Raw genomic sequence first — 131255 nt, forward strand, 5'->3', positions numbered from 1 at the left:
ATAGTTGGGGGGGTGTAGTGTAGCCATAGTTGGGGGGGGGGTGTAGTGCAGCCATAGTTGGGGGGGACGTAGTGCAGCCATAGTTGGGGGGGGGGTGTAGTGCAGCCATAGTTGGGGGGGATGTAGTGCAGCCATAGTTGGGGGGGGGGGGGGTGTAGTGCAGCCATAGTTGGGGGGGGGGGGTGTAGTGCAGCCATAGTTGGGGGGGGGATGTAGTGCAGCCATAGTTGGGGGGGGGATGTAGTGCAGCCATAGTTGGGGGGGGGGATGTAGTGCAGCCATAGTTGGGGGGGGGGTGTAGTGCAGCCATAGCTGGGGGGGGGTGTAGTGCAGCCATAGTTGGGGGGGGGGTGTAGTGCAGCCATAGTTGGGGGGGGGGTGTAGTGCAGCCATAGTTGGGGGGGGGGATGTAGTGCAGCCATAGTTGGGGGGGGGGGATGTAGTGCAGCCATAGTTGGGGGGGGGGTGTAGTGCAGCCATAGTTGGGGGGGGGGGTGTAGTGCAGCCATAGTTGGGGGGGGGGATGTAGTGCAGCCATAGTTGGGGGGGGGGATGTAGTGCAGCCATAGTTGGGGGGATGTAGTGCAGCCATAGTTGAGGGGGGATGTAGTGCAGCCATAGTTGGGGGGGGGGATGTAGTGCAGCCATAGTTGGGGGGGGATGTAGTGCAGCCATAGTTGGGGGGGAAATAGTGCAGCCATAGTTGGGGGGGATGTAGTGTAGCCATAGTTGGGGGGGTGTAGTGTAGCCATAGTTGGGGGGGGGGGTGTAGTGTAGCCATAGTTGGGGGGGGGGGGTGTAGTGCAGCCATAGTTGGGGGGGACGTAGTGCAGCCATAGTTTGGGGGGGGGGGTGTAGTGCAGCCATAGTTGGGGGGGATGTAGTGCAGCCATAGTTGGGGGGGGGGGTGTAGTGTAGCCATAGTTGGGGGGGGGGGGTGTAGTGTAGCCATAGTTGGGGGGGGGGGTGTAGTGCAGCCATAGTTGGGGGGGGGGGTGTAGTGCAGCCATAGTTGGGGGGGGGATGTAGTGCAGCCATAGTTGGGGGGGGGATGTAGTGCAGCCATAGTTGGGGGGGATGTAGTGCAGCCATAGCTGGGGGGGGTGTAGTGCAGCCATAGTTGGGGGGGGGGTGTAGTGCAGCCATAGTTGGGGGGGGGGGTGTAGTGCAGCCATAGTTGGGGGGGGGGGATGTAGTGCAGCCATAGTTGGGGGGGGGGATGTAGTGCAGCCATAGTTGGGGGGGGGGGGTGTAGTGCAGCCATAGTTGGGGGGGGGGGATGTAGTGCAGCCATAGTTGGGGGGGGGGATGTAGTGCAGCCATAGTTGGGGGGGGGATGTAGTGCAGCCATAGTTGGGGGGGGATGTAGTGCAGCCATAGTTGGGGGGGGGATGTAGTGCAGCCATAGTTGGGGGGGGGGATGTAGTGCAGCCATAGTTGGGGGGGGATGTAGTGCAGCCATAGTTGGGGGGGGGTGGTTGTAGTGCAGCCATAGTTGGGGGGGGGGGGGTAGTGCAGCCATAGTTGGGGGGGGGGGGGTAGTGCAGCCATAGTTGGGGGGGGGGGGGGTTGTAGTGCAGCCATAGTTGGGGGGGGGGGTTGTAGTGCAGCCATAGTTGGGGGGGATGTAGTGCAGCCATAGTTGGGGGGGGATGTAGTGCAGCCATAGTTGGGGGGGGGGGGATGTAGTGCAACCATAGTTGGGGGGGGGATGCAGTGCAGCCATAGTTGGGGGGGGGGGGGTGTAGTGCAGCCATAGTTGGGGGGGGGGGTGTAGTGCAGCCATAGTTGGGGGGGGGGATGCAGTGCAGCCATAGTTGGGGGGGGGGGGGGGTGTAGTGCAGCCATAGTTGGGGGGGGGTAGTGCAGCCATAGTTGGGGGGGATGTAGTGCAGCCATAGTTGGGGGGGGGGATGTAGTGCAGCTATAGTTGGGGGGGGGGATGTAGTGCAGCTATAGTTGGGGGGGGGTGTAGTGCAGCCATAGTTGGGGGATGTAGTGCAGCCATAGTTCGGGGGGGGTGTAGTGCAGCCATAGTTGGGGGGGGGGGGGATGTAGTGCAGCCATAGTTGAGGGGGGATGTAGTGCAGCCATAGTTGGGGGGGGGATGCAGTGCAGCCATAGTTGGGGGGGATGTAGTGCAGCCATAGTTGGGGGGGGGATGTAGTGCAGCCATAGTTGGGGGGGGGGGGGGGTAGTGTAGCCATAGTTGGGGGGGATGTAGTGCAGCCATAGTTTGGGGGGGATGTAGTGCAGCCATAGTTTGGGGGGGATGTAGTGCAGCCATAGTTTGGGGGGGGGATGTAGTGCAGCCATAGTTGGGGGGGGGGGTGTAGTGCAGCCATAGTTGGGGGGGGGGGATGTAGTGCAGCCATAGTTGGGGGGGGGATGTAGTGCAACCATAGTTGGGGGGGGATGTAGTGCAGCCATAGTTGGGGGGGGGATGTTGTGCAGCCAAAGTTGGGGGGGTGGATGTAGTGCAGCCATAGTTGGGGGGGGGGGGGATGTAGTGCAGCCATAGTTGGGGGGGGGGATGTTGTGCAGCCATAGTTGGGGGGGGGATGTTGTGCAGCCATAGTTGGGGGGGGGATGTTGTGCAGCCATAGTTGGGGGGGGGTGTAGTGCAGCCATAGTTGGGGGGGGGGGGGGATGTAGTGCAGCCATAGTTGGGGGGAGATGTAGTGCAGCCATAGTTGGGGGGGGGATGTAGTGCAGCCATAGTTGGGGGGGATGTAGTGCAGCCATAGTTGGGGGGGGGGTGTAGTACAGCCATATTTGGGGGGGGGGGGTAGTGCAGCCATAGTTGGGTGCAGATGTAGTGCAGCCATAGTTGGGGGGGGATGTAGTGCAGCCATAGTTGGGGGGGGGGGGATGTAGTGCAGCCATAGTTGGGGGGGGATGTAGTGCAGCCATAGTTGGGGGGGGGTGTAGTGCAGCCATAGTTGGGGGGGGGGATGTAGTGCAGCCATAGTTGGGGGGGGGATGTAGTGCAGCCATAGTTGGGGGGGGATGTAGTGCAGCCATAGTTGGGGGGGGGGTTGTAGTGCAGCCATAGTTGGGGGGGGGGGGGGGTAGTGCAGCCATAGTTGGGGGGGGGGGGGTAGTGCAGCCATAGTTGGGGGGGGGGGGGGTTGTAGTGCAGCCATAGTTGGGGGGGGGGGTTGTAGTGCAGCCATAGTTGGGGGGGGGGGGGATGTAGTGCAGCCATAGTTGGGGGGGGGGGGGTGCAGCCATAGCTGGGGGGGGGGGGGGTAGTGCAGCCATAGTTGGGGGGGATGTAGTGCAGCCATAGTTGGGGGGGGATGTAGTGCAGCCATAGTTGGGGGGGGGGGGATGTAGTGCAACCATAGTTGGGGGGGGGGATGCAGTGCAGCCATAGTTGGGGGGGGGGGGTGTAGTGCAGCCATAGTTGGGGGGGGGTAGTGCAGCCATAGTTGGGGGGGATGTAGTGCAGCCATAGTTGGGGGGGGGGGATGTAGTGCAGCTATAGTTGGGGGGGGGGATGTAGTGCAGCTATAGTTGGGGGGGGATGCAGTGCAGCCATAGTTGGGGGATGTAGTGCAGCCATAGTTCGGGGGGGGTGTAGTGCAGCCATAGTTGGGGGGATGTAGTGCAGCCATAGTTGAGGGGGGGGGGATGTAGTGCAGCCATAGTTGGGGGGGGGGATGTAGTGCAGCCATAGTTGGGGGGGGGGGGGGATGTAGTGCAGCCATAGTTGAGGGGGGATGTAGTGCAGCCATAGTTGGGGGGGGATGTAGTGCAGCCATAGTTGGGGGGGGGATGTAGTGCAGCCATAGTTGGGGGCGATGTAGTGCAGCCATAGTTGGGGGGGGGGATGTAGTGCAGCCATAGTTGGGGGGGGGGGGGTAGTGTAGCCATAGTTGGGGGGGATGTAGTGCAGCCATAGTTTGGGGGGGATGTAGTGCAGCCATAGTTTGGGGGGGATGTAGTGCAGCCATAGTTTGGGGGGGGGATGTAGTGCAGCCATAGTTTGGGGGGGGGATGTCGTGCAGCCATAGTTGGGGGGGGGGGGTGTAGTGCAGCCATAGTTGGGGGGGGGGATGTAGTGCAGACATAGTTGGGGGGGGATGTAGTGCAGCCATAGTTGGGGGGGGATGTAGTGCAGCCATAGTTGGGGGGGGGGGGGGGTGTAGTGCAGCCATAGTTGGGGGGGGGGGGTGTAGTGCAGCCATAGTTGGGGGGGGATGTAGTGCAGCCATAGTTGGGGGGGGGGATGTAGTGCAGCCATAGTTGGGGGGATGTAGTGCAGCCATAGTTGAGGGGGGATGTAGTGCAGCCATAGTTGGGGGGGGGATGTAGTGCAGCCATAGTTGGGGGGGGATGTAGTGCAGCCATAGTTGGGGGGGAAATAGTGCAGCCATAGTTGGGGGGGATGTAGTGTAGCCATAGTTGGGGGGGTGTAGTGTAGCCATAGTTGGGGGGGGGGGTGTAGTGCAGCCATAGTTGGGGGGGACGTAGTGCAGCCATAGTTGGGGGGGGGGTGTAGTGCAGCCATAGTTGGGGGGGATGTAGTGCAGCCATAGTTGGGGGGGGGGGGGTGTAGTGCAGCCATAGTTGGGGGGGGGGGTGTAGTGCAGCCATAGTTGGGGGGGGGATGTAGTGCAGCCATAGTTGGGGGGGGGATGTAGTGCAGCCATAGTTGGGGGGGGGGATGTAGTGCAGCCATAGTTGGGGGGGGATGTAGTGCAGCCATAGCTGGGGGGGGGGGGTGTAGTGCAGCCATAGTTGGGGGGGGGGTGTAGTGCAGCCATAGTTGGGGGGGGGGGGTGTAGTGCAGCCATAGTTGGGGGGGGGGATGTAGTGCAGCCATAGTTGGGGGGGGGGATGTAGTGCAGCCATAGTTGGGGGGGGGGGTGTAGTGCAGCCATAGTTGGGGGGGGGGGTGTAGTGCAGCCATAGTTGGGGGGGGGGATGTAGTGCAGCCATAGTTGGGGGGGGGGATGTAGTGCAGCCATAGTTGGGGGGATGTAGTGCAGCCATAGTTGAGGGGGGATGTAGTGCAGCCATAGTTGGGGGGGGGGATGTAGTGCAGCCATAGTTGGGGGGGGATGTAGTGCAGCCATAGTTGGGGGGGAAATAGTGCAGCCATAGTTGGGGGGGATGTAGTGTAGCCATAGTTGGGGGGGTGTAGTGTAGCCATAGTTTGGGGGGGGGGGTGTAGTGTAGCCATAGTTGGGGGGGGGGGGGTGTAGTGCAGCCATAGTTGGGGGGGACGTAGTGCAGCCATAGTTGGGGGGGGGGGGTGTAGTGCAGCCATAGTTGGGGGGGATGTAGTGCAGCCATAGTTGGGGGGGGGGGGTGTAGTGTAGCCATAGTTGGGGGGGGGGGGTGTAGTGTAGCCATAGTTGGGGGGGGGGGTGTAGTGCAGCCATAGTTGGGGGGGGGGGGTGTAGTGCAGCCATAGTTGGGGGGGGGATGTAGTGCAGCCATAGTTGGGGGGGGGATGTAGTGCAGCCATAGTTGGGGGGGATGTAGTGCAGCCATAGCTGGGGGGGGTGTAGTGCAGCCATAGTTGGGGGGGGGGTGTAGTGCAGCCATAGTTGGGGGGGGGGGTGTAGTGCAGCCATAGTTGGGGGGGGGGATGTAGTGCAGCCATAGTTGGGGGGGGGGATGTAGTGCAGCCATAGTTGGGGGGGGGGGTGTAGTGCAGCCATAGTTGGGGGGGGGGGGGTGTAGTGCAGCCATAGTTGGGGGGGGGGGGGGTGTAGTGCAGCCATAGTTGGGGGGGATGTAGTGCAGCCACAGTTGGGGGGGTGGATGTAGTGCAGCCATAGTTGGGGGGGGGGGGGGGATGTAGTGCAGCCATAGTTGGGGGGGGATGTAGTGCAGCCATAGTTGGGGGGAGATGTACTGCAGCCATAGTTGGGGGGGGTGTAGTGCAGCCATAGTTGAGGGGGGGGGATGTAGTGCAGCCATAGTTGGGGGGGGGATGTAGTGCAGCCATAGTTGAGGGGGATGTACTGCAGCCATAGTTGGGGGGGGATGTAGTGCAGCCATAGTTGGGGGGGGATGTAGTGCAGCCATAGTTGGGGGGGGGGGTGTGTAGTGCAGCCATAGTTGGGGGGGGGGATGTAGTGCAGCCATAGTTGGGGGGATGTAGTGCAGCCATAGTTGGGGGGGGGATGTAGTGCAGCCATAGTTGGGGGGGGATGTAGTGCAGCCATAGTTGGGGGGGGGGGGGGGTAGTGTAGCCATAGTTGGGGGGGATGTAGTGCAGCCATAGTTTGGGGGGGATGTAGTGCAGCCATAGTTTGGGGGGGATGTAGTGCAGCCATAGTTTGGGGGGGGGGGGGAATGTAGTGCAGCCATAGTTGGGGGGGGGGTGTAGTGCAGCCATAGTTGGGGGGGTGGGGATGTAGTGCAGCCATAGTTGGGGGGGTGTAGTGTAGCCATAGTTGGGGGGGGGGGGTGTAGTGCAGCCATAGTTGGGGGGGATGTAGTGCAGCCATAGTTGGGGGGGGGGTGTGTAGTGCAGCCATAGTTGGGGGGGGGGGGGGTGTAGTGCAGCCATAGTTGGGGGGGGGGGGGGGTGTAGTGCAGCCATAGTTGGGGGGGGTGATGTAGTGCAGCCATAGTTCGGGGAGGTGTAGTGCAGCCATAGTTGAGGGGGGATGTAGTGCAGCCATAGTTGGGGGGGGATGTAGTGCAGCCATAGTTGGGGGGGAAATAGTGCAGCCATAGTTGGGGGGGATGTAGTGCAGCCATAGTTGGGGGGGACATAGTGCAGCCATAGTTGGGGGGGGGGGGGGGTGTAGTGCAGCCATAGTTGGGGGGGGGGGGGGTGGTGAGTGTAGCCATAGTTGGGGGGGGGGTGTAGTGTAGCCATAGTTGGGGGGGGTGTAGTGCAGCCATAGTTGGGGGGGGGGATGTAGTGCAGCCATAGTTGAGGGGTGGGGGGGATGTAGTGCAGCCATAGTTGGGGGGGGGGGGATGTAGTGCAGCCATAGTTGGGGGGGGGGGATGTAGTGCAGCCATAGTTGGGGGGGGATGTAGTGCAGCCATAGTTTGGGGGGGATGTAGTGCAGCCATAGTTTGGGGGGGATGTAGTGCAGCCATAGTTTGGGGGGGGGGGGGGGGAATGTAGTGCAGCCATAGTTGGGGGGGGGGGTGTAGTGCAGCCATAGTTGGGGGGGTGGGGATGTAGTGCAGCCATAGTTCGGGGGGATGTAGTGCAGCCATAGTTGGGGGGTGGGGGGGATGTAGTGCAGCCATAGTTGGGGGGGGGGGATGTAGTGCAGCCATAGTTGGGGGGGGGGGGGTGTAGTGCAGCCATAGTTGGGGGGGTGGGGATGTAGTGCAGCCATAGTTCGGGGGGATGTAGTGCAGCCATAGTTGGGGGGGTGTAGTGTAGCCATAGTTGGGGGGGGGGGGTGTAGTGCAGCCATAGTTGGGGGGGGATGTAGTGCAGCCATAGTTGGGGGGGGGGGTGTAGTGCAGCCATAGTTGGGGGGGGGGGGTGTGTGTAGTGCAGCCATAGTTGGGGGGGGGGGTGTAGTGCAGCCATAGTTGGGGGGGGTGATGTAGTGCAGCCATAGTTCGGGGAGGTGTAGTGCAGCCATAGTTGAGGGGGGATGTAGTGCAGCCATAGTTGGGGGGGGATGTAGTGCAGCCATAGTTGGGGGGGAAATAGTGCAGCCATAGTTGGGGGGGAAATAGTGCAGCCATAGTTGGGGGGGATGTAGTGTAGCCATAGTTGGGGGGGTGTAGTGTAGCCATAGTTGGGGGGGGGGTGTAGTGCAGCCATAGTTGGGGGGGACATAGTGCAGCCATAGTTGGGGGGGGGGGGTGTAGTGCAGCCATAGTTGGGGGGGGGGTGTAGTGTAGCCATAGTTGGGGGGGGGGTGTAGTGTAGCCATAGTTGGGGGGGGGTGTAGTGCAGCCATAGTTGGGGGGGGGGGATGTAGTGCAGCCATAGTTGGGGGGGGGGATGTAGTGCAGCCATAGTTGGGGGGGATGTAGTGCAGCCATAGTTGGGGGGGATGTAGTGCAGCCATAGTTGGGGGGGGGATGTAGTGCAGCCATAGTTGGGGGGGGGGGGTGTAGTGCAGCCATAGTTGGGGGGGGGGGGTGTAGTGCAGCCATAGTTGGGGGGGGGGTGTAGTGCAGCCATAGTTGGGGGGGGGGGGATGTAGTGCAGCCATAGTTGGGGGGGGGATGTAGTGCAGCCATAGTTGGGGGGGGATGTAGTGCAGCCATAGCTGGGGGGGATGTAGTGCAGCCATAGCTGGGGGGGATGTAGTGCAGCCATAGCTGGGGGGGGGGGGGGATGTAGTGCAGCCATAGTTGGGGGGGGGTGTAGTGCAGCCATAGTTGGGGGGGGGGGTGTAGTGCAGCCATAGTTGGGGGGGGATGTAGTGCAGCCATAGTTGGGGGGGGGATGTAGTGCAGCCATAGTTGGGGGGGGGATGTAGTGCAGCCATAGTTGGGGGGGGGGGTGTAGTGCAGCCATAGTTGGGGGGGGGGGTGTAGTGCAGCCATAGTTGGGGGGGGGGGTGTAGTGCAGCCATAGTTGGGGGGGGATGTAGTGCAGCCATAGTTGGGGGGGATGTAGTGCAGCCACAGTTGGGGGGGTGGATGTAGTGCAGCCATAGTTGGGGGGGGGGGATGTAGTGCAGCCATAGTTGGGGGGGGATGTAGTGCAGCCATAGTTGGTGGGGGATGTAGTGCAGCCATAGTTGGGGGGGGGGGATGTAGTGCAGGCATAGTTGGGGGGGGGGATGTAGTGCAGCCATAGTTGGGGGGGGGATGTAGTGCAGCCATAGTTGGGGGGGGGGATGTAGTGCAGGCATAGTTGGGGGGGGGGGATGTAGTGCAGCCATAGTTGGGGGGGGGATGTAGTGCAGCCATAGTTGGGGGGGGGGTGTAGTGCAGCAATAGTTGGGGGGGGGATGTAGTGCAGCCGTAGTTGGGGGGAGATGTAGTGCAGCCATAGTTGGGGGGGGATGTAGTGCAGCCATAGTTGGGGGGGGGGGGATGTAGTGCAGCCATAGTTGGGGGGGGGATGTAGTGCAGCCATAGTTGGGGGGGGGGGATGTAGTGCAGCCATAGTTGGGGGGGGATGTAGTGCAGCCATAGTTGGGGGGGGTGTAGTGCAGCCATAGTTGGGGGGGGGGATGTAGTGCAGCCGTAGTTGGGGGGAGATGTAGTGCAGCCATAGTTGGGGGGGGTGTAGTGCAGCCATAGTTGGGGGGGGGTGTAGTGCAGCCATAGTTGGGGGGAGATGTAGTGCAGCCATAGTTGGGGGGGATGTAGTGCAGCCATAGTTGGGGGGGGGGGGATGTAGTGCAGCCATAGTTGGGGGGGGGATGTAGTGCAGCCATAGTTGGGGGGGGGGGGATGTAGTGCAGCCATAGTTGGGGGGGATGTAGGGCAGCCATAGTTGGGGGGGGGGGTAATGCAGCCATAGTTGGGGGGGGGGGTTTGTAGTGCAGCCATAGTTGGGGGGGGGGGGTTGTGCAGCCATAGTTGGGGGGGGGATGTAGTGCAGCCATAGTTGGGGGGGGTGTAGTGCAGCCATAGTTGGGGGGGGCAGGGGGGGGGGGGGTAGTGCAGCCATAGTTGGGGGGGGGGATGTAGTGCAACCATAGTTGGGGGGGGATGCAGTGCAACCATAGTTGGGGGGAGATGTAGTGCAGCCATAGTTGGGGGGAGATGTAGTGCAGCCATAGTTGGGGGGGGGGGGTGTAGTGCAGACATAGTTAGGGGGGATGTAGTGCAGCCATAGTTGGGGGGGGGGATGTAGTGCAGCTATAGTTGGTGGGGGGATGTAGTGCAGCTATAGTTGGGGGGGGATGCAGTGCAGCCATAGTTGGGGGGATGTAGTGCAGCCATAGTTGGGGGGATGTAGTGCAGCCATAGTTGAGGGGGGGGGGATGTAGTGCAGCCATAGTTGGGGGGGGGGGGGATGTAGTGCAGCCATAGTTGAGGGGGGATGTAGTGCAGCCATAGTTGGGGGGGGGATGTAGTGCAGCCATAGTTGGGGGGGGGGGGGTGTAGTGCAGCCATAGTTGGGGGGGTGTAGTGCAGCCATAGTTGGGGGGGGGGGGGATGTAGTGCAGCCATAGTTGGGGGGGGGGGATGTAGTGCAGCCATAGTTGAGGGGGGATGTAGTGCAGCCATAGTTGAGGGGGATGTAGTGCAGCCATAGTTGGGGGGGGGGGGGTGTAGTGCAGCCATAGTTGGGGGGGGGTGTAGTGCAGCCATAGTTGGGGGGGGGGGTGTAGTGCAGCCATAGTGGGGGGGGTGTAGTGCAGCCATAGTTGGGGGGGGGGGGTGTAGTGCAGCCATAGTTGGGGGGGGGGGGGGTGTAGTGCAGCCATAGTTGGGGGGGGGGGGGTGTAGTGCAGCCATAGTTGGGGGGGGGGGGGTGTAGTGCAGCCATAGGTGGGGGGGGATGTAGTGCAGCCGTAGTTGGGGGGGGGGGGTGTAGTGCAGCCATAGTTGGGGGGGGATGTAGTGCAGCCATAGTTGGGGGGGGGGATGTAGTGCAGCCGTAGTTGGGGGGGGGGATGTAGTGCAGCCATAGTTGGGGGGGGGGTGTAGTGCAGCCATAGTTGGGGGGGGGATGTAGTGCAGCCATAGTTGGGGGGGGGGGATGTAGTGCAGCCATAGTTGGGGGGGGGGGATGTAGTGCAGCCATAGTTGGGGGGGGGGGGATGTAGTGCAGCCATAGTTGGGGGGGGGGGTGTAGTGCAGCCATAGTTGGGGGGGGGATGTAGTGCAGCCATAGTTGGGATGTAGTGCAGCCATAGTTTGGGGGGGATGTAGTGCAGCCATAGTTTTGGGGGGGGGGGGTGCAGTGCAGGTATAGTTGGGGGGAGGGGGGTGCAGTGCAGGTATAGTTGGGGGGAGGGGGGTGCAGTGCAGGTATAGTTGGGGGGGGTGCAGTGCAGGTATAGTTGGGGGGGGGGGGGGTGCAGTGCAGGTATAGTTGGGGGGGTGCAGTGCAGGTATAGTTGGGGGGGGTGCAGTGCAGGTATAGTTGGGGGGGGTGCAGTGCAGGTATAGTTGGGGGGGTGCAGTGCAGGTATAGTTGGGGGGGGTGCAGTGCAGGTATAGTTGGGGGGGGGTGCAGTGCAGGTATAGTTGGGGGGGTGCAGTGCAGGTATAGTTGGGGGGGTGCAGTGCAGGTATAGTTGGGGGGGGTGCAGTGCAGGTATAGTTGGGGGGGTGCAGTGCAGGTATAGTTGGGGGGGGTGCAGTGCAGGTATAGTTGGGGGGGTGCAGTGCAGGTATAGTTGGGGGGGTGCAGTGCAGGTATAGTTGGGGGGGGGGGTGCAGTGCAGGTATAGTTGGGGGGGTGCAGTGCAGGTATAGTTGGGGGGGTGCAGTGCAGGTATAGTTGGGGGGGGTGCAGTGCAGGTATAGTTGGGGGGGGGGGTGCAGTGCAGGTATAGTTGGGGGGGTGCAGTGCAGGTATAGTTGGGGGGGTGCAGTGCAGGTATAGTTGGGGGGGGTGCAGTGCAGGTATAGTTGGGGGGGTGCAGTGCAGGTATAGTTGGGGGGGTGCAGTGCAGGTATAGTTGGGGGGGGGTGCAGTGCAGGTATAGTTGGGGGGGGTGCAGTGCAGGTATAGTTGGGGGGGTGCAGTGCAGGTATAGTTGGGGGGGGTGCAGTGCAGGTATAGTTGGGGGGGTGCAGTGCAGGTATAGTTGGGGGGGTGCAGTGCAGGTATAGTTGGGGGGGTGCAGTGCAGGTATAGTTGGGGGGGTGCAGTGCAGGTATAGTTGGGGGGGGGGTGCAGTGCAGGTATAGTTGGGGGGGGTGCAGTGCAGGTATAGTTGGGGGGGTGCAGTGCAGGTATAGTTGGGTGGGTGCAGTGCAGGTATAGTTGGGGGGGTGCAGTGCAGGTATAGTTGGGGGGGGGGGTGCAGTGCAGGTATAGTTGGGGGGGGTGCAGTGCAGGTATAGTTGGGGGGGGGGGGGGTGCAGTGCAGGTATAGTTGGGGGGGTGCAGTGCAGGTATAGTTGGGGGGGTGCAGGTATACCTGGATGACGTCGTCCTCCGCCACCTCGTACAGGAGCTCGTCGTGCAGCTGCAGGATGAAGAAGCCTCCGCGTCTCGGGGGGGAAGGATTCTCTTTTCTCATGGATTGTCCTAAATAAGGAGAACAAGAAAAAAGTTAGAATACCCCCAAATTACATCCTGCATATAGGGGGCGCAGTACACCCAGAAGTCACCAGTAACCAAACTATGTTATGTATGAACATCGCCAGTTATGGGGGGCGCTACAGCCTAAGGGCCACACACCTGTCAGGGGGTTATATGGTGATGTAGTTATGGGGGGCACACACCTATCAGGATGGGTTATATGGGGATGTAGATATGGGGGGCGCACACACCTGTCAGGGGGTTATATGGGGATGTAGTTATGGGGGGCACACATACCTGTCAGGGGGGTTATATGGAGATGTAGTTATGGGGGGCGCTACAGCCTAAGGGCCACACACCTGTCAGGGGGTTATATGGGGATGTAGTTATGGGGGGCGCACACACCTGTCAGGGGGGTTATATGGAGATGTAGTTATGGGGGGCGCACACACCTGTCAGGGGGGTTATATGGAGATGTAGTTATGGGGGGCACACACCTATCAGGATGGGTTATATGGGGATGTAGTTATGGGGGGCACACACACCTGTCAGGGGGGTTATATGGAGATGTAGTTATGGGGGGCGCACACCTGTCAGGGGGGTTATATGGGGATGTAGTTATGAGGGGCGCACACACCTGTCAGGGGGGTTATATGGAGATGTAGTTATGGGGGGCGCACACCTGTCAGGGGGGTTATATGGGGATGTAGTTATGAGGGGCGCACACACTTGTCAGGGGGTTATATGGGGATGTAGTTATGGGGGGCACATACACCTGTCAGGGGGTTATATGGAGATGTAGTTATGGGGGGCGCACACCTGTCAGGGGTGTTATATGGAGATGTAGTTATGAGGGGCGCACACACTTGTCAGGGGGGTTATATGGGGATGTAGTTATGGGGGCACACACCTGTCAGGGGGTGTTATATGGAGATGTAGTTATGGGGGCACACACCTGTCAGGGGGGTTATATGGGGATGTAGTTATGGGGGCACACACCTGTCAGGGGGTGTTATATGGAGATGTAGTTATGGGGGGCGTACACACTTGTCAGGGGGGTTATATGGAGATGTAGTTATGGGGGGCACACACCTGTCAGGATGGGAAATATGGAGATGTAGTTATGGGGGGCACACACCTGTCAGGATGGGAAATATGGAGATGTAGTTATGGGGGGCACACACCTGTCAGGGGGGTTATATGGAGATGTAGTTATGGGGGGCGCACACACCTGTCAGGGGGGTTATATGGGGATGTAGTTATGGGGGCACACACCTATCAGGATGGGTTATATGGGGATGTAGTTATGGGGGGCACACACACCTGTCAGGGGGGTTATGTGGAGATGTAGTTATGGGGGGCGCACACCTGTCAGGGGGGTTATATGGGGATGTAGTTATGGGGGGCACACACACCTGTCAGGGGGGTTATATGGGGATGTAGTTATGGGGGGCACACACCTATCAGGATGGGTTATATGGGGATGTAGTTATGGGGGGCACACACACCTGTCAGGGGGGTTATATGGAGATGTAGTTATGGGGGGCGCACACCTGTCAGGGGGGTTATATGGGGATGTAGTTATGGGGGGCACACACACCTGTCAGGGGGGTTATATGGAGATGTAGTTATGGGGGGCGCACACCTGTCAGGGGGTTATATGGAGATGTAGTTATGGGGGGCGCACACACCTGTCAGGGGGGGTTATATGGAGATGTAGTTATGGGGGGCACACACCTGTCAGGATGGGTTATATGGAGATGTAGTTATGGGGGGCACACACCTGTCAGGGGGTTATATGGAGATGTAGTTATGGGGGCACACACCTATCAGGATGGGTTATATGGGGATGTAGTTATGGGGGGCACACACACCTGTCAGGGGGTTATATGGAGATGTAGTTATGGGGGGCGCACACCTGTCAGGGGGGTTATATGGGGATGTAGTTATGGGGGGCACACACACCTGTCAGGGGGGTTATATGGAGATGTAGTTATGGGGGGCGCACACCTGTCAGGGGGGTTATATGGAGATGTAGTTCTGAGGGGCGCACACACTTGTCAGGGGGGTTATATGGTGATGTAGTTATGAGGGGCACATACACCTGTCAGGGGGTTATATGGAGATGTAGTTATGGGGGGCACACACCTGTCAGGGGTGTTATATGGAGATGTAGTTATGGGGGGCACACACCTGTCAGGATGGGTTATATGGAGATGTAGTTATGGGGGGCACACACCTGTCAGGGGGTTATATGGAGATGTAGTTATGGGGGGCGCACACACCTGTCAGGATGGGTTATATGGGGATGTAGTTATGGGGGGCACATACATCTGTCAGGGGGTTATATGGAGATGTAGTTATGGGGGGCGCACACACCTGTCAGGGGGGTTATATGGAGATGTAGTTATGGGGGGCGCACACCTGTCCGGGGGGGTTATATGGAGATGTAGTTATGGGGGGTGCACACACCTGTCAGGGGTGTTATATGGAGATGTAGTTATGGGGGGCGCACACCTGTCAGGATGGGTTATATGGAGATGTAGTTATGGGGGCGCACACACTTGTCAGGGGGTGTTATATGGGGATGTAGTTATGGGGGGCGCACACACCTGTCAGGGGGTTATATGGAGATGTAGTTATGGGGGGCACACACCTATCAGGATGGGTTATATGGGGATGTAGTTATGGGGGGCACACACACCTGTCAGGGGGGTTATATGGAGATGTAGTTATGGGGGGCGCACACCTGTCAGGGGGGTTATATGGAGATGTAGTTATGAGGGGTGCACACACTTTTCAGGGGGTGTTATATGGGGATGTAGTTATGGGGGGCACATACACCTGTCAGGGGGTTATATGGAGATGTAGTTATGGGGGGCGCACACCTGTCAGGGGTGTTATATGGAGATGTAGTTATGGGGGGCACACACCTGTCAGGATGGGTTATATGGAGATGTAGTTATGGGGGGCACACACCTGTCAGGGGGGTTATATGGAGATGTAGTTATGGGGCGCACACACTTGTCAGGGGGTGTTATATGGGGATGTAGTTATGGGGGGCGCACACACCTGTCAGGGGGTTATATGGAGATGTAGTTATGGGGGGCGCACACACCTGTCAGGGGGGTTATATTGGGATGTAGTTATGGGGGGCGCACACCTGTCAGGGGGTTATATGGAGATGTAGTTATGGGGGGCGCACACCTGTCAGGGGGTGTTATATGGAGATGTAGTTATGGGGGGCACATACACCTGTCAGGGGGGTTATATGGGGATGTAGTTATGGGGGGCGCACACACCTGTCAGGGGGGGTATATGGAGATGTAGTTATGGGGGCACACACCTGTCAGGATGGGTTATATGGAGATGTAGTTATGGGGGGCGCACACACCTGTCAGGATGGGTTATATGGAGATGTAGTTATGGGGGGCGCACACACCTGTCAGGGGGGTTATATTGGGATGTAGTTATGGGGGGCGCACACCTGTCAGGGGGTTATATGGAGATGTAGTTATGGGGGGCGCACACCTGTCAGGGGGTGTTATATGGAGATGTAGTTATGGGGGGCACATACACCTGTCAGGGGGGTTATATGGGGATGTAGTTATGGGGGGCGCACACACCTGTCACGGGGGTTATATTGGGATGTAGTTATGGGGGGCACATACACCTGTCAGGGGGGTTATATGGAGATGTAGTTATGGGGGGCGCACACACCTGTCAGGGGGGTTATATTGGGATGTAGTTATGGGGGGCGCACACACCTGTCAGGGGTGTTATATGGAGATGTAGTTATGGGGGGCACACACCTGTCAGGGGGTGTTATATGGAGATGTAGTTATGGGGGGCGCACACACTTATCAGGATGGGTTATATGGGGATGTAGTTATGGGGGGCGCACACACCTGTCAGGGGGTGTTATATGGAGATGTAGTTATGGGGGCGCACACACCTGTCAGGGGGTTATATGGAGATGTAGATATGGGGGGGCGCACACACCTGTCAGGGGGTTATATGGAGATGTAGTTATGGGGGCACACACCTGTCAGGGGGGGTTATATGGGGATGTAGTTATGGGGGGCGCACACACCTGTCAGGGGGGTTATATGGAGATGTAGTTATGGGGGTGCACACACCTGTCAGGGGGTGTTATATGGAGATGTAGTTATGGGGGGCGCACACACCTGTCAGGGGGGTTATATGGAGATGTAGTTATGGGGGGCGCACAAACCTGTCAGGGGGTTATATGGAGATGTACTTATGGGGGGCACACACACCTGTCAGGGGGTGTTATATGGGGATGTAGTTATGGGGGGGTGCACACACCTGTCAGTGGGGTGTTATATGGGGATGTAGTTATGGGGGGCACACACCTGTCAGGGGGTGTTATATGGGGATGTAGTTATGGGGGGCGCACACCTGTCGGGGGGGTTATATGGGGATGTAGTTATGGGGGCGCACACACCTGTCAGGGGGGTTATATGGGGATGTAGTTATGGGGGGCGTACACACCTGTCAGGGGGGTTATATGGAGATGTAGTTATGGGGGGCGCACACACTTATCAGGATGGGTTATATGGGGATGTAGTTATGGGGGGCGCACACACCTGTCAGGGGGTTATATGGAGATGTAGTTATGGGGGCGCACACACCTGTCAGGGGGTGTTATATGGAGATGTAGTTATGGGGGCGCACACACCTGTCAGGGGGTTATATGGGGATGTAGTTATGGGGGGCACATACACCTGTCAGGGGGGTTATATGGAGATGTAGTTATGGGGGCACACACACCTGTCAGGGGGGTTATATGGAGATGTAGTTATGGGGGGCGCACACCTGTCAGGGGGTTATATGGAGATGTAGTTATGGGGGGCGCACACACCTGTCAGGGGGGTTATATGGAGATGTAGTTATGGGGGGCGCACAAACCTGTCAGGGGGATTATATGGAGATGTAGTTATGGGGGGCACACACCTGTCAGGGGGTTTTATGGAGATGTACTTATGGGGGGCGTACACACCTGTCAGGGGGTGTTATATGGAGATGTAGTTATGGGGGCGCACACACCTGTCAGGGGGTTATATGGGGATGTAGTTATGGGGGGCACATACACCTGTCAGGGGGGTTATATGGAGATGTAGTTATGGGGGCGCACACACCTGTCAGGGGGATTATATGGAGATGTAGTTATGGGGGCACACACACCTGTCAGGGGGGTTATATGGAGATGTAGTTATGGGGGGCGCACACCTGTCAGGGGGTTATATGGAGATGTAGTTATGGGGGGCGCACACACCTGTCAGGGGGGTTATATGGAGATGTAGTTATGGGGGGCGCACAAACCTGTCAGGGGGATTATATGGAGATGTAGTTATGGGGGGCACACACCTGTCAGGGGGTTTTATGGAGATGTACTTATGGGGGGCGTACACACCTGTCAGGGGGTGTTATATGGGGATGTAGTTATGGGGGGTGCACACACCTGTCAGTGGGGTTATATGGGGATGTAGTTATGGAGGGCACACACACCTGTCAGGGGGGGTTATATGGGGATGTAGTTATGGGGGGCACACACCTGTCAGGGGGTTATATGGAGATGTAGTTATGGGGGGCGCACAAACCTGTCAGGGGGTGTTATATGGGGATGTAGTTATGGGGGGCACACACCTGTCAGGGGGTTATATGGAGATGTAGTTATGGGGGCACACACCTGTCAGGGGGTTATATGGAGATGTAGTTATGGGGGGCACACACCTGTCAGGGGGTTATATGGAGATGTACTTATGGGGGGCGTACACACCTGTCAGTGGGGTTATATGGGGATGTAGTTATGGAGGGCTCACACACCTGTCGGGGGGGGGGGGGGGGGTTATATGGGGATGTAGTTATGGGGGGCACATACACCTGTCAGGGGGTTATATGGAGATGTAGTTATGGGGGGTGCACACACCTGTCCGGGGGTTATATGAGGATGTAGTTATGGGGGCGCACACACCTGTCAGGGGGTGTTATATGGGGATGTAGTTATGGGGGGCGTACACACCTGTCAGGGGGTTATATGGAGATGTAGTTATGGGGGGCGTACACACCTGTCAGGGGGTTATATGGAGATGTAGTTATGGGGGGCGCACACACCTGTCAGGGGGGTTATATGGGGATGTAGTTATGGAGGGCGCTTACACCTGTCAGGGGGTTATATGGGGATGTAGTTATGGGGCGCACACACCTGTCAGGGGGGTTATATGGGGATGTAGTTATGGGGCGCACACACCTGTCCGGGGGATATATGAGGATGTAGTTATGGGGGCGCACACACCTGTCAGGGGGTTATATGGAGATGTAGTTATGGAGGGCACACACCTGTCAGGGGGGTTATATGGGGATGTAGTTATGGGGGGCACACACACCTGTCAGGGGGGTTATATGAGGATGTAGTTATGGGGGCGTACACACCTGTCAGGGGGGTTATATGGGGATGTAGTTATGGGGGGCGCACACACCTGTCAGGGGGTTATATAAAGATGTAGTTATGGGGGCATACACACCTGTCAGGGGGGTTATATGGAGATGTAGTTATGGGGGGCACACACCTGTCAGGGGGGTTATATGGGGATGTAGTTATGGGGGGCGCACACACCTGTCAGGGGGGTTATATGAGGATGTAGTTATGGGGGCGTACACACCTGTCAGGGGGGTTATATGGAGATGTAGTTATGGGGGCACACACCTGTCAGGGGGGTTATATGGGGATGTACTTATGGGGGGCGTACACACCTGTCCGGGGGGGTTATATGGAGATGTAGTTATGGGGGGTGCACACACCTGTCAGGGGGGTTATATGGAGATGTAGTTATGGGGGGCGCACACCTGTCAGGGGGGTTATATGGGGATGTAGTTATGGGGGCGCACACACCTGTCAGGGGGTGTTATATGGAGATGTAGTTATGGGGGGTGCACACGCCTGTCAGGGGGGTTATATGGGGATGTACTTATGGGGGGCGTACACACCTGTCCGGGGGGGTTATATGGAGATGTAGTTATGGGGGGCGCACATACCTGTCAGGGGGGTTATATGGAGATGTAGTTATGGGGGCGCACACACCTGTCAGGGGGTGTTATATGGGGATGTAGCTATAGGGCGCACACACCTATCAGGGGGGGGTTATATGGGGATGTACTTATGGGGGGCGTACACACCTGTCCGGGGGGGTTATATGGAGATGTAGTTATGGGGGGCGCACACACCTGTCAGGGGGGTTATATGGAGATGTAGTTATGGGGGGCGCACAAACCTGTCAGGGGGTTATATGGAGATGTACTTATGGGGGGCGTACACACCTGTCAGGGGGTGTTATATGGGGATGTAGTTATGGGGGGGTGCACACACCTGTCAGTGGGGTTATATGGGGATGTAGTTATGGGGGGCGTACACACCTGTCAGGGGGTGTTATATGGGGATGTAGTTATGGGGGACACACACCTGTCAGGGGGTGTTATAGGGGGATGTAGTTATGGGGGGCACACACCTGTCAGGGGGTGTTATATGGGGATGTAGTTATGGGGGGCGCACACCTGTCGGGGGGGTTATATGGGGATGTAGTTATGGGGGGCGCACACACTTATCAGGATGGGTTATATGGGGATGTAGTTATGGGGGGCACACAAACCTGTCAGGGGGTTATATGGAGATGTAGTTATGGGGGCGCACACACCTGTCAGGGGGTGTTATATGGAGATGTAGTTATGGGGGCGCACACACCTGTCAGGGGGTTATATGGGGATGTAGTTATGGGGGGCACATACACCTGTCAGGGGGGTTATATGGAGATGTAGTTATGGGGGCGCACACACCTGTCAGGGGGATTATATGGAGATGTAGTTATGGGGGCGTACACACCTGTCCGGGGGATATATGAGGATGTAGTTATGGGGGGCGCACACCTGTCAGGGGGTTATATGGAGATGTAGTTATGGGGGGCGCACACACCTGTCAGGGGGGTTATATGGGGATGTAGTTATGGGGGGCACACACCTGTCAGGGGGATTATATGGAGATGTAGTTATGGGGGGCGTACACACCTGTCAGGGGGTTATATGGAGATGTACTTATGGGGGGCGTACACACCTGTCAAGGGGGTGTTATATGGAGATGTAGTTATGGGGGGGTGCACACACCTGTCAGTGGGGTTATATGGGGATGTAGTTATGGGGGGCACACACCTGTCAGGGGGATTATATGGAGATGTAGTTATGGGGGGCGCACAAACCTGTCAGGGGGATTATATGGAGATGTAGTTATGGGGGGCGTACACACCTGTCAGGGGGTGTTATATGGGGATCTGGTTATGGGGGGGTGCACACACCTGTCAGTGGGGTTATATGGGGATGTAGTTATGGAGGGCGCACACACCTGTCAGGGGGTGTTATATGGGGATGTAGTTATGGGGGCGCACACACCTGTCAGTGGGGTTATATGGGGATGTAGTTATGGAGGGCGCACACACCTGTCGGGGGGGGTTATATGGGGATGTAGTTATGGGGGGCACATACACCTGTCAGGGGGTTATATGGAGATGTAGTTATGGAGGGCGCTTACACCTGTCAGGGGGTTATATGGGGATGTAGTTATGGGGCGCACACACCTGTCCGGGGGTGTTATATGGGGATGTAGTTATGGGGGGCGTACACACCTGTCAGGGGGGTTATATGGGGATGTAGTTATGGAGGGCGCTTACACCTGTCAGGGGGTTATATGGGGATGTAGTTATGGGGCGCACACACCTGTCCGGGGGTTATATGAGGATGTAGTTATGGGGGCGCACACACCTGTCAGGGGGTTATATGGAGATGTAGTTATGGAGGGCACACACCTGTCAGGGGGGTTATATGGGGATGTAGTTATGGGGGGCACACACACCTGTCAGGGGGGTTATATGAGGATGTAGTTATGGGGGCGTACACACCTGTCAGGGGGGTTATATGGAGATGTAGTTATGGGGGGCACACACCTGTCAGGGGGGTTATATGGGGATGTAGTTATGAGGGGCGCACACACCTGTCAGGGGAGTTATATGGGGATATAGTTATGGAGGGCGCACACACCTGTCAGGGGGATTATATGGAGATGTAGTTATGGGGGCGCACACACCTGTCAGGGGGGTTATATGGGGATGTACTTATGGGGGGCGTACACACCTGTCCGGGGGGGTTATATGGAGATGTAGTTATGGGGGGTGCACACACCTGTCAGGGGGGTTATATGGAGATGTAGTTATGGGGGCGCACACACCTGTCAGGGGGTGTTATATGGAGATGTAGTTATGGGGGGTGCACACACCTGTCAGGGGGGGTTATATGGGGATGTAGCTATAGGGCGCACACACCTGTCAGGGGGGGGTTATATGGGGATGTACTTATGGGGGGCGTACACACCTGTCCGGGGGGGTTATATGGGGATGTAGTTATGGGGGGTGCACACACCTGTCAGGGGGGGTTATATGGGGATGTAGTTATGGGGGGTGCACACACCTGTCAGGGGGGGTTATATGGGGATGTAGCTATAGGGCGCACACACCTGTCAGGGGGGGGTTATATGGAGATGTAGTTATGGGGGGTGCACACACCTGTCAGGGGGGTTATATGGAGATGTAGTTATGGGGGGCGCACACACCTGTCAGGGGGGTTATATGGAGATGTAGTTATGGGGGCGCACACACGTGTCAGGGGGTGTTATATGGGGATGTAGTTATGGGGGGCACATACACCTGTCCGGGGGGGTTATATGGAGATGTAGTTATGGGGGGCACATACACCTGTCAGGGGGGGTTATATGGAGATGTAGTTATGGGGGGCACATACACCTGTCAGGGGGGGTTATATGGAGATGTAGTTATGGGGGGCGCACACACCTGTCCGGGGGGGTTATATGGAGATGTAGTTATGGGGGGCACACACACCTGTCGGGGGGGGTTATATGGGGATGTAGTTATGGGGGGCACATACACCTGTCAGGGGGTTATATGGAGATGTAGTTATGTGGGCGCACACACCTGTCAGGGGGGTTATATGGAGATGTAGTTATGGGGTGCACACACCTGTCAGGGGGGGTTATATGGGGATGTAGTTATGGGGGGCACACACCTGTCAGGGGGGTTATATGGAGATGTAGTTATGGGGCGCACACACCTGTCAGGGGGTGTTATATGGGGATGTAGTTATGGGGGGCACATACACCTGTCAGGGGGGTTATATGGAGATGTAGTTATGGGGGGCGCACACACCTGTCAGGGGGGTTATATGGAGATGTAGTTATGGGGGGCGCACACACCTGTCAGGGGGTTATATGGAGATGTAGTTATGGGGGCGCACACACCTGTCAGGGGGGTTATATGGGGATGTAGTTATGGGGGCACACACCTGTCAGGGGGTGTTATATGGAGATGTAGTTATGGGGGGCGCACACACCTGTCAGGGGGGTTATATGGGGATGTAGTTATGGGGGCGCACACACCTGTCAGGGGGGTTATATGGGGATGTAGTTATGGGGGCGCACACACCTGTCAGGGGGGTTATATGGGGATGTAGTTATGGGGGCGCACACACCTGTCAGGGGGTGTTATATGGAGATGTAGTTATGGGGGGCGCACACACCTGTCAGGGGGTGTTATATGGAGATGTAGTTATGGGGGGCGCACACACCTGTCAGGGGGTGTTATATGGAGATGTAGTTATGGGGGGCACACACCTGTCAGGGGGGTTATATGGAGATGTAGTTATGGGGGCGCACACACCTGTCAGGGGGTTATATGGAGATGTAGTTATGGGGGGCGCACACACCTGTCAGGGGGTGTTATATGGGGATGTAGTTATGGGGCGCACACACCTGTCAGGGGGGTTATATGGAGATGTAGTTATGGGGGGCACACACCTGTCAGGGGGTGTTATATGGGGATGTAGTTATGGGGCGCACACACCTGTCAGGGGGTTATATGGGGATGTAGTTATGGGGGCGCACACACCTGTCAGGGGGTGTTATATGGGGATGTAGTTATGGGGGCGCACACACCTGTCAGGGGGTGTTATATGGGGATGTAGTTATGGGGGCGCACACACCTGTCAGGGGGTGTTATATGGGGATGTAGTTATGGGGGCGCACACACCTGTCAGGGGGTGTTATATGGAGATGTAGTTATGGGGGGCACACATACCTGTCAGGGGGTGTTATATGGAGATGTAGTTATGGGGGCGCACACACCTGTCAGCCGGGGAAGTGTCCGGTGACCGTGGGATCGGGGTGCGGAGGGGAAGGCCTCCTCCAGGCGGTGCTGGATGTTCACGGTGGCGGTCTTGACGATGTCGGCGGCGGAGCCCTGCACGGTGGTGTTCACAGCCTGACGCTCCGCCTGACGACAGGAAAACATGTTACACCGCATGTAGTCACTAGAACAGCGCAGTCACATGTTTATAAAGGTGCCAGGGCAGACAGAAGAGGGGATGCCCCCTTATATAGAGGGAGCCTGATCCCCCCCCCTTTCTACAGAGGAGGTCGGATCCCCCCTTTATACAGAGGAGGTCGGATCCCCCTTTATACAGAGGAGGTCGGATCCCCCCTTTACACAGAGGAGGTCGGATCGCCCCTTTATAGAGAGGAGGTCGGATCCCCCCTTTACACAGAGGTCGGATCCCCCCTTTACACAGAGGAGGTCGGATCCCCCCTTTATACAGAGGAGGTCGGATCCCCCTTTATACAGAGGAGGTCGGATCCCCCCTTTATACAGAGGAGGTCGGATCCCCCCTTTATACAGAGGAGGTCGGATCCCCCTTTATACAGAGGAGGTCGGATCGCCCCTTTATACAGAGGAGGTCGGATCGCCCCTTTATACAGAGGAGGTCGGATCGCCCCTTTATACAGAGGAGGTCGGATCGCCCCTTTATACAGAGGAGGTCGGATCGCCCCTTTATACAGAGGAGGTCGGATCGCCCCTTTATACAGAGGAGGTCGGATCCCCCCTTTATACAGAGGAGGTCGGATCCCCCCTTTATACAGAGGAGGTCGGATCGCCCCTTTATACAGAGGAGGTCGGATGGCCCCTTTATACAGAGGAGGTCGGATCCCCCCTTATACAGAGGAGGTCGGATCCCCCCTTTATACAGAGGAGGTCGGATCCCCCTTTATACAGAGGAGGTCGGATCGCCCCTTTATACAGAGGAGGTCGGATCCCCCTTTATACAGAGGAGGTCGGATCCCCCCTTTATACAGAGGAGGTCGGATCCCCCCTTTATACAGAGGAGGTCGGATCCCCCTTTATACAGAGGAGGTCGGATCGCCCCTTTATACAGAGGAGGTCGGATCCCCCTTTATACAGAGGAGGTAGGAACGCCCCTTTATACAGAGGAGGTCGGATCCCCTCTTTATACAGAGGAGGTCGGATCCCCTCTTTATACAGAGGAGGTCGGATCGCCCCTTTATACAGAGGAGGTCGGATCCCCCTTTATACAGAGGAGGTCGGATCCCCCTTTATACAGAGGAGGTCGGATCGCCCCTTTATACAGAGGAGGTCGGATCGCCCCTTTATACAGAGGAGGTCGGATCGCCCCTTTATACAGAGGAGGTCGGATCGCCCCTTTATACAGAGGAGGTCGGATCCCCCCTTTATACAGAGGAGGTCGGATCGCCCCTTTATACAGAGGAGGTCGGATCGCCCCTTTATACAGAGGAGGTCGGATCCCCCCTTTATACAGAGGAGGTCGGATCCCCCCTTTATACAGAGGAGGTCGGATCCCCCTTTATACAGAGAAGGTCGGATCCCCCTTTATACAGAGGAGGTCGGATCGCCCCTTTATACAGAGGAGGTCGGATCCCCCTTCATACAGAGGAGGTCGGATCGCCCCTTTATACAGAGGAGGTCGGATCCCCCTTCATACAGAGGTCGGATCGCCCCTTTATACAGAGGAGGTCGGATCCCCCCTTTATACAGAGGAGGTCGGATCGCCCCTTTATACAGAGGAGGTCGGATCCCCCTTTATACAGAGGAGGTCGGATCGCCCCTTTATACAGAGGAGGTCGGATCGCCCCTTTATACAGAGGAGGTCGGATCGCCCCTTTATACAGAGGAGGTCGGATCCCCCCTTTATACAGAGGAGGTCGGATCCCCCCTTTATACAGAGGAGGTCGGATCCCCCTTTATACAGAGAAGGTCGGATCCCCCTTTATACAGAGGAGGTCGGATCCCCCTTTATACAGAGAAGGTCGGATCCCCCTTTATACAGAGAAGGTCGGATCCCCCTTCATACAGAGGAGGTCGGATCGCCCCTTTATACAGAGGAGGTCGGATCGCCCCTTTATACAGAGGAGGTCGGATCCCCCCTTTATACAGAGGAGGTCGGATCCCCCTTTATACAGAGAAGGTCGGATCCCCCTTTATACAGAGGAGGTCGGATCCCCCCTTTATACAGAGGAGGTCGGATCCCCCTTTATACAGAGGAGGTCGGATCCCCCCTTTATACAGAGGAGGTCGGATCCCCCTTTATACAGAGAAGGTCGGATCCCCCTTCATACAGAGGAGGTCGGATCCCCCTTCATACAGAGGAGGTCGGATCGCCCCTTTATACAGAGGAGGTCGGATCCCCCCTTTATACAGAGGAGGTCGGATCGCCCCTTTATACAGAGGAGGTCGGATCGCCCCTTTATACAGAGGAGGTCGGATCGCCCCTTTATACAGAGGAGGTCGGATCCCCCTTTATACAGAGGAGGTCGGATCCCCCCTTTATACAGAGGATTGTCTGCACTGACACACTGTAACAAACCTGTATACGTATGACGCACTCACATGAGACTTGGCGTGGTGATTGGGGTCCTTGATGGCCGGCAGGTATCGGCGGCGGCCCAGGATGGTCTGTACGAACCCTCTGACTGCGCAATTCTTCACCGTCTCCTTCAGAAACCGCTGAATACCTGGAAGAATGAAGGAACCGCAGCTAAATCCAACAGGAGTGCAGAGACGAGCACCTAGCCCCGCCCATCACAGACCAGCGCTCAGCCCCGCCCATCACCCCTGACCAGGGCTCAGCCCCGCCCATAACAGACAGGCGCTCAGCCTCGCCCATCACAGACCAGCGCTCAGCCCCGCCCATCACCCCTGACCACAGCAGAGACCAGCGCTCAGCCCCGCCCATCACCCCGGACCACAGCAAAGACCAGCGCTCAGCCCCGCCCATCACCCCTGACCACAGCAAAGACCAGCGCTCAGCCCCGCCCATCACCCCTGACCACAGCAGAGACGAGCACCTAGCCTGCCCATCACAGCCCAGCGCTCAGCCCCGCCCATCACCCCTAACCCCAGCACAGACCAGCGCTCAGCCCCGTCCATCACCCCTGACCCCAGCACAGACCAGCGCTCAGCCCCGCCCATCACCCCTGACCCCAGCACAGACCAGCACTCAGCCCCACCCATCACCCATGACCCCAGCGCTCAGCCCCGCCCATCACCCCTGACCACAGCAGTGACCAGCGCTCAGCCCCGCCCATCACCCCTGACCCCAGCACAGACCAGCACTCAGCCCCGTCCATCACCCCTGACCCCAGCACAGACCAGCGCTCAGCCCCGCCCATCACCCCTGACCCCAGCACAGACCAGCACTCAGCCCCACCCATCACCCATGACCCCAGCGCTCAGCCCCGCCCATCACCCCTGACCACAGCAGTGACCAGCGCTCAGCCCCGCCCATCACCCCTGACCCCAGCACAGACCAGCACTCAGCCCCACCCATCACCCATGACCCCAGCGCTCAGCCCCGCCCATCACCCCTGACCACAGCAGAGACCTGCGCTCAGCCCCGCCCATAACCCCTGACCACAGCAGAGACCAGCACTCAGCCCCGCCCATCACCCCTGACCACAGCAGAGACAAGCGCTCAGTCCCGCCCATCACCCCTGACCCCTGCACAGACAAGCGCTCAGCTCCGCCCATCACCCATGACCCCAGCACAGACCAGCGCTCAGCCCCGCCCATCACCCATGACCCCAGCACAGACCAGCGCTCAGCCCCGCCCATCACCCCTGACCCCAGCACAGACCAGCGCTCAGCCCCACCCATCACCCCTGACCACAGCAGAGACCAGCGTTCAGCCCCGCCCATCACCCCTGACCAGGGCTCAGCCCCGCCCATAACAGACAGGCGCTCAGCCCCGCCCATCACAGACCAGCGCTCAGCCCCGCCCATCACCCCTGACCCCAGCAAAGACCAGCGCTCAGCCCCGCCCATCACCCCTGACCCCAGCAAAGACCAGCGCTCAGCCCCGCCCATCACCCCTGACCACAGCAAAGACCAGCGCTCAGCCCCGCCCATCACCCCTGATCACAGCAGAGACCAGCGCTCAGCCCCGCCCATCACCCCTGACCACAGCAAAGACCAGCGCTCAGCCCCGCCCATCACCCCTGACCCCAGCAAAGACCAGCGCTCAGCCCCGCCCATCACCCCTGACCACAGCAAAGACCAGCGCTCAGCCCCGCCCATCACCCCTGACCCCAGCACAGACCAGCGCTCAGCCCCGCCCATCACCCCTGACCCCAGCACAGACCAGCGCTCAGCCCCGCCCATCACCCCTGACCCCAGCACAGACCAGCGCTCAGCCCCGCCCATCACCCCTGACCCCAGCACAGACCAGCACTCAGCCCCACGCATCACCCATGACCCCAGCGCTCAGCCCCGCCCATCACCCCTGACCACAGCAGTGACCAGCGCTCAGCCCCGCCCATCACCCCTGACCCCAGCACAGACCAGCACTCAGCCCCACCCATCACCCATGACCCCAGCGCTCAGCCCCGCCCATCACCCCTGACCACAGCAGAGACAAGCGCTCAGCCCCGCCCATAACCCCTGACCACAGCAAAGACCAGCATTCAGCCCCGCCCATAACCCCTGACCCCAGCAGAGACCATCGCTCAGCCCCGCCCATAACTCCTGACCCCAGCAGAGACCAGCACTCAGCCCTGCCCATCACCCCTGACCACAGCAGAGACAAGCGCTCAGCCCCGCCCATCACCCCTGACCACAGCAGAGACAAGCGCTCAGTCCCGCCCATCACCCCTGACCCCTGCACAGACCAGCGCTCAGCCCCGCCCATCACCCCTGACCACAGCAGAGACCATCGCTCAGCCCCGCCCATAACTCCTGACCCCAGCAGAGACCAGCACTCAGCCCTGCCCATCACCCCTGACCACAGCAGAGACAAGCGCTCAGCCCCGCCCATCACCCCTGACCACAGCAGAGACAAGCGCTCAGTCCCGCCCATCACCCCTGACCCCTGCACAGACCAGCGCTCAGCTCCGCCCATCACCCATGACCCCAGCACAGACCAGCGCTCAGCCCCGCCCATCACCCCTGACCACAGCAGAGACAAGCGCTCAGCCCCGCCCATCACCCCTGACCACAGCAGAGACAAGCGCTCAGTCCCGCCCATCACCCCTGACCCCTCCACAGACCAGCGCTCAGCTCCGCCCATCACCCATGACCCCAGCACAGACCAGCGCTCAGCCCCGCCCATCACCCCTGACCACAGCAGAGACAAGCGCTCAGTCCCGCCCATCACCCCTGACCCCTGCACAGACCAGCGCTCAGCTCCGCCCATCACCCATGACCCCAGCACAGACCAGCGCTCAGCCCCGCCCATCACCCCTGACCCCAGCACAGACCAGCGCTCAGCCCCACCCATCACCCCTGACCACAGCAGAGACCAGCGTTCAGCCCCGCCCATCACCCCTGACCCCAGCACAGACCAGCGCTCAGCCCCGCCCATCACCCCTGACCCCAGCACAGACCAGCGCTCAGCATGGCCCATCACACCTGACCCCAGCACAGACCAGCGCTCAGCCCCGCCCATCACCCCTGACTACAGCAGAGACCAGCACTCAGCCCCGCCCATCACCAGTGACCACAGCACAGACCAGCGCTCAGCCCCGCCCATCACCCCTGACCACAGCAGAGACCTGCGCTCAGCCCCGCCCATCACCCCTGACCACAGCAGAGACCAGCACTCAGCCCTGCCCATCACCCCAGACCACAGCAGAGACCAGCACTCAGCCCCGCCCATCACCCCTGACCACAGCAGAGACAAGCGCTCAGTCCCGCCCATCACCCCTGACCCCTGCACAGACCAGCGCTCAGCTCCGCCCATCACCCATGACCCCAGCACAGACCAGCGCTCAGCCCCGCCCATCACCCCTGACCCCAGCACAGACCAGCGCTCAGCCCCACCCATCACCCCTGACCACAGCAGAGACCAGCGTTCAGCCCCGCCCATCACCCCTGACCCCAGCACAGACCAGCGCTCAGCTCCGCCCATAACCCCTGACCCCAGCACAGACCAGCGCTCAGCATGGCCCATCACACCTGACCCCAGCACAGACCAGCGTTCAGCCCCGCCCATCACCCCTGACTACAGCAGAGACCAGCGCTCAGCCCTGCCCATCACCCCTGACCACAGCAGAGACCAGCGCTCAGCCCTGCCCATCACCCCTGACCACAGCAGAGATCAGCACTCAGCCCCGCCCATCACCCCTGACCACAGCAGAGACAAGCGCTCAGTCCCACCCATCACCCCTGACCCCTGCACAGACCAGCGCTCAGCTCCGCCCATCACCCATGACCCCAGCACAGACCAGCGCTCAGCCCCGCCCATCACCCCTGACCCCAGCACAGACCAGCGCTCAGCCCCACCCATCACCCCTGACCACAGCAGAGACCAGCGTTCAGCCCCGCCCATCACCCTTGACCCCAGCACAGACCAGCGCTCAGCCCCGCCCATCACCCCTGACCACAGCAGAGACCAGCGTTCAGCCCTGCCCATCACCCCTGACCACAGCAGAGACCAGCGCTCAGCCCTGCCCATCACCCCTGACCACAGCAGAGACAAGCGCTCAGCCCCGCCCATCACCCCTGACCCCAGCACAGACCAGTGCCCAGCCCCGCCCATCATCCCTGACCCTAGCACAGACCAACGCTCATCCCCGCCCATCACCCCTGATCCCAGCACAGACCAGCGCTCAGCCCCGCCCATCACCCCTGACCACAGCACAGACCAGCGCTCAGCCCCGACCATCATCCCTGACCACAGCAGAGACCAGCGCTCAGCCCCGCCCATAGCAGAGACCAGCGCTCAGCCCCGCCCATCACCCCATACCACAGTAGAGACCAGCGCTCAGCCCCGCCCATCACCCCTGACCACAGCAAAGACCAGCGCTCAGCCCCGCCCATCACCCCTGACCACAGCAAAGACCAGCGCTCAGCCCCGCCCATCACCCCTGACCACAGCAAAGACCAGCGCTCAGCCCCGCCCATCACAGCCCAGCGCTCAACCCCGGCCATCACCCCTAACCCCAGCACAGACCAGCGCTCAGCCCCGTCCATCACCCCTGACCCCAGCACAGATCAGCGCTCAGCCCCGCCCATCACCCCTGACCCCAGCACAGACCAGCACTCAGCCCCACCCATCACCCATGACCCCAGCGCTCAGCCCCGCCCATCACCCCTGACCACAGCAGTGACCAGCGCTCAGCCCCGCCCATCACCCCTGACCCCAGCACAGACCAGCACTCAGCCCCACCCATCACCCATGACCCCAGCGCTCAGCCCCGCCCATCACCCCTGACCACAGCAGAGACCTGCGCTCAGCCCCGCCCATAACCCCTGACCACAGCAGAGACCAGCACTCAGCCCCGCCCATCACCCCTGACCACAGCAGAGACAAGCGCTCAGTCCCGCCCATCACCCCTGACCCCTGCACAGACCAGCGCTCAGCCCCGCCCATCACCCATGACCCCAGCACAGACCAGCGCTCAGCGCCGCCCATCACCCCTGACCCCAGCACAGACCAGCGCTCAGCCCCACCCATCACCCCTGACCACAGCAGAGACCAGCGTTCAGCCCCGCCCATCACCCCTGACCAGGGCTCAGCCCCGCCCATAACAGACAGGCGCTCAGCCCCGCCCATCACAGACCAGCGCTCAGCCCCGCCCATCACCCCTGACCACAGCACAGACCAGCGCTCAGCCCCGCCCATCACCCCTGACCACAGCAAAGACCAGCGCTCAGCCCCGCCCATCACCCCTGACCCCAGCAAAGACCAGCGCTCAGCCCCGCCCATCACCCCTGACCACAGCAAAGACCAGCGCTCAGCCCCGCCCATCACCCCTGACCCCAGCACAGACCAGCGCTCAGCCCCGCCCATCACCCCTGACCCCAGCACAGACCAGCGCTCAGCCCCGCCCATCACCCCTGACCCCAGCACAGACCAGCGCTCAGCCCCGCCCATCACCCCTGACCCCAGCACAGACCAGCACTCAGCCCCACGCATCACCCATGACCCCAGCGCTCAGCCCCGCCCATCACCCCTGACCACAGCAGTGACCAGCGCTCAGCCCCGCCCATCACCCCTGACCCCAGCACAGACCAGCACTCAGCCCCACCCATCACCCATGACCCCAGCGCTCAGCCCCGCCCATTACCCCTGACCACAGCAGAGACAAGCGCTCAGCCCCGCCCATAACCCCTGACCACAGCAAAGACCAGCATTCAGCCCCGCCCATAACCCCTGACCCCAGCAGAGACCAGCGCTCAGCCCCGCCCATCACCCCTGACCCCAGCAGAGACCAGCGCTCAACCCCGCCTATCACCCCTGACCCCAGCAGAGACCAGCGCTCAGCCCCGCCCATCACTCCTGACCCCAGCAGAGACCAGCGCTCAACCCCGCCCATCACCCCTGACCACAGCAGAAACCAGCGCTCAGCCCCGCCCATCACCAGTGACCACAGCACAGACAAGCGCTCAGCCCCGCCCATCACCCCTGACCACAGCAGAGACAAGCGCTCAGTCCCGCCCATCACCCCTGACCCCTGCACAGACCAGCGCTCAGCTCCGCCCATCACCCATGACCCCAGCACAGACCAGCGCTCAGCCCCGCCCATCACCCCTGACCACAGCAGAGACAAGCGCTCAGCCCCGCCCATCACCCCTGACCACAGCAGAGACAAGCGCTCAGTCCCGCCCATCACCCCTGACCCCTGCACAGACCAGCGCTCAGCTCCGCCCATCACCCATGACCCCAGCACAGACCAGCGCTCAGCCCCGCCCATCACCCCTGACCCCAGCACAGACCAGCGCTCAGCCCCACCCATCACCCCTGACCACAGCAGAGACCAGCGTTCAGCCCCGCCCATCACCCCTGACCCCAGCACAGACCAGCGCTCAGCCCCGCCCATCACCCCTGACCCCAGCACAGACCAGCGCTCAGCCCCGCCCATCACCCCTGACTACAGCAGAGACCAGCACTCAGCCCCGCCCATCACCAGTGACCACAGCACAGACCAGCGCTCAGCCCCGCCCATCACCCCTGACCACAGCAGAGACCTGCGCTCAGCCCCGCCCATCACCCCTGACCACAGCAGAGACCAGCACTCAGCCCTGCCCATCACCCCTGACCACAGCAGAGACCAGCACTCAGCCCCGCCCATCACCCCTGACCACAGCAGAGACAAGCGCTCAGTCCCGCCCATCACCCCTGACCCCTGCACAGACCAGCGCTCAGCTCCGCCCATCACCCATGACCCCAGCACAGACCAGCGCTCAGCCCCGCCCATCACCCCTGACCCCAGCACAGACCAGCGCTCAGCCCCACCCATCACCCCTGACCACAGCAGAGACCAGCGTTCAGCCCCGCCCATCACCCCTGACCCCAGCACAGACCAGCGCTCAGCCCCGCCCATCACCCCTGACCCCAGCACAGACCAGCGCTCAGCATGGCCCATCACACCTGACCCCAGCACAGACCAGCGCTCAGCCCCGCCCATCACCCCTGACTACAGCAGAGACCAGCGCTCAGCCCTGCCCATCACCCCTGACCACAGCAGAGACCAGCGCTCAGCCCCGCCCATCACCCCTGACCACAGCAGAGATCAGCACTCAGCCCCGCCCATCACCCCTGACCACAGCAGAGACAAGCGCTCAGTCCCGCCCATCACCCCTGACCCCTGCACAGACCAGCGCTCAGCTCCGCCCATCACCCATGACCCCAGCACAGACCAGCGCTCAGCCCCGCCCATCACCCCTGACCCCAGCACAGACCAGCGCTCAGCCCCACCCATCAACCCTGACCACAGCAGAGACCAGCGTTCAGCCCCGCCCATCACCCCTGACCCCAGCACAGACCAGCGCTCAGCCCCGCCCATCACCCCTGACCACAGCAGAGACCAGCGTTCAGCCCTGCCCATCACCCCTGACCACAGCAGAGACCAGCGCTCAGCCCCGCCCATCACCCCTGACCACAGCAGAGACCAGCGTTCAGCCCTGCCCATCACCCCTGACCACAGCAGAGACCAGCGCTCAGCCCTGCCCATCACCCCTGACCACAGCAGAGACAAGCGCTCAGCCCCGCCCATCACCCCTGACCCCAGCACAGACCAGTGCTCAGCCCCGCCCATCATCCCTGACCCTAGCACAGACCAACGCTCATCCCCGCCCATCACCCCTGATCCCAGCACAGACCAGCGCTCAGCCCCGCCCATCACCCCTGACCACAGCAGAGACCAGCGCTCAGCCCCGCCCATAGCAGAGACCAGCGCTCAGCCCCGCCCATCACCCCATACCACAGCAGAGACCAGCGCTCAGCCCCGCCCATCACCCCTGACCCCTGCACAGACCAGCGCTCAGCTCCGCCCATCACCCATGACCCCAGCACAGACCAGCGCTCAGCCCCGCCCATCACCCCTGACCCCAGCACAGACCAGCGCTCAGCCCCACCCATCACCCCTGACCACAGCAGAGACCAGCGTTCAGCCCCGCCCATCACCCCTGACCCCAGCACAGACCAGCGCTCAGCCCCGCCCATCACCCCTGACCCCAGCACAGACCAGCGCTCAGCATGGCCCATCACACCTGACCCCAGCACAGACCAGCGCTCAGCCCCGCCCATCACCCCTGACTACAGCAGAGACCAGCGCTCAGCCCTGCCCATCACCCCTGACCACAGCAGAGACCAGCGCTCAGCCCTGCCCATCACCCCTGACCACAGCAGAGATCAGCACTCAGCCCCGCCCATCACCCCTGACCACAGCAGAGACAAGCGCTCAGTCCCGCCCATCACCCCTGACCCCTGCACAGACCAGCGCTCAGCTCCGCCCATCACCCATGACCCCAGCACAGACCAGCGCTCAGCCCCGCCCATCACCCCTGACCCCAGCACAGACCAGCGCTCAGCCCCACCCATCAACCCTGACCACAGCAGAGACCAGCGTTCAGCCCCGCCCATCACCCCTGACCCCAGCACAGACCAGCGCTCAGCCCCGCCCATCACCCCTGACCACAGCAGAGACCAGCGTTCAGCCCTGCCCATCACCCCTGACCACAGCAGAGACCAGCGCTCAGCCCCGCCCATCACCCCTGACCACAGCAGAGACCAGCATTCAAGCCCTGCCCATCACCCCTGACCACAGCAGAGACCAGCGCTCAGCCCTGCCCATCACCCCTGACCACAGCAGAGACAAGCGCTCAGCCCCGCCCATCACCCCTGACCCCAGCACAGACCAGTGCTCAGCCCCGCCCATCATCCCTGACCCTAGCACAGACCAACGCTCATCCCCGCCCAACACCCCTGATCCCAGCACAGACCAGCGCTCAGCCCCGCCCATCACCCCTGACCACAGCACAGACCAGCGCTCAGCCCCGACCATCATCCCTGACCACAGCAGAGACCAGCGCTCAGCCCCGCCCATAGCAGAGACCAGCGCTCAGCCCCGCCCATCACCCCATACCACAGCAGAGACCAGCGCTCAGCCCCGCCCATCACCCCTGACCCCGGCACAGACCAGCGCTCAGCCCCGCCCATCAACCCTGACCCCAGCAGAGACCAGCGCTCAGCCCCACCCATAACCCCTGACCCCAGCAGAGACCAGTGCTCAGCCCCGCCCATCACCCCTGACCACAGCAGAGACCAGCGCTCAGCCCCGCCCATCACCCCTGACCACAGCACAGGTCAGCAGCCCCCTCCCATCACTCCTGACCCTAGCAGAGACCAACGCTCAGCCCTGCCCATCACCCCTGACCTCAGCACAGACCAGCGCTCAGCCCCGCCCATCACCCCTGACCCCAGCACAGACCAGCGCTCAGCCCCGCCCATCACCCCTGACCCCAGCAGAGACCAGCGCTCAGCCTCGCCCATCACCCCTGACCCTAACCCTCCTCTAACCTGTGTACAGACCTTTTCTCTCCTCTCACCTGTGTACAGACCTTATCCCTCCTCTCACCTGTGTACAGATCTTATCTCTCCTCTCACCTGTCTACAGATCTTATCTCTCCTCTCACCTGTGTACAGACCTTATCTCTCCTCTCACCTGTGTACAGACCTTATCTCTCCTCTCACCTGTGTACAGACCTTATCTCTCCTCTCACCTGTGTACAGACCTTATCTCTCCTCTCACCTGTGTACAGATCTTATCTCTCCTCTCCCCTGTGTACAGATCTTATCTCTCCTCTCACCTGTGTACAGACCTTATCTCTCCTCTCACCTGTGTACAGATCTTATCTCTCCTCTCACCTGTGTACAGACCTTATCTCTCTTCTCACCTGTGTACAGACCTTATCCCTCCTCTCACCTGTGTACAGACCTTATCTCTCCTCTCACCTGTCTACAGACCTTATCTCTCTTCTCACCTGTGTACAGACCTTATCCCTCCTCTCACCTGTGTACAGACCTTATCTCTCCTCTCACCTGTCTACAGACCTTATCTCTCCTCTTACCTGTGTACAGACCTTATCTCTCCTCTCAACTGTGTACAGACCTTATCTCTCCTCTCACCTGTGTACAGACCTTATCTCTCCTCTCACCTGTGTACAGACCTTATCCCTCCTCTCACCTGTGTACAGATCTTATCTCTCCTTTCACCTGTGTACAGATCTTATCTCTCCTCTCACCTGTGTACAGACCTTATCTCTCTTCTCCCCTGTGTACAGACCTTCTATCTCCTCTCACCTGTGTACAGATCTTATCTCTCCTCTCACCTGTGTACAGATCTTATCTCTCCTCTCACCTGTGTACAGACCTTATCTCTCCTCTCACCTGTGCACAGACCTTATCCCTCCTCTCACCTGTCTACAGATCTTATCTCTCCTCTCACCTGTGTACAGACCTTATCACTCTTCTCACCTGTGTACAGACCTTATCTCTCCTCTCACCTGTGTACAGACCTTATCTCTCCTCTCACCTGTGTACAGACCTTATCTCTCCTCTCACCTGTGTACAGACCTTATCTCTCCTCTCACCTGTGTACAGACCTTATCCCTCCTCTCACCTGTGTACAGACCTTATCTCTCCTCTCACCTGTGTACAGACCTTATCTCTCCTCTCACCTGTGTACAGACCTTATCACTCTTCTCACCTGTGTACAGATCTTATCTCTCCTCTCACCTGTGTACAGACCTTATCACTCTTCTCACCTGTGTACAGACCTTATCTCTCCTCTCCCCTGTGTACAGATCTTATCTCTCCTCTCACCTGTGTACAGACCTTATCTCTCCTCTCACCTGTGTACAGACCTTATCTCTCCTCTCACCTGTGTACAGACCTTATCTCTCCTCTCACCTGTGTACAGACCTTCTATCTCCTCTCACCTGTGTACAGACCTTCTATCTCCTCTCACCTGTGTACAGACCTTATCTCTCCTCTCACCTGTGTACAGACCTTATCTCTCCTCTCCCCTGTGTACAGATCTTATCCCTCCTCTCACCTGTGTACAGATCTTATCTCTCCTCTCACCTGTGTACAGACCTTATCTCTCCTCTCACCTGTGCACAGACCTTATCTCTCCTCTCACCTGTGTACAGACCTTATCTCTCCTCTCACCTGTGTACAGATCTTATCTCTCCTCTCACCTGTGTACAGATCTTATCCCTCCTCTCACCTGTGTACAGACCTTATCTCTCCTCTCACCTGTGTACAGACCTTATCTCTCCTCTCCCCTGTGTACAGGCCTTATCCCTCCTCTCACCTGTGTACAGACCTTATCTCTCCTCTCACCTGTGTACAGATCTTATCACTCTTCTCACCTGTGTACAGATCTTATCCCTCCTCTCACCTGTGTACAGATCTTATCTCTCCTCTCCCCTGTGTACAGACCTTATGTCTCTTCTCCCCTGTGTACAGACCTTATCTCTCCTCTCACCTGTGTACAGACCTTATCTCTCCTTTCACCTGTGTACAGACCTTATCTCTCCTCTCACCTGTGTACAGACCTTATCTCTCCTCTCACCTGTGTACAGACCTTATCTCTCCTCTCACCTGTGTACAGATCTTATCACTCTTCTCACCTGTGTACAGACCTTATCTCTCCTCTCACCTGTGTACAGACCTTATCTCTCCTCTCACCTGTGTACAGATCTTATCTCTCTTCTCACCTGTGTACAGATCTTATCTCTCTTCTCACCTGTGTACAGACCTTATCTCTCCTCTCACCTGTGTACAGATCTTATCTCTCATCTCACCTGTGTACAGACCTTATCTCTCCTCTCACCTGTGTACAGATCTTATCTCTCTTCTCACCTGTGTACAGACCTTATCTCTCCTCTCACCTGTGTACAGATCTTATCTCTCATCTCACCTGTGTACAGACCTTATCTCTCCTCTCACCTGTGTACAGATCTTATCACTCTTCTCACCTGTGTACAGACCTTATCTCTCCTCTCACCTGTGTACAGACCTTATCTCTCCTCTCACCTGTGTACAGATCTTATCTCTCTTCTCACCTGTGTACAGACCTTATCTCTCCTCTCACCTGTGTACAGATCTTATCTCTCTTCTCACCTGTGTACAGATCTTATCACTCTTCTCACCTGTGTACAGATCTTATCCCTCCTCTCACCTGTGTACAGACCTTATCTCTCCTCTCCCCTCTGTACGAGCCCTGATCTCCCGTCTCACCTGTGTACCGGGCCTTGAAGGACTCGATGTAACAGGCGGCGTCCTCCTCCTCTATCCCCATTTGTTCGCCCAGGGATTTTGCCCCCATTCCATAGATGATTCCATAACAAATCTAAGGATGAAGAGAATCAGCAATATACAGAGTGTAATAATAAATCGTGCCACTTGCGCAGTCTCACAGCCGCACCGCGCCCGAAAGTGAACGTCCTTGTTCGTATCCACAGGCTGAACACCTGATCTTAACTCGTCCTGCTCGCAGCTGTGTGTTTGCTACAATGTATCTGAGCTCTAAACCTGGACAGGACTCACTTAGCTCACTGTGGATTATCAACACTGATACACTGTAACAAACCCTCAGCTGTTCTATACCCTGTATTTACCATACGTGGTTGGAGTGGGTCACCTGTTTGGCATGCTGCCTCATACTGTCCGTCACAGCGTCCGGCTCCATCATCTTCCACTCGGCTGCGATGCTCCTGAAGACGTCTGAGCCGCTGTTCAGCACCTGGATAAGGCGACGATCGCGGGATAAGTGGGCGAGGATCCGCAGCTCCAGCTGAGAGTAATCTGCGGCCAGGATCAGCCCCCCTGCGGGGAAGAGGTGACACAGAGAGTGAGGGCCGGACCCCTGACTTCATCCCCTAGTACAGACATCAAAACAATTACCTGCAAATGGGACGAAGGCGTGCCGCATGCTCACCGAAAAAGACATCCCCTTCTCCAGCGGGATCTGCTCCACCGGCACCACCGCCCTGTGAAGGGTCTTCTTACCCCTGAAACCACAGAACAATGTCCAGAGGGGTCACATGACCCGAGTACACAGCCGCCCAACCAATAATCATCACCCTAGTCATTTACCGCTGCTTGGAGAAGACGGTGGAGGCGGCGGCCTGTGATGGCGGGCTCTCTCCAACCAGACGCGGCATCTCGATCTCAAAGTCCTTGGGCACATTCTGGATATTGGGCTCAGTAAAGCTCACCCTGCCTGGAGAGAGGGGAACATGACATGTAGTGCCAGGGAGGATGGACCCGCACCCCCCCCCCCCGGCCTCTATACTACCCCCGGCCTCTCTACCACCCCCGGCCTCTCTACCACCCCAGGCCTCTCTACCACCCCCGGCCTCTCTACCACCCCCGGCCTCTCTACTACCCCCGGCCTCTCTACTACCCCCGGCCTCTCTACCACCCCCGGCCTCTCTACCACCCCCGGCCTCTCTACCACCCCCGGCCTCTCTACCACCCCCGGCCTCTCTACCACCCCCGGCCTCTCTACCATCCCCGGCCTCTCTACCATCCCCGGCCTCTCTACCACCCCCGGCCTCTCTACCACCCCCGGCCTCTCTACCACCCCCGGCCTCTCTACCACCCCCGGCCTCTCTACCACCCCCGGCCTCTCTACTACCCCCGGCCTCTCTACTACCCCCGGTCTCTCTACTATCCCCGGCCTCTCTACTACCCCCGGCCTCTCTACCACCCCCGGCCTCTCTACCACCCCCGGCCTCTCTACTACCCCCGGCCTCTCTACTACCCCCGGCCTCTCTACCACCCCCGGCCTCTCTACCACCCCCGGCCTCTCTACCACCCCCGGCCTCTCTACCACCCCCGGCCTCTCTACCACCCCCGGCCTCTCTACTACCCCCGGCCTCTCTACTACCCCCAGCCTCTCTACCACCCCCAGCCTCTCCACTATCACCACCACCACCCCCAGCCTCTCCACTACCCCCGGCCTCTCTACCACCCCCGGCCTCTCCACTATCACCACCACCCCCGGCCTCTCCCCTATCACCACCACCCCCGGCCACTCCCCTATCACCACCACCCCCGGCCACTCCCCTATCACCACCACCCCCGGCCTCTCCCCTATCACCACCACCCCCGGTCTCTCCACTATCACCACCACCCCCGGCCTCTCCACTATCACCACCACCCCCGGCCTCTCCACTATCACCACCACCCCCGGCCTCTCCACTATCACCATCACCCCCGGCCTCTCCACTATCACCACCACCCCCGGCCTCTCCACTATCACCATCACCCCCGGCCTCTCCACTATCACCACCACCCCCGGCCTCTCCACTATCACCACCACCCCCGGCCTCTCCACTATCACCACCACCCCCGGCCTCTCCACTATTACCACCACCCCCGGCCTCTCCACTATCACCATCACCCCTGGCCTCTCCACTATCACTACCCCCGGCCTCTCCACTATCACCACCACCCCTGGCCTCTCCACTATCACTACCCCCGGCCTCTCCCCTATCACCACCACCCCTGGCCTCTTCCCTATCACCACCACCCCCGGCCTCTCCACCATCACCACTACCCCGGCCTCTCCACTAAAACCAATTACCCTCAGTCCTCTCCACCACCACAAGCACTGCCCCTGGCCTCTCCACCACCATCACCGCTGCCCCTGGCCTCTCCATAAACATCATCACCGCTGTCCACGGCCTCTCCACCACCATCACCGCTGCAAGATCACTGGGGGGGGGATTCAGAGTGGGTGGTCTTACCTGTGGCGGTGTGAGTCTGGGACACAGGGTAGATCCGCTCCATGTTCAGGTGATGGCAGAAGGTCTTCTCGCGCTGCAGTGAGTACACCACCTTGGTCATGGCATTGGTGATTCTCTTCCATTCCAGGATCAGTCCCGGCAGCGGGTGCAGAGGCTTCAACTTCTCTAAAACGTCCTGGAAAAAGGGACGATTACTGCCCAGCCGAGACCTTGGGGCCAGGGGCCACTCAGGAGGGTTACCATGGATGGAGAGGATGATGAGGGTGATATCTGGGGTAATCATGGATGGAGGGGATGATGAGGGTGATATCTGGGGTAATCATGGATGGAGGGGATGATGTGGGTGATACCTGGGGTAACCATGGATGGAGGGGATGATGAGGGTGATACCTGGGGTAACCATGGATGGAGGGGATGATGAGGGTGATACCTGGGGTAATCATGGATGGAGGGGATGATGAGAGTGATATCTGGGGTAATCATGGATGGAGGGGATGATGAGGGTGATATCTGGGGTAACCATGGATGGAGGGGATGATGAGGGTGATATGTGGGGTAACCATGGATGGAGAGGATGATGAGGGTGATACCTGGGGTAATCATGGATGGAGGGGATGATGAGGGTGATACCTGGGGTAATCATGGATGGAGGGGATGATGAGGGTTATATCTGGGGTAATCATGGATGGAGAGGATGATGAGGGTGATATCTGGGGTAATCATGGATGGAGGGGATGATGAGGGTGATATCTGGAGTAACCATGGATGGAGGGGATGATGAGGGTGATATGTGGGGTAACCATGGATGGAGAGAATGATGAGGGTGATATCTGGGGTAATCATGGATGGAGGGGATGATGAGGGTGATATCTGGGGTAATCATGGATGGAGGGGATGATGAGGGTGATATCTGGAGTAACCATGGATGGAGGGGATGATGAGGGTGATATCTGGGGTAACCATGGATGGAGGGGATGATGAGGGTGATATGTGGGGTAACCATGGATGGAGGGGATGATGAGGGTGATATCTGGGGTAATCATGGATGGAGGGGATGATGTGGGTGATATCTGGGGTAATCATGGATGGAGGGGATGATGAGGGTGATACCTGGGGTAACCATGGATGGAGGGGATGATGAGGGTGATATCTGGGGTAATCATGGATGGAGGGGATGATGAGGGTGATATCTGGGGTAACCATGGATGGAGGGGATGATGAAGGTGATATGTGGGGTAACCATGGATGGAGAGGATGATGAGGGTGATATGTGGGGTAACCATGGATGGAGAGAATGATGAGGGTGATATCTGGGGTAATCATGGATGGAGGGGATGATGAGGGTGATATCTGGGGTAATCATGGATGGAGGGGATGATGAGGGTGATATCTGGAGTAACCATGGATGGAGGGGATGATGAGGGTGATATCTGGGGTAACCATGGATGGAGGGGATGATGAGGGTGATATGTGGGGTAACCATGGATGGAGAGAATGATGAGGGTGATATCTGGGGTAATCATGGATGGAGGGGATGATGTGGGTGATATCTGGGGTAATCATGGATGGAGGGGATGATGAGGGTGATACCTGGGGTAACCATGGATGGAGGGGATGATGAGGGTGATATCTGGGGTAATCATGGATGGAGGGGATGATGAGGGTGATACCTGGGGTAATCATGGATGGAGGGGATGATGTGGGTGATATGTGGGGTAACCATGGATGGAGAGGATGATGAGGGTGATATCTGGGGTAATCATGGATGGAGGGGATGATGAGGGTGATACCTGGGGTAATCATGGATGGAGGGGATGATGAGGGTGATATCTGGGGTAATCATGGATGGAGAGGATGATGAGGGTGATATCTGGGGTAACCATGGATGGAGGGGATGATGAGGGTGATATGTGGGGTAACCATGGATGGAGAGGATGATGAGGGTGATATCTGGGGTAATCATGGATGGAGGGGATGATGAGGGTGATACCTGGGGTAATCATGGATGGAGGGGATGATGAGGGTGATATCTGGGGTAATCATGGATGGAGGGGATGATGAGGGTGATATGTGGGGTAACCATGGATGGAGAGGATGATGAGGGTGATATCTGGGGTAATCATGGATGGAGGGGATGATGAGGGTGATACCTGGGGTAACCATGGATGGAGGGGATGATGAGGGTGATATCTGGGGTAATCATGGATGGAGGGGATGATGAGGGTGATACCTGGGGTAACCATGGATGGAGGGGATGATGAGGGTGATATCTGGGGTAACCATGGATGGAGGGGATGATGAGGGTGATATCTGGGGTAATCATGGATGGAGGGGATGATGAGGGTGATATCTGGGGTAATCGTGGATGGAGAGGATGATGAGGGTGATACCTGGGGTAACCGTGGATGGAGAGGATGATGAGGGTGATATCTGGGGTAACCGTGGATGGAGGGGATGATGAGGGTGATATCTGGGGTAATCATGTAAGGAGGGGATGATGAGGGTGATATCTGGGTAATCATGGATGGAGGGGATGATGAGGGTGATATCTGGGATAACTATGGATGGAGGGGATGATGAGGGTGATATCTGGGTAATCATGGATGGAGGGGATGATGAGAGTGATATCTGGGGTAATCATGGATGGAGGGGATGATGAGGGTGATACCTGGGGTAATCATGGATGGAGGGGATGATGAGGGTGATATCTGGGATAACTATGGATGGAGGGGATGATGAGGGTGATATCTGGGTAATCATGGATGGAGGGGATGATGAGAGTGATATCTGGGGTAATCATGGATGGAGGGGATGATGAGGGTGATATCTGGGGTAATCATGGATGGAGAGGATGATGAGGGTGATATCTGGGGTAATCATGGATGGAGAGGATGATGAGGGTTATATCTGGGGTAATCATGGATGGAGAGGATGATGAGGGTGATATCTGGGGTAATCATGGATGGAGGGGATGATGAGGGTGATATCTGGGGTAATCATGGATGGAGGGGATGATGAGGGTGATATCTGGGGTAATCATGGATGTAGGGGATGATGAGGGTGATATCTGGGGTAATCATGGATGGAGGGGATGATGAGGGTGATATCTGGGGTAATCATGGATGGAGGGGATGATGAGGGTGATATCTGGGGTAATCATGGATGGAGGGGATGATGAGGGTGATACCTGGGGTAATCATGGATGGAGGGGATGATGAGGGTGATATCTGGGGTAATCATGGATGGAGGGGATGATGAGGGTGATATCTGGGGTAATCATGGATGAAGGGGAAGATGAGGGTGATATCTGGGGTAACCATGGATGGAGGGGATGATGAGGGTGATATCTGGGATAACTATGGATGGAGGGGATGATGAGGGTGATACCTGGGGTAATCGTGGATGGAGGGGATGATGAGGGTGATATCTGGGGTAATCATGAATGGAGGGGATGATGAGAGTGATACCTGGGGTAACCGTGGATGGAGAGGATGATGAGGGTGATATCTGGGGTAATCATGGATGGAGAGGATGATGAGGGTGATATCTGGGGTAATCATGTATGGAGAGGATGATGAGGGTGATACCTGGGGTAACCATGGATGGAGGGGATGATGAGGGTGATATCTGGGGTAATCATGGATGGAGTGGATGATGAGAGTGATACCTGGGGTAACCATGGATGGAGAGGATGATGAGGGTGATATCTGGGGTAATCATGGATGGAGGGGATGATGAGGGTGATATCTGGGGTAACCATGGATGGAAAGGATGATGAGGGTGATATCTGGGGTAATCATGTATGGAGAGGATGATGAGGGTGATATCCGGGGTAATCATGGATGGAGGGGATGATGAGGGTGATATCTGGGGTAACCATGGATGGAGAGGATGATGAGGGTGATACCTGGGGTAACCATGGATGGAGGGGATGATGAGGGTGATACCTGGGGTAACTGTGGATGGAGGGGATGATGAGGGTGATACCTGGGGTAATCGTGGATGGAGAGGATGATGAGGGTGATATCTGGGGTAATCATGGATGGAGAGGATGATGAGGGTGATATCTGGGGTAATCATGGATGGAGGGGATGATGAGGGTGATATCTGGGGTAATCATGGATGGAGGGGATGATGAGGGTGATATCTGGGGTAATCATGGATGGAGGGGATGATGAGGGTGATATCTGGGGTAATCATGGATGGAGGGGATGATGAGGGTTATATCTGGGGTAATCATGGATGGAGGGGATAATGAGGGTGATATCTGGGGTAACCATGGATGGAGAGGATGATGAGGGTGATACCTGGGGTAATCATGTATGGAGGGGATGATGAGGGTGATATCTGGGGTAATCATGGATGGAGAGGATGATGAGGGTGATATCTGGGGTAATCATGGATGGAGGGGATGATGAGAGTGATACCTGGGGTAACCATGGATGGAGAGGATGATGAGGGTGATACCTGGGGTAACCATGGATGGAGGGGATGATGAGGGTGATACCTGGGGTAACCATGGATGGAGAGGATGATGAGGGTGATATCTGGGGTAATCATGGATGGAGAGGATGATGAGGGTGATACCTGGGGTAACTATGGATGGAGGGGATGATGAGGGTGATACCTGGGGTAACCATGGATGGAGAGGATGATGAGGGTGATACCTGGGGTAACCATGGATGGAGAGGATGATGAGGGTGATATCTGGGGTAATCATGGATGGAGGGGATGATGAGGGTGATATCTGGGGTAATCATGGATGGAGGGGATGATGAGGGTGATATCTGGGGTAATCATGGATGGAGAGGATGATGAGGGTGATACCTGGGGTAATCATGGATGGAGGGGATGATGAGGGTGATATCTGGGGTAACCATGGATGGAGGGGATGATGAGGGTGATACCTGGGGTAATCATGGATGGAGGGGATGATGAGGGTGATATCTGGGGTAACCATGGATGGAGAGGATGATGAGGGTGATATCTGGGGTAATCATGGATGGAGGGGATGATGAGGGTGATATCAGGGGTAATCATGGATGGAGGGGATGATGAGGGTGATATCTGGGGTAATCATGGATGGAGAGGATGATGAGGGTGATACCTGGGGTAATCATGGATGGAGGGGATGATGAGGGTGATATCTGGGGTAATCATGGATGGAGGGGATGATGAGGGTGATACCTGGGGTAACCATGGATGGAGGGGATGATGAGGGTGATATCAGGGGTAATCATGGATGGAGGGGATGATGAGGGTGATACCTGGGGTAATCATGGATGGAGGGGATGATGAGGGTGATACCTGGGGTAACCATGGATGGAGGGGATGATGAGGGTGATATCTGGGGTAATCATGGATAGAGGGGATGATGAGGGTGATATCTGGGGTAATCATGGATGGAGGGGATGATGAGGGTGATATCTGGGGTAATCATGGATGGAGGGGATGATGAGGGTGATATGTGGGGTAATCATGGATGGAGAGGATGATGAGGGTGATATCTGGGATAACCATGGATGGAGGGGATGATGAGGGTGATATCTGGGGTAATCATGGATAGAGGGGATGATGAGGGTGATATCTGGGGTAACCATGGATGGAGGGGATGATGAGGGTGATATCTGGGGTAATCATGGATGGAGGGGATGATGAGGGTGATACCTGGGGTAATCATGGATGGAGGGGATGATGAGGGTGATACCTGGGGTAATCATGGATAGAGGGGATGATGAGGGTGATATCTGGGGTAATCATGGATGGAGGGGATGATGAGGGTGATATCTGGGGTAATCATGGATGGAGGGGATGATGAGGGTGATACCTGGGGTAATCATGGATGGAGGGGATGATGAGGGTGATACCTGGGGTAACCATGGATGGAGGGGATGATGAGGGTGATATCTGGGGTAATCATGGATAGAGGGGATGATGAGGGTGATATCTGGGGTAATCATGGATGGAGGGGATGATGAGGGTGATATCTGGGGTAATCATGGATGGAGAGGATGATGAGGGTGATATCTGGGGTAATCATGGATGGAGGGGATGATGAGGGTGATATCTGGGGTAACCATGGATGGAGGGGATGATGAGGGTGATATCTGGGGTAATCATGGATGGAGAGGATGATGAGGGTGATATCTGGGGTAATCATGGATGGAGGGGATGATGAGGGTGATATCTGGGGTAATCATGGATGGAGAGGATGATGAGGGTGATATCTGGGGTAATCATGGATGGAGGGGATGATGAGGGTGATACCTTTGTGGTGCTGAACTGTTTGCCGAGTCGCACTCTGTTCCCCTTCAGCGCTGGCCGCCGGGTGTACCCCAGAGACTTCTTGTTTCCCGGACCCCTCAGATCTCCATTCGGGGGAAGTTTAAGTTCAATGAACAGAACCTGACGGCCGAGAGAAAACCAAAATCAGAGACACGAGGACGTCCGGCACCGGCGCTGCTGAACCTTACATCACGTCCCCAGACACCCCCAGAACTACAGCGGGGCCTAGAGGGAAAGGTCTGCAGCAGGAGCATTAACAGCAGAATAGTGAGTGCAGCTCTGGAGGATAAGACATGATGTAACAGCAGAATAGTGAGTGCAGCTCTGGAGGATAAGACGTGATGTAACAGCAGAATAGTGAGTGCAGCTCTGAGGATAAGACATGATGTAACAGCAGAATAGTGAGTGCAGCTCTGGAGGATAAGACATGATGTAACAGCAGAATAGTGAGTGCAGCTCTGGAGGATAAGACATGATGTAACAGCAGAATAGTGAGTGCAGCTCTGGAGGATAAGACATGATGTAACAGCAGAATAGTGAGTGCAGCTCTGAGGATAAGACATGATGTAACAGCAGAATAGTGAGTGCAGCTCTGAGGATAAGACATGATGTAATAGCAGAATAGTGAGTGCAGCTCTGAGGATAAGACATGATGTAATAGCAGAATAGTGAGTGCAGCTCTGGAGGATAAGACATGATGTAACAGCAGAATAGTGAGTGCAGCTCTGGAGGATAAGACATGATGTAACAGGAGAATAGTGAGTGCAGCTCTGGAGGATAAGACATGATGTAATAGCAGAATAGTGAGTGCAGCTCTGGAGGATAAGACATGATGTAACAGCAGAATAGTGAGTGCAGCTCTGGAGGATAAGACATGATGTAACAGGAGAATAGTGAGTGCAGCTCTGAGGATAAGACATGATGTAACAGCAGAATAGTGAGTGCAGCTCTGGAGGATAAGACGTGATGTAACAGCAGAATAGTGAGTGCAGCTCTGAGGATAAGACATGATGTAACAGCAGAATAGTGAGTGCAGCTCTGGAGGATAAGACATGATGTAACAGCAGAATAGTGAGTGCAGCTCTGGAGGATAAGACATGATGTAACAGCAGAATAGTGAGTGCAGCTCTGGAGGATAAGACATGATGTAACAGCAGAATAGTGAGTGCAGCTCTGAGGATAAGACATGATGTAACAGCAGAATAGTGAGTGCAGCTCTGAGGATAAGACATGATGTAATAGCAGAATAGTGAGTGCAGCTCTGAGGATAAGACATGATGTAATAGCAGAATAGTGAGTGCAGCTCTGGAGGATAAGACATGATGTAACAGCAGAATAGTGAGTGCAGCTCTGGAGGATAAGACATGATGTAACAGGAGAATAGTGAGTGCAGCTCTGGAGGATAAGACATGATGTAATAGCAGAATAGTGAGTGCAGCTCTGGAGGATAATACATGATGTAACAGCAGAATAGTGAGGAAAGCTCTGGAGGATAAGACATGATGTAACAGCAGAATAGTGAGTGCAGCTCTGGAGATGACTGGAGATGATGTCATTTTGGATCGGTTATGTAGGTGTTACAGGTTATAATTCCCACCTGGGCCACGTCGTCGGGGCTGGTGAGGGAGAAGCTGTGCCCTGCGAGCTGGTACACCTGGGCCTCGAGCTCGTTCAGCTTGGCCTGCATGATGTGCTTCTGGGTCTCACACTCCTCAGTGCTGAAGCCGATGCCATTCAGCTCCAGCAGCGCCAGGCAGTAGTGTGATGGCATCTCCACCCTGCTGAAGACCCCTGCAGGACAGAGCAGACACCATTACAGCCCGCCCTCCGCCATACTGCCCTCCGCCATACCCACCCTCCCAATACCCAACCTCTGCCATACCCACCCTCTGCTATACCCATCCTCCCCGCTCTCCCCCATACCCACCCTCTGCTATACCCATCCTCCCCGCTCTCCCCCATACCCACCCTCTGCTATACCCATCCTCCCCGCTCTCCCCCATACCCACCCTCTGCTATACCCATCCTCCCCGCTCTCCCCCATACCCACCCTCTGCTATACCCGTCTTCCCCGCTCTCCCCCATACCCGCTCTCCCCCATACCCGCCCACCCCATACCCACCCTCTGCTATACCCGTCCTCCCCGCTCTCCCCCATACCCACCCTCTTCTATACCCGTCCTCCCCGCTCTCCCCCATACCCACCCTCTGCTATACCCATCCTCCCCGCTCTCCCCCCATACCCACCCTCTGCTATACCCATCCTCCCCGCTCTCCCCCATACCCACCCTCTGCTATACCCGTCCTCCCCGCTCTCCCCCATACCCACCCTCTGCCATACCCGCCCACCCCATACCCACCCTCTGCTATACCCGTCCTCCCCGCTCTCCCCCATACCCACCCTCTGCTATACCTGTCCTCCCCGCTCTCCCCCCATACTGCCTTCGCTTATCATCTCCCACCTCACCCGCCCCCGCTTACCATCTCCCACCTCACCCGCCCCCGCTTACCATCTCTCACCTCACCCGCCCTCGCTTACCATCTCCCACCTCACCCGCTTATCATCTCCCACCTCACCCGCCCCCGCTTATCATCTCCCACCTCACCCGCCCTCGCTTATCATCTCCCACCTCACCCGCCCTCGCTTATCATCTCCCACCTCACCCGCCCTCGCTTACCATCTCCCACTTCACCCGCCCCCGCTTACCATCTCCCACCTCACCCGCCCTCGCTTACCATCTCCCACCTCACCCGCCCTCGCTTACCATCTCCCACCTCACCCGCCCTCGCTTACCATCTCCCACCTCACCCGCCCTCGCTTACCATCTCCCACCTCACCCGCCCTCGCTTACCATCTCCCACCTCACCCGCCCTCGCTTATCATCTCCCACCTCACCCGCCCTCGCTTATCATCTCCCACCTCACCCGCCCCCGCTTACCATCTCCCACCTCACCCGCCCCCGCTTACCATCTCCCACCTCACCCGCCCCCGCTTACCATCTCCCACCTCACCCGCCCCCGCTTACCATCTCCCACCTCACCCGCCCCCGCTTACCATCTCCCACCTCACCCGCCCCCGCTTACCATCTCCCACCTCACCCGCCCCCGCTTACCATCTCCCACCTCACCCGCTTACCATCTCCCACCTCACCCGCCCTCGCTTACCATCTCCCACCTCACCCGCTTACCATCTACCACCTCACCCGCCCTCGCTTACCATCTCCCACCTCACCCGCCCACCATCTCCCACCTCACCCGCCCTCGCTTATCTCCCACCTCACCCGCCCCCGCTTACCATCTCCCACCTCACCCGCCCCCGCTTACCATCTCCCACCTCACCCGCCCCCGCTTACCATCTCCCACCTCACCCGCCCCCGCTTACCATCTCCCACCTCACCCGCCCTCGCTTACCATCTCCCACCTCACCCGCCCTCGCTTACCATCTCCCACCTCATCCGCTTACCATCTCCCACCTCACCCGCCCTCGCTTACCATCTCCCACCTCACCCGTCCCCGCTTACCATCTCCCACCTCACCCGTCCCCGCTTACCATCTCCCACCTCACCCGTCCCCGCTTACCATCTCCAACTTCACCCGCTTACCATCTCTCACCTCACCCGCCCTCACTTACCATCTCCCACCTCACCCGTCCCCGCTTACCATCTCCCACCTCACCCGCCCTCGCTTACCATCTCCCACCTCACCGGCCCTCGCTTACCATCTCCCACCTCACCCGCCCTCGCTTACCATCTCCCACCTCACCCGTCCCCGCTTACCATCTCCCACCTCACCCGCTGACCATCTCCCACCTCACCCGTCCCCCGCTTACCATCTCCCACCTCACCCGTCCCCGCTTACCATCTCCCACTTCATCCGCTTACCATCTCTCACCTCACCCGCCCTCGCTTATCATCTCCCACCTCACCCGTCCCCGCTTACCATCTCCCACCTCACCCGTCCCGCTTACCATCTCCCACCTCACCCGCCGCCGCTTACCATCTCCCACCTCACCCGCCCCCGCTTACCATCTCCCACCTCACCCGCTTACCATCTCCCACCTCACCCGTCCCCGCTTACCATCTCCCACCTCACCCGCCCTCGCTTACCATCTCCCACCTCACCCGCCCCCGCTTACCATCTCCCACCTCACCCACCCTCGGTTATCATCTCCCACCTCACCCGCCCTCGCTTACCATCTCTCACCTCACCCGCTTACCATCTCCCACCTCACCCGCTCTCGCTTACCATCTCCCATCTCCCACCTCACCCGCCGCCGCTTACCATCTCCCACCTCACCCGCCCCCGCTTACCTTCTCCCACCTCACCCGTCCCCGCTTACCATCTCACACCTTACCCGCTTACCATCTCCCACCTCACCCGCCCTCGCTTACCATCTCCCACCTCACCCTCCCTCGCTTACCATCTCCCACCTCACCCGCTTACCATCTCCCACCTCACCCGCTCTCGCTTACCATCTCCCATCTCCCACCTCACCCGCCCCCGCTTACCTTCTCCCACCTCACCCGTCCCCGCTTACCATCTCACACCTTACCCGCTTACCATCTCCCACCTCACCCGCCCTCGCTTACCATCTCCCACCTCACCCGCTTACCATCTCCCACCTCACCCGCCCTCGCTTACCATCTCCCACCTCACCCGTCCCCGCTTACCATCTCCCACCTCACCCGTCCCCGCTTACCATCTCCCACCTAACCCGTCCCCGCTTACCATCTCCCACCTCACCCGTCCCCGCTTACCATCTCCCACCTCACCCGTCCCGCTTACCATCTCCCACCTCACCCGTCCCCGCTTACCATCTCCCACCTCACCCGTCCCCGCTTACCATCTCCCACCTCACCCGTCCCCGCTTACCATCTCCCACCTCACCCGTCCCCGCTTACCATCTCCCACCTCACCCGTCCCCGCTTACCATCTCCCACCTCATCGTCCCGCTTACCATCTCCCACCTCACCCGTCCCCGCTTACCATCTCCCACCTCACCCGCCCTCGCTTACCATCTCCCACCTCACCCGCCCTCGCTTACCATCTCCCACCTCACCGGCCCTCGCTTACCATCTCCCACCTCACCCGCCCTCGCTTACCATCTCCCACCTCACCCGCCCTCGCTTACCATCTCCCACCTCACCCGCCCTCGCTTACCATCTCCCACCTCACCCGCCCTCGCTTACCATCTCCCACCTCACCCGTCCCCGCTTACCATCTCCCACCTCACCCGTCCCCGCTTACCATCTCCCACCTCACCCGTCCCCGCTTACCATCTCCCACCTCATCGTCCCGCTTACCATCTCCCACCTCACCCGTCCCCGCTTACCATCTTCCACCTCACCCGCCCTCGCTTACCATCTCCCACCTCACCCGTCCCCGCTTACCATCTCCCACCTCACCCGCCCTCGCTTACCATCTCCCACCTCACCGGCCCTCGCTTACCATCTCCCACCTCACCCGCCCTCGCTTACCATCTCCCACCTCACCCGCCCTCGCTTACCATCTCCCACCTCACCCGCTTACCATCTCCCACCTCACCCGCCCTCGCTTACCATCTCCCACCTCACCTGCCCTCGCTTACCATCTCCCACCTCACCCACTTACCATCTCCCACCTCACCCGCCCTCGCTTACCATCTCCCACCTCACCCGTCCCCGCTTACCATCTCCCACCTCACCCGCTTACCATCTCCCACCTCACCCGCTTACCATCTCCCACCTCACCCGCCCTCGCTTACCATCTCCCACCTCACCCGCCCTCGCTTACCATCTCCCACCTCACCCGCTTACCATCTCCCACCTCACCCGCCCTCGCTTACCATCTCCCACCTCACCCGCCCTCGCTTACCATCTCCCACCTCACCCGCCCTCGCTTACCATCTCCCACCTCACCCGCCCTCGCTTACCATCTCCCACCTCACCCGTCCCCGCTTACCATCTCCCACCTCATCGTCCCGCTTACCATCTCCCACATCACCCGTCCCCGCTTACCATCTCCCACCTCACCCGCCCTCGCTTACCATCTCCCACCTCACCCGCCCCCGCTTACCATCTCCCACCTCACCCGCCCCCGCTTACCATCTCCCACCTCACCCGCCCCCGCTTACCATCTCCCACCTCACCCGCCCCCGCTTACCATCTCCCACCTCACCCGTCTCCGCTTACCATCTCCCACCTCACCCGTCCCCGCTTACCATCTCCCACCTCACCCGCCCTCGCTTACCATCTCCCACCTCACCCGCCCCCGCTTACCATCTCCCACCTCACCCGTCCCCGCTTACCATCTCCCACCTCACCCGCCCCCGCTTACCATCTCCCACCTCACCCGTCCCCGCTTACCATCTCACACCTTACCCGCCCCCGCTTACCATCTCCCACCTCACCCGCCCCCGCTTACCATCTCCCACCTCACCCGTCCCCGCTTACCATCTCCCACCTCACCAGTCCCCGCTTACCATCTCCCACCTCACCCCCCCTCGCTTACCATCTCCCACCTCACCCGTCCCGCTTACTATCTCCCACCTCACCCGTCCCCGCTTACCATCTCCAACCTCACCCGCCCCCGCTTACCATCTCCCACCTCACCCGCCCCCGCTTACCATCTTCCCACCTTACCCGTCCCCGCTTACCATCTCCCACCTCACCCGCCCCCGCTTGCCATCTTCCCACCTTACCCGTCCCCGCTTACCATCTCCCACCTCCGCTAACCATCTCCCACCTTACCCGCCCCCGCTTACCATCTCCCACCTCACCTGTCCCCGCTTACCATCTCCCACCTCACACGTCCGGCTTACCATCTCCCACCTCACCCGTCCCCGCTTACCATCTCCCACCTCACCCGTCCCGCTTACCATCTCCCACCTCACCCGTCCCGCTTACCATCTCCCACCTTACCCGCCCCCGCTTACCATCTCCCACCTTATCCGTCCCCGCTTACCATCTCCCACCTCACCCGTCCCCGCTTACCATCTCCCACCTCACCCGTCCCCGTTTCCCATCTACCATCTCCCACTTCACCCGTCCCGCTTACCATCTCCCCCCTTACCGTGCAGGTTCTCCTTCTCCAGTACGTGGTATAATGTGCTCATGACGCTGAAGACCAAGACAGACTCTATGGCGGCACGGTAACGTCCGGACTGGTCACTAATGGCACTGAGGCCCAGGCTCTGCACCCCCTGACCACTACTTATCCCATCCAGTAGGGGGAGCTCTTGTGGGAGGAAGTTTGTCACCATGTTGTGAAGCGTTCGCTCCTTGGAGCTCGGATCCAATAACCAGCAGGCGACCTGCAAGACGAGACCAAGATGTCACTTACACATATAGGGACCCCAAAAAACCACATGACTGATCTCAGGGAGGGCCACACAGAAACACCTTCATTTCACCATCTTGGAGTATCGTTATATTAGGTCTTTTCCTCCAGTCACTTCAAAAGCTGCACTCACTATTCTGCTGTTACATCATGTCTTATCCTCCAGAGCTGCACTCACTATTCTGCTGTTACATCATGTCTTATCCTCCAGAGCTGCACTCACTATTCTGCTGTTACATCATGTCTTATCCTCCAGAGCTGCACTCACTATTCTGCTGTTACATCATGTCTTATCCACCAGAGCTGCACTCACTATTCTGCTGTTACATCATGTCTTATCCTCCAGAGCTGCACTCACTATTCTGCTGTTACATCATGTCTTATCCACCAGAGCTGCACTCACTATTCTGCTGTTACATCATGTCTTATCCTCCACAGCTGCACTCACTATTCTGCTGTTACATCATGTCTTATCCTCCAGAGCTGCACTCACTATTCTGCTGTTACATCATGTCTTATCCTCCAGAGCTGCACTCACTATTCTGCTGTTACATCATGTCTTATCCTCCAGAGCTGCACTCACTATTCTGCTGTTACATCATGTCTTATCCACCAGAGCTGCACTCACTATTCTGCTGTTACATCATGTCTTATCCTCCAGAGCTGCACTCACTATTCTGCTGTTACATCATGTCTTATCCACCAGAGCTGCACTCACTATTCTGCTGTTATATCATGTCTTATCCTCCAGAGCTGCACTCACTATTCTGCTGTTACATCATGTCTTATCCTCCAGAGCTGCACTCACTATTCTGCTGTTACATCATGTCTTATCCTCCACAGCTGCACTCACTATTCTGCTGTTACATCATGTCTTATCCTCCAGAGCTGCACTCACTATTCTGCTGTTACATCATGTCTTATCCTCCAGAGCTGCACTCACTATTCTGCTGTTACATCATGTCTTATCCTCCAGAGCTGCACTCACTATTCTGCTGTTACATCATATCTTATCCACCAGAGCTGCACTCACTATTCTGCTGTTACATCATGTCTTATCCTCCAGAGCTGCACTCACTATTCTGCTGTTACATCATGTCTTATCCTCCAGAGCTGCACTCACTATTCTGCTGTTACATCATGTCTTATCCACCAGAGCTGCACTCACTATTCTGCTGGTTTCCAGAGAGCATTGCATTGTGGGAGTTCAGGACAGTTATGTTTTTGTTCAGATGGAGGGTCACATGACTGACAGGACGGCAGAGTTAAGCGGTTTCTGTGGGTCTCCAGCAGGATTTTGGAAGCAGCTCTGGATCTATACCTCCATCTAGACATTACACCGCCATCTATGGAGACCACACCGCCCCCTCCATCTAGACATTACACCGCCATCTATGGAGACCACACCGCCCCCTCCATCTAGACATTACACCGCCATCTATGGAGACCACACCGCCCCCTCCATCTAGACATTACACCGCCATCTATGGAGACCACACCGCCCCCTCCATCTAGACATTACACCGCCATCTATGTAGACCACACCTCCCCCTCCATCTAGACATTACACCGCCATCTATGGAGACCACACCGCTCCCTCCATCTAGACATTACACTGCCATCTATGGACACCACACCACCCCCTCCATCTAGACATTACACCGCCATCTATGTACACCATACCACCCCCTCCATCTAGACATTACACCGCCATCTATGGACACCACACCGCCCCCTCCATCTAGACATTACACCGCCATCTATGGAGACCACACCGCCCCCTCCATCTAGACATTACACCGCCATCTATGGAGACCACACCGCCCCCTCCATCTAGACATTACACCGCCATCTATGGAGACCACACCGCCCCCTCCATCTAGACATTACACCGCCATCTATGTAGACCACACCTCCCCCTCCATCTAGACATTACACCGCCATCTATGGAGACCACACCGCCCCCTCCATCTAGACATTACACCGCCATCTATGGAGACCACACCGCCCCCTCCATCTAGACATTACACCGCCATCTATGTAGACCACACCTCCCCCTCCATCTAGACATTACACCGCCATCTATGGAGACCACACCGCCCCCTCCATCTAGACATTACACCGCCATCTATGGAGACCACACCGCCCCCTCCATATAGACATTACACCGCCATCTATGGAGACCACACCGCCCCCTCCATATAGACATTACACCGCCATCTATGGAGACCACACCGCCCCCTCCATCTAGACATTACACCGCCATCTATGGAGACCACACCGCCCCCTCCATATAGACATTACACCGCCATCTATGGAGACCACACCGCCCCCTCCATCTAGACATTACACCGCCATCTATGGAGACCACACCGCCCCCTCCATATAGACATTACACCGCCATCTATGGAGACCACACCGCCCCCTCCATCTAGACATTACACCGCCATCTATGGAGACCACACCGCCCCCTCCATATAGACATTACACCGCCATCTATGGACACCACACCACCCCCTCCATATAGACATTACACCGCCATCTATGGAGACCACACCGCTCCCTCCATCTAGACATTACACCGCCATCTATGGAGACCACACCGCCCCCTCCATATAGACATTACACCGCCATCTATGGAGACCACACCGCCCCCTCCATCTAGACATTACACCGCCATCTATGGAGACCACACTGCCCCCTCCATCTAGACATTACACCGCCATCTATGTACACCACCCCCTCCATCTAGACATTACACCGCCATCTATGGACACCACACCTCTCCTTCCATCTAGACATTACACCGCCATCTATGTAGACCACACCGCCCCCTCCATCTAGACATTACACTGCCATCTATGTAGACCACACCGCCCCCTCCATCTAGACATTACACCGCCATCTATGGAGACCACACCGCTCCCTCCATCTAGACATTACACTGCCATCTATGGACACCACACCACCCCCTCCATCTAGACATTACACCGCCATCTATGTACACCATACCACCCCCTCCATCTAGACATTACACCGCCATCTATGGACACCACACCGCCCCCTCCATCTAGACATTACACCGCCATCTATGTACACCATACCACCCCCTCCATCTAGACATTACACCGCCATCTATGGACACCACACCGCTCCCTCCATCTAGACATTACACCGCCATCTATGTACACCATACCACCCTTTCCATCTAGACATTACACCGCCATCTATGGACACCACACCGCTCCCTCCATCTAGACATTACACCGCCATCTATGGACACCACACCGCTCCCTCCATCTAGACATTACACCGCCATCTATGGAGACCACACCGCCCCCTCCATCTAGACATTACACCGCCATCTATGGAGACCACACCGCCCCCTCCATCTAGACATTACACCACCATCTATTGAGACCAAACCGCCCCTCCATCTAGACATTACACCGCCATCTATGGACACCACACCGCCCCCTCCATCTAGACATTACACCGCCATCTATGGACACCACACCGCCCCCTCCATCTAGACATTACACCGCCATCTATGGAGACCACACCGCCCCCTCCATCTAGACATTACACCGCCATCTATGGAGACCACACCGCCCCCTCCATCTAGACATTACACCACCATCTATTGAGACCAAACCGCCCCTCCATCTAGACATTACACCGCCATCTATGGACACCACACCGCTCCCTCCATCTAGACATTACACTGCCATCTATGGAGACCACACCGCTCCCTCCATCTAGACATTACACCGCCATCTATGGAGACCACACCGCCCCCTCCATATAGACATTACACCGTCATCTATGGACACCACACCGCCCCCTCCGTCTCCAGACACCGCCCCCTCCGTCTCCAGACACCGCACCGCCCCCTCCGTCTCCAGACACCGCCCCCTCCATCTCCAGACACCGCCCCCTCCGTCTCCAGACACCGCCCCCTCCGTCTCCAGACACCGCCCCCTCCGTCTCCAGACACCACATCGCCCCCTCAGTCTCCAGACACCACATCGCGCCCTCAGTCTCCAGACACCGCCCCCTCCGTCTCCAGACACCGCCCCCTCCGTCTCCAGACACCGCCCCCTCCGTCTCCAGACGTCGCCCCCTACGTCTCCAGACGCCGCCCCCTACGTCTCGAGACACCGCCCCCTTTAGCACATTGGTGCCTGGAGACACGATGCAGGACACATTTACAGCACGGACATTGCAGATCTCTCACCTTTGGGTCCTGGAAGTTTCCATTGATGGCGGCTCCACAGCCTAGGACCAGCGCCTTGTACTGCTCAATGAAGTCATACATGACAACCTCCGGGGGGCGCATCTGCTGCACTGTGGACTGCAGATACCACAGCCGCTCCTTGACGGACAGGTTCTGGTCCAGAGGGGGAGGGGCCAGGCTGGAACTTATGTCTGGAAGTAGAGGACCCGGAGGGTTATTGGCCCCATAGTACAAGTATAAAATTATAGGGGGTATCCAAATAATATTAGGGCCCAGATTTACTACAACTGTCTTATCTGCCCATAGCAACCAATCACAGCTCAGCTCATAGCAACCAATCACAGCTCAGCTCAATCACCGCTTAGCCCATAGCAACCAATCACAGTTCAGCTCATAGCAACCCGTCACAGTTCAGCCCATAGCAACCAATCACAGTTCAGCTCATAGCAACCAATCACAGTTCAGCTCATAGCAACCAATCACAGCTCAGCTCAATCACCGCTTAGCCCATAGCAACCAATCACAGTTCAGCTCATATCAACCAATCACAGTTCAGCTCATAGCAACCAATTACAGCTCAGCTCATAGCAACCAATCACAGCTCAGCTCATAGCAACCAATCACAACTCAGCTCTATCACCGCTTAGCCCATAGCAACCAATCACAGCTCAGCTCATAGCAACCAATCACAGTTCAGCCCAAGGCAGCCAATCACAGTTCAGCCCATAGCAACCAATCACAGTTTAGCCCATATCAACCAATCACAGCTCAGCTCATAGCAACCAATCACAGCTCAGCTCATAGCAACCAATCACAGCTCAGCTCATAGCAACTACAGTTCAGCCCATAGCAACCAATCACAGCTCAGCTCATAGCAACCAATCCCAGCTTAGCACATAGCAACCAATCCCAGCTCAGCCCATAGCAACCAATCACAGCTCAGTTCAATCACAGCTCAGCTCAATCACAGCTCATAGCAACCAATCACAGCTCAGCCCATAGCAACCAATCACAGCTCAGCTCAAGGCAACCAATCACAGTTCAGCCGATAGCAACCAATTACAGCTCAGCTCACAGTAACCAATCACAGCTCAGCTCATAGCAACCAATCACAGCTCAGCTCAATCACAGCTCATAGCAACCAATCACAGCTCAGCTCATAGCAACCAATCACAGCTCAGCTCATAGCAACCACAGTTCAGCCCATAGCAACCAATCACAGCTCATAGCAACCAATCACAGCTCAGCTCATAGCAACCAATCACAGCTCAGCTCAATCACAGCTCATAGCAACCAATCACAGCTCAGCTCATAGCAACCAATCACAGCTCAGCTCAATCACAGCTCAGCTCATAGCAACCAATCACAGCTCAGCTCAATCACAGCTCATAGCAACCAATCACAGCTCAGCTCAATCACAGCTCATAGCAACCAATCACAGCTCAGCCCATAGCAACCAATCACAGCTCAGCTCAAGGCAACCAATCACAGTTCAGCCGATAGCAACCAATTACAGCTCAGCTCACAGTAACCAATCACAGCTCAGCTCATAGCAACCAATCACAGCTCAGCTCAATCACAGCTCATAGCAACCAATCACAGCTCAGCTCATAGCAACCAATCACAGCTCAGCTCATAGCAACCACAGTTCAGCCCATAGCAACCAATCACAGCTCATAGCAACCAATCACAGCTCAGCTCATAGCAACCAATCACAGCTCAGCTCAATCACAGCTCAGCTCATAGCAACCAATCACAGCTCAGCTCAATCACAGCTCATAGCAACCAATCACAGCTCAGCTCAATCACAGCTCATAGCAACCAATCATAGCTTAGCACATAGCAACCAATCACAGCTCAGCTCATAGCAACCAATCACAGCTCATAGCAACCAATCACAGCTCAGCTCATAGCAACCAATCACAGCTCAGCTCAATTACAGCTCATAGCAACCAATCACAGCTCAGCTCATATCAACCAATCACAGTTCAGCTCATGGCAACCAATTACAGCTTAGCCCATAGCAACCAATCACAGCTCATAGCAACCAATCACAGCTCACACATAGCAACCAATCACAGCTCAGCCCATAGTACCCAACCACGGTTTAACTCATAGCAACCAATGACCACCCAGCTCATAGCAACCAATCACAGCTCAGCCCATAGCAATCAATCACAGCTCAACTCATAGAAACCAATCAAAGCTCAGCTTTCATTTTACCACAGTAATCAACAATATGGCCGCCTGTCACATGACCATGTGATGCCAAAGGGTCCTTTATGCATTGGTACCTGACTGGTCCTGCTCTTGCTGTAGGGACAGGTAATAGACGTCCTTCCCGCCCCAGCACACAGCTAGGCCCACCAGCAGGATGTCGTCCCAGCCCAGGATGTGGAGGCCATCATCTTCCTTGGCTTGACCCTTTCCTGGTGACCGCACTAAGACATAAATATGATGGCAGGAGACGAGTTAGTGATGACCTCATCGGTGCCCACCGCGGATACCCCACCACTAGCTGATAGAATATTGTATAAGGTGGACATCCACCAAGAAACCCTAATGAAATTTGTTTCATACCTTGTTTAAACCTCCCCCCAATGTAGGATCTGGAGGAGGACGCCCCGGTTCTCCGCTCACAGGCCAAGGACAAGGAGAACTTCTTCTGGTTCTTCCATTCCTTCAGAAATGTCTGGAAGAGGGTACTGTCACTGGCCACATCAATGATACCAAACCCCTGAGTGCTGGACGAGTCCTGAGACAGCTGCAAGGAGAAGTCCTCGGCAATGACGGAGCCATCTCCAGGATCTTCTGCCCGATTGTCCAGAACTTCACTCTGTGACCCAAACAGTTGGTCAGCGTCTTGGGACAGGAAACTCAGGTCATTCATGGAGTCCAGTCTTGGTTTCTTGATGCCCGATCTCATAGAGGACAGGAAAGTTACTCTGGAAGTACAGGCACTAGGAGGAGTGGAGGGGACCAGGTCTGTTCTGCTCTCAGGTCTGGAGTTGGGTTGTTGGCCGCTTTCAGATGCGGGATTTGGAGTAGAATTATGGGTGTTGACGTCTATATAGCGGTGGTCAGCGGAGGGAGTGTGTAGAACGTTTCCAGGATATGGTCCACAGACGTCTTGCTCCTTTTCAATGCACATCTTTTGATCGGGATCTCCTGGGTCACCGTTGGATCCACCAATGGTCGTGACATTTGGCCACTGATCTAAAATCTCCTGCATTCCCTGAGTTAGGCTGAAGGAGAGGTCACACCACTCTGATCCCATCTTCACCGCTTTCTTATTTTCTCTGTTTTCTGCCCCAGGATCTGGCACTTCTGGCCTTGTGTGTTCCTCTTCCTGCTGTTGATCTATGTGATCTAGAACCTCAACTATCTGAAAAGAATCCAGCTGAGAGAACATTATGGACCCTTCGTCATATTTCTGTGCCTCTGGAATTATTTGGAGGAGATCGGGGTCCTTCTCCTGAGGCTTCGTGTCTTCGTTCTTGACATCAGACACAGAAAGAAGTTCGGGTTCTTCTAGCTTAGAGCAGAAACCAAGATCATCATTGAAGCTGTCAAATAGGAAGCTATCGCTCATGTTCAGACTGGTCTCCTTCACCTCGAGTTGTCCTGGATCATTATTATCTTCAGAGGCGTCTTGCTTTGGAGGAGACGCTACATGAGTGTTGGGACCTGCACTGCCATCTTCACTCTTCACCTGCGTGTGGTAGGACTGGAGCAAAACCTGGAGTTGTGTATCGGTGAGAGACAGATCCCTTCCTCCTGCTGGTGGACTCTGCTTGTTGGGTTGATCTAGTGGCTTCTGTACAGAGTTCTCTGTCTCCTGGTTGAGCTCTGCTTGGTCTGAATCCTCACTATTTGCCGTGGTTACACCACCACCACCACCACGTCCGGTCCTGGCCTGGCTTAGTCCATCTGTCGGCAGAACAGCTGCCAGGGTCACATCTGCCCCACCCTGCTCCCTCTTGGGTTCTTGGGGCACCTGCTGCAGAATTAACTTCTCTGTCTGAGTATCCAGCTGGAAACTGTCCTCGAAAGTCCTGGAGGCGACATACAAGTCTGGAGAGTGGCTGCTGCCAGGAGGGTCCGCGCCGCACACACTGGGGTTCATGTTCACGATAGACGTTTGTTCATTTATGGGATTTGTCCTATTGTTGTCAAGACTAATCTCAGGACCAGCGTTCTTGGCGGCTGTGAGATCTTCACAGTCAGATTGTTGGGCGTTATTGACAAACAGGGAAGCAGGCTGGATGGTTGGGACTCTGAACGTCTTTGTATCGGCACTCTCCTTCAGGAGACCATTGGGTTTCTCGCTTATTTCGGGGTCCCATGCTTTTGCTTTCTTCCCTTTCGATGATGGATCTTCACCAACAACCAGTGGGTCACATCCCAATCCTTGACCACTGTCATGGGACTGTAAGTGATCAGTGTTAAAAATGACAACAGAGGCCGCATCAGCGCGGTTCCCGTCATCTGGACATTTACTAGGTGGGCCCTCTACTCTGGTGCCTACTGATGCCCCCTCACAGGTATTAACCTCTACTCTCCTGGAATGCTTTCCTGAAGAACTTTCCAGGATGATCTCCTCACCCTTTATCTCCTTAATGCTCTCTGTACTTGGCTCTAGGTGTCCAGCACCTGTGGTATCGGAGGACTCTGCGGCTGCCGCTTTACTCAGGCTTTCCAGTCCATTACCCCCTAGTTTGGAGTTTGGCCCAGGACCCCTACTCTCCACATTACGGGAAGGGATGACGTCTGAGGATTTCCTGTCAGAGGTCGGCAGCTTCTCCTGGGCCTCAGAGGTGGACTCTGCACTCGTGTCCTCAGAAGACGTGGAATCGAGGCTTGTGTCAGGACTCCACCGGATCCCCATCATGGCCAGGTCCTCCTTCAGCAGCCTCCGTGCCTCCTCCACGATGAGCTCTGCCGCCTCCCGCTCCGTAAGGCCCTTCCTTCCGGAGATCCAGATACATCGTGCGGCACGGCGCTCTTGGGCAGCTTCCTCGTCTTCATCCACAGCTCTGCGGGAACTGAGAAGAAAGTAAGGGCCATAAGGACACAGGAAGAACAGAGGAGGAGGAAGAAGAAGAAGAGTACAGAGTCATCAGGATAAGAAAATCCACAGACAGAGAAGAAAGTGAGGACCATGAGGACAGAGAAAGAACAGAGAAAGAAGAAGAGTACAGAGTCATAAGGATAAGAGAATCCACAGACAGAAGAAAGTGAGGACCATGAGGACAGAGGAAGAAGAAGACAGAGTCATAAGAATAAGGAAATCCACAGAATGAGAGAATATGCAAATATCTGATTATAACTTTATATACAATGTGATAAAAAAAAAAACTTAACTATGTATCGGGAAATAATATACAATCATGTCTTATCCTCCAGAGCTGCGCTCACTATTCTGCTGTTACATCATGTCTTATCCTCCAGAGCTGCACTCACTATTCTGCTGTTACATCATGTCTTATCCTCCAGAGCTGCGCTCACTATTCTGCTGTTACATCAGGTCTTATCCTCCAGAGCTGCACTCACTATTCTGCTGTTACATCATGTCTTATCCTCCAGAGCTGCACTCACTATTCTGCTGTTACATAAGTCTTATCCTCCAGAGCTGCACTCACTATTCTGCTGTTACATCATGTCTTATCCTCCAGAGCTGTGCTCACTATTCTGCTGTTACATCATGTCTTATCCTCCAGAGCTGCGCTCACTATTCTGCTGTTACATCATGTCTTATCCTCCAGAGCTGCATTCACTATTCTGCTGTTACATCATGTCTTATCCTCCAGAGCTGCACTCACTATTTTGCTGTTACATCATGTCTTATCCTCCAGAGCTGCACTCTCTATTCTGCTGTTACATCATGTCTTATCCACCAGAGCTGCACTCACTATTCTGCTGTTACATCAGGTCTTATCCTCCAGAGCTGCACTCACTATTCTGCTGTTACATCATGTCTTATCCTCCAGAGCTGCACTCACTATTCTGCTGTTACATCCTGTCTTATCCTCCAGAGCTGCAGTCACTATTCTGCTGTTACATCATGTCTTATGCTCCAGAGCTGCACTCACTATTCTGCTGTTACATCATGTCTTATCCTCCAGAGCTGCACTCACTATTCTACTGTTACATCATGTCTTATCCTCCAGAGCTGCATTCACTATTATGCTGTTACATCATGTCTTATCCTCCAGAGCTGCGCTCACTATTCTGCTGTTACATCATGTCTTATCCTCCAGAGCTGCACTCACTATTCTGCTGTTACATCATGTCTTATCCTCCAGAGCTGAGCTCACTATTCTGCTGTTACATCATGTCTTATCCTCCAGAGCTGCGCTCACTATTCTGCTGTTACATCAGGTCTTATCCTCCAGAGCTGCACTCACTATTCTGCTGTTACATCATGTCTTATCCTCCAGAGCTGAGCTCACTATTCTGCTGTTACATCATGTCTTATCTTCCAGAGCTGCACTCACTATTCTGCTGTTACATCATGTCTTATCCTCCAGAGCTGCGCTCACTATTCTGCTGTTACATCAGGTCTTATCCTCCAGAGCTGCACTCACTATTCTGCTGTTACATCATGTCTTATCCTCCAGAGCTGCACTCACTATTCTGCTGTTATATCATGTCTTATCCTTCAGAGCTGCGCTCACTATTCTGCTGTTACATCATGTCTTATCCTCCAGAACTGCACTCCATATTCTGCTGTTACATCATCTTATCCTCCAGAGCTGCACTCACTATTCTGCTGTTAATCATGTCTTCTCCTCCAGTCACCTCTTTAGCTGTACTAACAATTGAGCTATAAATGCAGGAACTAAAGTAGAAAACTAAATATAACTTGAGAAAAGTAGAAACAAAAGTAAAGTATTTCCAGATTTTAGACATAACTATGAAGCCAGACGTGCCGCTCTGCAGGGAACAATATGGCCGCTCAGGCCTCTAATTCATTTTCCAGCCAATAAGTCTTTTGTAAACGATGAAAATGAAATTAATTCGGCCATTAATATGGATTTGGGGATAATCCCAGCAGATCTATAACCGCGTCCCCGGGTAATTACACAGCAGAAGAATGGCGCAGGCTGCAGAGCCGGGCCCCCATCACCGGAGCGGCACAATGTGCGGAGAGTCTATTACAGGCGACCATCTGCAGAAGAGAGGCCGGTCCCCTCTGTCATAATGTGTACGCAGCTCTAATCAGCTGTCACCGGGAAATGGGCTCAATTATACCGCAGGGTCTGGGGCCACCATGTGCACAGGCCTGTAACTAACACTGCCAGGAACAGCAACTGAGGGTCTGCTGGGAGGAGAGAGGAACAGAACAGAGGACTAAAAGCATAAAACACCCCGGAAGGAACCGATCCTATAATAGTGAGGATACCACCCCCCGCAGAGAGAAGAGAATAATATACTGCCATACAGTACTATAGTAGTTATATTCTTGTATATAGGAACAGTATTATAGTAGTTATATTCTTATATATAGGAGCAGTATTATAGTGGATATATTCTTGTATATAGGAGCAGTATTATAGTAGTTATATTCTTGTATATAGGAGCAGTATTATAGTAGTTATATTCTTGTATATAGGAGCAGTATTATAGTAGTTATATTCTTGTATATAGGAGCAGTATTATAGTAGTTATATTCTTGTATATAGGAGCAGTATTATAGTAGTTATATTCTTGTATATAGGAGCAGTATTATAGTAGATATATTCTTGTATATAGGAGCAGTATTATAGTAGTTATATTCTTGTATATAGGAGCAGTATTATAGTAGTTATATTCTTGTATATAGGAGCAGTATTATAGTAGTTATATTCTTGTATATAGGAGCAGTATTATAGTAGTTATATTCTTGTATATAGGAGCAGTATTATAGTAGTTATATTCTTGTATATAGGGAGCAGTATTATAGTAGTTATATTCTTGTATATAGGAGGCAGTATTATAGTAGTTATATTCTTATATATAGGAGGCAGTATTATAGTAGTTATATTCTTGTATATAGGAGGCAGTATTATAGTAGTTATATTCTTATATATAGGAGGCAGTATTATAGTAGTTATATTCTTGTATATAGGAGCAGTATTATAGTAGTTATATTCTTGTATATAGGAGCAGTATTATAGTAGTTATATTCTTGTATATAGGAGCAGTATTATAGTGGATATATTCTTGTATATAGGAGCAGTATTATAGTAGTTATATTCTTGTATATAGGAGGCAGTATTATAGTAGTTATATTCTTATATATAGGAGGCAGTATTATAGTAGTTATATTCTTGTATATAGGAGCAGTATTATAGTAGTTATATTCTTGTATATAGGAGCAGTATTATAGTAGTTATATTCTTGTATATAGGAGCAGTATTATAGTAGTTATATTCTTGTATATAGGAGCAGTATTATAGTAGTTATATTCTTGTATATAGGAGCAGTATTATAGTAGTTATATTCTTGTATATAGGAGCAGTATTATAGTAGTTATATTCTTGTATATAGGAGCAGTATTATAGTAGTTATATTCTTGTATATAGGAGCAGTATTATAGTAGATATATTCTTGTATATAGGAGCAGTATTATAGTAGTTATATTCTTGTATATAGGAGCAGTATTATAGTAGTTATATTCTTGTATATAGGAGCAGTATTATAGTAGTTATATTCTTGTATATAGGAGCAGTATTATAGTAGTTATATTCTTGTATATAGGAGCAGTATTATAGTAGTTATATTCTTGTATATAGGGAGCAGTATTATAGTAGTTATATTCTTGTATATAGGAGGCAGTATTATAGTAGTTATATTCTTATATATAGGAGGCAGTATTATAGTAGTTATATTCTTGTATATAGGAGGCAGTATTATAGTAGTTATATTCTTATATATAGGAGGCAGTATTATAGTAGTTATATTCTTGTATATAGGAGCAGTATTATAGTAGTTATATTCTTGTATATAGGAGCAGTATTATAGTAGTTATATTCTTGTATATAGGAGCAGTATTATAGTGGATATATTCTTGTATATAGGAGCAGTATTATAGTAGTTATATTCTTGTATATAGGAGGCAGTATTATAGTAGTTATATTCTTATATATAGGAGGCAGTATTATAGTAGTTATATTCTTGTATATAGGAGCAGTATTATAGTAGTTATATTCTTGTATATAGGAGCAGTATTATAGTAGTTATATTCTTGTATATAGGAGCAGTATTATAGTAGTTATATTCTTGTATATAGGAGCAGTATTATAGTAGTCATATTCTTGTATATAGGATCAGTATTATAGTAGTTATATTCTTGTATATAGGAGCAGTATTATAGTAGTTATATTCTTGTATATAGGAGCAGTATTATAGTAGTTATATTCTTGTATATAGGGGCAGTATTATAGTAGTTATATTCTTGTATATAGGAGACAGTATTATAGTAGTTATATTCTTGTATATAGGCGCAGTATTATAGTAGTTATATTGTTGTATTTAGGAGCAGTATTATAGTAGTTATATTCTTGTATATAGGCGCAGTATTATAGTAGTTATATTCTTGTATATAGGAGCAGTATTATAGTAGTTATATTCTTGTATATAGGAGCAGTATTATAGTAGTTATATTATTGTATATAGGAGGCAGTATTATAGTAGTTATATTCTTATATATAGGAGCAGTATTATAGTAGTTATATTCTTGTATATAGGAGCAGTATTATAGTAGTTATATTCTTGTATATAGGAGAAGTATTATAGTAGTTATATTCTTGTATATAGGAGCAGTATTATAGTAGTTATATTCTTGTATATAGGGGCAGTATTATAATAGTTATATTCTTATATATAGGAGGCAGTATTATAGTAGTTATATTCTTGTATATAGGAAGCAGTATTATAGTAGTAATATTCTTGTATATAGGAGGCAGTATTATAGTAGTTATATTCTTGTATATAGGAGCAGTATTATAGTAGATATATTCTTGTATATAGGAGCAGTATTATAGTAGTTATATTCTTGTATATAGGAGCAGTATTATAGTAGTTATATTCTTATATATAGGAGCAGTATTATAGTAGTTATATTCTTGTATATAGGAGCAGTATTATAGTAGTTATATTCTTATATATAGGAGCAGTATTATAGTAGTTATATTCTTGTATATAGGAGCAGTATTATAGTAGTTATATTCTTATATATAGGAGCAGTATTATAGTAGTTATATTCTTGTATATAGGAGCAGTATTATAGTAGTTATATTCTTATATATAGGGCAGTATTATAGTAGTTATATTCTTGTATATAGGAAACAGTATTATAGTAGTTATATTCTTATATATAGGAGCAGTATTATAGTGGATATATTCTTGTATATAGGAGCAGTATTATAGTAGTTATATTCTTATATATAGGAGGCAGCATTATAGTAGATATATTCTTGTATATAGGAGGCAGTATTATAGTAGTTATATTCTTATATATAGGGGCAGTATTATAGTAGTTATATTCTTGTATATAGGAGCAGTATTATAGTAGTTATATTCTTGTATATAGGAGAAGTATTATAGTAGTTATATTCTTGTATATAGGAGCAGTATTATAGTAGTTATATTCTTGTATATAGGAGCAGTATTATAGTAGTTATATTCTTGTATATAGGAGGCCGTATTATAGTAGTTATATTCTTGTATAAAGGAGCAGTATAATAGTAGTTATATTCTTGTATATAGGAGAAGTATTATAGTAGTTATATTCTTGTATATAGGGGCAGTATTATAGTAGATATATTCTTGTATATAGGAGGCAGTATTATAGTAGTTATATTCTTGTATATAGGAGCAGTATTATAGTAGATATATTCTTGCATACAGGAGCAGTATTATAGTAGTTATATTCTTGTATATAGGAGCAGTATTATAGTAGTTATATTCTTGTATATAGGAGAAGTATTATAGTAGTTATATTCTTGTATATAGGAGCAGTATTATAGTAGTTATATTCTTGTATATAGGAGCAGTATTATAGTAGTTATATTCTTGTATATAGGAGCAGTATTATAGTAGATATATTCTTGTATATAGGAGCAGTATTATAGTAGTTATATTCTTGTATATAGGAGCAGTATTATAGTAGATATATTCTTGCATATAGGAGCAGTATTATAGTAGTTATATTCTTGTATATAGGAGCAGTATTATAGTAGATATATTCTTGTATATAGGAGCAGTATTATAGTAGATATATTCTTGTATATAGGAGAAGTATTATAGTAGTTATATTCTTGTATATAGGAGCAGTATTATAGTAGTTATATTCTTGTATATAGGAGCAGTATTATAGTAGTTATATTCTTGTATATAGGAGTAGTATTATAGTAGTAATATTCTTGTATATAGGAGCAGTATTATATTAGATATATTCTTGTATATAGGGGCAGTATTATAGTAGGTATATTCTTGTATATAGGAGCAGTATTATAGTAGTTATATTCTTCTATATAGGAGCAGTATTATAGTAGTTATATTCTTGTATATAGGGGGCAGTATTATAATAGTTATATTCTTATATATAGGAGGCAGTATTATAGTAGTTATATTCTTGTATATAGGGGGCAGTATTATAGTATATATATTCTTGTATATAGGAGCAGTATTATAGTAGATATATTCTTTTATATAGGAGCAGTATTATAGTAGTTACATTCTTGTATATAGGAGCAGTATTATAGTAGTTATATTCTTGTATATAGGAGGCAGTATTATAGTAGTTATATTCTTGTATATAGGAGCAGTATTATAGTAGTTATATTCTTGTATATAGGAGGCAGTATTATAGTAGTTATATTCCTGTATATAGGAGCAGTATTATAGTAGTTATATTCTTGTATATAGGAGGCAGTATTATAGTAGTTATATTCTTGTATATAGGAAGCAGTATTATAGTAGTAATATTCTTGTATATAGGAGGCAGTATTATAGTAGTTATATTCTTGTATATAGGAGCAGTATTATAGTAGATATATTCTTGTATATAGGACCAGTATTATAGTAGTTATATTCTTCTATATAGGGGGCAGTATTATAGTAGTTATATTCTTGTATATAGGGCAGTATTATAGTAGTTATATTCTTGTATATAGGGCAGTATTATAGTAGTTATATTCTTGTATATAGGGGGCAGTATTATAGTAGTTATATTCTTGTATATAGGGCAGTATTATAGTAGTTATATTCTTGTATATAGGGGGCAGTATTATAGTAGTTATATTCTTGTATATAGGAGCAGTATTATAGTAGTTATATTCTTGTATATAGGAGCAGTATTATAGTAGTTATAGTCTTGTATATAGGAGCAGTATTATAGTAGTTATATTCTTGTATATAGGGGCAGTATTATAGTAGTTATATCCAAGTAAAGAGAGGTGAGTGGCACCAGTGACTGGACTCCCTAAGTAACAACCATATAAGAACAATTCGTGGTGGTAAAATCTTGGAGCTTCAGGTATAAGTAATCCCTGGGGGTGCAGGTATAAATTCAATAGTCCATAAATGTGACTAAAAAGAAGAAAAATAGAGATACCGCACTCACCCACTGTATAAACTTGAAGATGTGGATTTATTCAGATCATAGAAGATGGATCCATGAGGTGGAGGACATGGATGGCGCTTCCTCTGACTGGGCTACATCAGCTGGCGGGGAGGGGAAGTAATTTCACTAGCCAGAACTGATGACGTAGGTAGATACAAAATGAAAGGGGAGGGGAATTAATTCGATACAAAAGTATACAACAAAATTTGGAAAAAAGACCCGAAATGGAGTAAGGAATACAAGAAAATAGAAAGAAAAAAGAAGAAAAAGGAAGTTATAAGAAGACACTTAAGTCTTGTCGATCATTAAGTCCCATTCCTTCTAGCGCTCTGGTGCGCATAATCCAACGCTCTTCACTGCGAAGTAAAGTCTTATGCCGGTCGATGCCAGGTGAGTTGTGTTTAACTCTTTCAATGCCGAAAAATCGCATGGTGTCTGCCGCTCCTTTGTGAACTGACCTCATATGTTCGATTAGACGAGCACATCCGTGTCCAGTGTATATAGACCTGATGTGTTCACGGAATCTGATCCTTAATGGTCTAACTGTTGAACCAATATAGAAGCACTTACATGGACAGATTACCGCATATACAACATGATCGGTGCGGCAGCATATAAAGTCTTTTATTGTGATGTTAGTTCCTCCTAATGTGTGAAACTTTCCAGGGATAAAGAATTTACAGTGAGGACAGTTACCGCACTTGTGGTTGCCAGGGGGGATGGTGGCTGCCAATCTTTTTATTTTGTCGCTGCAGGTGAAGCGCTACGTACCAGTAGGTTGTTGATGCTTTTACTTTTCAAGGCCAATGGTATGCCCAGTGTACAGGAACGGCCATGGGGACCGGTAGCATGTTCTTTCGCTATCATTTTTCTTGCCATCATCGAAAAAAAGTACATTCTCAACAACTCAAGTCCATTTCTCTCGCATATAATTAAATTCTACAGATATGTGGACGATATTTTAATAATCTGGAATAGTACTCCTGAAATTTTTGATGAATTTATTAACTATATAGGTAACAACTCTATGAATATGAAATTCACAAAAAAATACAGTGAAACATCTTTGGAATTTTTAGACGTGCTGTTAATCGTGGAGAACGGGAATTTCTTCACCCAAGGCTACCGTAAGCCCACAGCCTCCAGCAATCTATTGCACTACAACAGATTTCATCTGACCCATACAAAACAAGCTCTACCCTATAGCCAATTTTTAAGATTACGGAAAATGAATAAAAAGGAGGAAGATTTTCAAGCACAAGCGAAGGAACTATTTAATAGGTTCCTGAAAAGAGGATACCCATCCCCCGAATTGGAAAAGGCTTTACACAAAGCAGAAGCAATTTCTAGATTGGACTTAGTTAAAAAAACTACAAGAAGAAAAAGAAGAAACAAATCACATCTACTACCTCTGATTGTCCCAGTTTTGTATTTTCCTTTAAATATAATTTCTTAGCAGACACGATAAAACAAGTTATAAAAAATAACTGGTTTTTGATTGAAAATGATCCAGTGTTTAAAGACGCAGCTGTGAAAAAACCATTAATTTCATTCAGAAAAAGTAAAAGCATCAACAACCTACTGGTACGTAGCGCTTCACCTGCAGCGACAAAAGAAAAAGATTGGCAGCCACCATCCCCCCCTGGCAACCACAAGTGCGGTAACTGTCCTCACTGCAAATTCTTCATCCCTGGAAAGTTTCACACATTAGGAGGAACTAACATCATAATAAAAGACTTTATATGCTGCCGCACCGATCACGTTGTATATGCAGTAATCTGTCCGTGTAAGTGCTTCTATATTGGTTCTACAGTTAGACCATTAAGGATCAGATTCCGTGAACACATCAGGTCTATATACACTGGACACGGATGTGCTCGTCTAATCGAACATATGAGGTCAGTTCATAAAGGAGCGGCAGACACCTTGCGATTTTTCGGCATTGAAAGAGTTAAACACAACTCACCTGGTATCGACCGGCATAAGACTTTACTTCGCAGTGAAGAGCGTTGGATTATGCGCACCAGAGCGCTAGAAGGAATGGGACTTAATGATCGACAAGACTTAAGTGTCTTCTTATAACTTCCTTTTTCTTTTTTTTGTCCCCTTTTTTTTCTTTTTATTCTCTTGTACTCTTTATTCTATTTTTGGGCCTTTTTTTCCCAATGTTGTTGTATATTTTTGTATCAAATTAATTCCCCTCCCCTTTCTCTTTACATCAACCCACGTCATCAGTTCTGGCTATTGAAATTACTTCCCCTCCCCGCCAGCTGATGTAACCCAGTCAGAGGAAGCGCCATCCATGTCCTCCACCTCATGGATCCATCTCCAAGGATCTGAATAAATCCACATCTTCAAGTGCATACAGTGGGTGAGTGCGGTATCTTCATCTTTTCTCCTCTTTTTCATATTTATGGCCTATCGAATTTATACCTGCACCCCCAGGGATTACTTATACCTGAAGCTCCAAGAGTAAACCTCCACGAATCGTTCTTATATGGTTGTTACTTAGAGAGTCCAGTCACTGGTGCCACTCACCTCTCTTTACTCGGATTATAGTAGTTATATTCTTATATATAGGAGCAGTATTATAGTAGTTATATTCTTGTATATAGGAGCAGTATTATAGTAGTTATATTCTTATATATAGGAGCAGTATTATAGTAGTTATATTCTTGTATATAGGAGCAGTATTATAGTAGTTATATTCTTGTATATAGGAGCAGTATTATAGTAGATATATTCTTGTATATAGGAGGCAGTATTATAATAGTTATATTCTTATATATAGGAGCAGTATTATAGTAGTTATATTCTTGTATATAGGAGCAGTATTATAGTAGTTATATTCTTGTATATAGGAGCAGTATTATAGTAGTTATATTCTTGTATATAGGAGCAGTATTATAGTAGTTATATTCTTGTATATAGGAGCAGTATTATAGTAGTTATATTCTTGTATATAGGAGCAGTATTATAGTAGTTATATTCTTGTATATAGGAGCAGTATTATAGTAGTTATATTCTTGTATATAGGAGCAGTATTATAGTAGTTATATTCTTGTATATAGGAGCAGTATTATAGTAGTTATATTCTTGTATATAGGAGCAGTATTATAGTAGATATATTCTTGTATATAGGGGGCAGTATTATAGTAGATATATTCTTGTATATAGGGGGCAGTATTATAGTAGTTATATTCTTGTATATAGGAGCAGTATTATAGTAGTTATATTCCTGTATATAGGAGCAGTATTATAGTAGTTATATTCCTGTATATAGGAGGCAGTATTATAGTAGTTATATTCTTGTATATAGGAGGCAGTATTATAGCAGTTATATTCTTGTATATAGGAGCAGTATTATAGTAGTTATATTCTTGTATATAGGAGCAGTATTATAGTAGTTATATTCTTGTATATAGGAGCAGTATTATAGTAGTTATATTCTTGTATATAGGAGCAGTATTATAGTAGTTATATTCTTGTATATAGGAGCAGTATTATAGTAGTTATATTCTTATATATAGGAGCAGTATTATAGTAGTTATATTCTTGTATATAGAGGGCAGTATTATAGTAGTTATATTCTTGTATATAGAGGGCAGTATTATAGTAGTTATATTCTTGTATATAGGAGCAGTATTATAGTAGTTATATTCTTGTATATAGGAGGCAGTATTATAGTAGTTATATTCTTGTATATAGGAGCAGTATTATAGTAGTTATATTCTTGTATATAGGAGCAGTATTATAGTAGATATATTCTTGTATATAGGAGGCAGTATTATAGTAGTTATATTCTTGTATATAGGAGCAGTATTATAGTAGTTATATTCTTGTATATCGGAGGCAGTATTATAGTAGTTATATTCATGTACATAGGAGCAGTATTATAATAGTTATATTCTTATATATAGGAGCAGTATTATAGTAGTTATATTCTTGTATATAGGGAGCAGTATTATAGTAGTTATATTCTTATATATAGGAGCAGTATTATAGTAGTTATATTCTTGTATATAGGAGCAGTATTATAGTAGATATATTCTTGTATATAGGAGGCAGTATTATAGTAGTTATATTCTTGTATATAGGAGGCAGTATTATAGTAGTTATATTCTTGTATATAGGAGCAGTATTATAGTAGTTATATTCTTGTATATAGGAGCAGTATTATAGTAGATATATTCTTGTATATCGGAGCAGTATTATAGTAGTTATATTCTTGTATATAGGGGCAGTATTATAGTAGTTATATTCTTGTATATAGGAGCAGTATTATAGTAGTTATATTCTTGTATATAGGAGCAGTATTATAGTAGTTATATTCTTGTATATAGGAGCAGTATTATAGTAGTTATATTCTTGTATATAGGAGGCAGTATTATAGTAGTTATATTCTTGTATATAGGAGAAGTATTATAGTAGTTATATTCTTGTATATAGGAACAGTACTATAGTAGTTATATTCTTGTATATAGGAACAGTACTATAGTAGTTATATTCTTGTATATAGGAGGCAGTATTATAGTAGTTATATTCTTGTATATAGGAGCAGTATTATAGTAGTTATATTCTTGTATATAGGAGCAGTATTATAATAGTTATATTCTTGTATATAGGAGGCAGTATTATAGTAGTTATATTCTTGTATGTAGGAGCAGTATTATAGTAGTTATATTCTTGTATATAGGAGCAGTATTATAGTAGTTATATTCTTGTATGTAGGAGCAGTATTATAGTAGTTATATTCTTGTATATAGGGGCAGTATTATAGTAGTTATATTCTTGTATATAGGAGGCAGTATTATAGTAGTTATATTCTTGTATATAGGAGCAGTATTATAGTAGTTATATTCTTGTATATAGGAGCAGTATTATAGTAGTTATATTCTTGTATATAGGAGCAGTATTATAGTAGTTATATTCTTGTATATAGGAGCAGTATTATAGTAGTTATATTCTTGTATATAGGAGCAGTATTATAGTAGTTATATTCTTGTATGTAGGAGCAGTATTATAGTAGATATATTCTTGTATATAGGAGCAGTATTATAGTAGTTATATTCTTGTATATAGGGGCAGTATTATAGTAGTTATATTCTTGTATATAGGAGCAGTATTATAGTAGTTATATTCTTGTATATAGGAGCAGTATTATAGTAGTTATATTCTTGTATATAGGAGAAGTATTATAGTAGTTATATTCTTGTATATAGGAGCAGTATTATAGTAGTTATATTCTTGTATATAGGAGCAGTATTATAGTAGTTATATTCTTGTATATAGGAGCAGTATTATAGTAGTTATATTCTTGTATATCGGAGGCAGTATTATAGGAGTTATATTCTTGTATATAGGAGCAGTATTATAGTAGTTATATTCTTGTATATAGGAGCAGTATTATAGTAGATATATTCTTGTATATAGGAGGCAGTATTATAGTAGTTATATTCTTGTATATAGGAGCAGTATTATAGTAGTTATATTCTTGTATATAGGAGCAGTATTATAGTAGTTATATTCTTGTATATAGGATACAGTATTATAGTAGTTATATTCTTGTATATAGGAGCAGTATTATAGTAGTTATATTCTTGTATATAGGAGCAGTATTATAGTAGATATATTCTTGTATATAGGAGGCAGTATTATAGTAGTTATATTCTTGTATATAGGAGCAGTATTATAGTAGTTATATTCTTGTATATAGGAGCAGTATTATAGTAGTTATATTCTTGTATATAGGAGCAGTATTATAGTAGTTATATTCTTGTATATAGGAGCAGTATTATAGTAGTTATATTCTTGTATATCGGAGGCAGTATTATAGGAGTTATAGTGTTATATGGAGTTGCTCTGTGATGACTTTGCCTAATTTGAATGTTAGATTTGCAATAAATACACCATTATATTAATCTCCCCGGTCTGGACGCTGCCATCGGCTGCTTCTCTTGCGGTCAGAGCAGAGGATTATGGGACCATCCAGTAATATTACAATAGATAAAGATAACAAGGACATATAGTGAAGAGCAGTCTATGCCGCTCAGCTGACGGGGTCTGTCACCTCTTAAAGGGCACCGCGTTCTTCAGGGCCGTCTCCACGTCGCTGACATTTCCTCTTGCCAGCTCGCTGACAGTAATGAATCCGGCATTGTACAGAGCTCGCGCCCTCTGAGCATTCAGCAGGTCCAGGCGGACCAGATCGCAGAGCTCCCGCTGCACACCGAAGGTGAGCCGGCTCTGGAACTGAGAGAGGAGAAGCTCCATATTGTGCCAACCCAGGCGGTTACTGAACACCGTCACCATCCCTGAAAGACACAACGCGGGGCGACACACTGTAACGAATTACTAGGTTACATCCTGTGCAATCCCCATACGCAGCGGTAAAGAGTTTAAAGGGATATTCCGGGTTTATACATCTTATCCCCTATCCAAAGGATAGGGGATACGATGTAGGATCGCAGGGGTCCTGCCGCTGTGGACCCCCGCGATCTCGGTGTAGCCCTCGGCATTCTGTGCCGGGCGCAGCCTCCGAGACAGGGGTGTGACATCACTGCCACGCCCCCTAGTGACGTAAAGTCATGCCTCCTCCATTCAGGTCTATGGGAGAGGGCGTGACATTACGTCCCCTCCATTCATGTCTATGGGAGAGGGTGTGACATTACTCCCCTCCATTCATGTCTATGGGAGAAGGCGTGACATTACTCCCCTCCATTCATGTCTATGGGAGAGGACATGACATTACTCCCCTCCATTCATGTCTATGGGAGAGGGCGTGACATTACTCCCCTCCATTCATGTCTATGGGAGAGGGCGTGACATTACTCCCCTCCATTCATGTCTATGGGAGAGGGCGTGACATTACTCCCCTCCATTCATGTCTATGGGAGAGGGCGTGACATTACTCCCCTCCATTCATGTCTATGGGAGAAGGCGTGACATTACTCCCCTCCATTCAAGTCTATGGGAGAGGACATGACATTACGCCCCCTCCATTCATGTCTATGGGAGAGGACATGACATTACTCCCCTCCATTCATGTCTATGGGAGAGGGCGTGACATTACTCCCCTCCATTCATGTCTATGGGAGAGGGCGTGACATTACTCCCCTCCATTCATGTCTATGGGAGAGGGCGTGACATTACTCCCCTCCATTCATGTCTATGGGAGAGGGCGTGACATTACTCCCCTCCATTCATGTCTATGGGAGAAGGCGTGACATTACTCCCCTCCATTCAAGTCTATGGGAGAGGACATGACATTACGCCACCTCCATTCATGTCTATGGGAGAGGGCGTGACATTACGTCCCCTCCATTCATGTCTATGGGAGAGGGCGTGACATTACGCCCCCTCCATTCATGTCTATGGGAGAGGGCGTGACATTACGCCCCCTCCATTCATGTCTATGGGAGAGGGCGTGACATTACTCCCCTCCATTCATGTCTATGGGAGAGGGCGTGACATTACTCCCCTCCATTCATGTCTATGGGAGAGGACGTGACATTACTCCCCTCCATTCATGTCTATGAGAGAGGGCGTGACATTACTCCCCTCCATTCATGTCTATGGGAGAGGGCGTGACATTACTCCCCTCCATTCATGTCTATGGGAGAGGGCGTGACATTACTCATTACTCCCCTCCATTCATGTCTATGGGAGAGGGCAAGACATTACTCCCCTCCGTTCATGTCTATGGGAGAGGGCGTGACATTACTCCCCTCCATTCATGTCTATGGGTGAGGGCGTGACATTACTCCCCTCCATTCATGTCTATGGGAGAGGGCGTGACATTACTCCCCTCCATTCATGTCTATGGGAGAAGGCGTGACATTACTCCCCTCCATTCATGTCTATGGGAGAGGGCGTGACATTACTCCCCTCCATTCATGTCTATGGGAGAGGACGTGACATTACTCCCCTCCATTCATGTCTATGGGAGAGGGCGTGACATTACTCCCCTCCATTCATGTCTATGGGAGAGGGCGTGACATTACTCCCCTCCATTCATGTCTATGGGAGAGGGCGTGACATTACTCCCCTCCATTCATGTCTATGGGAGAGGGCGTGACATTACTCCCCTCCATTCATGTCTATGGGAGAAGGCGTGACATTACTCCCCTCCATTCATGTCTATGGGAGAGGGCGTGACATTACTCCCCTCCATTCATGTCTATGGGAGAGGACGTGACATTACTCCCCTCCATTCATGTCTATGGGAGAGGGCGTGACATTACTCCCCTCCATTCATGTCTATGGGAGAGGGCGTGACATTACTCCCCTCCATTCATGTCTATGGGAGAGGGCGTGACATTACTCCCCTCCATTCATGTCTATGGGAGAGGGCGTGACATTACTCCCCTCCATTCATGTCTATGGGAGAGGGCGTGACATTACTCCCCTCCATTCATGTCTATGGGAGAAGGCGTGACATTACGCCCCCTCCATTCATGTCTATGGGAGAGGGCGTGACATTACTCCCCTCCATTCATGTCTATGGGAGAGGACATGACATTACGCCCCCTCCATTCATGTCTATGGGAGAGGGCGTGACATTACGTCCCCTCCATTCATGTCTATGGGAGAGGGCGTGACATTACGCCCCCTCCATTCATGTCTATGGGAGAGGGCGTGACATTACTCCCCTCCATTCATGTCTATGGGAGAGGGCGTGACATTACTCCCCTCCATTCATGTCTATGGGAGAGGACGTGACATTACTCCCCTCCATTCATGTCTATGAGAGAGGGCGTGACATTACTCCCCTCCATTCATGTCTATGGGAGAGGGCGTGACATTACTCCCCTCCATTCATGTCTATGGGAGAGGGCGTGACATTACTCCCCTCCATTCATGTCTATGAGAGAGGGCGTGACATTACTCCCCTCCATTCATGTCTATGGGAGAGGGCGTGACATTACTCCCCTCCATTCATGCCTATGGGAGAGGGCGTGACATTACTCCCCTCCATTCATGCCTATGGGAGAGGGCGTGACATTACTCCCCTCCATTCATGTCTATGGGAGAGGGCGTGACATTACTCATTACTCCCCTCCATTCATGTCTATGGGAGAGGGCAAGACATTACTCCCCTCCGTTCATGTCTATGGGAGAGGGCGTGACATTACTCCCCTCCATTCAGGTCTATGGGAGAGGACGTGACATTACTCCCCTCCATTCATGTCTATGAGAGAGGGCGTGACATTACTCCCCTCCATTCATGTCTATGGGAGAGGGCGTGACATTACTCCCCTCCATTCATGTCTATGGGAGAGGGCGTGACATAACTCCCCTCCATTCATGCCTATGGGAGAGGGCGTGACATTACACCCCTCCATTCATGCCTATGGGAGAGGGCGTGACATTACTCCCCTCCATTCATGTCTATGGGAGAGGGCGTGACATTACGCCCCCTCCATTCATGTCTATGGGAGAGGGCGTGACATTACTCCCCTCCATTCATGTCTATGGGAGAGGGCGTGACATTACTCCCCTCCATTCATGTCTATGGGAGAAGGCGTGACATTACTCCCCTCCATTCATGTCTATGGGAGAGGGCGTGACATTACTCCCCTCCATTCATGTCTATGAGAGAGGGCGTGACATTACTCCCCTCCATTCATGTCTATGGGAGAGGGCGTGACATTACTCCCCTCCATTCATGCCTATGGGAGAGGGCGTGACATTACTCCCCTCCATTCATGCCTATGGGAGAGGGCGTGACATTACTCCCCTCCATTCATGTCTATGGGAGAGGGCGTGACATTACGCCCCCTCCATTCATGTCTATGGGAGAGGGCGTGACATTACGCCCCCTCCATTCATGTCTATGGGAGAGGGCGTGACATTACGTCCCCTCCATTCATGTCTATGGGAGAGGGCGTGACATTACTCCCCTCCATTCATGTCTATGGGAGAAGGCGTGACATTACACCCCCTCCATTCATGTCTATGGGAGAGGGCGTGACATTACACCCCTCCATTCATGTCTATGGGAGAGGGCGTGACATTACTCCCCTCCATTCATGTCTATGGGAGAGGGCGTGACATTACTCCCCTCCATTCATGTCTATGGGAGAGGGCGTGACATTACTCCCCTACATTCATGTCTATGGGAGAGGGCGTGACATTACTCCCCTCCATTCATGTCTATGGGAGAGGGCGTGACATTACTCCCCTCCATTCATGTCTATGGGAGAGGGCGTGACATTACTCCCCTCCATTCATGTCTATGGGAGAGGACGTGACATTACTCCCCTCCATTCATGTCTATGGGAGAGGGCGTGACATTACGCCCCTCCATTCATGTCTATGGGAGAGGGCGTGACATTACTCCCCTCCATTCATGCCTATGGGAGAGGGCGTGACATTACTCCCCTCCATTCATGTCTATGGGAGAGGGCGTGACATTACTCCCCGCCATTCATGTCTATGGGAGAGGGCGTGACATTACTCCCCTCCATTCATGTCTATGGGAGAGGGCGTGACATTACTCCCCTCCATTCATGTCTATGGGAGAGGGCGTGACATTACTCCCCTCCATTCATGTCTATGGGAGAGGGCGTGACGGCAGTCACGCCCTCTCCCAATAGACATGAATGGAGGGGGCGTAGTGTCACGCCCTCTCCCATAGACATGAATGGAGGATGCGTGATGTCACTAGGGGGTGTGGCCATGACGTTACGTTCCCGTCTCGGAGGCTTCGCCCAGCACAGAATGCGTCGGGACCTCTGCGATCACACATCTTATCATAAGATGTATAAACCCAGAATCCCCCTTTAATAGCAAATCGGGCTCTGCTACATCTGTATAGAGGAGTGCTGCAGACTGATGACACTCACCGGCGTAGGTGGCGGCGGACTGCTGCAGGGACTGGAGCTGACCGCGACTGCAGCCATACTTTTTAGTCAGTTCTGATAAAGGGACTTCACTGATTAACTCCAAAAGGACGAGACTCGTGTAGAACCTGCAGAAACAAGACGTGATCACGTGATCGGATGGCGGCACCAAGTATATACCGCGACCCCCGCTGTACACACACAGTCAGCCGCACAGCAGATCTAACATGTCGCGGTCAGTCACCTCTTATGGATGGCGATCTGGCGTTGCTGGCGGTCATTTTTGGCGACAATTTTCCCCTTCACAGAGCGGGCCAGGAAGCCTTCCTCGATCCCCACCAGCTCGGCCACGCGTTTCATGGACAGGGAGAGCTTCTCCCAGAGGCAGAAGAACTGGTACCAGTCGATGGTCGCCCATTCCTCATACACGGGGGTGACCTGAACCGATACGAAACAACTCAGTGACACCTGGCGGACTCTTATAGGGCGCGGTCATGTGATCACTTACCAGATACAGGATGTGCAGGTCGTTCTCCAGGACAAAGCCTTTCATTGCCCTCTGAAGATCCGCAAAAATCCCCAGAGCCTCAGAGGGCGACAGCGAAGACGAGAGGGTGGCAGAGCCGAGCTTGGTGGGGCGATAAACCTCCGCTGCCAAAGGGAACATCAGAATGGGTCACATACAGATTATGGAATTACCCCCTTAAAGGGGTACTCCTCTGGAAAACTTTTTTTTTTTTTTTAAATCAACTGGTGCCAGAAAGTTAAACAGATTTGTAAATTACTTCTATTAAAAAAATCTTAATCCTTCCAGTACATATTAGCTGCTGAATACTACAGAGGAAATGGTTTTCTTTTCGGAACATAGAGCTCTCATGACCACAGTGCTCTCTGCTGACATCTCTGTCCATTTTAAGAACTGTCCAGAGCAGGAGAAAATCCTCATAGCAAACATATGCTGCTCTGGACAGTTCCTAAAATGGACAGAGGTGTCAGCAGAGAGCACTGTGGTCATGAGCTCAGCAGAGAGCTCTGTGTTCAAAAAAGAAAATAATTTCCTCTCTAGTATTCAGCAGCTAATAAGTACTGGAAGGATCTACCTCAGGAACTGGTCACAGCAGGAACAATTAACAGCTTTAAAGCAGGATTAAATACATTCCTGGAACAAAATAACATTAATGCTTATGAAGAAATATAAAATCCCTTCCCCAATATCGCGCCGCACCCCGACCCCTTATCCCCTTACACCCCTACCCCTTATCCCCTTACACCCCTACCCCTTATCCCCTTACACCCCTCCCCCTTATCCCCTTACACCCCTCCCCCTTATCCCCTTACACCCCGACCCCTTATCCCCTTACACCCCGACCCCTTATCCCCTTACACCCCTCCCCCTTATCCCCTTACACCCCTCCCCCTAATCCCCTTACACCCCTCCCCCTTATCCCCTTACACCCCTCCCCCTTATCCCCTTACACCCCTCCCCCTTATCCCCTTATACCCCTCCCCCTTATCCCCTTACACCCCTCCCCCTTATCCCCTTACACCCCTACCCCTTATCCCCTTACACCCCTCCCCCTTATCCCCTTACACCCCTCCCCCTTATCCCCTTATACCCCTCCCCCTTATCCCCTTACACCCCTACCCCTTTTCCCCTACACCCCTACCCCTTATCCCCTTACACCCCGACCCCTTATCCCCTTACACCCCTCCCCCTTAATTCCCTGGTTGGACTTGATGGACATATGTCTTTTTTCGACCGTACTAACTATGTAACTATGATTAAGAGTTTTTAATAGAAGTAATTCACAAGTCTGTTAAACTTTCCGGCAACAGTTGATTTAAAAAAATAAAAAAAATAAAAAAGTTTTCCACCGGAGTACCCCTTTAATCCTTCCAGTACTTTTAAAGGGCTGTGTACTACAGAGGAAATGCTTTTCTTTTTGGATTTCTCTTCTGTAACAACCACAGTGCTCTCTGCTGACATCTCTGTCCAATATAGGTACTGTCCAGAGCAGGAGAAAATCCCCATAGCAATCATATGCTGCTCTGGACAGTTCCTAAAATGGACAGAGGTGTCAGCAGAGAGCACTGTGGTCATGATGTCAGCAGAGAGCACTGTGGTCATGACAGAGAGAAAAAACAAAAAGAAAAGAATTTCCTCTGTACTGAAAGGATTAAAGGGGTATTCCGGACTTCACGCCACGCCCCCTCCATTCATGTCTATGGGAGGGGGCGTCACGCCCCCTCCCATAGACATGAATGGAGGGGGCGTGGCGTGACGTCACGTCCCCAGTCCCGGAAAATGCGGGTGTTGCAGGTAAATCGCGGGGGTCTCAGCGATCTTATCCCCTATCCTTTGCATAGGGGGTAAAATGTTTTTGCTCGGAATACCCCTTTAAGATTTGTTTAATAGAAGTAATTTAAAAATCTGTTCAACTTTCTGGCACCAGTCTATTTAAAAAAAAAAAAAAAAAGTTTTCCAGTGGAGTGCCCCTTTAAGGTCACATGTCCTCCTCTGGGGTAATAATGATTGGTTGGGGTCCTTACCTTTCTCTCCATCCCGCTCCTCCTCCATCACCTGTATGAACTCGTTCCTCAGCAGCCATTCCACACACGCCTCTATGGCCCCGTGCTCCTCCCCATCCCCCTCTTCCTCCTCTTTCAGACTCGCGGCCAACAGGGTGCAGGAGGCGTAAGTCCGCACATCATTGGGCGTGTCCGCCACGCCGCCCACGATGATCTGGGGACAAACCACAAACAATGGCTCCACGGACATTAAAGGGTTACTCCACTGGAAAACATTTTTTTTTTTTTCCTTTTTTAAAATCAACAGATTTGTAAATTACTTCTATTTAAAAATCTTAACCCTTCCAGTACTTATCAGCTGCTGTATGCTTCACAGGAAGTTCTTTTCTTTTTGAATTTCCTTTCTGTCTGATCACAGTGCTCTCTGCTGACACCTCTGTCCATGTCAGGAACTGTCCAGAGTAGGAGAAAATCCTCATAGAAAACCTCTCCTGCTCTGGACAGTTCCTAAAATGGACAGAGGAGTCAGCAGAGAGCACTGTGGACAGGCAGAAAGGAAATTCAAAAAGAAAAGAACTTCCTGTGGATCATACAGCAGCTGATAAAAAAAAATCTTAATCCTTCCAGTACTTATCAGCTGCTGTATGCTCCACAGGAAGTTCTTTTCTTTTTGAATTTCCTTTCTGCCTGTCCACAGTGCTCTCTGCCGACACCTCTGTACACGTCAGGAACTGTCCAGAGCAGGAGAGGTTTTCTATGAGGATTTTCTCCTACTCTGGACAGTTCCTAAAATGAACAGAGGTGTCAGCAGAGAGCACTGTGGTCAGACAGAAAGGAAATTCAAAAAGAAAAGAACTTCCTGTGAAGCATACAGCAGCTGATAAGTACTGGAAGGATTGAGATTAAGTAATTTACAAATCTATTTTACTTTCTGGCACCAAAAAATAAAAATGAAAATGTTTTCCAGTGGAGTTCCCCTTTAATGTCAGTCACATCTCTTACGGGGGACACGTGTTACATCATCATCCAGTGTGTCCAGTCCGCGGTTTGGATGGAGCGCTGGTATTTTCGCGGTGTGCGCTCTGAAGATGTTACTTATTATTACTATTCCTTTCTTCTATAAACTCCACCATAAATCCTAAACACCTGAAGTTCTGTCTGTGTAAGTCAGTGTTTCCCAAGCAGGGTGCCTCCAGCTGTTGCAAAACTACAATTCCCAGCATGCTCAGACAGCCTTCAGCTGTCTGAGCATGCTGGGAGTTGTAGTTTTGCAACGGCGGTTGGGAAACACTAGTGTAAGTGATACATGAAACAGGAGGCTCAGGATGAGAAAGAAACAGGAGGCTCAGGATGAGAAGGGAACAGGAGGCTCAGGATGAGAAGGGAACAGAAGGCTCAGGATGAGAAGGGAACAGGAGGCTCAGGATGAGAAGGAAACAGGAGGCTCAGGATGAGAAAGAAACTGGAGGCTCAGGATGAGAAGGAAACAGGAGGCTCAGGATGAGAAGGAAACAGGAGGCTCAGGATGAGAAGGGAACAGGAGGCTCAGGATGAGAAGGAAACAGGAGGCTCAGGATGAGAAGGAAACAGGAGGCTCAGGATGAGAAGGAAACAGGAGGCTCAGGATGAGAAGGAAACAGGAGGCTCAGGATGAGAAGGAAACAGGAGGCTCAGGATGAGAAGGAAACAGGAGGCTCAGGATGAGAAGGGAACAGGAGGCTCAGGATGAGAAGGAAACAGGAGGCTCAGGATGAGAAGGGAACAGGAGGCTCAGGATGAGAAGGGAACAGGAGGCTCAGGATGAGAAGGGAACAGGAGGCTCAGGATGAGAAGGGAACAGGAGGCTCAGGATGAGAAGGAAACAGGAGGCTCAGGATGAGAAGGGAACAGGAGGCTCAGGATGAGAAGGAAACAGGAGGCTCAGGATGAGAAGGGAACAGGAGGCTCAGGATGAGAAGGGAACAGGAGGCTCAGGATGAGAAGGGAACAGGAGGCTCAGGATGAGAAGGAAACAGGAGGCTCAGGATGAGAAAGAAACTGGAGGCTCAGGATGAGAAGGAAACAGGAGGCTCAGGATGAGAAGGGAACAGGAGGCTCAGGATGAGAAGGAAACAGGAGGCTCAGGATGAGAAGGAAACAGGAGGCTCAGGATGAGAAGGGAACAGGAGGCTCAGGATGAGAAGGAAACAGGAGGCTCAGGATGAGAAGGAAACAGGAGGCTCAGGATGAGAAGGAAACAGGAGGCTCAGGATGAGAAGGAAACAGGAGGCTCAGGATGAGAAGGGAACAGGAGGCTCAGGATGAGAAGGGAACAGGAGGCTCAGGATGAGAAGGGAACAGGAGGCTCAGGATGAGAAGGGAACAGGAGGCTCAGGATGAGAAGGAAACAGGAGGCTCAGGATGAGAAGGGAACAGTTCTCCCCTATACTGAGGGAGGACGCAGACCTTACTGTGGCCCCCGTGGCGCCCCCTGTAGGCGGCATTGGGGAGGACTGAAGCAGATGTAGGTATTGTCCTCAGCCCTGTGACGTCTCTCACCTCTAGGATGGCGCGGATCATGCTCCCGGTGACCCCCGACCCCTCTTTCCGCTGCAGACAGCTCTGGACCGGTCGCAGGGACCCCTGCAGTAAGCTCATCCCCTTGGATCGCTCCACCGCCTTACACACCAGGATGCTCTCCCCTGCGGACAGAAGACGCTCCATGTTACATCTCCTCACTAGTGTCATGGTCTCTCGTACTCAGATCTCCGCCCCCCGACCCTATGCTCAGATCTCAGCCCCCCGACCCTATGCTCAGATCTCCGCCCCCCCGACCCTATGCTCAGATCTCCGCCCCCCCGACCCTATGCTCAGATCTCCGCCCCCCCGACCCTATGCTCAGATCTCCGCCCCCCCGACCCTATGCTCAGATCTCCGCCCCCCCGACCCTATGCTCAGATCTCCGCCCCCCGACCCTATGCTCAGATCTCAGCCCCCCCCCCGACCCTATGCTCAGATCTCCGCCCCCCCGACCCTATGCTCAGATCTCGGCCCCCCGACCCTATGCTCAGATCTCGGCCCCCCCCGACCCTATGCTCAGATCTCGGCCCCCCCCCGACCCTATGCTCAGATCTCGGCCCCCCCCCGACCCTATGCTCAGATCTCCGCCCCCCCCCGACCCTATGCTCAGATCTCCGCCCCCCCCGACCCTATGCTCAGATCTCCGCCCCCCGACCCTATGCTCAGATCTCCGCCCCCCGACCCTATGCTCAGATCTCCGCCCCCCGACCCTATGATCAGATCTCCGCCCCCCCCGACCCTATGATCAGATCTCCGCCCCCCGACCCTATGCTCAGATCTCCGCCCCCCCCCGACCCTATGATCAGATCTCCGCCCCCCCGACCCTATGCTCAGATCTCCGCCCCCCCGACCCTAGGCTCAGATCTCCGCCCCCCCGACCCTATGCTCAGATCTCCGCCCCCCCGACCCTAGGCTCAGATCTCCGCCCCCCCCGACCCTATGCTCAGATCTCCGCCCCCCGACCCCATGCTCAGATCTCCGCCCCCCGACCCCATGCTCAGATCTCCGCCCCCCGACCCTATGCTCAGATCTCCGCCCCCCGACCCTATGCTCAGATCTCCGCCCCATGACCCTATGCTCAGATCTCCGCCCACCCTGACCCTATGCTCAGATCTCCGCCCACCCTGACCCTATGCTCAGATCTCTGCCCCATGACCCTAGGCTCAGATCTCCGCCCCCCCGACCCTATGCTTAGATCTTCGCCCCCCGACCCTATGCTTAGATCTTCGCCCCCCCCCCCCCGACCCTATGCTCAGATCTCCGCCCCCCGACCCTAGGCTCAGATCTCCGCCCCCCGACCCTAGGCTCAGATCTCCGCCCCCCGACCCTAGGCTCAGATCTCCGCCCCCCGACCCTAGGCTCAGATCTCCGCCCCCCGACCCCATGCTTAGATCTCCGCCCCCCGACCCCATGCTCAGATCTCCGCCCCATGACCCTATGCTCAGATCTCCGCCCCCTGACCCTAGGCTCAGATCTCCGCTCACCCCGACCCTATGCTCAGATCTCTGCCCCATGACCCTAGGCTCAGATCTCCGCCCCCGACCCTATGCTCAGATCTCCACCCCCCGACCCTATGCTTAGATCTTCGCCCCCCCCCGACCCTAGGCTCAGATCTCCGCCCCCGACCCTATGCTCAGATCTCGGCCCCCCGACCCTATGCTCAGATCTCCGCCCCCCGACCCCATGCTTAGATCTCCGCCCCCAGACCCTATGCTCAGATCTCCGCCCCATGACCCTAGGCTCAGATCTCCGCCCCATGACCCTAGGCTCAGATCTCCGCCCCCTGACCCTAGGCTCAGATCTCCGCCCCCCGACCCTAGGCTCAGATCTCCGCCCCCCGACAATATGCTCAGATCTCCGCCCCATGACCCTATGCTCAGATCTCCGCCCCCTGACCCTATGCTCAGATCTCTGCCCCATGACCCTAGGCTCAGATCTCCGCCCCCCCGACCCTATGCTTAGATCTCCGCCCCCCGACCCTATGCTTAGATCTTCGCCCCCCCCGACCCTAGGCTCAGATCTCCGCCCCCGACCCTATGCTCAGATCTCCGCCCCCTGACCCTAGGCTCAGATCTCTGCCCCCTGACCCTAGGCTCAGATCTCCGCCCCCCGACCCTAGGCTCAGATCTCCGCTCCCCGACCCTATGCTTAGATCTTCGCCCCCCCGACCCTAGGCTCAGATCTCCGCCCCCCGACCCTAGGCTCAGATCTCCGCCCCCCCGACCCTATGCTCAGATCTCCGCCCCATGACCCTAGGCTCAGATCTCCGCTCACCCCCTGCCCTCACCTTCAGTGTCCACCCCTTTGCGGCCGGCTCTTCCCGCCATCTGTTTATAGGTCAGGATGTCCAGGAGTCGGCCATTAAATAGCGGGGACCTGATGATGACCCGTCGGGCGGGGAGGTTGACCCCAGATGACAAGGTGGAGGTGGCAGCCAGGACGCGGACGATCCCCTGCCGGAAGGCGCCTTCTACCACATCGCGCTCATCGAACGTCAGTCCTGCGGGGACACAGAAGATACAGAGGGGTCAGAGATATAAGCATAACAGTCCTGCGGGGACACAGAAGATACAGAGGGGTCAGAGATATAAGCATAACAGTCCTGCGGGGACACAGAAGATACAGAGGGGTCAGAGAAGTAAGCATAACAGTCCTGCGGGGACACAGAAGATACAGAGGGGTCAGAGATATAAGCATAACAGTCCTGCGGGGACACAGAGAATACAGAGGGGTCAGAGATATAAGCATAACAGTCCTGCGGAGAGACAGAAGATACAGAGGGGTCAGAGATATAAGCATAACAGTCCTGCGGGGACACAGAAGATACAGAGGGGTCAGAGATATAAGCATAACAGTCCTGCGGGGACACAGAAGATACAGAGGGGTCAGAGATATAACCATAACAGTCCTGCGGGGACACAGAAGATACAGAGGGGTCAGAGATATAAGCATAACAGTCCTGCGGGGACACAGAAGATACAGAGGGGTCAGAGAAGTAAGCATAACAGTCCTGCGGGGACACAGAAGATACAGAGGGGTCAGAGATATAAGCATAACAGTCCTGCGGGGACACAGAAGATACAGAGGGGTCAGAGATATAACCATAACAGTCCTGCAGGGACACAGAAGATACAGAGGGGTCAGAGATATAAGCATAACAGTCCTGCGGGGACACAGAAGATACAGAGGGGTCAGAGATATAAGCATAACAGTCCTGCGGAGAGACAGAAGATACAGAGGGGTCAGAGATATAACCATAACAGTCCTGCGGGGACACAGAAGATACAGAGGGGTCAGAGATATAACCATAACAGTCCTGCGGGGACACAGAAGATACAGAGAGGTCAGAGATATAACCAGAACAGTCCTGCGGGGACACAGAAGATACAGAGGGGTCAGAGATATAACCAGAACAGTCCTGCGGGGACACAGAGAATACAGAGGGGTCAGAGATATAAGAATAACAGTCCTGCGGGGACACAGAAGATACAGAGGGGTCAGAGATATAAGCATAACAGTCCTGCGGGGACACAGAAGATACAGAGGGGTCAGAGATATAAGCATAACAGTCCTGCGGGGACACAGAAGATACAGAGGGGTCAGAGATATAAGCATAACAGTCCTGCGGAGAGACAGAAGATACAGAGGGGTCAGAGATATAACCATTACAGTCCTGCGGGGACACAGAAGATACAGAGGGGTCAGAGATATAACCATAACAGTCCTGCGGGGACACAGAAGATACAGAGGGGTCAGAGATATAACCAGAACAGTCCTGCGGGGACACAGAGAATACAGAGGGGTCAGAGATATAAGAATAACAGTCCTGCGGGGACACAGAAGATACAGAGGGGTCAGAGATATAACCAGAACAGTCCTGCGGGGACACAGAAGATACAGAGGGGTCAGAGATATAACCATAACAGTCCTGCGGGGACACAGAAGATACAGAGGGGTCAGAGATATAAGCATAACAGTCCTGCGGGGACACAGAAGATACAGAGGGGTCAGAGATATAAGCATAACAGTCCTGCGGGGACACAGAAGATACAGAGGGGTCAGAGATATAAGCATAACAGTCCTGCGGGGACACAGAAGATACAGAGGGGTCAGAGATATAAGCATAACAGTCCTGCGGGGACACAGAAGATACAGAGGGGTCAGAGATATAACCAGAACAGTCCTGCGGGGACACAGAGAATACAGAGGGGTCAGAGATATAACCATAACAGTCCTGCGGGGACACAGAAGATACAGAGGGGTCAGAGATATAAGCATAACAGTCCTGCGGGGACACAGAAGATACAGAGGGGTCAGAGATATAACCATAACAGTCCTGCGGGGACACAGAAGATACAGAGGGGTCAGAGATATAACCAGAACAGTCCTGCGGGGACACAGAAGATACAGAGGGGTCAGAGATATAACCAGAACAGTCCTGCGGGGACACAGAAGATACAGAGGGGTCAGAGATATAACCAGAACAGTCCTGCGGGGACACAGAAGATACAGAGGGGTCAGAGATATGAGCATAACAGTCCTGCGGGGACACAGAAGATACAGAGGGGTCAGAGATATAACCAGAACAGTCCTGCGGGGACACAGAGAATACAGAGGGGTCAGAGATATAACCATAACAGTCCTGCGGGGACACAGAAGATACAGAGGGGGTCAGAGATATAAGCATAACAGTCCTGCGGGGACACAGAAGATACAGAGGGGTCAGAGATATAAGCATAACAGTCCTGCAGGGACACAGAGAATACAGAGGGGTCAGAGATATAACCATAACAGTCCTGCGGGGACACAGAAGATACAGAGGGGTCAGAGATATAACCATAACAGTCCTGCGGGGACACAGAAGATACAGAGGGGTCAGAGATATAAGCATAACAGTCCTGCGGGGACACAGAAGATACAGAGGGGTCAGAGATATAAGCATAACAGTCCTGCGGGGACACAGAAGATACAGAGGGGTCAGAGATATAAGCATAACAGTCCTGCGGGGACACAGAAGATACAGAGGGGTCAGAGATATAACCATAACAGTCCTGCGGGGACACAGAAGATACAGAGGGGTCAGAGATATAAGAATAACAGTCCTGCGGGGACACAGAAGATACAGAGGGGTCAGAGATATAACCAGAACAGTCCTGCGGGGACACAGAGAATACAGAGGGGTCAGAGATATAACCATAACAGTCCTGCGGGGACACAGAAGATACAGAGGGGTCAGAGATATAAGAATAACAGTCCTGCGGGGACACAGAAGATACAGAGGGGTCAGAGATATAACCAGAACAGTCCTGCGGGGACACAGAAGATACAGAGGGGTCAGAGATATAAGCATAACAGTCCTGCGGGGACACAGAAGATACAGAGGGGACAGAGATATAACCAGAACAGTCCTGCGGGGACACAGAAGATACAGAGGGGTCAGAGATATAAGCATAACAGTCCTGCGGGGACACAGAAGATACAGAGGGGTCAGAGATATAACCAGAACAGTCCTGCGGGGACACAGAAGATACAGAGGGGTCAGAGATATAACCAGAACAGTCCTGCGGGGACACAGAAGATACAGAGGGGTCAGAGATATAAGCATAACAGTCCTGCGGGGACACAGAAGATACAGAGGGGTCAGAGATATAACCATAACAGTCCTGCGGGGACACAGAAGATACAGAGGGGTCAGAGATATAAGAATAACAGTCCTGCGGGGACACAGAAGATACAGAGGGGTCAGAGATATAACCATAACAGTCCTGCGGGGACACAGAAGATACAGAGGGGTCAGAGATATAAGAATAACAGTCCTGCGGGGACACAGAAGATACAGAGGGGTCAGAGATATAACCAGAACAGTCCTGCGGGGACACAGAGAATACAGAGGGGTCAGAGATATAACCATAACAGTCCTGCGGGGACACAGAAGATACAGAGGGGTCAGAAATATGAGCATAACAGTCCTGCGGGGACACAGAAGATACAGAGGGGTCAGAGATATAACCAGAACAGAGAGCTGGACGATGGAGACATAACCGTCCGTACCGGCATGATGGAACGCCACACCCCAGGGAACGGTGCGACTAAGAATGGAGTCCAGCCCAGCTGGACATCGCTTCAGCTGCCCCATCACGTCCCGTATGCCGTCCCTGTCCAGGACCACCGGAGAGACGCTCGGCTCAGCTCTGCCACCTGGTGAGACACAGACATGTGGGATGTCCCGCGCAAATCATCATCATCAATACGATTGTTATTACTGACCCCTTTCTCCTAACTGTTGCAAAACTACAACTCCCAGCATGCCGCTGTCCGGGCATGCTGGGAGTTGTAGTTTTGCAACATCTGGAGGGCCACAGTTTGGAGACCACTGCTTTAACCTGCTTTTATTTCTCCAAACTGCAGAGAAGTGGAGGGATGCTGACACCTAGTGGCTGACTTGTATATTACATTGTTTTCTCATCTAAAAAAAAAAAAACTTTTCATATAAATAATTAAGAGTCATTTTTAATATTTGAGGAGTTTTTTCTATATTTTTTTTATAAAAGTTTTTTTTATACCCATTTTTAAATAAAATCAATTTTTCTAGTTTTATTAACCGTAAACCTTGTTTCTTTTGTTGTCTTGATACGTAAATAGGAAAATTTATCACCAGTCGTGACATAAAATGCAATAAAAATATCTGTGCAAATCATTGTGATCAGCTTATATTATATATATATAAATTGACCTTTTATGGCACGCCCAGCAGAAGTTAGGAAAGTGGGTGGAGTTTACCAGGAGGGGTGTGGCTTATTTTAATTTTTAATTAGACAAATAAATATATATCAATATGTTGCTAATTAAACAATTCAGATCACATTTTTGGGACACCTTGAGGCCTCCCGTAAGTTAATGTATAGATGGTACTTAACCCCTGATAAGTTAGTTAAATACAACCCTACTAACTCGCCAATATGTTGGAGATGTAAAAAGGAAAGAGGGACATTAATCCACATTTGGTGGGAATGTGAAAGGATACAAGAGTTATGGAGGGACATTTTAGAGCTACTGATGAAGATACTAGGGGTAGATACTAGGGGTCGACCGATTATCGGTTTGGCCGATATTATCGGCTGATAATCACGATTTTGGGCATTATTGGTATCGGCAATTCCCTTACAGATAAGCCGATAATGCCCCGCACTGCCCCGCGAACGACCCCCCCCCCCCCCCCCGACCCGCCGCACCACAACCGCCCCTCCAACCCGCTGCACCCCCCACCGCCCCGGCCCCATTGCCTCCCCCATCCCTGGTTTTATTATTACCTGCTCCCGGGGCCCACGCTACTTCTTGCTCCTGCTGCGTCCTGCGTTACGCTGTGCACAATGACGAGTGACGGGCGCGACATGACGTCACCATCAGTGCGCACAGTGACAGCTCAGGAGGACGCCACCGGAGCCAGATGTAGAGTGGACCCCGGGAACAGGTAATAATAAAACCGGGGATGGGGGAGGCAGTGGGGCCGGGGCGGTGGGGGGTGCCACGCGGCGGTGGGGGGGGGAGCGGTGCGGGGGTGCCGGTGATAGGACTCGGGACCCCTGGAAAGGCAGGGGGAGAGAAGCGGGTGGCGGCGGCGGTCTATGGCACCGCAAAAGCCACTGCAGTGCATTGATTTAAAGCGCCCGCTTGATCTGCAGCGGTGTCGCGGGGGGATAAATAGCCGATAACTTATACTGGAACATCGGTATAAGTTATCGATTATCAGCCCTAACCTCCCCCGATTATCGGTATCGGCCCTAATAAAACGATATCGGTCGATCCCTAGTAGATACCTATATTAATTGTGGACCGGGATTAGCACTTCTTTCATTAGGTCTTGAAGATGTCTCATATACTGAGGCTACATTGATTTTCCATGTTCTCTCGGCAACAAGGAACGTTATTGCAAGAGCTTGGAGAAAACAAGGGGCACCAGACATAGTCCAGGTAAAGATACAATTATAATGGAAAGATTATTGGTAAGGATATAGAATGTTGGAAGTAAGGATATAGAATGGTAGAATGATGGAAGTAAGGATATAGAATGGTAGAATGATGGAAGTAAGGATATAGAATGGTGGAATGTTGGAAGTAAGGATATAGAATGGTGGAATGTTGGAAGTAAGGATATAGAATGGTAGAATGTTGGAAGTAAGGATATAGAATGGTGGAATGTTGGAAGTAAGGATATAGAATGGTAGAATGTTGGAAGTAAGGATATAGAATGGTAGAATGTTGGAAGTAAGGATATAGAATGGTAGAATGTTGGAAGTAAGGATATAGAATGGTAGAATGTTAGAAGTAAGGATATAGAATGGTAGAATGTTGGAAGTAAGGATATAAAATGGTAGAATGTGGAAGTAAGGATATAGAATGGTAGAATGTTGAAAGTAAGGATATAGAATGGTAGAAGTAAGGATATAGAATGGTAGAATGTTGGAAGTAAGGATATAGAATGTAAGAATGTTGGAAGTAAGGATATAGAATGGTAGAATGTTGGAAGTAAGGATATAGAATGTAAGAATGTTGGAAGTAAGGATATAGAATGGTAGAATGTTGGAAGTAAGGATATAGAATGGTAGAATGTGGAAGTAAGGATATAGAATGGTAGAATGTGGAAGTAAGGATATAGAATGGTAGAATGTGGAAGTAAGGATATAGAATGGTAGAATGTGGAAGTAAGGATATAGAATGGTAGAATGTTGGAAGTAAGGATATAGAATGGTAGAATGTGGAAGTAAGGATATAGAATGGTAGAATGTTGGAAGTAAGGATATAGAATGTAAGAATGTTGGAAGTAAGGATATAGAATGGTAGAATGATGGAAGTAACGATATAGAATGGTAGAATGATGGAAGTGAGGATATAGAATGGTAGAATGTTGGAAGTAAGGATATAGAATGGTAGAATGTTAGAAGTAAGGATATAGAATGGTAGAATGTTGGAAGTAAGGATATATAATGGTAGAATGTGGAAGTAAGGATATAGAATGGTAGAATGTTGAAAGTAAGGATATAGAATGGTAGAAGTAAGGATATAGAATGGTAGAAGTAAGGATATAGAATGGTAGAATGTTGGAAGTAAGGATATAGAATGGTAGAATGTTGGAAGTAAGGATATAGAATGGTAGAATGTTGGAAGTAAGGATATAAAATGGTAGAATGTTGGAAGTAAGGATATAGAATGGTAGAATGTTGGAAGTAAGGATATAAAATGGTAGAATGTTGGAAGTAAGGATATAGAATGGTAGAATGTTGGAAGTAAGGATATAGAATGGTAGAATGTTGGAAGTAAGGATATAGAATGGTAGAATGTTGGAAGTAAGGATATAGAATGGTAGAATGTTGGAAGTAAGGATATAGAATGGTAGAATGTTGGAAGTAAGGATATAGAATGTAAGAATGTTGGAAGTAAGGATATAGAATGGTAGAATGTTGGAAGTAAGGATATAGAATGGTGGAATGTTGGAAGTAAGGATATAGAATGGTAGAATGTTGGAAGTAAGGATATAGAATGGTAGAATATTGGAAGTAAGGATATAGAATGGTAGAATGTTGGAAGTAAGGATATAGAATGGTAGAATGTTGGAAGTAAGGATATAGAATGGTAGAATGTTAGAAGTAAGGATATAGAATGGTAGAATGTTGGAAGTAAGGATATATAATGGTAGAATGTGGAAGTAAGGATATAGAATGGTAGAATGTTGAAAGTAAGGATATAGAATGGTAGAAGTAAGGATATAGAATGGTAGAAGTAAGGATATAGAATGGTAGAATGTTGGAAGTAAGGATATAGAATGGTAGAATGTTGGAAGTAAGAATATAGAATGGTAGAATGTTGGAAGTAAGGATATAGAATGGTAGAATGTTGGAAGTAAGGATATAGAATGGTAGAATGTTGGAAGTAAGGATATAAAATGGTAGAATGTTGGAAGTAAGGATATAGAATGGTAGAATGTTGGAAGTAAGGATATAGAATGGTAGAATGTTGGAAGTAAGGATATAGAATGGTAGAATGTTGGAAGTAAGGATATAGAATGGTAGAATGTTGGAAGTAAGGATATAGAATGTAAGAATGTTGGAAGTAAGGATATAGAATGGTAGAAGTAAGGATATAGAATGGTAGAATGTGGAAGTAAGGATATAGAATGGTAGAATGTTGGAAGTAAGGATATAGAATGGTAGAAGTAAGGATATAGAATGGTAGAAGTAAGGATATAGAATGGTAGAATGTTGGAAGTAAGGATATAGAATGGTAGAATGTTGGAAGTAAGGATATAGAATGGTAGAATGTTGGAAGTAAGGATATAGAATGGTAGAATGTTGGCAGTAAGGATATAGAATGGTAGAATGTTGGAAGTAAGGATATAGAATGGTAGAATGTTGGAAGTAAGGATATAGAATGGTAGAATGTGGAAGTAAGGATATAGAATGGTAGAATGTGGAAGTAAGGATATAGAATGGTAGAATGTTGGAAGTAAGGATATAGAATGGTAGAATGTGGAAGTAAGGATATAGAATGGTAGAATGTTGGAAGTAAGGATATAGAATGGTAGAATGTTGGCAGTAAGGATATAGAATGGTAGAATGTGGAAGTAAGGATATAGAATGGTAGAATGTTGGAAGTAAGGATATAGAATGGTAGAATGTTGGCAGTAAGGATATAGAATGGTAGAATGTTGGAAGTAAGGATATAGAATGGTAGAATGTTGGAAGTAAGGATATAGAATGGTAGAATGTTGGAAGTAAGGATATAGAATGGTAGAATGTTGGCAGTAAGGATATAGAATGGTAGAATGTTGGAAGTAAGGATATAGAATGGTAGAATGTTGGAAGTAAGGATATAGAATGGTAGAATGTGGAAGTAAGGATATAGAATGGTAGAATGTTGGAAGTAAGGATATAGAATGGTAGAAGTAAGGATATAGAATGGTAGAAGTAAGGATATAGAATGGTAGAAGTAAGGATATAGAATGGTAGAATGTTGGAAGTAAGGATATAGAATGGTAGAATGTTGGAAGTAAGGATATAGAATGGTAGAATGTTGGAAGTAAGGATATAAAATGGTAGAATGTTGGAAGTAAGGATATAGAATGTAAGAATGTTGGAAGTAAGGATATAGAATGTAAGAATGTTGGAAGTAAGGATATAGAATGTAAGAATGTTGGAAGTAAGGATATAGAATGGTAGAAGTAAGGATATAGAATGGTAGAAGTAAGGATATAGAATGGTAGAATGTTGGAAGTAAGGATATAGAATGGTAGAATGTTGGAAGTAAGGATATAGAATGGTAGAATGTTGGAAGTAAGGATATAAAATGGTAGAATGTTGGAAGTAAGGATATAGAATGGTAGAATGTTGGAAGTAAGGATATAGAATGTAAGAATGTTGGAAGTAAGGATATAGAATGGTAGAAGTAAGGATATAGAATGGTAGAAGTAAGGATATAGAATGGTAGAATGTTGGAAGTAAGGATATAGAATGGTAGAATGTGGAAGTAAGGATATAGAATGGTAGAATGTTGGAAGTAAGGATATAGAATGGTAGAATGTTGGAAGTAAGGATATAGAATGGTAGAATGTTGGAAGTAAGGATATAGAATGGTAGAATGTTGGAAGTAAGGATATAGAATGGTAGAATGTTGGAAGTAAGGATATAGAATGGTAGAATGTTGGAAGTAAGGATATAGAATGGTAGAATGTTGGAAGTAAGGATATAGAATGGTAGAATGTTGGAAGTAAGGATATAGAATGGTAGAATGTTGGAAGTAAGGATATAGAATGGTAGAATGTTGGAAGTAAGGATATAGAATGGTAGAATGTTGGAAGTAAGGATATAGAATGTAAGAATGTTGGAAGTAAGGATATAGAATGTAAGAATGTTGGAAGTAAGGATATAGAATGGTAGAATGTTGGAAGTAAGGATATAGAATGTAAGAATGTTTGAAGTAAGGATATAGAATGTAAGAATGTTGGAAGTAAGGATATAGAATGGTAGAATGTTGGAAGTAAGGATATAGAATGTAAGAATGTTGGAAGTAAGGATATAGAATGGTAGAATGTTGGAAGTAAGGATATAGAATGTAAGAATGTTGGAAGTAAGGATATAGAATGGTAGAATGTTGGAAGTAAGGATATAGAATGTAAGAATGTTGGAAGTAAGGATATAGAATGGTAGAATGTTGGAAGTAAGGATATAGAATGGTAGAATGTTGGAAGTAAGGATATAGAATGGTAGAATGTTGGAAGTAAGGATATAGAATGGTAGAATGTTGGAAGTAAGGATATAGAATGGTAGAATGTTGGAAGTAAGGATATAGAATGGTAGAATGTTGGAAGTAAGGATATAGAATGGTAGAATGTTGGAAGTAAGGATATAGAATGGTAGAATGTTGGAAGTAAGGATATAGAATGGTAGAATGTTGGAAGTAAGGATATAGAATGGTAGAATGTTGGAAGTAAGGATATAGAATGTAAGAATGTTGGAAGTAAGGATATAGAATGTAAGAATGTTGGAAGTAAGGATATAGAATGTAAGAATGTTGGAAGTAAGGATATAGAATGTAAGAATGTTGGAAGTAAGGATATAGAATGGTAGAATGTTGGAAGTAAGGATATAGAATGGTAGAATGTTGGAAGTAAGGATATAGAATGTAAGAATGTTGGAAGTAAGGATATAGAATGGTAGAATGTTGGAAGTAAGGATATAGAATGTAAGAATGTTGGAAGTAAGGATATAGAATGGTAGAAGTAAGGATATAGAATGGTAGAAGTAAGGATATAGAATGGTAGAATGTTGGAAGTAAGGATATAGAATGGTAGAATGTGGAAGTAAGGATATAGAATGGTAGAATGTGGAAGAAAGGATATAGAATGGTAGAATGTTGGAAGTAAGGATATAGAATGGTAGAATGTTGGAAGTAAGGATATAGAATGGTAGAATGTTGGAAGTAAGGATATAGAATGGTAGAATGTTGGAAGTAAGGATATAGAATGGTTGAATGTTGGAAGTAAGGATATAGAATGGTTGAATGTTGGAAGTAAGGATATAGAATGGTTGAATGTTGGAAGTAAGGATATAGAATGGTAGAATGTTGGAAGTAAGGATATAGAATGGTAGAATGTTGGAAGTAAGGATATAGAATGGTAGAATGTTGGAAGTAAGGATATAGAATGGTAGAATGTTGGAAGTAAGGATATAGAATGGTAGAATGTTGGAAGTAAGGATATAGAATGGTAGAATGTTGGAAGTAAGGATATAGAATGGTAGAATGTTGGAAGTAAGGATATAGAATGGTAGAATGTTGGAAGTAAGGATATAGAATGGTAGAATGTTGGAAGTAAGGATATAGAATGGTAGAATGTTGGAAGTAAGGATATAGAATGTAAGAATGTTGGAAGTAAGGATATAGAATGTAAGAATGTTGGAAGTAAGGATATAGAATGGTAGAATGTTGGAAGTAAGGATATAGAATGGTAGAATGTTGGAAGTAAGGATATAGAATGTAAGAATGTTGGAAGTAAGGATATAGAATGGTAGAATGTTGGAAGTAAGGATATAGAATGTAAGAATGTTGGAAGTAAGGATATAGAATGGTAGAATGTTGGAAGTAAGGATATAGAATGGTAGAATGTTGGAAGTAAGGATATAGAATGGTAGAATGTTGGAAGTAAGGATATAGAATGGTAGAATGTTGGAAGTAAGGATATAGAATGGTAGAATGTTGGAAGTAAGGATATAGAATGTTGGAAGTAAGGATATAGAATGTTGGAAGTAAGGATATAGAATGGTAGAATGTTGGAAGTAAGGATATAGAATGTAAGAATGTTGGAAGTAAGGATATAGAATGTAAGAATGTTGGAAGTAAGGATATAGAATGGTAGAATGATGGAAGTAAGGAAATAGAATGGTAGAATGATGGAAGTAAGGATATAGAATGGTAGAATGTTGGAAGTAAGGATATAGAATGGTAGAATGTTGGAAGTAAGGATATAGAATGGTAGAATGTTGGAAGTAAGGATATAGAATGGTAGAATGTTGGAAGTAAGGATATAGAATGGTAGAATGTTGGAAGTAAGGATATAGAATGGTAGAATGTTGGAAGTAAGGATATAGAATGGTAGAATGTTGGAAGTAAGGATATAGAATGGTAGAATGTTGGAAGTAAGGATATAGAATGGTAGAATGTTGGAAGTAAGGATATAGAATGTAAGAATGTTGGAAGTAAGGATATAGAATGGTAGAATGTTGGAAGTAAGGATATAGAATGGTAGAATGTTGGAAGTAAGGATATAGAATGTAAGAATGTTGGAAGTAAGGATATAGAATGGTAGAATGTTGGAAGTAAGGATATAGAATGGTAGAATGTTGGAAGTAAGGATATAGAATGTAAGAATGTTGGAAGTAAGGATATAGAATGGTAGAATGTTGGAAGTAAGGATATAGAATGGTAGAATGTTGGAAGTAAGGATATAGAATGGTAGAATGTTGGTATGTAAGGATATAGAATGGTAGAATGTTGGAAGTAAGGATATAAAATGGTAGAATGTTGGAAGTAAGGATATAGAATGGTAGAATGTTGGAAGTAAGGATATAGAATGGTAGAATGTTGGAAGTAAGGATATAGAATGGTAGAATGTTGGAAGTAAGGATATAGAATGGTAGAATGTTGGAAGTAAGGATATAGAATGGTAGAATGTTGGAAGTAAGGATATAGAATGGTAGAATGTTGGAAGTAAGGATATAGAATGGTAGAATGTTGGAAGTAAGGATATAGAATGGTAGAATGTTGGAAGTAAGGATATAGAATGGTAGAATGTTGGAAGTAAGGATATAGAATGTAAGAATGTTGGAAGTAAGGATATAGAATGGTAGAATGTTGGAAGTAAGGATATAGAATGGTAGAATGTTGGAAGTAAGGATATAGAATGTAAGAATGTTGGAAGTAAGGATATAGAATGGTAGAATGTTGGAAGTAAGGATATAGAATGGTAGAATGTTGGAAGTAAGGATATAGAATGTAAGAATGTTGGAAGTAAGGATATAGAATGGTAGAATGTTGGAAGTAAGGATATAGAATGGTAGAATGTTGGAAGTAAGGATATAAAATGGTAGAATGTTGGAAGTAAGGATATAGAATGGTAGAATGTTGGAAGTAAGGATATAGAATGGTAGAATGTTGGAAGTAAGGATATAGAATGGTAGAATGTTGGAAGTAAGGATATAGAATGGTAGAATGTTGGAAGTAAGGATATAGAATGGTAGAATGTTGGAAGTAAGGATATAGAATGGTAGAATGTTGGAAGTAAGGATATAGAATGTAAGAATGTTGGAAGTAAGGATATAGAATGGTAGAATGTTGGAAGTAAGGATATAGAATGTAAGAATGTTGGAAGTAAGGATATAGAATGGTAGAATGTTGGAAGTAAGGATATAGAATGGTAGAATGTTGGAAGTAAGGATATAGAATGGTAGAATGTTGGAAGTAAGGATATAGAATGTAAGAATGTTGGAAGTAAGGATATAGAATGGTAGAATGTTGGAAGTGAGGATATAGAATGGTAGAATGTTGGAAGTAAGGATATAAAATGGTAGAATGTTGGAAGTAAGGATATAGAATGGTAGAATGTTGGAAGTAAGGATATAGAATGGTAGAATGTTGGAAGTAAGGATATAGAATGGTAGAATGTTGGAAGTAAGGATATAAAATGGTAGAATGTTGGAAGTAAGGATATAGAATGGTAGAATGTTGGAAGTAAGGATATAGAATGTAAGAATGTTGGAAGTAAGGATATAGAATGGTGGAATGTTGGAAGTAAGGATATAGAATGGTAGAATGTTGGTATGTAAGGATATAGAATGGTAGAATGTTAGAAGTAAGGATATAGAACGGTAGAATGTTGGAAGTAAGGATATAGAATGGTAGAATGTTGGAAGTAAGGATATAGAATGGTAGAATGTTAGAAGTAAGGATATAGAATGGTAGAATGTTAGAAGTAAGGATATAGAACGGTAGAATGTTGGAAGTAAGGATATAGAATGGTAGAATGTTGGAAGTAAGGATATAGAATGGTAGAATGTTGGAAGTAAGGATATAGAATGGTAGAATGTTGGAAGTAAGGATATAGAATGGTAGAATGTTGGAAGTAAGGATATAGAATGGTAGAATGTTGGTATGTAAGGATATAGAATGGTAGAATGTTGGTATGTAAGGATATAGAATGGTAGAATGTTGGTATTATGCTTGCTGGGAATAGATATGGTAGCCCCCTTCTCTGTCAGGATAAGACCGTGAGTTGCCGGCAGAGTCCGATATTTTGGATAGGTGAGAATGAATGTATATTTCGAATGGTTGAGCAATATTACGTATTACGTTTCTTTTATTGTGTATTATGGAAAAAATTAATAAAATATTGAAAATCAAACATTTCAGATCACAGGGCGCTTCAGTCTTAACTTGTTAAGATCTCTTCTTGCCGTCAGTGAATGAGGACACTGTCTTTTACCTTTGACCTCTCACAGCTGAGGGTTTGTTACATTGTATAGAACATTGAGAGCATGGCCCCCAGACTCATACACTTCACCATGGTATCGGTCTTACCCGCCGCCTCCTGCGCCGCCCGCTGATACAGGTTGTAGAACTCGCGGGCGATCGTATCCGCCAACTTCTCACACCAGTTCTTGGATGGACAGAAGATGAGGATGGAATGGCCGCCCTGCACCGTCTCATAGCACAGGCTGACAATATGGTCGTCATCACCCTGTGGGGGAAACAACACGTGACCATCTCACCGACATCTCCCCGCCCCTGCGGAACTCACAGTATAATAGCCCCTCCCCTGCAAAACTCATAATAGCCCCCTGCAAAACTCATTATAATAGCCCCTCCCCTGCCAACCTCATAATAGCCCCTCCCCTGCAGAACTCATTATAATAGCCCCTCCCCTGCCAACCTCATAATAGCCCCTCCCCTGCAGAACCCATTATAATAGCCCCTCCCCTGCTAAACTCATTATATTATCCCCTCCCCCTGCAGGGCTCACATTATAATATCCCCTCCCCCCTGCAGGGCTCACATTATAATATCCCCTCCCCCCTGCAGGGCTCACATTATAATATCCCCTCTCCCCGCAGGTCTCACATTATAATATCCCCTCCCCCCGCAGGTCTCACATTATAATATCCCCTCTCCCCGCAGGTCTCACATTATAATATCCCCTCCCCCCGCAGGTCTCACATTATAATATCCCCTCCCCCCGCAGGTCTCACATTATAATATCCCCCTCCCCCTGCAGGGCTCACCTTATAATATCCCCCTCCCCCTGCAGGGCTCACCTTATAATATCCCCTCCCCCTGCAGGGCTCACCTTATAATATCCCCCTCCCCCTGCAGGGCTCACCTTATAATATCCCCCTCCCCCTGCAGGGCTCACCTTATAATATCCCCCTCCCCCTGCAGGGCTCACCTTATAATATCCCCCTCCCCCTGCAGGGCTCACCTTATAATATCCCCCTCCCCCTGCAGGGCTCACCTTATAATATCCCCCTCCCCCTGCAGGGCTCACCTTATAATATCCCCCTCCCCCTGCAGGGCTCACCTTATAATATCCCCCTCCCCCTGCAGGGCTCACCTTATAATATCCCCCTCCCCCTGCAGGGCTCACCTTATAATATCCCCCTCCCCCTGCAGGGCTCACCTTATAATATCCCCCTCCCCCTGCAGGGCTCACCTTATAATATCCCCCTCCCCCTGCAGGGCTCACCTTATAATATCCCCCTCCCCCTGCAGGGCTCACCTTATAATATCCCCCTCCCCCTGCAGGGCTCACCTTATAATATCCCCCTCCCCCTGCAGGGCTCACCTTATAATATCCCCCTCCCCCTGCAGGGCTCACCTTATAATATCCCCCTCCCCCTGCAGGGCTCACCTTATAATATCCCCCTCCCCCTGCAGGGCTCACCTTATAATATCCCCCTCCCCCTGCAGGGCTCACCTTATAATATCCCCCTCCCCCTGCAGGGCTCACCTTATAATATCCCCCTCCCCCTGCAGGGCTCACCTTATAATATCCCCCTCCCCCTGCAGGGCTCACATTATAATATCCCCCTCCCCCTGCAGGGCTCACATTATAATATCCCCCTCCCCCTGCAGGGCTCACATTATAATATCCCCCTCCCCCTGCAGGGCTCACATTATAATAGCCCCCTCCCCCTGCAGGGCTCACATTATAATAGCCCCCTCCCCCTGCAGGGCTCACATTATAATAGCCCCTCCCCGCAGGGCTCACATTATAATAGCCCCTCCCCTGCAGGGCTCACCTTATAATATCCCCTCCCCCGCAGTTTTCACAATATAATATTCCTTCCCCCGCAGGGCTCACATTATAATAGCCCCTCCCCTGCAGGGCTCACATTATAATATCCCCTCCCCCGCAGTTTTCACAATATAATATTCCTTCCCCCGCAGGGCTCACATTATAATATCCCCTCCCCCGCAGGGCTCGCATTATAATATCCCCTCCCTCGCAGGGGTCACATTATAATATTCCCTCCCCCGCAAGGCTCACATTATAATATCCCCTCCCTCGCAGGGGTCACATTATAATATTCCCTCCCTCGCAGGGGTCACATTATAATATCCCCTCCCCCCGCAGGGCTCACATTATAATATCCCCTCCCCCGCAGGGCTCACATTATAATATTCCCCTCCCCCACAGGGCTCACATTATAATAGCCCCTCCCCCACAGGGCTCACATTATAATAGCCCCTCCCCCACCATTCCATTTCTTACCTTCACTTGAATGATCGGCTCTAGTTCTCGCACCGGGGTCATGGAGGAGTCGTATAAAGTTTTGTTGACTTTGATCCGCTCTTTGAGGGGCACAGGGCGGTAGTCGGTGTGGTAGAGCTCGGCCCGGAGCCAGGACGCCAGGAGGCTGAGGTTGGGCAGGGTGGCGCTCATCCCTACAATCTGCACATCCATAGACCCCGCACCACCATCGCTCTCCCTTCAGTGAAAAGCAAAAAGAGTCACAATTCATCAAAAACAACACACAATGCCAGACCCAACCCCCCCCCACCCCGGTACTACAACACAATGCCAGCCCCCCCCCCCCCCCCAATACTGTAACACAATGCCAGCCACTACCCCCCCCCCTGTACTACAACACAATGCCAGCCCCCCCTCCCCATTACTACAACACAATGCCAGCCACTACCCCCCCCCAGTACTACAACACAATGACAGCCCCCCCCTCCCCATTACTACAACACAATGCCAGCCACTACCCCCCCCAGTACTACAACACAATGCCAGCCCCCCCCCAATACTACAACCCAATGCCAGCGCCCCCGCAGTACTACAACCCCAACCCAATGCCAGCCCCCCCAGTACTACAACCCAATGCCAACCCCCCCAGTACTACAACACAATGCCAGCCACTACCCCCCCAGTACTACAACCCAATGCCAACCCCCCCAGTACTACAACACAATGCCAGCCACTACCCCCCCAGTACTACAACACAATGACAGCCCCCCCTCCCCAGTACTACAACACAATGCCAGCCACCCCCCCCCCTGTACTACGACACAATGCCAGCCCCTCCTCCCCAGTACTACAACACAATGCCAGACACTACCCCCCAGTACTACAACACAATGCCAGCCCCCCAATACTACAACCCAATGCCAGCGCCCCCCCCAGTACTACAACCCCAACCCAATGCCAGGCCCCCCCAGTACTACAACCCAATGCCAACCCCCCCAGTACTGCAACACAATGCCAGCCCCCCCAGTACTACAACACAATGCCAGCCACCCCCCCCTGTACTACGACACAAATGCCAGCCCTTCCTCCCCAGTACTACAACACAATGCCAGACACTACCCCCCAATACTACAACCCAATGCCAGCGCCTCCCCAGTACTACAACCTCAACCCAATGCCAGGCCCCCCAGTACTACAACCCATTACAGCCCCCCTCCCAGTACTACAACCCAATGCCAACCCCCCCAATACTGCAACACAATGCCAGCCCTCCCAGTACTACAACACAATGCCAGCCCCCCCCTATACTACAACCCCAACCCAATGCCAGCCCTCCCAGTACTACAACACAATGCCAGCCCCCCCCTATACTACAACCCCAACCCAATGCCAGCTCCCCAGTACTACAACCCATGCCAGCCCCCCTCCCAGTACTACAACCCAATGCCAACCCCCCCAGTACTACAACACAATGCCAGCCCCCCCCCCCCCCTCAGTACTACAACACAATGCCAGCCCCCCAGTACTGCAACACAATGCCAGCCCCCCCCCCCCACCACCAGTACTGCAACACAATGCCAGACCCTCCCCCGCCCCCCCCCCCTCCCCCGGTACTACAACACAATGCCAATGCCAGCCCCCCCCCCCAGTACAACCCATGACAGCCCCCCTCCCAGTACTACAATCCAATGCCAACCCCCCCCCCCCAGTACTGCAACACAATGCCAGACCCCCCCCCCCCCCCCAGTACTACAACCCCAACCCAATGCCAGACCCCCCCCAGTACTACAACCCATGCTAGCCCCCCTCCCAGTACTACAACCCAATGCCAACCCCCCCAGTACTGCAACACAATGCCAGCCCCCCCCCAGTACTGCAACACAATGCCAGACCCCCCAGTACTGCAGCACAATGCCAGCCCCCCCGGTACTACAACCTAATGCCAGCCCCCCCCGGTACTACAACACAATGCCAGCCACCCCAGTACTGCAACACAATGCCAGATCCCCCCACCGTACTACAACACAATGCCAGCCCCCCCACAAGTACTGCAACACAATGCCAGCACCCCCCCCAGTTTAGCAACACAATGCCAGACCCCCCCCCCCCCGCCAGTACTACAACCCAGTGCCAGACACCCCCCCAGTACTACAACCCAATGCCAGCTCCCCGGTTCAACCCGTAATCAAGCAGACAGCAGAGCCACCGCTGCCTGCATAACCTTACGCCCCAAACAGGCTTCGGCAGATGCAGAAGTGTGCACTTGGTAAAACTTGGTGAACGTGTGCACCGAAGACCAAGTGGCCGCCTTACACACCTGTAGGGCAAAAGCCCTATTAAAGACCGCCCAAGAGGCCCCCACAGAACGAGTGGAGTGAGCCGTAAGCCGGAAAGGAGGATCCTTCCCCTTGGAATGATATGCTTCAGAAATGGCGGACCGGATCCACCTGGAGATGGTGGCCTTAGAAGCCCATGCAAACCCTTGCGTAGGCCCTCCGGAAGGAAAAACAGTGACTCCGACCGCCAGAAGGAAGAGGTGTCCGAAAGGTAAACTCGCAAGGCCCGGACCACATCAAGCTTGTGGAGAGAGCGCTCCCTAGGATGAGACGGAGCAGGGCAGAAGGAAGGAATAACGATATCCTTGTTCAGATGAAAGCACGAAACCACCTTCGGTTGAAAGGAAGGAACTGGCCGGAGCACCGCCTTGTCCTAATGAAGAATCAGGAAAGGAGGTTGACAGGAGAGAGCTGCCAATTCCGACACCCGTTGGATCGAGGTCACAGCAACCAAAAAGGCAAACTTTCCAAGAAAGGAAACGAAGGGAAATGTCGCGGATAGGTTCGAACGGAGTGGACTGCAAGGCGCTCAGGACCAAATTCAAGTCCCAAGGGGGAGTAGGAGACCTGTAAGGAGGAACCTCATGAGCTACTCCCTGAAGGAAGGTGCGAACAGACGAGTCGGAAGCCAGAGGCCGCTGAAAAAGAATAGACAGCGCCGACACTTGACCCTTAGAGAACTTAGAGAACTAAGAGCCAAACGCGTTTCAAAACCCGACTGCAGAAACGCCAAAAGGTTTGGCAGAGAAAAAACGAACCGTAGAAAGAGAGCGTGCCTCACACCACCAAAAATAGGCCTGCCAAGTCCTATTGTAAATCCTAGCCGAGGACGGCTTACGCAGCCTGTGCATAGTGCGAATAACCCCAGATGAGAAACCGCGAGCCTTCAACACCGCGGTTTCAAACGCCACGCCGTCAAACGCAGCGGCAGTGAATTGGGGTGGCAAAAGAGCGCCCTGAGAAAGAAGATCGAGACGATCTGGCAGCCGAAAGGGAACGTCCGCCACGAGCCGAACCACGTCAGCGTACCAAGAACGGCGGGGCCAATCTGGAGCCACTAGGATGGCAGAGACGCTTTCCGCCTTGAGTTTCCTGAGAACAGTGGAAACAGGTACGGGAGAGTGAACCAAGACCCGGGAATGACGAGAGCGTCCGCGGCCAGAGGATCTCTGGACTTTGCCACGAAGGTCGGAACCTGTCTGTTCAAGCGGTACACAAAGAGGTCCACGTCCGGAATCCCCCAGCGATGGCAAATGGACTCGAACACCTCCGGGTGAAGGGACCACTCCCCTGGGTCGGGATAGGAGCGACTTAGAAAGTCAGCTTACAAGTTGTCCACCCCCGGGATGTGTATCGCCGATATGGAGGGAACCAGGCGCGCCGCCCAGATCAAGATCTTGGACATCTCGGTCATGGCTGCGCTGCTGCGAGTGCCCCCTTGACGATTGACATACACCACGGCCGTGGCGTTGTTCGACTGAATGCGAACCGGGCAACCCCAGAGAAGAGACTCCCAGTGCCGTAGACAAAAGGAAGATTGCCCGGATCTCTAGGACATTGATAGGAAGCCTGGCTTCCTGAGGGGACCATCGGCCCTGGACCGTCCGGTCCAGGAGAACTCCCCCCCAACCGAGGAGGCTCGTGTCCGTCGGTAGAAACCAGAGGTCGCTCAGAAGGAAAGGAGAGCGAAGCCACCAAAGAAGTGACTGGCGAGTCGAGGTGGGCAGACTGATCCGGCGGTCCAGAGGAAGAGGAATAAGCGACAGCCCAGCCGAGGGGAAGTCCCGGGTGGGGGCACCCGTTCAGGCTGACGTAGGCTTGCGAGTCCCCGACTTCGGGGAAAACCGGTTGGAACGGCTATCCTGCTTCCAGGAGGGGCGAGGTTTGAAGGACGGGCCCTGCCTAGCTTGCTAGGAGCCCGATTTGTCCTGGCACCGAGGGGGCGAAAGGACCAAAAGGAGGTCATCTTGCGAAAACCCCCACGAGCCGCAGGGCGGCGCGCCTTGTTCTGGGGAAGCAAAGAACTCTTACCGCCCGTCGCCTCAGAGATGATGTCGTCCAGCCTTTTCCCAAAAAGGCGGCCGCCAGTAAAGGGCATATCCGTCAGGGATTTTTTGGAAGCCAAGTCGGCGTTCCAAACTTTCAGCCACATAGAGCGGCGAATGGCGACTAGATTGCCGGCCGCGAAGCATGCTGACTTCAAGGAAACCTGGCATAAATATTCACCTGCCTTTGAGATCTGGAGAGCAATCTCAGCCAGATCAGGGGAGGCCCCGGACAACAGCCCTTGGCGGAGCTGTGAAGCCCACACAGATAAGGCCTTTGAGACCCAGGTCAATGAGAAGGCCGGGAGCAGAGAGGACCCCACCGCCTCAAATGCATACTTGGCCAAATTCTCAACCCGCTTGTCCGCGGGATCTTTGAAAGAAGCGGCATCCGCCAACGGCAAGGTGGTGGATTTAGATAAACGGGAGACTGGGGGGTCCACCGATGGTGAAACGGTCCATTTAGAGATAAGATCCTGAGAAAACGGACACAGTCTTCAACCGTTTAGTGCCTTGGAAGCGCTTCTCCGGAAGCTTCCAGGCGGTCTCCAGAAGATCATCAAACTCCTTGTGAGAATGGAAGACCTTGGGAGAGGAATGAGTACGTGTAAAGGAAACTTCAGGAGCAGGGTCCGAAGTTACAGGGTCCTGTAGATGGAAGGTGTCCCTGACAGCTGACACCAAGCTGTCCACCAAGTCAGACATGGATGACAGCTCTTCCGAATCCGGAGCCGAGTCTGAGTCCGCTAGCTCACCTGGAGACTGGAAACGGTTAGTGGAGGCTCCCGATCTAGGTGACCTGGATCTGGTAAGGCGGGCCGAGGAATGGGAACGGCCCCTAGGAGAGCGGCCGCGGGACCGAGGATGCTGCCTAGGAGCGGGGGACCTGGAGCGCGAGCAGCGCCTGTGCTCAGGGGAGGAGTCAGAATAAATGACCCTGGGATGTCTGTGGGAGCGTCGACGGTGCAGGGGGGAGAAGGTGCATACTTACCTAACTGTGGAAGGTATACTTACCTCCCTAGAAGTCTTCTCCCCAGAAGTCTTCACCAGTCTAGGCCAACTGCATCATGCCAGGCTTCAATAAGCGGGGCGAGCAGAGGCAATAGGTGACCCGGACCCAAGATACAACCTAGTGCTGGTCGGTGGCGAGGAAGGGTTAACGAACCATACTCTATGGACCGTGCCCTTCAGTCGCATGTGGGGAAATCAAGCAGCGCCATGCTCCTGTCGCCCCTACCTAGAAAAATAAAAAAGGAACTCTAACACTAGAAAATAATAAAATAGACCAGGTCTGGAGAAACCCAGACCTGAGCTGCCTCCTAGGACACTAAGCTAAAAACTGAGTCTCTAAGTCAGTAGGTGGGATATATCCTGCTGGGAGGAGCCAACCTTTTTTTTTTGTTATGCCTAGTGTCAGCCTCCGAGTGGCAGCAAGATATACCCACGGGTCCTGTGTCCCCCAATGGAGCTGAATGAGAAATCTGGTGTTATATATTAACCCTAAAGCAGAACATGGCGGTCAGCTCCGCTCCGCTCCACACTTACTTGGCCGTCTTCTGAGTCACGTACTGGATCTTGGTGAGGAGAAGCTCCAGCAGATAACCGCGGTGCGAATCCCCCAACATGTGCAGCTCATCCACCACCATCATACCTGCCGGGGAGACCACAACACCCATCATCATCAGTACAAGAGGAGACCACAACCCCCATCATCCCTATGCTGATGTAGCAGGGCCCAGGCCGCACCCAGCATGTTGATCCTCTTCTCCTCGATCAGTCGGTTCACCAGTCCGTTCGCTTTCTCGATGGTGCAGACGGCGACGTCCAGAGAGGTGAAGCCACCGGCTGGAGCGGAGCTGCCCATGTACCCGCCAACCCGGACCCCGACCTCCTGGAACAGGTTCTGAAAGACAAGATGGCGCCGATCAGAGCTGGTAACAACTGCATGGAGAGGGGAGGTGGTCAGCGACTAGAGATAACAACGTCAGGGAGGACGGCACCACAGGGGCCACATACTGGATGACTGCAGCCTGACAGCCCCTGACCTCTAGGGCCCCAGTATAACCTGACCTCTCCTGATCTCTAGGGCCCCAGTATAACCTGACCCCTCCTGCCCTCTAGGGCCCCAGCATAACCTGACCCCTCCTGACCTCTAGGGCCCCAGTATAACCTGACCTCTCCTGATCTCTAGGGCCCCAGTATAACCTGACCCCTCCTGCCCACTAGGGCCCCAGTATAACCTGACCCCTCCTGCCCACTAGGGCCCCAGTATAACCTGACCCCTCCTGCCCTCTAGGGCCCCAGTATAACCTGACCCCTCCTGATCTCTAGGGCCCCAGTATAACCTGACCCCTCCTGATCTCTAGGGCTCCAGTATAACCTGACCCCTCCTGATCTCTAGGGCCCCAGTATAACCTGACCCCTCCTGATCTCTAGGGCTCCAGCATAACCTGACCCCTCCTGACCCCCAGTATAACCTGACCCCTCCTGACCCCCAGTATAACCTGACCCCTCCTGACCCCCAGTATAACCTGACCCCTCCTGACCCCCAGTATAACCTGATCCCCAGTATGACCTGACCCCTCCTGACCCCCAGTATAACCTGACCGCTCCTGACCCCCAGTATAACCTGACCCCCAGTATAACCTGACCCCCAGTATAACCTGACCCCTCCTGACCCCCAGTATAACCTGACCCCTCCTGACCCCCAGTATAACCTGACCCCTCCTGACCCCCAGTATAACCTGACCCCTCCTGACCCCCAGTATAACCTGACCCCCAGTATGACCTGACCCCTCCTGACCCCCAGTATAACCTGACCCCTCCTGACCCCCAGTATAACCTGACCCCTCCTGACCCCCAGTATAACCTGACCCCCAGTATAACCTGACCACTCCTGACCCCCAGTATAACCTGACCACTCCTGACCCCCAGTATAACCTGACCCCTAGTATAACCTGACCCCTCCTGACCCCCAGTATGACCTGACCCCTCCTGACCCCCAGAATGCATTACCTGCAGGTAGAAGGTCTTCTCTTTGGCGACAGAGACAAAGGGCAGGATGAAGATGGCTTTCCTGCGGGTCTCCAGGACTCTCTTCAGGATCAGCAGTTCGGCCACCAGCGTCTTCCCGGCACTTGTAGGAGCTGAAGACAGAGGTCGGGTCAATGGGAGTCGGGGACGATTACACAGATAACATGTGGTCGGCCCTGGTCCCCCCCTGCAGCTCTGGTCCCCCCCATAATAGAAGGAATCTTCTGCCTTATGCAGGGGGACGAGTAGGGTGGCGGACTACACTTACCAGAATAGACCAGGTTCTTGCCCTCCAGGACCCGGCCCATCATCAGACACTCCGCCTGCCACTCAAACATGTGCCGGACCCCCAGGCTGGCGTAAGTGTCCAGGACGGCGCGGGGCAGACCCCAGCTCTCCAGCAGCAGCTTGTCCGCCAGCTCGGCCGGCACCGCCATGTGGAGGCCCGATCCTGTGGGAGACACCGGAGACATGAGAAGGGGAGACACCGAACGTGACCTCTGACCCCAGGTCAAACACTCAATGTCTTCTGTGCCCTATGTTTGTGGTAGTGTTTCCCAACCAGGGTGCCTCCAGCTGTTGCAAATCTACAACTCCCAGCATGCCCAGACAGCCTCTCGCTCTCCGGGCATGCTGGGAGTTGTAGTTTTGCAACAGCTGGAGGCACCCTGGTTGGGAAACACAGGTTTATGGTGTATATTAGGCCTGGGCCTGAGTCGGCTGCAAAACGTGGCGGATCCCTTCAGAGAGGTGTGACGGCCGGTCTGTACCATGTGACAGCCTGAAACGTACGGGACCCGGTGGCAGACAGGATCCATTAACCCTACATCTACTTCTAAGCAGAGGGTTTGGAGCTTTGTATTAGAGCTCAAACTGTTATAAAAGAGAAATAACTAAAGCAACAGACCCCCACCTGCTACTGAAAGGTAAAACCTGATAGACTGCGCTACAATCTGTAATCGTTTCCACAGCTGAGGGTTTGCTACTATTATTTCCAGCAGCAACGTTCCCCAATCTGTGGCTCTTCATCAAAACTACAACTCCCAGCATGCTCTAATTAAACTACTACAAGACTATTTCAAGTCTTACACATAATGCATTTTGATTCCCCCCCATGTCCTTACAGCCAAAGGCATGATGGGATTTGTAGTTCTGCAACAGCTGGATGATACAGGGTCTAGACCAGTGGTCTCCAAACTGTGGACCTCCAGATGCTGCAAAACTACAACTCCCAGCATGACTGAAAAGCCTGTGCTATGTATATATATGTATATATGTATAAATCTGACAATGAAGGGAGTTGTAGTTCTGCAACAGCTGGAGAGACACAGGCTGAGAACACTGGTCTAGAGCAGTGTTTTCCAACCAGGGTGCCTCCAGCTGTTGCAAAACTACAACTCCCAGCATGACTGGAAAGCCTGTGCTGTCTGACAATGATGGGAGTTGTAGTCCTGCAACAGCTGGAGAGACACAGGCTGGGAACACTGGTCTAGAGCAGTGTTTTCCAACCAGGGTGCCTCCAGTTTTTGCAAAACTACAACTCCCAGCATGCCCAGACAGCCTTTGGCTGTCTGGCCATACTGTGAGTAGTAGTTTTGCAACAGCTGGAGGCACCCTGGTTGGAAAACGCTGGTCTAGAGGCTTCTCTTTACCACAGCATCTAGGGTAGTCGTCTCCTAAGTGTGGACCTCCAGATGTTGCAAAACTACAACTCCCAGCATGCCTGGGCAGCCACTGACAACAAGCAGAGATCTTGCACATGAACAGAAATTGATATACGGGTCTGGGAGCTTCTTGTAGTCACCCTTCAAAATACATCACAGCGGACACCAACATACTCACCGGTGAGGCTGGCATCCAGCAGTGACCGGTCAAGGCCAGACGGGGGCGCCAGCACGGACACGGAGAGGTTGGCGATGCCACCCGGCTGGTGTCCGTTCCGCTTCTCCAGAATAGATGCTTGCTGTGCTGGGCTGAACAGGATGTAGTCCCGGTCAGGGCCAGAGATGATGCTGGTGTCGGCTGACTCTCTGGCGCCCCCCGTGTCCCTGCTGTGGAGTCCGGGTTTTGTCCTGGTGTCAGCTGACTCTCTGGCGCCTCCCGTGTCCCTGCTGTGGAGTCTGTGAGACGTCCTGGTATCGGCTGACTCTCTGGCGCCCCCCGTGTCCCTGCTGTGGAGTCCGGGTTTTGTCCTGGTGTCAGCTGACTCTCTGGCGCCTCCCGTGTCCCTGCTGTGGAGACTGTGAGACGTCCTGGTATCGGCTGACTCTCTGCTGCCCCCTGTGTCCCTGCTGTGGAGTCCGGATTTTGTCCTGGTGTCGGCTGACTCTCTGGCGCCCCCCGTGTCCCTGCTGTGGAGACTGTGAGACGTCCTGGTATCGGCTGACTCTCTGGCGCCCCCCGTGTCCCTGCTGTGGAGTCTGGGAGACGTCCTGGTGTCGGCTGACTCTCTGCTGCCCCCTGTGTCCCTGCTGTGGAGTCCGGGTTTTGTCCTGGTGTCGGCTGACTCTCTGCTGCCCCCTGTGTCCCTGCTGTGGAGTCCGGATTTTGTCCTGGTGTCAGCTGACTCTCTGGCGCCCCCCGTGTCCTTGCTGCGCAGTCTGGGAGACGTCCTGGTGTGGGGCCGGCGGAGTGTATGGAGCGCAGCTTTCTTAGAGCTGGAGGGACTGGCCGAATCCTCAGACCCCGGGGAGCTGGACAGGGAGTGCGGCCGGAAGCGTTTGCGGCTGTTGTGGGGGCCCAGGACTCCTTTGGCGCTGGACGCTGCCATCTTAGGATCATTTTCCTTGGCTGTCAGTCCTCCAAACAAGATGGCGGTCAGATTGGGTTTTGTATCCGCTTTGTGTGGCTTCTGCATTGTGGCGGATTACCGACCTGTTAAGTCAACTGCATATTATAAGCTCCGCCCCCAGAAGACGTATTGAAGGACATGATATCAGGACGCGGAACCGCCGGCCGACCTGTGGAGAGACAGAGGGTGAGAGATCACTACAAATCCCAGCAGACCAGGACAAGATATCAGGACACGGGGCCCCGGCCGACCTGTGGAGACAGAGGGTGAGAGAACACTACAAATCCCAGCAGACCAGGACAAGATATCAGGACGCGGAACCGCCGGCCGACCTGTGGAGAGACAGAGGGTGAGAGATCACTACAAATCCCAGCAGACCAGGACAAGATATCAGGACGTGGGGCCCCGGCCGACCTGTGGAGAGACAGAGGGTGAGAGAACACTACAAATCCCAGCAGACCAGGACAAGATATCAGGACGTGGGGCCCCGGCCGACCTGTGGAGACAGAGGGTGAGAGAACACTACAAATCCCAGCAGACCAGGACAAGATATCAGGACGCGGAACCGCCGGCCGACCTGTGGAGAGACAGAGGGTGAGAGATCACTACAAATCCCAGCAGACCAGGACAAGATATCAGGACGTGGGGCCCCGGCCGACCTGTGGAGAGACAGAGGGTGAGAGAACACTACAAATCCCAGCAGACCAGGACAAGATATCAGGACGTGGGGCCCCGGCCGACCTGTGGAGAGACAGAGGGTGAGAGAACACTACAAATCCCAGCAGACCAGGACAAGATATCAGGACACGGGGCCCCGGCCGACCTGTGGAGAGACAGAGGGTGAGAGAACACTACAAATCCCAGCAGACCAGGACAAGATATCAGGACGAGGAGCCCCGGCCGACCTGTGGAGAGACAGAGGGTGAGAGATCACTACAAATCCCAGCAGACCAGGACAAGATATCAGGACGAGGAGCCCCGGCCGACCTGTGGAGAGACAGAGGGTGAGAGAACACACTACAAATCCCAGCAGACCAGGACAAGATATCAGGACGAGGAGCCCCGGCCGACCTGTGGAGAGACAGAGGGTGAGAGATCACTACAAATCCCAGCAGACCAGGACAAGATATCAGGACGCGGGGCCCCGGCCGACCTGTGGAGAGACAGAGGGTGAGAGAACACTACAAATCCCAGCAGACCAGGACAAGATATCAGGACACGGGGCCCCGGCCGACCTGTGGAGAGACAGAGGGTGAGAGAACACTACAAATCCCAGCAGACCAGGACAAGATATCAGGACGAGGAGCCCCGGCCGACCTGTGGAGAGACAGAGGGTGAGAGATCACTACAAATCCCAGCAGACCAGGACAAGATATCAGGACGAGGAGCCCCGGCCGACCTGTGGAGAGACAGAGGGTGAGAGATCACTACAAATCCCAGCAGACCAGGACAAGATATCAAGACGCGGGGCCCCGGCCGACCTGTGGAGAGACAGAGGGTGAGAGAACACTACAAATCCCAGCAGACCAGGACAAGATATCAGGACACGGGGCCCCGGCCGACCTGTGGAGAGACAGAGGGTGAGAGAACACTACAAATCCCAGCAGACCAGGACAAGATATCAGGACACGGGGCCCCGGCCGACCTGTGGAGAGACAGAGGGTGAGAGAACACTACAAATCCCAGCAGACCAGGACAAGATATCAGGACGCAGGGCCCCGGCCGACCTGTGAAGAGAATACTACAACTCCCAGCATGACAGACTGTGCCTCTCTAACTACAACTCCCAGTATGTCCTGACATGACACTTGGTGCCTCTCTAACTGACCCACAACTACAACTCCCAGCATGTCCTTTGAAAGCCTGTGTCCCTCCAACTGATCCACAACTACAACTCCATCATACCCTGACATGACAGCCTGGGCGTCTCCAGCTACTACATAATTACAACTCCCAGCATGCCAATGAAAGCCTGTGCTACTACAACTATTCCATAACTACAACTCCCAGCATGCCCTGATATGACAGCCTGTGCTACTCCAACTATTCCATAACTACAACTCCCAGCATGCCCTGATATGACAGCCTGTGCTACTCCAACTAATCCATAACTACAACTCCCAGCATGCCCTGATATGACAGCCTGTGCTTCTCCAACTAATCCATAACTACAACTCCCAGCATGCCCTGATATGACAGCCTGTGCTTCTCCAACTAATCCATAACTACAACTCCCAGCATGTCCTAATATGACAGCCTGTGCTTCTCCAACTGACCCACAACTACAACTCCCAGCATGCCCTGATATGACTGCCTGTGCTACTCCAACTAATCCATAACTACAACTCCCAGCATGTCCTAATATGACAGCCTGTGCTACTCCAACTAATCCATAACTACAACTCCCAGCATGCCCTGATATGACAGCCTGTGCTACTCCAACTAATCCATAACTACAACTCCCAGCATGCCCTGATATGACAGCCTGTGCTTCTCCAACTGACCCACAACTACAACTCCCAGCATGCCCTGATATGACAGCCTGTGCTTCTCCAACTAATCCATAACTACAACTCCCAGCATGCCCTGATATGACAGCCTGTGCTACTCCAACTAATCCATAACTACAACTCCCAGCATGCCCTGATATGACAGCCTGTGCTTCTCCAACTGACCCACAACTACAACTCCCAGCATGCCCTGATATGACAGCCTGTGCTACTCCAACTAATCCATAACTACAACTCCCAGCAGGTCCTGATATGACAGCCTGTGCTTCTTCAACTAATCCATAACTACAACTCCCAGCATGTCCTAATATGACAGCCTGTGCTTCTCCAACTAATCCATAACTACAACTCCCAGCATGCCCTGATATGACAGCCTGTGCTTCTCCAACTAATCCATAACTACAACTCCCAGCAGGTCCTGATATGACAGCCTGTGCTTCTTCAACTAATCCATAACTACAACTCCCAGCATGCCCTGATATGACAGCCTGTGCTTCTCCAACTATTCCATAACTACAACTCCCAGCATGTCCTAATATGACAGCCTGTGCTTCTCCAACTGACCCACAACTACAACTCCCAGCATGCCCTGATATGACAGCCTGTGCTTCACCAACTAATCCATAACTACAACTCCCAGCAGGTCCTGATATGACAGCCTGTGCTTCTTCAACTAATCCATAACTACAACTCCCAGCATGCCCTGATATGACAGCCTGTGCTTCTCCAACTAATCCATAACTACAACTCCCAGCATGCCCTGATATGACAGCCTGTGCTACTCCAACTAATCCATAACTACAACTCCCAGCATGCCCTGATATGACAGCCTGTGCTTCTCCAACTAATCCATAACTACAACTCCCAGCATGCCCTGATATGACAGCCTGTGCTTCTCCAACTAATCCATAACTACAACTCCCAGCATGCCCTGATATGACAGCCTGTGCTTCTCCAACTAATCCATAACTACAACTCCCAGCATGCCCTGATATGACAGCCTGTGCTTCTCCAACTAATCCATAACTACAACTCCCAGCATGTCCTAATATGACAGCCTGTGCTTCTCCAACTGACCCACAACTACAACTCCCAGCATGCCCTGATATGACTGCCTGTGCTACTCCAACTAATCCATAACTACAACTCCCAGCATGCCCTGATATGACAGCCTGAGCCTCTTCGGCTAGTTAGAGATCACTATGGAAACCGGGGGGAGGGGCTAACCCCGGGGGGCGGGTCGTTACCTCCTCCGGTTCCCCGGTCTCCTCATCCTCCGCCGCCGCCGCCTGTTGTCAGGTTTAAACTCGGCGCCTGCCCGTCCTGCGCCAAAACACGTCATCACCGGCGCGACCAGCTGACCGCAGCGGCGCCATGTTTGTTGTGGGCAGCTGGGTAGATAAGAAAATCCTTACTGCAGGGGGGCGGGGAGACATTTCTTTCAGGCAGTTGCAGGGTTAATTAGGCCCCCCAGATTCTGTGTGTAATATTTATGAGGGGCCACAAACTAAAGTTGAGGTCACGTGGTGTGAGAAGAGTCCTGCCCCTCCTCCATGACTTTTCTTTAGTAATAGTAAAGGGTTAACCAGTGATGACGTCAGCTGATCCCTATGTTATAAGTAGGGAGTGAGGGGAAAGAGGGGGATCAGCAACTCTGGGTCAGGTGAGGGGAGCATGGCGGCCATTACTGCTGCTGCCAGACACCTGAGGGGGCAACATATAGGGGGGGTTCTCTGTGTGAGGGAGGGGGCAACATATAGGGGTGTCCTCTGTGTATGAGGGAGGGGGCAACATATGGGGGGGTCCTCTGTGTGTGAGGGAGGGGGCAACATATAGGGGGGGTCCTCTGTGTGTGAGGGAGGGGGCAACATATAGGGGGGTCCTCTGTGTGAGGGAGGGGGCAACATATAGGGGGGGTCCTCTGTGTGAGGGAGGGGGCAACATATAGGGGGGGTCCTCTGTGTGTGAGGGAGGGGGCAACATATAGGGGGGTCCTCTGTGTGAGGGAGGGGGCAACATATAGGGGGTCCTCTGTGTGAGGGAGGGGGCAACATATAGGGGGGTCCTCTGTGTGAGGGAGGGGGCAACATATAGGGGGGTCCTCTGTGTGAGGGAGGGGGCAACATATAGGGGGTCCTCTGTGTGAGGGAGGGGGCAACATATAGGGGGGTCCTCTGTGTATGAGGGAGGGGGCAACATATAGGGGGGTCCTCTGTGTATGAGGGAGGGGGCAACATATAGGGGGGTCCTCTGTGTATGAGGGAGGGGGCAACATATAGGGGGTCCTCTGTGTGAGGGAGGGGGCAACATATAGGGGGGTCCTCTGTGTGAGGGAGGGGGGCAACATATAGGGGGGTCCTCTGTGTGTGAGGGAGGGGGCAACATATAGGGGGGTCCTCTGTGTGAGGGAGGGGGCAACATATAGGGGGGTCCTCTGTGTATGAGGGAGGGGGCAACATATAGGGGGGTCCTCTGTGTATGAGGGAGGGGGCAACATATGGGGGGTCCTCTGTGTATGAGGGAGGGGGCAACATATAGGGGGGTCCTCTGTGTATGAGGGAGGGGGCAACATATAGGGGGGTCCTCTGTGTATGAGGGAGGGGGCAACATATAGGGGGGTCCTCTGTGTATGAGGGAGGGGGCAACATATAGGGGGGTCCTCTGTGTATGAGGGAGGGGGCAACATATAGGGGGGTCCTCTGTGTATGAGGGAGGGGGCAACATATAGGGGGGTCCTCTGTGTATGAGGGAGGGGGCAACATATAGGGGGGTCCTCTGTGTGTGAGGGAGGGGGCAACATATAGGGGGGTCCTCTGTGTGTGAGGGAGGGGGCAACATATAGGGGGGTCCTCTGTGTGTGAGGGAGGGGGCAACATATAGGGGGGGTCCTCTGTGTGTGAGGGAGGGGGCAACATATAGGGGGGGTCCTCTGTGTGTGAGGGAGGGGGCAACATATAGGGGGGTCCTCTGTGTGAGGGAGGGGGCAACATATAGGGGGGTCCTCTGTGTGTGAGGGAGGGGGGCAACATATAGGGGGGTTCTCTGTGTGTGAGGGAGGGGGCAACATATAGGGGGGTTCTCTGTGTGTGAGGGAGGGGGCAACATATAGGGGGGTTCTCTGTGTGTGAGGGAGGGGGCAACATATAGGCGGGTCCTCTGTGTGTGAGGGAGGGGGCAACATATAGGGGGGTCCTCTGTGTGTGAGGGAGGGGGCAACATATAGGCGGGTCCTCTGTGTGTGAGGGAGGGGGCAACATATAGGCGGGTCCTCTGTGTGTGAGGGAGGGGGCAACATATAGGGGGGTCCTCTGTGTGTGAGGGAGGGGGCAACATATAGGGGGGTCCTCTGTGTGTGAGGGAGGGGGCAACATATAGGGGGGTCCTCTGTGTGTGAGGGAGGGGGCAACATATAGGGGGGTCCTCTGTGTGAGGGAGGGGGCAACATATAGGGGGTCCTCTGTGTGAGGGAGGGGGAAACATATAGGGGGGTCCTCTGTGTGAGGGAGGGGGAAACATATAGGGGGGTCCTCTGTGTGAGGGAGGGGGGCAACATATAGGGGGGTCCTCTGTGTGAGGGAGGGGGTAACATATAGGGGGGTCCTCTGTGTGAGGGAGGGGGCAACATATAGGGGGGGTCCTCTGTGTGAGGGAGGGGGCAACATATAGGGGGGGTCCTCTGTGTGAGGGAGGGGGCAACATATAGGGGGGGTCCTCTGTGTGAGGGAGGGGGCAACATATAGGGGGGGTCCTCTGTGTGTGAGGGAGGGGGCAACATATAGGGGGGGTCCTCTGTGTGTGAGGGAGGGGGCAACATATAGGGGGGTCCTCTGTGTGTGAGGGAGGGGGCAACATATAGGGGGGTCCTCTGTGTGTGAGGGAGGGGGCAACATATAGGGGGGTCCTCTGTGTGTGAGGGAGGGGGCAACATATAGGGGGGTCCTCTGTGTGTGAGGGAGGGGGCAACATATAGGGGGGTCCTCTGTGTGTGAGGGAGGGGGCAACATATAGGGGGGTCCTCTGTGTGTGAGGGAGGGGGCAACATATAGGGGGGTCCTCTGTGTGTGAGGGAGGGGGCAACATATAGGGGGGTCCTCTGTGTATGAGGGAGGGGCAACATATGGGGGGGTCCTCTGTGTATGAGGGAGGGGGCAACATATAGGGGGTCCTCTGTGAGGGAGGGGGCAACATATAGGGGGGGTCCTCTGTGTGTGAGGGAGGGGGCAACATATGGGGGGGTCCTCTGTGTGTGAGGAGGGGGCAACATATGGGGGTCCTCTGTGTGTGAGGGAGGGGGCAACATATAGGGGGGTCCTCTGTGTATGAGGGAGGGGGCAACATTGGGGGGGGTCCTCTGTATGGGGGGGGGGTCCTCTGTATGAGGGAGGGGGCAACATAGGGGGGGGGTCCTCTGTATGAGGGAGGGGGCAACATAGGGGGGGGGGGTCCTCTGTATGAGGGAGGGGAAACATAGGGGGGGGGGTCCTCTGTATGAGGGAGGGGGCAACATAGGGGGGGGGGGTCCTCTGTATGAGGGAGGGGGCAACATAGGGGGGGGGGTCCTCTGTATGAGGGAGGGGGCAACACAGGGGGGGGGGTCCTCTGTATGAGGGAGGGGGCAACACAGGGGGGGGGGGTCCTCTGTATGAGGGAGGGGGCAACACAGGGGGGGGGGTCCTCTGTATGAGGGAGGGGGCAACACAGGGGGGGGGGTCCTCTGTATGAGGGAGGGGGCAACACAGGGGGGGGTCCTCTGTATGAGGGAGGGGGCAACATAGGGGGGGGGTCCTCTGTATGAGGGAGGGGGCAACATAGGGGGGGGGGTCCTCTGTATGAGGGAGGGGGCAACATAGGGGGGGGGGGTCTTCTGTATGAGGGAGGGGGCAACATAGGGGGGGGGGTCCTCTGTATGAGGGAGGGGGCAACATAGGGGGGGGGTCCTCTGTATGAGGGAGGGGGCAACATAGGGGGGGGGGTCCTCTGTATGAGGGAGGGGGCAACATAGGGGGGGGGGTCCTCTGTATGAGGGAGGGGGCAACATAGGGGGGGGGGGTCCTCTGTATGAGGGAGGGGGCAACATAGGGGGGGGGTCCTCTGTATGAGGGAGGGGGCAATAGGGGGGGTCCTCTGTATGAGGGAGGGGGCAATAGGGGGGGTCCTCTGTATGAGGGAGGGGGCAACACATGGGGGGGGTCCTCTGTATGAGGGAGGGGGCAACACATGGGGGGGGGGTCCTCTGTATGAGGGAGGGGGCAACATATGGGGGGGTCCTCTGTGTGTGAGGGAGGGGGCAACATAAAAGGGGGGGGGCGGTGAAATCATGGAGCCGTCACCACTGTATAATCTCACCTACAGTAGCAGCAAGAAGAGGAAGAAAGAGACCGGAGATTATTACAGGTGATTATAGTATAGACATCATATTATATACTCCAGAACTGCACTCACTATTCTGCTGGTGAGGTCACTGTGTACATACATTACTTATCCTGTACTGATCCTGAGTTATATCCTGTATTATACCCCAGAGCTGTACTCACTATTCTGCTGGTGAGGTCACTGTGTACATACATTACATTACTTATCCTGTACTGATCCTGAGTTATATCCTGTATTATACTCCAGAGCTGTACTCGCTATTCTGCTGGTGAGGTCACTGTGTACATACATTACATTACTTATCCTGTACTGATCCTGAGTTATATCCTGTATTATACTCCAGAGCTGTACTCACTATTCTGCTGGTGAGGTCACTGTGTATATACTTTACATTACTTATCCTGTACTGATCCTGAGTTATATCCTGTATTATACCCCAGAGCTGTACTCACTATTCTGCTGGTGAGGTCACTGTGTACATACATTACATTACTTATCCTGTACTGATCCTGAGTTATATCCTGTATTATACTCCAGAGCTGTACTCACTATTCTGCTGGTGAGGTCACTGTGTACATACATTACTTATCCTGTACTGATCCTGAGTTATATCCTGTATTATACTCCAGAGCTGTACTCACTATTCTGCTGGTGAGGTCACTGTGTACATACATTACATTACTTATCCTGTACTGATCCTGAGTTATATCCTGTATTATACTCCAGAGCTGCACTCACTATTCTGCTGGTGAGGTCACTGTGTACATACATTACATTACTTATCCTGTACTGATCCTGAGTTATATCCTGTATTATACTCCAGAGCTGTACTCACTATTCTGCTGGTAAGGTCACTGTGTACATACATTACATTACTTATCCTGTACTGATCCTGAGTTATATCCTGTATACCCCAGAGCTGTACTCACTATTCTGCTGGTGAGATCACTGTGTACATACATTACATTACTGATCCTGTACTGATCCTGAGTTATATCCTGTATTGTACTCCAGAGCTGTACTCACTATTCTGCTGGTGAGATCACTGTGTACATACATTACATTACTTATCCTGTACTGATCCTGAGTTATATCCTGTATTATACTCCACAGCTGTACTCACTATTCTGCTGGTGAGGTCACTGTGTACATACATTACATTACTTATCCTGTACTGATCCTGAGTTATATCCTGTATTATACTCCAGAGCTGTACTCACTATTCTGCTGGTGAGGTCACTGTGTACATACATTACATTACTTATCCTGTACTGATCCTCAGTTATATCCTGTATTATACCGTAGAGCTGTACTCACTATTCTGCTGGTGAGGTCACTGTGTACATACATTACATTACTTATCCTGTACTGATCCTGAGTTATATCCTGTATTATACTCCAGAGCTGTACTCACTATTCTGCTGGTGAGGTCACTGTGTACATACATTACATTACTTATCCTGTACTGATCCTGAGTTATATCCTGTATTATACTCCAGAGCTGCACTCACTATTCTGCTGGTGGGGTCACTGTGTATATACATTACATTACTTATCCTGTACTGATCCTGAGTTATATCCTGTATTATACTCCAGAGCTGTACTCACTATTCTGCTGGTGGGGTCACTGTGTACATACATTACATTACTTATCCTGTACTGATCCTGAGTTATATCCTGTATTATACTCCAGAGCTGCACTCACTATTCTGCTGGTGGGGTCACTGTGTACATTCATTACATTACTTATCCTGTACTGATCCTGAGTTATATCCTGTATTATACTCCAGAGCTGTACTCACTATTCTGCTGGTGAGATCACTGTGTACATACATTACATTACTTATCCTGTACTGATCCTGAGTTATATCCTGTATTATACTCCAGAGCTGTACTCACTATTCTGCTGGTGAGATCACTGTGTACATACATTACATTACTTATCCTGTACTGATCCTGAGTTATATCCTGTATTATACTCCAGAGCTGTACTCACTATTCTGCTGGTGAGATCACTGTGTACATACATTACATTACTTATCCTGTACTGATCCTTAGTTATATCCTGTATTATACCCCACAGCTGCACTCACTATTCTGCTGGTGTGATCAGGCTCTGGGTCTCTTCAGTATTGATGGCACAGAAGTTCTATAGGACATTTTCCAGGATTCCCTCCAGTCACAGGGATCAGATGGAGAAGATCAGTCACAGGTAAATGTTTTTATGATACAATGCTGGCTTTTGTCTCTCTTCCTGTCTTGTAGCGGATTTATTCGTTCTTTTTTCTTTTCTTATTAAAGATATCAATATTATGACCTGGTGACTTGTAGACAAAGCCAATAAATACAACTCGCATCTGAGTCCGACTATTCCCTCAGATATCAACAAGTTGTGTTTATGACGGGATGACATTAACTCTTAATACACAGGTTATAAAAGGAGACAGATTTATTGGTTATAAACATAAATGAGTAATAAACACAATGATATATGCAAATGAATATCAATTAGATATATTAGTAAACATTACAAGCTTATTAATTGACTACATATTAGTAGAACAATTCATGTGAGTAGTTAGAACTTGTTACAATAAACAAAAGCAAACAGGTTAGGAATATCATAAGAAAAGGTTACATATCACCCTATACAGAGGAACCTCATTATATCAAGATGGGCAATATCTAATTATAGACATCAATATGGAATGCTAAATACACTCCGCCCCCTTCTAATTATAGACATCAATATGGAATGCTAAATACACTCCGCCCCCTTCTAATTATAGACATCAATATGGAATGCTAAATACACTCCGCCCCCTCTAATTATAGACATCAATATGGAATGCTAAATACACTCCGCCCCCTTCTAATTATAGACAACAATATGGAATGCTAAATACACTCCGCCCCCTTCTAATTATAGACATCAATATGGAATGCTAAATACACTCCGCCCCCTTCTAATTATAGACATCAATATGGAATGCTAAATACACTCCGCCCCCTTCTAATTATAGACATCAATATGGAATGCTAAATACACTCCGCCCCCTTCTAATCATAGACATCAATATGGAATGCTAAATACACTCCGCCCCCTTCTAATTATAGACATCAATATGGAATGCTAAATACACTCCGCCCCCTTCTAATTATAGACATCAATATGGAATGCTAAATACACTCCGCCCCCAGCTAATTATAGACATCAATATGGAATGCTAAATACACTCCGCCCCCATCTAATTATAGACATCAATATGGAATGCTAAATACACTCCGCCCCCTTCTAATTATGGACATCAATATGGAATGCTAAATACACTCCGCCCCCTTCTAACCAACTACACATCACATGATGTGATCTAAGATATAAACATGGAGGAAGAGGAATACTATTTTTGACTATTGTCTATACATGACTTTGGTAAGACTATAAAGACTGATAGTAGAGATGATCTTGCTCTATATTTTAGGAGGAAGAACTTGAAGCAAGTTTCCTGTGTGGGAAATATACTTATAACACTTAGTTTGGCGAGTAGGAATTCTCAATATGTCTAAGCAATTATTTAATGCTTTGATAGATTATAAGTCTTGATTCTTCTGCAGGTAGAATGAAGTCTAACAATATCCTAAAACTATAATCTCAATATGGAGATAATTATTTTATTAGCCAATCTAAATGGTATAATTCATCCACATTATCCCAATTAGTCTTAATTAAATGGAATACCATTTTTGTATCTCTTACCAATTCTATGTAAGAACCCCGCTTCGGCTCTTGGGAACACTGAACAGTCCATCTCACCGTCATGGATAGCCATTGGGTCGGTACCATGTGATCAGTCCGGCTGGTAGGGATCTCACATGGCTTCCATCTTGTGGACCTCTTTCAGTGGAAGACCTTTGTCTTTTCTTTTCAGCCTACAGTCTACAGTTCGGAGTCTCCCGTCCAGTCACTAACATCTGGTTTACCAGACTTTTTAATTAGTTAGGCACACCCTCCTAAATTGGAATTCCCCAATGAATGTAGGTTGGGTGTGTACATATGGTAATGACTATGACATCACTATAATACCCAGAATGCATTGAGCATATCACCCATAATGCCTTTCCTGTCGGTGTAATGTCACCTACCCATCCGCTAGAGGGTGCTATTGCATAAGCAATTAGCATCATTAACATTAAGGGTTAACTGTCAATAACTGGTCTTAAACCCACATTCCACACTTGACTGATGGAACAATTCATTATAAGTTCAACGAATATTTTTGACATATAAGTAATTAAAACCTGGATTCTCATAGACAGTCACCAATTGGACATTCTCAACACGATCCAATTTATGGGAAAGATAATACAATGGATGATTGTCTCGTCCAGTCAAATGGGTAATAACTGTTAGTCAGAATAACAGTCACAAGACCTCTTATCTAAACAGCCATAAATATCGAAGAGATAAGTATTCTACTCCCAGACTGGCACTTGAATAGAAGAACTTGGCATACATTGTGGTCTATTTAGAACTTACACAAAATGGCCGACATCATGCTATTATGCTATGAAACATATTAAACATAGTGATTCATTTTTGGGGCCTAATTAGCACGACATCCTGTCATGTAGCGGATCCTCTCTTCCTCCTCTTCCTGTCGTGTAGCGGATCCTCTCTTCCTCCTCTTCCTGTCGTGTAGCGGATCCTCTCTTCCTCCTCTTCCTGTCGTGTAGCGGATCCTCTCTTCCTCCTCTTCCTGTCGTGTAGCGGATCCTCTCTTCCTCCTCTTCCTGTCGTGTAGCGGATCCTCTCTTCCTCCTCTTCCTGTCGTGTAGCGGATCCTCTCTTCCTCCTCTTCCTGTCGTGTAGCGGATCCTCTCTTCCTCCTCTTCCTGTCGTGTAGCGGATCCTCTCTTCCTCCTCTTCCTGTCGTGTAGCGGATCCTCTCTTCCTCCTCTTCCTGTCGTGTAGCGGATCCTCTCTTCCTCCTCTTCCTGTCGTGTAGCGGATCCTCTCTTCCTCCTCTTCCTGTCGTGTAGCGGATCCTCTCTTCCTCCTCTTCCTGTCGTGTAGCGGATCCTCTCTTCCTCCCCTTCCTGTCGTGTAGCGGATCCTCTCTTCCTCCCCTTCCTGTCGTGTAGCGGATCCTCTCTTCCTCCCCTTCCTGTCGTGTAGCGGATCCTCTCTTCCTCCCCTTCCTGTCGTGTAGCGGATCCTCTCTTCCTCCCCTTCCTGTCGTGTAGCGGATCCTCTCTTCCTCCCCTTCCTGTCGTGTAGCGGATCCTCTCTTCCTCCCCTTCCTGTCGTGTAGCGGATCCTCTCTTCCTCCCCTTCCTGTCGTGTAGCGGATCCTCTCTTCCTCCCCTTCCTGTCGTGTAGCGGATCCTCTCTTCCTCCCCTTCCTGTCGTGTAGCGGATCCTCTCTTCCTCCCCTTCCTGTCGTGTAGCGGATCCTCTCTTCCTCCCCTTCCTGTCGTGTAGCGGATCCTCTCTTCCTCCCCTTCCTGTCGTGTAGCGGATCCTCTCTTCCTCCCCTTCCTGTCGTGTAGCGGATCCTCTCTTCCTCCCCTTCCTGTCGTGTAGCGGATCCTCTCTTCCTCCCTCCTCCTCCTTCTCCTCCTGTCGTGTAGCGGATCCTCTTCCTCCCTCGGCTGCAGGGCTCTGTGCGGTGACGTTATCCTCATTACGGGTTATTGTTGTAGACAATGACTCCTCTTATTGCATGACTACTCCTCCCATCGTCTCCTCCAGACATGGCTGCTGTGATCTGCTGCGGATCTGCAGGAGACGGGCCCTGGACCACTATCCAGACAGAGCGTCCATCCGGGAGTGTGTGAAGCTGCTGGAGGAGGTAACAGGTGGGGGGCACTTACTTATGGTGCAGATCCTTCCCAGCAGTCATACCTAAACCTTGCTTTTAGTTTCTTGCAGATGGCCGTCCCCGTGGTGCTCGGATATCCTGTAGGTGTCAGGAATCTCTACAGGATTCATGGTCTCTGGCGATGGTTCTGTCCCCGGCGTTCCAGGTCCTGTGCAGGCGCCATGAGGAGGAGCGGAGAATCACAGGGGCTCTGAGGTGAGGAGGAGCGGAGAGTCACTTGGGCTCTGAGGTGAGAAGGAGCGGGGGCTCTGGGTGGGGAGGAGCGGAGAGTCCCGGGGGGCTCTGGGGTGGGGAGGAGCGGAGAGTCCCGGGGGGCTCTGGGGTGGGGAGGAGCGGAGAGTCCCGGGGGGCTCTGGGGTGGGGAGGAGCGGAGAGTCCCGGGGGGCTCTGGGGTGGGGAGGAGCGGAGAGTCCCGGGGGGCTCTGGGGTGGGGAGGAGCGGAGAGTCCCGGGGGGCTCTGGGGTGGGGAGGAGCGGAGAGTCCCGGGGGGCTCTGGGGTGGGGAGGAGCGGAGAGTCCCGGGGGGCTCTGGGGTGGGGAGGAGCGGAGAGTCCCGGGGGGCTCTGGGGTGGGGAGGAGCGGAGAGTCCCGGGGGGCTCTGGGGTGGGGAGGAGCGGAGAGTCCCGGGGGGCTCTGGGGTGGGGAGGAGCGGAGAGTCCCGGGGGGCTCTGGGGTGGGGAGGAGCGGAGAGTCCCGGGGGGCTCTGGGGTGGGGAGGAGCGGAGAGTCCCGGGGGGCTCTGGGGGTGGGGAGGAGCGGAGAGTCCCGGGGGGCTCTGGGGTGGGGAGGAGCGGAGAGTCCCGGGGGCTCTGGGGTGGGGAGGATGTGACTTAGGATGCAGACTCCGCGGTCACATGATCTCTCCTCTCAGGTCTCCCTTTCAGATCTTACGCGGTTTATTCCTCCAGTTGGATGTGATGCGTCGATGGCAGAAAATGATGAATGCCGCCCCCTGGCTGAAAGATCTCCTGGAGGTAAATGTGTGGGGGAGGGGGGGGTTGAGGTCTGTGTGTGTGTGGGGGGGGGGGGGGGGGGGGGGGGTGTTAGAGGTCTGTGTGTGTGTGTGGGGGGGGGGGGGGGGGTTAGAGGTCTGTGTGTGTGTGGGGGGGGGGGGTTAGAGGTCTGTGGGAGGGGGGGGGCGGTTAGAGGTCTGTGGGAGGGGGGGGCGGTTAGAGGTCTGTGGGAGGGGGGGGGGGTTAGAGGTCTGTGGGAGGGGGGGGGTTAGAGGTCTGTGGGAGGGGGGGGGGTTAGAGGTCTGTGGGGAGGGGGGGGGGGTTAGAGGTCTGTGGGGAGGGGGGGGGGTTAGAGGTTTGTGGGGAGGGGGGGGGGGGTTTGTGGGGAGGGGGGGGGGTTTGTGGGGAGGGGGGGGGGTTTGTGGGGAGGGGGGGGGGTTTGTGGGGAGGGGGGGGGGTTTGTGGGGAGGGGGGGGGTTTGTGGGGAGGGGGGGGGTTTGTGGGGAGGGGGGGGGGTTTGTGGGGAGGGGGGGGTTTGTGGGGAGGGGGGGGGGGGGTTTGTTAC

At 51.8% G+C, this 131255-nt stretch overlaps 2 protein-coding genes across 2 annotated transcripts in view; one reads left to right on the plus strand and one right to left on the minus strand.

The window, feature by feature from the left end:
• Window positions 1-12008: 12008 nt before the first annotated feature.
• POLQ (DNA polymerase theta) lies at window positions 12009-116040 on the minus strand (the record flags this gene model as incomplete). Its single annotated transcript, XM_056552598.1, has 29 exons — window positions 115026-116040; window positions 113452-113634; window positions 113166-113296; window positions 111897-112053; window positions 111696-111801; window positions 105791-106007; window positions 103600-103759; window positions 93028-93174; window positions 89264-89476; window positions 86956-87098; window positions 84439-84631; window positions 82397-82539; window positions 82133-82326; window positions 81892-82016; window positions 77115-77358; window positions 61015-63479; window positions 60729-60875; window positions 58435-58625; window positions 53931-54171; window positions 48479-48672; window positions 46864-47001; window positions 40597-40771; window positions 38939-39065; window positions 38747-38853; window positions 38484-38668; window positions 38081-38192; window positions 25945-26069; window positions 23370-23517; window positions 12009-12118 (listed from the first exon to the last, which is right to left on the minus strand). Coding segments are annotated over exons 1-29 (7836 nt in total), but the record flags the coding sequence as incomplete, so codon positions are not given.
• A 3764-nt stretch (window positions 116041-119804) lies between these two features.
• LOC130312787 (uncharacterized) overlaps window positions 119805-131255 on the plus strand; it is a gene marked incomplete in the record, with an annotated part of 19327 nt that continues 7876 nt past the window's right edge. The window contains 5 exon segments of the mRNA XM_056552602.1: window positions 119805-119860; window positions 123837-123878; window positions 125941-126069; window positions 129610-129709; window positions 129780-129934. Of these exon segments, the coding sequence (XP_056408577.1) occupies window positions 125993-126069; window positions 129610-129709; window positions 129780-129934 (332 nt within the window).

This window comes from Hyla sarda, unplaced genomic scaffold (assembly GCF_029499605.1).
Source record: "Hyla sarda isolate aHylSar1 unplaced genomic scaffold, aHylSar1.hap1 scaffold_173, whole genome shotgun sequence".
NCBI classification, from domain to species: Eukaryota; Metazoa; Chordata; class Amphibia; order Anura; family Hylidae; genus Hyla; species Hyla sarda.